This window comes from Lepisma saccharinum, chromosome 27 (assembly GCF_977018435.1).
Source record: "Lepisma saccharinum chromosome 27, izLepSacc3.1, whole genome shotgun sequence".
Taxonomy (NCBI): Eukaryota; Metazoa; Arthropoda; class Insecta; order Zygentoma; family Lepismatidae; genus Lepisma; species Lepisma saccharinum.
Window position 1 is genome coordinate 35,891,203 of NC_139255.1, and position 144,179 is coordinate 36,035,381.

The 144,179-nt window shown below is 37.7% G+C and overlaps 2 protein-coding genes across 3 annotated transcripts; one reads left to right on the forward strand and one right to left on the reverse strand.

Moving 5' to 3' along the window:
- Positions 1-257: 257 nt before the first annotated feature.
- On the forward strand, positions 258-63,042 carry Top1 (DNA topoisomerase 1). The gene is made up of 19 exons (XM_083113320.1): positions 258-365; positions 675-723; positions 5,974-6,299; positions 8,082-8,209; positions 16,388-16,677; positions 21,626-21,669; positions 24,579-24,872; positions 29,146-29,295; positions 33,274-33,383; positions 34,068-34,183; positions 35,191-35,435; positions 36,768-37,019; positions 45,437-45,661; positions 46,449-46,551; positions 48,807-48,955; positions 50,115-50,252; positions 53,501-53,694; positions 59,065-59,214; positions 62,151-63,042. The coding sequence occupies exons 1-19, from the start codon at positions 324-326 to the stop codon at positions 62,251-62,253; spliced, it is 3,108 nt and encodes a 1,035-aa protein (XP_082969446.1). The 5' UTR covers positions 258-323; the 3' UTR covers positions 62,254-63,042.
- Positions 57,591-95,022, reverse strand: LOC145980303 (protein FAM210A-like). 2 transcript variants are annotated; one of them, XM_083113322.1, is made up of 5 exons: positions 94,655-95,022; positions 82,113-82,473; positions 78,253-78,398; positions 73,470-73,591; positions 57,591-57,695 (listed from the first exon to the last, which is right to left on the reverse strand). In XM_083113322.1, the coding sequence occupies exons 1-5, from the start codon at positions 94,818-94,820 to the stop codon at positions 57,681-57,683; spliced, it is 810 nt and encodes a 269-aa protein (XP_082969448.1). In that variant the 5' UTR covers positions 94,821-95,022; the 3' UTR covers positions 57,591-57,680. The 2 variants fall into 2 exon arrangements, with proteins under 2 accessions (XP_082969448.1, XP_082969447.1); XM_083113321.1 differs by lacking the exon at positions 57,591-57,695 and having other exon boundaries at positions 72,839-73,591.
- Between the last annotated feature and the right edge of the window lie 49,157 nt (positions 95,023-144,179).

Genomic DNA, 144,179 nt, shown 5'->3' on the forward strand with positions numbered 1-144,179 from the left:
CATATCAGCTGGTCTGACATTGCATTGGTACAGATTCTGTAGCAGAAGTACGGGATAATGATAAGAAAACTTATAAGCGACTCTTTTTCACTTCAAAAACTGGTAGTATTATGATCGAGAATGATGGCTTGGCTTTACAATCTCTTTCTATCTTTCTCTCTCCCTTTGACTTTTCCCCGAGACAAAACTTCATATCATAGGAAATGACGGATCCGGGGCCTTTGAGCCAACTTGCGCATGCGCAGTATGTGACTTGGGGTACTTTGTTTTTGGCCGTGTTGTCGCCATCACACATTGTGGAAGATACATAATAGGGAATTAGTATGGAAGGCTTAGACTCTGTTGAACGATCTGAATTATCTCCGGTAAGTACCTATATATATAATATTTGACCGTATGCTTATTTTCTTGTACCAAATTACCCCGTACAGTCACTGTATATATGACTTATGTGATGCGTTGGTCTACCTGCAAACCAACGAAAATTTTCTAAGTCCCAAGATGGCGTCAGAAACTAAGTCCAACGTTCTGTTCAAATTCATTTTTAGGCATTTTTGGAATTTTATTATAGCTTAGTTCTACCCTCTTGGTATGATTAAAATTTATTTCTGGAAAGAATAAACTACATATTTTGGGACAAAAATACTAAATATGGTGTATTTGTGTTCTTACAGGAGATAAAGCCCAAAGAAATAAGCGATTCGGCTGGAATTACCTCCAGTGGTGAGTAAAAAGTTAAAGACAGGCTACATATTGAATAGGAGATAGTCACAGTGAAAGAGAGGATCGGTCTGGGTCGGTAGTTAATTATAGATGATTGGAAATTTGATAGTAATTTATTATTAAGATTAGAGATATATAATTGTGTATGTAGTAGTGATTTGAGTATCAAATATAATGAATTTAATGTGATTTTATGCCACGTTAACTTGTAATTTTTACTCGTTTCAAATGAGGAGATGTGCTCTTTCATAGTGTACGTATTAGATTTTTGGTATTTCTATTATACACCTAGTTGTATTTCGTATTGGGAAATTTGGCTGAACTTCGTATTTTGCATAGTTGAGTAAAGTGTGCTTTTAAATGTGGAAACTAAAATAATTAATCATTAGATTTTTTTTTATCATTCGTGGAAATGAGAAATGGTAGGTAGCGACACGCGGTGCGTCTATGGCTTTTCTGTTGTAAATGTGATTGCGAACGTCAGGAGGTCAATTATGATTATATGTTCTACTTCGGTCGGTTTGCTTTGTACTGTAGCAGTGCTTAAAGATACTTTATATATTATGAACTTCATTCGTAGAGGCGGTTTTAGCGAATAGAGCGGTAAACAGATCACCTGGAAGTTACCGGTATCTGTGAAGCGTTATTTTAACATCTTTTATAGAAAACTGGAAGGGTCATTACTGTACTCGTGATTAGCTTGTTTGCGTTCACCGCAACGCACTGTTCGAGTTTCCTATCCGCTGGTATGTGCTGTTGACCTCCACCTGATGTAGGTAAATGTACTCGCAAGCAGGAACACGCACTGAGATTACGCAATTTGGCATGACGCGACTTTGCGTTCTGTAAAAGGAACAATTGGATAAGTCGTGAAGTTCAAAACGTGCTTAGTGGTATTCGTAAAAATGGCTAACTCGAATTACTCGAAGTTTTATTTTCGTGAACTATGATGCTACCTAGGGGCCGTTTACCCACTGTACCCTCTCTAGAATTACGCCGAATTATTTTGTAGTTTTTACTACAATGAATGATTGTTTCAAACTTCGTCGGCATCCAGATGAAATGCAGATAGTAGTTTTGTTCTTGGTAATTTGACGTGTGTGTGCATGTAGGGTTTACAAGAGATGCAACAGCACCGTAGTCCCAAGTTCCTTTTGTTTTATTGCGATTTCATTATGCTACAAATGCAATTTTAACATGGTTCGATTTCGATTTACATCTGTTAACACATACTATGGAGTTTTAACGATTACTTCAAGATTTTGTTCAAGATATGCTTTCATAGTTAGGTTAGGCAGGCCAGGTTTGGTTCTCTCCGCATTAAAATGAAGTCTCTAAATGCATTCTACGAAGGTTCCGATCTGCATCTGCATTAATTCCCGCTAGTTTGTGATACCTGCTTCTCAACGGAAAATAGATTGCCCATTTGAAGCATGCATGCTTGCGTAAGGTAATTTTTAAATTGTTTATTTCATCATAAATAACTTTTTCGAAGTTTTAAGGAAGGTTCAAATTTCATGTGACAGTGATTGCCAAAATTCTACGATAATTCGTTTGGTACTAATTTACTATAGTTCAAACAGATTTCTTCATTTTTACAGAAGAAACTACTTACCGTAGTAAGTTCCTGCAGCATTGTCTAACATCGGGAAGGTGTTTTGTGTGATGTGGGAATGTATCATAGCAGAAATTCATGTTCTTCGTTGAAAATTCATGCACCGTCGGAGAATAGCCTTTGGCGCGTACACCTTCGTACATCATCACGCTTTGTGGTTGTGTGTTCATGTTCATTGGGTATCCAGTGTTTTGAACTGTGTGTGTTTGCAACGAAAGTTAGAAACATGACGTGTCGTGGATGCATGGTGAAATTTGTACCGGGTGTGGAAGATCCAGTGGATTTTTTAATTTAATTGAACATGGGATCGTGAAGAAAGGAAAGGAATGTCAAAAATGTGGCAGTGAATGTAAGCTACTCGTTAGAAGGAATGGGATGTGGGTAGTATATGCCTAATATGAAGTGTCGTGGATGCATGGTGAAATTCAGGTTAGAAGGAATGGGATGTGGGTAGTATATGCCTAATATGAAGTGTCGTGGATGCATGGTGAAATTCAGGTAAGTTTTCCGTATCCTGGAAACTGATTTCTTCAAATTTAAAAGTTTTGGGGGCAGGTGACTCCGGCCAATTTCTAACATGCCTTTAACAGGAACTCAATAGAGAAAGCCGGAGCGGAGGCGGGGCCGCGGGAGCGGTTGGGGGCAGTAGGTCAATTACCCTAGGGGCGGAGCCCAGAATGGGTGGGAAATTTGGACTCAGAAATTTCTAAATTAATTTTTTAGTTTAAATTTCCCACAGATTCCGGGACGGATAGCACCACGAAACATTACAATTTTCTTCGTAAAACAATGCGAAAAAGTTTTAAAAAAATTAGATGATGAGCTTTGTTCACGGGTATTTCTTGGGTTCCGAAGGTTGAAGTTGAAACACTGCATAACGAATGAAAATCGACAAAACACAAGTACGACGCGCGATTATGTAGGAAGGTGTACGCGCCATATTGTGTCTGAGGCAAGCAAAAAGGCTACGAGAAAGAAGTACTCGTAATGTGAAAAATTGCAATTACTTTGATCAAAAAAAGTCAATACATGTTACGGAATGTTCCACGAAGCAGATAGGTAAGTACGAATGTCAAAAATTGACGAAACTAAGAAATTATAGGTGTTTGAACTATAGTAAATTTTTACCAATTAACATACTTAGGTATGACTTAAGATGACCAGACCCCTCTCTCATTTTCTTTATATTTGGCATACTTACTAATTGAGGCTGCGGTGGCTCAGTCGGTAACGCATCTGACCACCATGCTAAAGGTCCTGGGTTTGATACTCGGCCAGTTCAAATCCGGGAACTTTTCTAACGATGGAAGCGGCCCCGGTGCCCACCCAGCGTCGAAAAAAGTGGGTACCTGGGGGAAACCCTGGGGGGTAAAGGCGGTCAGGGGCGTGATGCTGATCACATCACCCCCACTCATGACGGGATCAAGAAAGTTTGGGTTACCACCACACCCCCTATACACCTTCATGGCATGGTGCTATGCACAGGGGAGCACTTTACCTTTTTTACTAATTGAGACCTACTAATGACGAATCTGAAGTTAAAATTTGCCTGAAACTCTAGAAATTGCAAAATTATTGCGAACCATTGACGTGTGGTTAGGTTAGTTTCAGTTAGGTTAGGCAAACATAGTTAAAATTTGGTGTCGTGGTAGTATCAGGAATATATATATTTGCTTGTGAAACAAAAAAAATTCAGGGAAATCTACTGTTCCCCTTCTGAAAACTAACGCCTTATTTTAGCTTATTTTGCAATTTCTAGACGTTTCCGACAACTTTTAACTTCAGATTCGTGATTAGGAGGCCTCAATTAGTGAGTATGCCAAATATGAAGAAAATCTGAGAGTGGTCCAGTCATCTTAAGTTGTTCCCGTACTTATTTAACCATTGATTGGGTGCAATGTAAGGAGTTACATTGTCGGGCCCCACAAAAAAAAAAAATGTTTGTAACCGTAAAAACAATTTTTTTATTTTTTCAAATCAACATTTCATACATTTTTTAAAAATCAAAATGTGAAATTTAGTATTCAGCTTTCTTCCTTTGGTAGTAACAAATTGTGGCAGCAACTAATTTTTTTCTGCTTTAGTTCCTCGACAAGATCTAGGTTACTAAACCAATTGTTATGCAGTTATGTTACGACCAATACCAAATAAGGGCTCAGCTAATCAAGAAAGGCCTTTCAGGTTGATTTCCAGGATAAATTTCTAAATTATAGAAATAAAAGAGTAGCCAGACTAGGAAAACATGTTTTTTTATGAATACTGATATATGCTAACATTGTTTACATGTTAAATGAATAAGGTAATTTAATTTACTGAATATATTTTGAAAACATTACATTTCAAAAAGTTGTGGAATCGGGTGCATCGAGCCTGACAATTCACTTACTTTTACTGAAGAAGGTTTTAAGCAAACTGACTTATATGTATTCAAACATTATTAGATAGAGACAGCTACTCAATAGTGCAAAGGGTGATGCAATCTAAGAAGGAAAGGGGGGGATAAAGTGTGAGAGCTGTGCCTATTAGTTCAGTTGCACCCGACCGAAGGTTAATATGAGTTACTTAGGCAGGGGAGATTAGACTGCTTCCGAAAAGAAATATTTGTTTTTTTTGTCATGTTTTTACAATATATGTTGGAATATAATGATTAGAACCTGGAAGCTTCGGCATTTTTATTGCTCAAAGTAAACGGGTAAAAAGTATTTTAAAACATTCAAAATAAACTAAATCTTCAATGAAAATGGAACTCTGATATGTGTATTATTCATCCATGAGATTTGCAGGATTTGTTCATTAAAAAAGAAGAAACAACACTTGGAAGAAAAAAAATCAGATTATCTTCACATGACCAAATATTCACTCTGATTGGCTGTTCCACAGAATCTAGCAGAGAAGTCATTTGTAATTAGAACATAGTCTAGACAACTAAACCAGTGTAGCAGCCAGCCTGGCAGATCATTTCCAGCCATGTAATCAGTCCAGCGCCAACTAGGGCATACCTACCAGAAATTCAGTTCAGTTCGGTAGGGGTGATAGTTCTTATGACTGTTTCAAACTTACCTCTTCCAATATTATATATATTAATATCTTCTTTTCCTTTAGTTAGTAAGATGTTGCAATTGAAAGTAACACAGATTTAACTATTTTAATTGTTAAAGTTTTGCACTTTTTTTTCTGCTTTAAATACATGAAAGAGAACTAACTATCTTGCTTACAATGCTAGGAATTATGATTACATTAAGGCCTGCTTTCAATACACTCATTTTAAATGATGAAAAAAGAAAAAGCAGTGAGGTGAAAGTAGGCAAATTGAAAAACATGGTCTAGCAACAAGGTAAATTATTTATATATATGTTAAGAAGCTATGGTTATGTGCAACCAATAGAAAGGGTCATTTTTCTAAACTTGAACAAATGTATATTTTGGTGGGTGGCGGAGAGCATTCTTTTGCTTGAAATACAAATGTTGAGAAAGGAACAACTCTCAAGTTTCAATTACAAGAAGTACATTTATGGCTGCAAAGTATAAATTATTGCTTCTAGTGATTGTAACTGGTATAAATGCTGTGGATGTTAAGTATTTGTTTAATATTTTTATTTTTTCAAACTTTGTTTTAAATGAAATATATATTTTAGGTGATGCGCAACATGTGGTTATGAATGGATACTCAAATGGCTTGGATGAGAAGCACATTAAAAAGGAGCACAAAGACCATAAAGATAAACATAGAGATAAAGAAAGAGATAGAGACAAATACAAAGATAAGCATAAAGAGCATAGAGATAGAGAAAAAGACAAGGAGAGATCCCGTGATAAGGATAAGGAGAAGAGTAAAGACAAGGAAAAAGAGAGAAGCAAGGATAAAGAAAGAGATCGAGAGAAGGACAAGTCGAGGGATAGAGATAAAGACCGAGACAGGCATAGGGACAAGGAAAGAGAGAAACACAGTTCAAGCAGCAAGGTAAGGATTTTAGTGTACATACACAAAACAGTACATGTACCAATTGTGTAATTCAGATGTAATCTTTACGCACATGGGGTATTGTCATGAGTGGGACACACTGCCTACATTTTTTATATTACAGTAACTAATGTACTGATAGTATAGTAACATTTTTCTTACACTTTCTGTGCCATGAAACTTAAGTGTTGATTAAACGTAACTACCCTTAAAATACTTTCCAAGATTTGTAGCTATAAGTGAACAATTTTGTGTCTCAGACGAAATACTGCCTCTTACTTAATAAGAAATTTGTTTGAACCTTTACTCGTATTTTGGTTGATTTTTCGACCATCGAATATATATGGTTCTAATCGTAATTTGGTTCGAAAATCGACCATGCAGCTGATTACAGAATTCCTGTTTGTTTATTATCGTGATACTTTTCTTTTAGGTCGGAAACACTTACAGTGGGTTAAACGAAGCTTTGGCATGTAATGTGGATGCACCCCCTCCCCCCAACTCCAAAGTTACGTATGGAAGCTGGCACAAATTTTAAGTTCGTACACTTATTTGACAAAAAATGTTATAACTCTTAGACTATTAGACCAATCTACTTTGGGTCACTTTTGTTTTGCAGCTAAAACATCACGGCATGCAACCGTGCTGAAATGAAAATGCCAAAGCCAATAAAAGGGGTTGGGTGGGCAGTGGCCCCCAACTTTCAATGAAAAAATCATAAAAATGGGGAGTTTGCCCCCCTCTTCTCCCACTATTTTGGAAAGGGGACACAAACTTGAGACTTATTTACAAAGAATGGTCCTTTCTCATCCGAATGAAAGTCGTTTCATGTTCCTGGGTGCATTACATTATCGAATATGTGAAAAAACTCCCCATTTTTATTATTTTTTTCATTGAAAATGGGGGGTCGTGGCCCACCCAATCTCTCTTATTGGCTTTGGCATTTTGATGTCTGCACTGTTGCATGCCCTGATTTTTTAGCTGCAAAACTAAAGTTACCCGAAATAGATTGGCCAAATAGTCTTAAGAGTTATAAAATCTTTCTCATGACCCCCCTCCCCCTCGGGAGAGTAAAGGTTAAAGGAGAAATTAATTATTTTTTTGGTGTCATGATAAAAGTATATCAAACAGTTAAAATAAACTAACAATGTGTAGAGTACCTTCTACTTTCTAACTTAATTATGTACAGTACTTGAATTTTTATTAGGGATGGGACCGATTAATCAGTACTCTTATCGGTATCGGCATATCGGTAAAATTACAGATTTTTTTACCGATCCAATATATCTATAAACATCTTATAATTTAGTGCAAAATTCTGCCATTTTGTTGTAATTTTTATGGATAATCTCCATGCCCTTCATTCTAAAAAAGTAAATGTCTAAATATTCAACTTCTTTTGCACTGCGGTCACCACGAAACACACATTTATTAAGGAGATCAATTAACGTTTCAGGTTCTTCAAGGACCATTTCTAATTTTATATCAGATCTGTACATCTGCCACCTGTCAGCCACTTTTCAAACCACGAAGGAACATTGTTCCCAAGTTACAGGAGTGTGCGGTTTGTAATGTTATCTCACTTAAAAAGTTTTCATTTCATTCTGTCTCTTAATTTTACCTTTAAACCAATATCAGCAGTTACTGATAAGTAGATGACCTTAAAATTGCCAAAAAATGCATTTATGACCTAATACATGAAAAAAATGCCCTATGATAAGTATCAATTAATCTGTCTCATGAGAATAGAATTCACTAATACCATGTTAATTGCATCAATAGGACAAGGACAAACATGGTAGTGGCAGTGATAGAGAGAAGAAACACAAAGAAGACAGGGATAAGGAGAAGAGGCATCATGATAAGGAGGTGAAAAGCAGTTCTTCCAGCAAAGACAAGTCTAGCTCCAGGTGAGTTCAGAACCCTTTACGTTTATGTCCATGAAAAAGAATGTGCAGGTACCTTGCTAGTTGTAATCTTGAGGTTAACTCAGACTATACAAATGTGATGTTTCGTGTATGTAAATATTCATGGGTTCTTGCCTTCATTTTGTGCATATTCATTGTAAAGAACTTACAAGCTAGGTTCACCCCTTCCGTAAAAAGAATGAGGTCACCAATCAGAAAGTGCTTAGGATTGGGCTGTGAATTGTGCCTCTAATATGATTTGGTGGTGGGCATTGATTTGAGAGCTTGCTGAAGCATACTGTGTTTTTCATATGGGCACATACTTAAGTATTCCCTAAGGGGTATGAGGACTGACCTTAGTACTTCTAACCTGATACCTGTGTTGTGTTATTTTATCCAGTGTGATTTTTGTATGTGCACTTTAACAGAATTTAGTTTTTTAATACAGTGGAACTTCGACAAAGCTGAAAAAACTTAAAATTGGGGGGAAATTTTGTAACATTTTGCTATGTTGGGACCAGCAAGATTGAATGTATCATGCAGCAAAATGTTAAATCTGAAAACGTAAAATCTGGGTTCCACTGTATTTTTTTTATTTTTTTGCCATGGTTTTACTAGCACAAAAATAACTTTATATTTTATCCAGAAACCTGAGTATTGTTAACACAATTCATTAGTAGTTTTTTTCCAGTTATATTGTTAGATTTCATATTGTTGCAACTGCAATTTTCATATTCCCAAGTTTTGAAGTAAAGATCTGTTGAGGGGAACATAACCAAAAAGTTAATGTGCTTGTTAATCCACAGTTAAAAAAAACAAATGTAACTCCATGGTATTGTGTATGGTTTAATTGGATAAGACATAGTGTGAATTGTTGAAATGTTCCAAAAATAGAATATTAATCAACAGTTTGATTGAATTGTGACAGTGCACAGAAATAAATCTTAATTTCAGTTGAGTATATTTTTAATCAGTCTTTTAAATTTTGAGAGGAAAACTGAAGACCAGAATAGAGGAAAAGAAATTTGGTAGTTGCACTTTGACCTTAATCTGTCCTGGTTGATGTTATGTTCAAAGCAGGGCCATTACAAAAAAATGGTACAGAAATCTGGTATCGGTGACACAGTGGTCAGAAAGACAGGAGCTTATTTTGTATGCGAAGTACATGCTGTTGTTGAATTGAAAACTGTGCTGATCCTGTTAAGGAAGTGTAATCCTCCCAAACCTCGCAGCAGACAAATGATATGAAGTGCGTTACTGATCAGACTTGGTCACCTGTCTCGAGCTACTTAACTTTTGGAAAACTTGACTCTGAAGCAGTGAGAATCCACATGTGCTTCATGAACATCCTCTGCATTCTATAACATTCGAGTTTGTATAGCAGTGTCCAGAGAATAGATCGGGAGCCAATGGTGTGTGGTGGCACGACGAACTCAAACACACAATAATGTGCTTGTATCTATCTATTCACATTCATGCATGTTTAATTTCAACAAGATGGGGCTACAGCTTGCAATTAAGGATCTCCACAGTGCTACTCAAATAGATTTCTGCTCGTTGAATCATATATATATGGAAACTTTGGTCTTCAATGTTACATGATTACCATACTTCTTTTTCTGGGAGACAGCTAAATGATCCGTGTCCAAGAATCCTCCAAATAAGCAACCTAGCATTGTCCATGGCCCAGAAAAACCAAATATTTTGGTTCAAGGGGTCTCTAATTTGATTCCCAGTCGATGCACTGCACAGTGGTTTTGATTCTACTTTAGACTGTAGGTCCAGTCCCAAGTAGCCTATCTTAGCATAAAGTGGACTTTTTAAGTTAACAGATTTTTTTATTCAAAATTCTCTCCAAGATCACAGCCACAGAACGACTTTTTTGTTGACTTATCAATGTACATATTTGGTGTTGCCAATGTAGAATTCCAGGTAATTTATCTTTTGTGGAATTTGTCTAAATATGAAACCTTCTTCAGGTAGGTTTGGTTTGTCAATGCATGATTTATCTATTTGATACATAGAAATTAATGTGTGTATGTTATTCAAGAAACAAAAGAGATTCATAAATAATGCCCTTGAGGGATGAGTAAGAATATATTTTCAAGACATCAAGTAAGGGTGGTAATGGAAAATTTAAAAGATATCTTGTATTTTTTGAGTTTGTTTTACTTTTATCCAATCAAGGTTAGAGGAAGATATTTTCCAAGGGAATAAATTGATACGTGTGTAATCATTTGTAGAATGTAGTCAAACGTGTTCACTTGGCTGTTGCAAAAGTTAAGGCCAGTAATATGTTTGTGTAGTTACGAAACTGAAGATTGAATTCGGGGGGGGGGGGGGGGATAAAGCCATCTTCAGCATCTTTTGATACTGTCAAGAGTTGAATGAATGACCCATTTTTTTTTTTTAATCATGCGACTGAGCCTTTTATCAGTGGAATATTCAGACAATTACTTTTTTCTCATCTGATATTGAAAACTCACTTAAACTGCATTTTTTCATTCCTATCATTATACATTCTTATTTATTTCTGTCTGAAAAGTGTTTTATTTATGGTGTAATTGTAACATGACACATAAAAGATCCGTGTAATTATTCACAAGAATATGAGCAATATTTTAATTTTTCAAGCAGAATTTATGAAAAAATTATGGTGAATATATTTATTTGCAGTACTAATTGGAGACAAGTTACTAACAAAAGTTTAAAAAAACTATTGTCAGTGCTGGAGGCATATCTGAGACAATTTGGTAAGCTTGTTAATGTTGTGTGTTTTCAGGTTAACTTCTGTTAACTAATTATGTCTCTGATAATTTTTTTTCGCTAATACAGTTCATTGTGTGATTCAAACCATATACACTCAAGTTTAAGGATTAAAGTTTTTCCAGAATTTATTAGCTTCGAAATTTTGTGTGTGTTCAACCAGTAGTAAAGTTAGTCTTTGAAGATGACTTTTATAAATAAAAGAAAGTGTTAAAAATTGTACAGTTGTTAAAAGAGAAATTATTTTTGATTGTTGTTTCTACTATATTCTTACAATCAACATCTTCAAATAAGTATACTTTTCTGTTGTGACGTTATTATTTCTTATGATTTCTATATACAAAGTTAATTTTGTTGTTGAGCTTCTATGAACAAGCTGAAACACAACTCTCAGATAAATGCTACAATTTATTGTGAATGTTTCTCTGTAACAATATTTTTTGAAAGAGAAAAAAGAAATAAAATGTAATAAAGTTAACGAAAACTGCACATAAAGTTGACTTAAAATAGCAATAAAAGAAAAGTGTCTATTTTCTTGAATTTTTACAGCAGAATTAATCAATTTTCTGGATTTTTACATAACTCCCAGGATAAATCAGACTGCAGAAAGTGTGGTGTTTGTGTAATAAACTTTAAATGCCATGTTTTTTATTTTTCCAGTTCATTTTGCATATTTCGAGACAAAACATTGTAGGAAAATCTACCTAGCACCTTTCAAAGACATGAAAAGTGAACATTAAAATGTGTTATTTCAGATTTTGTGCTTATATGAAATATGCATATGTCTATTAATCCTGCATCACGTGCAATGGCTAGACTACACAACTGCGAAACTTGGACCTGTCAGGAATCAAACTTGAATGACTTTCCTTGGGAAAAAACTATCCTTAAGCCTGTTGGCTTCTGATGTAAATTTCATACTATTGTGTCCTTAGAACCTCGGAAGTAGGTGCCAAATTTTTACTTGGGTACTAGTTTTCATAGTACCTAACATAGTTTGTATGCATGTAATTAGTATCTTTACAGTTATATGTATTTGCAAAAGTTGTAATTCAACCACAACATATCCTCCACCCCACAATTATCAAGAAAATGGATTATGTAAGGATGGACTGTTTGAAAGCAGTGCTGTCTAAGTTCTGCTATCAAATTGCAAATGTTTCATGAAGAATGTAAATGGTTCAGTCACCTCCTTAATTAACATGCATTACCAGATAATTGTTTGGTTCTCTACATAAAACTGTTATCTTCACCTTCCTTCCAATCATGACGAAACGTGAATTGATATGTGGCCATCACTTCAGATTTTTTTGACACGTGCAGCCTATGGAGTTGGTCAGTGGGGCACGTCCTTTGATTTTGCACAGTTTTTCGAACTTTTTCTGCAGTGATCTGTGGCACTAAGGCAAAAACATGTGGCAATGCTGAAAATATAGCCTCAGAAGAGGAGGAACGGTTAAAGATTTCAAATCTTTTCTAAGGAAAATATAAAAACTGGTTATTGGGATGTTTACTTACAATGTGTGTGTACAACTTGTTAGGGAAAGCTGGACCTTTATATTCCATGGTTACTAAGTTATTGTTTTTTGCCTACAATAGCATCCTGAATCTTAACAATTGCCATTTGTTTCTATGGGTTGCTCATTATGCACAGGTTAATGGCACCATAAAGTTGGTGCCCCTTGAGGGCTGCTGCTGATTTTTGGTATGGGCCCGTTGTGTGTGTTACGAGAATGTGAAGTTGATATTTTCTTAAGATATCACTAGGCTCATCCAGCCTCAAATAAATGGGTACCTGGGGCAACCCTTCAGGGGGAGGCAGCTGGAGCATGGTGCTGATCACATCACCTCCAATATGGCAGAGATCGAGAATGTGTGGGACCCTACCCCACGTCCCCTAAATGTGCCTTCATGACACGGTGCTGTATGCACCTCACCCAAATGTCAAACCCTCTTCTGCTTAGTGTACACCCTGGACTGCATTGTTGCAACCAACGAGGCTCTGGCATCTGGATTCACAGCCAGTATAAACCTCTGTGGGGCTTCCCCTGTCGGTGCACTTTTGCGATTGTCCTTTCAGCAATTTCATATTACCACTTTTCATCCCCATCTTTGCAATTAGCCAAAAATGGCTATTTATATTTCACAGATTTTCATTTGCAATTGTTCTCAAAATGTGTGATGTTTGCAGCACTCTTTACCTTGCTTAGAGCCCACTATTTACAGTTTTGAGTTGCTTAATGAAGCAATAAAGTGAAAAAAAGTTCACATTAGTTTCAGTGTCAGTGACGTTGTGATGCTGAATTTGATGGATGCTTGAAAATCTCTTCATGAGAGAATGCAGATTTTTTCATGTACTTTGTTTTTTCTGCCTCCTGTTATAATTATAGGTCTAATTTCTCTTATTGCAATAAACATGGTCCATAGTCATGGTTAAGTTTTTGTTGAATTGAGACATATTTTAAGTCATTTCACAGATGTCAGCTTGTTTAGAAAGGACAACATGTGTAACTGATTCTGCTTCAACTTGCATGACCTCATTTATGAACAACAGTTTCACATATCCAGATACATGTATGACACTTTTCCATTTTCATAATGTTTGCCCTGACTAAGCACTTAAAAACAATACCTGCTTCCAAAATAAATATTATGTACCTTGATTTACCTTTTTAAGTTGGCTGGGACTATGCTACCTAGAGGGTGGGTACATGTAAAAAGTCAGTTCTTTCGTGAATTTAACATTTTCCTTCATTTATAATCAAGAATCTACTGTTTGTTTTCTCGTGTATTTTTCTGCTGCATTGATATTTTCTAATATTGCACCTTTGTATAACTAGGAATAACTTGCGTAACTAGAAAAATTACTCTTCCAACGTATTTTCTCTGAGAATATGATTACAATCATTCTCTAAATTTTAATGACACTGGTTCTTTATTGGCATGCAGTATTGGTATAGTATTTTTACAATAAGTACTGACATAAGTAAAAAACACTAGACAATGAATATATGCAATTAATATTGCATGCTAATATAATTTCAGTAGGGATGTGACAAAGCAGATTCGAGATGTGTGAATATTGGCCATTACAAAACAAAACAGCAAATGTTACAATTAATGTGTTTTCTTATTCTTGCTGCAACATATTGTCCCTATTCTCTTATCACCTTACATAGCTAGGCACTCTACATGAGTGCAAAGCAATCTGTTTTGGGGTACCTATTCACAAACAGGTCTTGCACGCTGGCTGTAACCCGACAGCTGTGATAGACGTTGAGAAAAGAGGGGAGTGAAGCTGCTGAACATTCGTATCTTCTATCACAGACATGCAGCCTCGATTGTTGTGTTTCCGATCTAATGTGATACTATTTTGCAAAAAGACAATTCACTCTGCAGAAAAAGCAGGAAGTAAAGAATCCTCTAGTTTATGAGTACCGTATTTACGCGTGTATAATGCGCACCCTGGTTTTTCATCGGGAAAAGTTTCAAAAAAATTATGTCTCTCGTATAATGCACAGTACAATCCAGTTTCAAGAAAAGGTTTTCCTAGTTGTAGGTCATAAAGCTGTTGCTATGCTGATCAAGAGTGAATAATATCATACCTATCCAATGAGTCACCTTTTGCTATGTGGACCAAGAAGAAAATATCCTCTTGTGTAAACAATAAGTCTCCAACCCATGCCACCTCCCCCTTCTCCCTCCACTGGGTTTAGCGTCCCAAAGCTTTCACTCTTTAACCACCTTATTTATTGTGTAATAGTAGAAAGTGGGATCAAAATTATGTTATGGATTTGCAGTACTCAGGAAGTTATTTTCTATTATTTCTCACCCTACAAATACTGCTGATACACATCCCATGTGACGGGAGGTGCATGCTCGAATTTTGCCAGAGTTGCACTGCTTTTCTTGGTGTCGCAGAACACTATAAAGTGAAAATTGTGAAATGGCTTTCAAACTTTTATACGTGGTTTTGCTCATTCCTTCTTTACTTTTTTTAAAAGAACTTCAAAATATATACTTTCCCTTGACTAATGTAACATTTATACATGACACATTCAGGACCTTCAAACTAGCAGTTAGCAGCAGAAGATGTCTTCCATTAAGGAATTTACACACGCCATGTATAATTATTTGGTCAGTAATAAATTTTAATTATAGTTTTCTTTCATCCAAAGCACCATAGAAATCAGAACGTTCATTCATTTTGTGATGAACTTATTTCAACCGCATTTCACATTAGTGTCATTATCTTGAATGGAAATCTGTTGCCATATTCAGAAACTACAGGATTTAAGCTTTACAACAATATATAACATGATAGGGTAAACATGAAAAATCAATGCGTCCCAAAATCATGGAATGACCCTGTACGGTTTCATGTTGGCTGTCTGAATTATTCCGTGCATAATACACACCACAGTTTTTGGGAGCAAAAATTTTGGAAAAAAGTGCGCATTATACCTGAGTAAATACGGTATTTACAACTTTCTGCCAGATTGGTGTAATATCAATACTGGTCAGTTTTATTTTTATATTAATATATAAAAGAGTCCGTCCTCACTCACTGATTCAATGCACAGCCCAATTCTATGGACCTAGAAACTTGAATTTTAACGGGTCTTTTTCTCTTACGACATAAGCACCCACCAAGGAGTTTTCTCAATTCAACCTCAAAGGGGGTAAAAGGGGTGTTAATTTTTGAAAGTTTGTACAGTTATAGCCTAAATGCCTGGACCTAGAAACTTGAAAGTTTAGAGGTAGTTTCTACTTACGATTTAAACACCTACTAAGAAGGTTAATTTTTTCTAAATTTAAACCCTAGAGGAGGAAAAAGGATGTTAATTTTTTAAAGTTTGAATTATTTTTGTGGAGCTAGAAACATGAAAATGCTTATATTAAAAACGAAAGTTCTCATCTCAACATGGCTGTGTTTTCCGGATATAAACAAATATTCTCATTAGGGATGGGACCGATTACTCTATCGGTATTGGCCGATATAGGCATATCGGTGTATCGGTTAAATTACCGATTATTTTACTGGTGATATATCGATAAATATCTGATAATTTAGTGCAAAATTCTGCCACTTTGTTGTAATTTTTATGGATAATCTCCATGCCGCCCTTTCTAAGAAAGTAAATGTCTAAATATTCAACTTATTTTGCACTGCAGTCACCTTGAAACACACATTTATTAAGGAGATGAATGATCATTTCAGGTTCTTCAAGGACCATTTCTAATTTTATATCGGATTGGTAGAATATCGGTATCGGTAAATTTTATATCGGTATCGGCTAAAATTTCATATTGGCCCATCCCTAATTCTCATGAATACCAGTTACATTTTGTTGGTATAGAATACCATTTAAGTGATTGCCTGTATAATATTTGTGGTATCGTCTTCATTTACAGTAGAGATAAGGACAGGGAGAGAGAAAGGGAGAAGGACAAGGAGAGAAAGGACAAACATAGCAGCAGCAATAGCAGCAGCCACAAGGACAAGGATAAGGACAAGCATAGTTCCAGCAAGGACAAGGACAGGCATAAAGAAAAGGATAAGAGCTCAAGCAGTAGGGAGAAAGAAAAGCATAAGGAGAGTTCATCAGATAAAGAAAGGAGCAAAGAAGAATCGGATAAGGATAGAAGCAAAGAAGGCGACAAGAAGAAGCACAGTAGCGACAAAGACAGACACAAGGACAAAGGTGAGAAATATAATATTCACAGAATTTTTTTTAACATTAACAATAATGAATATGTAGTACGGACACTACTGGGTTGTAACAAAGTAAATAATCATGAATTATATGTAACAACTGCTGTTGTTTCGAACTTGTAACACACAACTTCTGCGATTACTCACCTCTGTAACTTCTAAATAGTAAGCCACGATCAATTTGAAATGATTTTTGTAATCAAGTTGCAGACAAATCCTTGCCTTCGCTAGGTTGTTTCAATTGGAACATGTTTTCAGAGCAGAAAGGATCATTGGCTTCGACCTGTTTCCATTCACTCACTTCCTTATCTTCATCTTCCTCCCAGAGAAGATTAATGTGATAATGTTGCACATCTGTCTCTAAATTTCTTCTATTTTCCAATTTTACAGGGAAGTGTTACAATGTATCAGGAACAAATTTAACTTTTTCCTTTATGTAAACTATTTTGGTAAGAGTGGATTTTCAGTGACCAGCAGGTTCATGCTGTTCTGTAGCCTCTAGTCCTTTGTGATCCATGTAAATTTTGAAACTGCAAAATGTTTGATTCTAAATAAAATCGCAAGAGACTTGGAGTTCATTGTTTTTTAACTTTCGGCTAGCATACTGGATGACATGAACATCTGGACCATAAGTTCGAAAAGTAAGCAGCCAAATCCTTTTACACAAGTATCTGACTAAACAAAATTCCTTTGAAAAATTAGGCTGTGACAGGGCAGGTGCACTAATCAGTTCCTGTTTCATAAACTCAAAAGCCTGATCTTCCATATTTTTTCACTGAAATTTATCTTTTGACAAAAATTGACGAAGAGGCTAGACTTTCACAGTGAAATTTTCAATATGTTTCCTTCTCCATCCAGCAAGTCCCAAAAGTTTTTTCAATATCCTTTCGACATCTTTTAAATAACTTTTAAAAATTTTAATGTCATTGTTTTTCATAGCTATTCTGAGACAATATGACTAAATATAAAATCTCTGATCTAACCAGTTGACATTTTTTTAGTTTTACAGTCATTCAGATTTCTTCCCATCTGGACAAAACATAAGTAATGTGACAAAAATGCATCTGCAGATTACTATAGAAAAAGAACAGGTCCTCTATGAGTTAAGAAATAATCAGTCTCAGGTTTAAATATGGAGTGCATAGCCGAAACAAACCCTGAAATGGCATTGGCAAGATCAAAAGGCATCCATTGATGCCCTTTGTAGGGAAATGCTATGTATTGTTGACATTCTAGCCTAACTGGAATCTGAAGAAACCCAAAAAATACTAAATAAAAAGGTAAATACTTTGCACCTTAGAACTTCTGGATAGCTCAATTAAATTCCTGGGAACAATAGTCAGCTTATTGATTTAAAATTGACACACTGCCTTACTGTCCTGTCGTGCTTATCTACTACAGTAAGATGATTTGAATACGGAGTTACATGCCACAATAACATTTCAATTTGTCCATTTCTGCAGTTCATTTTCCAATTTTTTCTCTTTTTGGTACAGGTATTGGACATGGCCTTTGGCTCACTGGAGCATTATTGATTAATTCTATTTCACATTCTAAGCCTTTTGCTGGTTGGGCATTCCTTTGAGTCGAAAATTTAAAAGTTTTTGGCTTTTTTCATCATGCTCAGCAGCAGACTGGAGTCAGTCTTTGTTTTGACCTTTGTGTGGGGGGAGTGCCTACTTCAAATTTCCGGATGCACTACTGCTTGCGTACGGAATCACCCTCTTCTAGCTCCTTTTAAATCTATGCTCCATCCACCCTTAAATATAATTTTCTAAGTTTAAGACTGATCTCCGCCTCATACTTTTGCAGGAACGAGTTAACCCAAAAGCAGATCAGGTGGTAAATCCTTAACAATGAAGATTTCCGTTGGAATGGTGCTTTCAACAATTTCCAGCACCATATTGTGCTTGCCAACAACTCTAGTTCGACTTTTTCCATCAAGGTCAACGAGTCGAACTTCAGGTACAGATTGCAATGTAGCCCCGGGTAAAGGTTTCTTTACTTGTGTCCAAATATTTGGACTAATCACCGAGACTTTCGCTGCAGTGTTGACTATACAGATTATATCTGTATTTGCCACACAAACCTTAATTTCTGGTGCCGTACTGAATTTTTACACTGAACTACCTGTCTTAATTAACACCTAAATTCCTTTTCCTCATAATTTATTACAAATATCAGCTTCACATCTTTGCTTACCAAAATGAGAAATTTCTCTTGTTGCCCCCAGTCTCATCAGACTAACGTAAGGGGACATTTCTATGTTAGGCAAGGGGTTAAAATCCTGCATCTGATCCAGATTTGATCAATTGACCCAACAGAAGTTCCTCGTTAATTCTACACTATGCTTTTGTTCAGTGCTCGGATGTTTCAACAATGTCTGTATGTCACTGCTCGTTATTTGAGTTCTGTGAGAATTACAGAGGGAGGGAGATGCAATTATTACTCACCTGGTCTTTTTTGTAGATAAATGGTTGTTAATAAGTGTTCTCTTGTAAGGATTACATATGGGCATTGGGATATTCTCATCGTGGCCTAAACTGACACTGATGATTTTCATTTCTGGGTCTGAAGTTTCAACTTTGTTACTATTGTATTGCTGCTGAACTAGTTAAGACATTCTTTGGACATCTCTGCTGTTTTGTTGGGCTCCATTCTTTCATCTTCATGTTTACCGCCAAGCATCTTGTTCCTCGACTTGCTCATACTTCTTAAGTAAATCAGCTAGAAGATCCATAATGTTTGGAGCATGAGCCATGCACAATTGCTTTACTCTAGTAGGCACCTGATGATGAGATTAGATTAACAACTTGCTGCTCAATGTAATGGTTACACAAATTCCTGTATCCAGACTACATGGCTAAACACATTCCTCAATGTTGTTATCATTCTGCTTATTGCACCAGATACAGTATCCTCACAGATACCATTACCTCTTTTACCAGTGATTAATTAGCCCATTCCAGTTAACAACCATGGAATAATTTAAAGCCTGTATTCTTGAGGAATCTGTAAAATTTCAAGGTTGGTATTTAACTTTAAGTATCTTGTTTATTTTCCACATTTTTCATACATTTTTCTGTACCCCTCTGTTTCTTTTATATTCTCCACCAGTTTCTCTGAGACTTTCTTGTTAATTGTATCCTCTAAGTTATCTGTAATAACACTTACTTGGTGATTCACATTTTCAAACTGCTCTGTACTTTGGTTGGTGATTTCCTTATGGAAGTTTTCCTGTGATTGATTGTTCAACCTTTTCTCCCGACAGGGTAATTTCTTTCTGCACCTTTAGCACCACTTGTTTAGAGGTTTTTTTTTCACATGTGTAACGTAAGTTCACAAACTCAATTTTGATGCTGTCTTTCATCTTCTTTTGGCTTTCAGACATTTTTAGTCAAATGTTCTAATCTCTATCCCATCTTCAAAGCAGATTCTGTGAGCTTGGAATACCCTGTGAAAAATTCTCTCCTAATCATCGTTCTGCTTCCACGAGGTTTCTACCACTTTCCTCTAACCTTAACTGCAAGTTGCATTGCAGCATGGTTACATTCTCCAGAACCTTAGCTTCAAGACTTCTGGTTTTCAGTTTGATGGGAGTACACTTCTGAATATTTTCTTATCCATATTCTTTTAGTACAGAATTTCCATCAAGATCACAAATGAATTACACTTCAGGATCACACAAAAATAAACACTAACAAAACAGCAACTCATTTAGAGCCCCACGTCGATGCGTCAAAATCTTGACATTTCCTTTTTTTAAACAAGAGAACCTTAATCTTTTTCTTAAAAGAGAAACCGAAACAAACAAGAATATAATCAAATGAGAACTTGTAGCATTCACTACATGCCACTTTGAGTATGGGTAATACTTCTTTGTCCGTTGTTAAAATTAAATCCGATTCAAGTTTTTGCGAAGATAAAGAAGTATATTCAACTTCTTACCAAGCAAAATCCTTATGTGTTTAATTCCAATTGTTTGTGAAATTATGTTGTCTCACAATTCATAGAATTTGCAGTAAAAAATGCAGGCTCGACCAGGACTCAAACCCGTGCCATTGCTCTAACCACTGAGCTACCAAGCTGGCCTGGCTTCGCCTGATTTTTTGCTTCCGCAATTTTAACTGTGTGGAATCGTCTGTGCTAGTGCATTCTGCGCTGAAAATTTTACGAAGTACAGCTACATTGTGTGCCTAATTTAAAGAATTAACATCTTTTCTCTGGGAGGAACCAGGCAACGTCAAAGTCTATGGTGTTTCAACGGCAACAGATCCCTTTGGGGTAGCACTAGCAGATACGATTTCACACAGGTAAAACAACGGCAGCGAAAAATCAGGCGAAGACAGGCCAGCTCAGTACTCAGTGGTACCTGCCAGAGACCCAGGTTCGAGTCCTGGTTGAACTTGAATTTCTCGCTGAAAATTCTACGGAGTACATCTCCTGTGTGTGCCAAATTTAAGGAATCTCACAATTCAGCTTAAGTTTTTTCAACAATGAATCATAATTCATTCCTTTTCACTTTTCTCAAATCCACCAAATACTGAAGGAAGAAGATAAAATCATAACCCCTATTTTAATGAGTTTCATGATATGCATATGAAGACAGGTCACTAGATCTGACATCATCAGAAATAAGCCAAAATATTGAAAAAACACAGAAATCACATGCCAAGTTGCAGAGATAGAAAAAATAACAATAAATATTTGTCCAATGGGAACGATTTACATGTAGATTTTGAGCTTCTTTTGTCTTTTTTTATCTTACAATGTCACGAATTCCAAAGTTATAGCATGTATATTCTGTTGTTTCAAACACCATATTTGAGATTTGATTAGTAATTTTTGTTAAACTTTCACATTCCTTTTTTTTTTTCCGTAAGTGTATATTTGTGTCAGAAAATCAATTTTTGAAATTAATTTTTTTGTCTTTGCAGTGAAAGAAAAGGAAAAGCACTCGGAGAGCAGAGAAAAGAATAAAGTAAGTAACATCATAATTAGGTAGGACAGTAAGAAACTTGTTAAAAACAACTCGAAACACACCAAGAGCATGATAAGAAACAGTTTTAAGAGTTTGTCCAATTTATGTGGAAATCTTTATTTATCACGGTATAACACCGTCAATCTTAAAAACCCATCTCCCTCAGCCATCAATCTCAACAAACAAGAACTTAGCAACACTACAAGACCGCAACAACATCTTCCGGCAGTCACAGCGAATAACACCAGTGGAACCCCTTCACCGTGTCTCGACCAGCCATGATTATGATTCCGAGATGGAATCAAAAGCTTGGACAAATTCTTAGTGTTTTTTATTATGCTTTTTGTGTGTTTCGTGGTGTTTCAACAAGTATCGTAATTAAGGTTCAGCCTTACCTATCTCCACCACTACAGGTACAGATGCTTACAAATTGTAACAGTTAATATTCATTAATATTAGTATGGGAGTATTCCACTGTAATTATGAACATCAATTTCCCAAAAGTTTTGTTTCAAAATTCTGAAGAATTACATCAGAATGTTAAAATACCTGTTTTGCAATCACAAAATAGTTTTTTCACACGTTATTGATTCCAAATAAATGGGAACTTTGAGTTTTGCATAATTTCCAGGATAATTTGACTACAAGGTGTCACGTGACAGATCAAATTGCCAGAAAAGTATTGGCTGGTATCGGTAAATAAAATCAAAATGATTTTTTCTGATACTGATTCCAGTGGTATCGGCATCAGTATGGGTTTGGTCCTAACCGTAATGCTTAGATGAGTGAGTACCTTGAATCATTTGTTATGAAGTGAAATGAAGGTGATTATTTAGAGTTATACAGGGTTTCACTGACATGAGAACGCTTGGAAATCAACCTCTGAGTGAAAAGATTCTGTGAAAGTATAGAAATTTTGAAAATACGTCCAAAAACCTGGAAAAGTCCAGGAACTTCAGTGCTTTTTGTAGTTGCTAGAATTTGGAAATTAAAATAAATTCCACTTTCTTCTGGAACTATCTTCTATAGTGCATTCTTGTTAATTTATTTCACTGTTGAACAAGCTCTTGAAAGAAATTTAGAACTTTTGAAATGTATTGTAAAATTGCCTGAAAAACTGGAAAATTCAGGAAATTTTATTTGACAAAATTAATTGGAATTGTGTTATAGCCTTGTGTGGAACTGACACTTGTAACGGAACTTAGTAGCATGCTCATGCAAGGCAGACTTAAGTCAAAACAACTCAGTTTTCATTTTTGTGAAGAATTATTGGATCAATTACCTAATTAGGATGCCAGATTTCTGACAATTATTTAGAAATTTTATTCATAACGTAAAAGATTGGCAACAATGAAGCAGCTGGAAATGAGCATTTTGTGATGTTTTGTGCAAAATTCAAGCCCATTATTTTTTAACATTGTTTTTTTAAGTGCTTAATATGTCTGGTGTAGGCATACCTTTACTTTTTTTTCACAAATAGATTTGCCTAAACATTGTTGTTAAAGTAACAGATCCTGATCATCTAGCCACTTTATCATAACATTTCGTGGATATATCTTTAGTAACTCGCTTATGTCTTACATTATCAACAGCGTTGTTTATTCCCCTCAACATGAATAACATTTCTGATGCATTATCCGACTGGAACCACATGCTAATACACTCGTTTGGATCCAGTGTAATTGCAAGCCCAGGGTAGACCTTAACTTTTTACTAGGGATGGGCCGATATGAAAATTTGGCCGATACCGATAAATTACCGATATAAAATTTACCGATCCGATATAAAATTAGAAATAGTCCTTGAAGAACCTGAAAGGTTCACTGACCTCTTTAATAAATGTGTGTTTCAAGGTGACTGCAGTGCAAGAGAAATTGCATATTTAGACATTTACTTATTTAGAAAGTAGGGTATGTATATTATCCATAAAAATTACAACAAAATGGCAGAATTTTGCTCTAAATTATCAGAAAATAATCGATATATCGGATCGGTAAAATAATCGGTAATTTTACCGATAAACCGATACACCAACATGCCTATATCGGCCGATACCGATAGATAGAGGCACATCTTTTTGGTAAATAAAAAAGCAAAATTTCGGTACAAAAACTGAGTCAATTTCGGGTTCAAAAGCGGTAAATAAAATGAAATATCGGTGTTATAGCGGTGAAAAATTGGATGAAAAGTGGTATATAAAAAGACATTTTGGTTTTAAAATTGTGAATATAATCCTAAATTTGATTTAAAAACTACACTTATTCCACAGAATTAACATTTCACTTCTAATAGCACATTTATGTAGTTATAAGAGTATTAAGTTTATTTCTGCGTAAAGGAGTCCATTTTTTCTTCTCCAATATTAACAGCAGAATTAATCTATTTTCGGGAATTGCATAACTCACTGGATACTTCAGACTTCAGAAAGTGTCGCGTCGGTATATAAATGGTAAATTTCGTGTTTAAGAGTTAATTTCGCTTTTTGAAGTTAATTTCGCATTATTTCGTGACAAAACATGGTCACAAAATGCACCTCACACCTTTCAAAAACATGAAAAATTAACACTACAATGTGTTTTTTCAAATTTCGTTTTTTCGTCAAAAACGAAATATGCATGCCCCCTACCGATGGAGTACCGATTAATCGGTCCCATCCCTAATTTTTACAAACGACTATTGTTTGTGAGTCTTATGTAAAACATAGGAAAATATTATTATATGCAATATGTTAAAAGGAATTTTTAATTTGAATTAGTTTTTATTTTATGTCAGAAAATGAATTTCAAATTTTCCTCTGGTATCATTCAACTATGAGATAATTGCAAATTTATTGAATTTTATAGTTTTCTTCAACTTGAACATGAAAATTCAAAGAGTAGTAGGAAAATATTTTTCTTTTTTCTTTTCAGGATTCAAAACACAAAGAAGAAAAGTTGAAGGAGCCAAAAGTGGAGAAAGATGAGGTGGTTGTAAAACAAGAAGTAGTGTATAATCAATCAGCATATATGAAACCAGAATCAATTTCTCCACAGAGAATAAAGCATGAATCAATTTCTCCACAGAGAATAAAGCATGAATCAATTTCTCCACAGAGAATAAAGCATGAACCACAAGATCCTTTCACTTGTGACAGCTATAATTCCATTCACAATTCAAGCCAATCTGTGAAGACTGATCCAGAAAGTGAGGATGATCTTCCATTGGTGCGTATATTTAAATATATTGGACTTTTAGGTGAAGTAGGATAATGTTACATCTATCATGGCATACATACGTATTTGTAATTAGAAGGTAATGTAAATCCAAGTGAAATTTTAAAATAGTGTGTGTGTGTGTGTGGGGGTGGAGGGATAGACCAATATGAAATGTTGGGGGATGCCGATAACCGATATTCTACTGATCCAACATAAAATTCCAAACGGTCCTTGAGGAACCTGATTGGTTCATTGTCTCCTTGATAAGTGTATGTTGAAAGATGACTTCAATTCAACGAAGTTGCATATTTAGACATTTAGTAGGGAATGCAGATTATATGTTTATATCCATAAAAATTATAACAAAATCACAGAACAGATATATCAAATTGATAAAATTATCGATAATTTTACTGATACACTGATATGCCTACATTGGTCTATACTGATAGTGTACTGATTAACAGTATGCATATGTTCAGTTAATGTTTACATGAAAATAGAAAACTTTTATTTTTGACACAGGGAAATCGTGGAAATACCGTATTTACTCATGTATAATGCACACTTTTTTTTTCTAAAATTTTTCTCCCAAAACTGTGGTGCGTATTATGCACGGAATAATTCGGGACAGCCAACCTGAAACCATACAGGGTTATTCCATGATTTTGTGGCACTTGCATTGATTTTTCATGTTTACGAAACCCTATCATGTTATATATCATTTTAAAGCGTAAATCCTACAGTTTTTGTATATGGTAACAGTATCACACACAAGATAGTGACACTAATGTGAAATGCGGTTGATATAACTTCATCACAAAGTGAAGGAATGTTCTGATTTTTATGGTACTTTGGATGAAGAAAAAGATAATGAGAAATAAAGTAATAATTAAAATATATTACTGGCCAAATAATAATATATATATGGAGTGTGTAAATGCCTTAATGGAAGAAATCTTGTACTGCTAACTTCTAGTTTGAGGGTCCTGAATGTGCCTCGTATAAATGTTATGTTAGTCACAGAAAAAGTATATATTTTGAAGTTTTTTAGAAAAAGTAAAGAAGGAGTGAGGAAAACCATGTATAAAAGTTTGAAGGCCATTTCCCATGATTTTTTACTTTGTAATCTAATGTAATGTAATGTTATGTTGTGTTCTGCGACACCAAGAATAGGAGGCACATGGCACATTCTGGCGGAATTCGAGAATGCACCTCCCGTCACATGGGATGTGTATCAGCAGTATTTGTTGGGCAAGAAATAATAGAAAATAACTTCCCAAGCACTGGGAATCCATAACGTAATTTTGATATCTCTGTCTACTATTACAGAATAAATATGGTGGTTAAAGAGGGAAAGCTTTGGAATGCTAAACACAGTGGAGGAAAAAGGTGGGAGGTGTTGTGGGTTGGTACTCATTGCATACACAAGTGATATTCTTCTCCTCTTGGTCCACATAGCAACGGGTGATTCACTCTTGATCAGCATAACAATAGCTTTACGATCTACAACTAAGAAAGCCATTTCTTGAAACTGGATTATACTGCGCATTATATACGAGATATAATTGTTTGTCACTTTTCCCCATCAAAAACCAGGGTGTGAATTATACACGCGTAAATATGATAGTATTTATTTTTCCAACGTTGAAGTGTAGTCATTCATTACTTATACGCAAGTTTTTTGAAATCGTATACTATTGCATAGAGTTTCACTACCATTGCCAAGTTGCTACTGTATTTTCTTTTTGAGATAGTTCTTCATGAGAATCAATTTACCAAATTATTGTCCAATTAGCTAACTCAGTGGTTAAGTGCAGTAGTCAGCTTTTGATCTTGCTGCTGAAGTTCCTGGGCTTGAGTACCAGCCTGAGCTTCGAATTTTATCGGTGTTTATTTGTGAGTTTGCCTTCATCTAATCACCACTCATCCTCATCATTGCAATTAGCCAAAAGTGACAAAAGCAATGTAAAATAACAAGGGTACAATACAATATTGTCCAAGTTGAAGGAGAAGAGCTGAAACCCCTCGAATGTTTCTTTCCAACAGAGTCAAGAAATGAATTAACAAGTGCAATGTAGCACATAAAATCATATTTTGACGTGTGTTCCTTGTCTCAATGTTTTCAATGATAGTACGGTTGCTGATTCATTTGCCTGACTACGTTTGTAGTAATTTTCCACTAGTAACATAGCAGAGGGCTTCTGTGTAGGACTGAGCTGTGGTGTTGGCTGATACCAGGAGTATCAGTATTGAAAAATATTGGTTTGATTTTAATCACCAGACCTGCAACCTACGTTTCCCACAGAGTGCACAAAATGCCATGCCACACTTTCGCAGAATTAAATGTACTTTGTACTAGAAATTAGGCAAAATGCAGAAAATTTCTTTATTTTTGCAAGAATATTGTTTAGAGAAATTGACTTTGTGATTAAACAATTGTCTCACAAGAAAGAAGGAGCCGCAGTGGTGTAGTCGGTAGGGCGTCTGACTGCCACGCTGGAGACCCAGGTTCGATTCCCAGTGTGGGTGCTCTAAGGTTGGAATTTTTCCGGCATTGTCCCTCCGGTGTTCACCCAGCCTCAGACTAATGGGTACCTGAGGGCAAGCCTTTGGGAGTAAAGCAGATGGAGCATGTTGCTGATTACGTTACCTCCAAGGCTGCCGAGTTTGAGAATGTGTGGGGCCCTACTCCCACATCCCTCAAATGTGCCTTCATGTCATGGTGCTATGTGCACAGGGAACTCAACTCTACTTACTCACAAGAAATAATGAATATTTTAAATCAATACTAGGTAAATTGCTATGGAATGGTTCCAGTAAAAGACTTACATATTACAAATTATAAGTTTAGTCGTTGCAATTATTTCAAGTATCCATCAGAAATCAAGAATCAATTTGAAGTGGTATTAGCTAAGCCCTGGTTTTTTGCACATTGTGTATAATGACTTGATAATATTTTCAAAATTTGGTAAAGGTATATTATGATACAATAACTGCTACTCGGATATGGAGCTTAACATTTTGGAACAAATATATGCATAGTAAAATTTAAGCCGTATCCATATTTAATGTGAAATTGTTTAGCTCCTATATATAAATATAATGGAATATTTTTACAAATTGCAGTCAGCTTCTGTTAAAGGATATTCATGCAAAGGGGTATGTGTTAGTTGATATTCATGTGTAATTGTGGTGTATAAATGTTTTTTTTTTTCTATGTGCATGCATTCGTGTGTCCAGTGATATGTTCTCTTTTTTTATTTGTACTTCTGATCCTAGTGTATCATGAAGGATGTAGGTAATAGAGATGGTTGTTTACCTAAGAACAGTTGCCTGTTTGTTCAATTTCATATTGCATGGTTTGTGTGTGTGTAAGAGAATATGATACAAGGGGAAATGTACAACTCGCATTGAGGTTACGTAGTCCATTTGATTAATGTAATATGCTAACAATCTCTTTAAAAGAGAAACACAAGATAATCACATTCAAAAAGTTGCTGCACAAAAGGACCTTGATGTTATAGCTCATGCAAAACTTCCATTTTCTGACCACATTCCATGCTTATGCTACATTTGATATCATTTTATAGCAATGAACATTTCGGTCATTCTACAAATCTTGTATTTCTTCTAAAAATGGCAAATTGTTCTGCCATGGCATGTACCTCCTATCTAGCTAGCTACACTAAACTGTGTTGCTATTGTTTGCCACCAAATTCCTAACAAGAGCCATGAACTTACATATCCCTGTATAAGCTAACCGATGTTAATATAAGAAATGAGTACCACCTCTAGGAAATTCAGTTCTGAGAGCAATCAATCACACACTATCTGAATACCCCAAAACCAAGATTTTACATCATTCTTTGGCCCTATTCCATAGATTACCCAGTGAATGTAAATAATCATATCAAACCAAATGGTATTTTCGCAAATCAGGCATGCTTTAGAAAGTTGTATAAAATATTTTGTAAATCAGTTTTCCATACATATTTTTTCTCTTCATGAATTTGAGTATAAAATAGCTAAATATTGTGTTTGGAATTTAAGTAGCTAGTAAATAAATATTCTCCTAGTAGATGCAATGTAATGCTGTGTAATTTTTAATGCCAGGATGAAAGTGGTGTAATAAATAAATCTGTCCTCCATATAAATTATTCATACAAGTTGAACAGTTCACCTTGCCTTATTGTTGAGTGTGAGAAAGAGTGAACAATTTATCTGTAAATTTTTAATTGTTTTCATTGAATCCCATAATCATTCATTTTCATTCTTGTAGGCTCAGAGGTCAACAGCAACAAAAGTAAAGCGAGAGAGAATAGAATCTGATGATGATGATGACATTCCTCTGTCAGCACGAAAGAAAATTAAGAAACCAGCTGCAAAGAAGAGGAAGAAGACTTCGGACGACGAGGAGGATTTCAAACCCGTAAGTTTTCTGTGACTGAAGTGTGGATTTTCTCAGAAAAGTGCATTTACAGATGTCCAGTGTGAGTAGACTTGATTTTCCCACACAACAAACACTTACGTTGTTTCCACCTTATTAATTTTTGTACTGTGTTCCTGCCTGTATGCACTAGCACTTTTGATTGTATATTGAGTTAGCATTATGCAGCCGAGATTTTTGGGTCCCAAGTAGGAGGTCTCCATAATTTTTCAGCCAGAAACAGAACATTCCTAGACTTTGCGTTCTCTACAAATAATTAAGACATTACAGTTAGATATTTGGTTTACTTACATATGTTTTATCACTGGTAGGTTGCAAATTCTCCAGAAAAAGGGTAGGTAAATGTTTAGAGCCTTATTTAGATGAAACAGAACTTTTCCAAATGGCTGTCTTCTTAGGATAAGTGCTAGAGTCGTTTTCACGTTCAGAAGAGACAACGGCGCTTATGGAGAAACCGCACAGTGTTGCCAATACAGCGCTAACTCATGTCGCCGGGAAATGATGACCTTCCTTCACAATGAAGGTGTTACATATTTTGTATATATAATGATAATTATATGTAATTATTAATATTATACTGTGAACGTTACAGTTACCCTTTTTACTATGATTCATTGTGATCACTACACACGCGAGTGTAATGCACGAATATGACACTTCAGAAATCACTTAAAAATCACTGAGAGCTCACACAACTGAAAACACTTTTTCGGGAGAGGGAAAAAGTCTAAGCAGACCAAAGCAGATCTCTCACTCAAGTAAGGGGAACCTGGCACATGGGTTAGATTAAGTTGCAACCCAAACAAACAAATGAGTTATGGCCCACGTGAACTGATAAGACGTGAATGACTCAAGCAAGGCATGTCATATTTCTATCTTGAAGCCCCATATTTTGTCACGTGTTGGAAAGCCTTTCAAGGGTTAATATGGTGTGTATGAATTTATGTGTACGTTGGAAACTGAAAGGTGATCTTCATTTCAGTATTAATGTCGACAGTAATGTAAAGGAAAACAACGTGTATTTGCGACCGCACTAATGTTGATCACAACAACAGCATTGGAAATAATTGTCAATTATTAAATTTAAGTAATTTCAATTCTATTATAACAAACAGCATGAAGTTCATATGTTTACTGAATGGAAATAAAATAACTCGAAAACTTGGTGGTGATTAGCCGGAATGCTGCGGTGAGTCAGCTCAAGATGGCCAGACAACGTCTCCTTACTTCGCGCGCGGTTCGGGTTAAAAAGAAACTCCAAATGCATGGAAGTAATATTCCTGGGAACCTTTGAGTGGTTATAAAAAATAATTTCATTATTTTCTCCACAACTTTGTCGCTGGAAGTTTTTACTTGGAATTACAGAACAAAAAATGGCCAGCGACGACATTTTCTACTGCACGAATATAAAAAATCTCCACATATACTTTATTTGAATATTTTTTAATGCGAATATGCTTTAAAGTATTGATAAATTCTGAGTACCACCATCACCTACGACAATTAAAAAACAATGTCAATTTTTTTCATAATGAAAGCTTCAATTTTACGGCATGTTTCAACGTTAGGAATGAAAACAATGTAAAAATTCTGTTTTCACAGAAAATTTGCGTTTTTAATTTATCTAAAATTATGTAAGCAAGTTACCAGTTTTTTGTGTTCACCATCGTATTCTCTACAAAAATTTCCTGCAAAACTGCAGGTACTGATTTTACTTAAGCTAAATTTGTAAATCCAGAAATTTGACAACAGCGCGCTTGTATTTCCCATAAGAAAAGCATTGGCCATAAGAGCCCATTGTGTCTTCTGAACGTGAAAACGACTCTAGAACAAGCTTCGTGATCTCAACCACACCATTGGTGCATTAGTGTTACTCAAACTGCCTCTCCCGTCGAGAAGAAATCATTTTAATTCTGCTTTAACACCGATAGCCACTTGCTGCAAGGGCTGTTATTTTAAGTGTTTGGCATTTCCTTATTGAACGTGCAATTTTACCTTCCTCAGGCAGACTTTTAATCTTCCCAACTGTTATCATTCATGTTGGGAGATGACAGTGTTGTAACACATGTTTTTAGCTTTTGAGAAGAGCCTACACTGTTTGTGAGGAAGTTCATAGGCTAGGCTTACCTTTTTAATGTCTTATTTGTCCTGTGCAGGTTCCTTTACAACCGGCTCTTTACACTAGGGGTGGCATTTTGCCTGGGTGGGTTTTTTCGTTGTTTTTTTTTCCAGATAGAACCCAAATAAACTGTGGCAAAACTGGGTTTTATTGGTTTTTTCATGTTATGTTTATAAATATACATATTTTAAAAATGAAATACATTTTTCCCTGATAGTGTAATATATTGGAACATTCAATTTGTATTGTTTTAGTTCACTGAATCAAAGACTATTTAATATTTTCTGTTAACATAGTTAAGAATTGACAGTGAAGGTCTGACACCTTGAAATGATTAAACTAAAAGGATACATAACCCGTGCCGCAGACCGTTGAGGGCCCAGGCCTACCTACCGACTGCCGGCCGCAATTCCACCTTATCCTACTCTGAGGTGGGAGATCATACAACCAATTACGGGATGATATGTGGTCAGCACGACAAACCCCCAGTCGTTGTTGTAGGTTTTCATAACCGGGTTATGCTACTCATTCTTAGCTACCCAATTTAATGATGATTGTGAGTGTTTACCAGTCTCATACACAGGCCGAAATCTCAGGAGAAAACTGTTACCTTTCCCCAAGGAGACTCAAACCTGCATGCGTCCCATGACCGCACAGCCACAGTGCGGGGCAAATGATAAAATTATCCAAAATACTATGTTCTAAAAATTTGATCAACAGTTTGATTTTACTCTTGCTGGATGACGTAACAGTTAATAGATGTGTGCTGTCCATTGCAATACTATACTGTTGCTTCATAGCTGTGGTGGTTTAGTCAACCTCCGTGCCAGAGGGGTTAGCGCAGCACGCTGCAATGCCAGGGGTCCCAGATTCGAATCCTGGTTCAGACGTGGATGTTTGTCCCAATGATGATACAGAGAAAATACAGAAAATTGAGAAAATATAGAGAAAAGGGGGGGATACTACTGGTTATCAGTATTACTTTTATTACGTAAAAAAAAGTAGACAGGCTGGTTGACTGCCATGCAGAAGACCCAGGTTCGAATCTTGGGGTGGGTGATCTAAGGTCAGAATTTTTCCTGTCTTGTCCCTGCATAAAGCAGATGTGGAACTCACCCAGCCTCAAATCAATGGGTTCTGGGGGGTAAAGGCAGCTGGAGTTTGGTTGTGATCACATCACATTTAAAAAGGTGATGTGGCTCTGTAGCTGAACATGTTAAGTGGTTGATCATTGATGTACCTGGCTTGGAATCTCAGCCTGGGTATGGATGTTCTTTGTGAGTATCCTGTCATCACATCCCCCATCATGATAGCCAGAAAGTGGCAGAAAAGGGATGTAGAGGAATAAAAGTACAAATACAAAACTGCAGTTAAAGTTCTAATTAGCCTATTTGTGCAGCAATTGCACTTAAGAACAAAGTTCATATTGCCAGAATATTTGTTAGTTTTTTATCTTGTTACCAGAAATTTAACAAGAATCTTTCGTTCTTCAGTACAAGAAGTTTGCTTCCAATGTGTTTTCCTGATAAATTTGCACATTTCAAGAAATGAGAGACTGAGAGTCCTTCAACTCTAGTGCACCTTGCATCATTGTCTTATGTGAGCAGATAGGACCCAATATTTTCTATTAAGATAAAATAGTGTACATTTTAATGTTCCATCCTTGTTCCGATATTATGTAAATGTATAGGGGCACTAAATACAAGATTGGAATATTGGATTAAAGTCTTCAGTGGAATGAAGTTTAGTTTGAAATCCAGGAAAGTTCCAGAAATATGTATTTTTTGCAGTTTGTGATCAAGACTAGTGGAGCGTATAAACATGTGATAATTCTGTTTCAGGTCAAGAAGGCTGTGAAAAAGGAGAAACCGAAAGTGAAGAATCAAACAAACCCAGTGGAAAGCCCAAGGAAGAGAAAGAAGGAAGAAGAAGAACAGGAAGTCTGGAAATGGTAATTGTTATTATTATTTTTTATTGAAATGTAGATTTTTTTAAATTAATTGGAACAAAAATTTTGTTGCCAGTATTTTGAGTCAATAACTGTGGTTTTATTTGTGTTTGCACTGAAGATACTGATAGGGGAATATATATACTATGTAGGGGCAATAACGTTAGAGAATAGTTAGCTGATTTTCTTAGTTATTGTTTATTCTAAACCACTTATTCATTGATCCAAGTAAAGTTTAAAGTGTGATTAGATAGAATCGTGCCACCTACAATGTGTCTGAGGAAGCTTCTAGAAATGTGGTGAAATCAATAGTGCTTCAAAACTCCATCTGGAACAGTGGGTAATTTGTTTAGAACAGATTATCTTGCTCCACATACCTACAGAATGTAGATATAATGTAGGTATTGTTTGTTTTTTACGATTTTTTTTCCTCCACAAAATACGTTTAACCATACTGATGTTTTTCTCCCTCACTTGGTATCTTTGCAACAGATATTCTAACACAAGTGCAAGGGATTATCTAACCTTCAAATTCACCAATGTCATAGAAAAACTGGATGTATGCTTTAGTTTTGTGTCATCACAGTAGTCGTTGATAATTTATGCATCACAGTATTTGGTTTTGTACATGCAATATTTCATAAATTATGTAATGTCTTTTTCTTACAATGATGCTTTTTCTTATAGGTGGGAGGAAGAGAAGAGGGACGATGGTGTTAAGTGGACATACTTGGAGCACAAGGGACCAGTTTTTGCCCCTGGATATGAAAAGCTTCCTGATAATGTCAAATTTTATTATGATGGTAAGTTTTGTTTGCATAATGTATAACAGTAAGGGATGCAGTGGAACCCTGATTATATGCTTCCTGCATTACACATTTTCTTACCCCAAATGCAACAAAATGCTTGTATGCCTTCTCAGATTTTATTTTAAGTTTTTGAGTTGCATTCCCCAGATAGTTTTCACTCTGGTACTATTGATAAAAATTTCATATTACATCTCCACAAAAAATTGCATACACTTATTTTGCATTTGTGTATAATTGGAAATATGACATGATGTTAGTTATGGGAAAATTCCAAGTTTTGAGTTCATGAAAATGAGTGACATAAGCTCTCGGAAGCTTACAATGTTTTTGGAACTTGCAATGTTCACATCATCATTTGAGGTACATGTGTAACTTAGAACTGTGATGTATCAACATTTCAGTGCTAGAAGTGAGTATCTCCTAAGTTTCAAATTCTACCTTATAGAGGCACCACTTTGTTCGTGCTCGAACAGCTAAACGTAGTACTAAGTTATCTAAATGTGCCTTTTTCTGAAAACTGTTTTGCATGGAATTAACACACGTGTGCTCTGAACCCCTTGTTTGTTCCTTATGAAGCTTCAAGAAGTGAGTGTTGCATTGGAGGGCATTACATACATTAATTATGGAGGTGAATGAACCATTAATGTAAAGTTTTGTATGTCAGATTGATAGAATATCCAGTTGTAGGTAAAAAAATTTATGTACACTTCATGGGTATCTGTTAAAATTTTGAATATAAAATGGATACTGGTACCTTTTTATTTGCAAAGCTAAGATGATTTGTAAATTTTTAGTTGAGGTCACATTATGATCCTCTGTATTCCCTGCCTTGGATGTAACTTGGAACTTTGGGAGCCCAGATTGGAGGAAAATGTAAATGTGTTGTGTGTTATATTTCACAGTAATAAAAATAATTATTATGTGCATCAAGATGTGCAGAAATATTTTTATTACTTTCAAGTTGGAGTCTGTCTTTAGCATGTACATTCCCAATTTTACAGGTAAGGAAATGAAGTTGTCAGAATCAGCTGAAGAAGTGGCAACTTTTTATGCCAGGATGTTGGATCATGATTATACAACAAAAGAAGCCTTCAATACCAATTTCTTCAAGGATTGGAAGAAGTGCATGACATCAAAAGAACAAGAAATTATTAAAGATCTCTCAAAATGCAATTTTACTCATATGCACAGCTATTTCCAGCAGAAGTCTGAGGAGAGGAAGCAGATGAGTAAAGAGGAAAAGAAGGTTAGTTGAGAACATGCATGCGAACATACACACACAGCTGCCTCTCTTGCAAAGTGTGTGCCAGTCATCAATTCACAGTCTTGTCACAAAGGTTCTGTGAAACCATTCTGTCAAGATCAGATGTGGGCTTAGGTGTTTCTTAACCAATTCCAGCTAATTTTGATCCTCACCTTTGCAATCAACCCAAACAGGCAGAAGAGAGATGAAAAATAAGAAAAAATCCAAATAATCAAACTTGTTTCCCTTAAACATTTATATTGTACTGCAAATAGTTGCTCAATCAGGGATCAAACCTGTTTCTTTGGCATTCCATGGCCATACTCTGCCAAGCTATGGCTGTATTACAAACTTGCATGGTGGTTTAAGTTGTGAAAATCAATGGCCATACATTGACTTTATAGTTCACAGAATGCCAAAGACCCAGTGAAATTTAAGGTTAACTTGCTAAACATCCTGGTTCAATTTCTGGCTGTACCCCAAATTTTCATTAAATTAATAACATATTTCTCTCTCGTCTATTGATGTTTGTGCATAAACTTTGTGTATAGTTTTGTTAGGTTTTTGTATGTGAATCTCCTATGAATTTATTCTTGTTTACTGTTACCTTCACAGTTGAAAAAATATACAATAGAAAGCTGTAAGCACCCCAAAAGCATGCTGGCATTTCATCCACATCATGTGTACGTTGCTCAAGACATTACTTGAACCACACACCTTCAGTGGTGAGATTGCGAGTGGACCACTAAGTGCAGTCTGCTACTAAGATGCAAAGAAAACTTTCCTGAACAGAATTATTATTTTGGAATTGTTAATGAAATCAAGTTTCCATAGACAACGATACATGAGGAACAATAATATTTAATTTCATATTTAAAAGTGATTTGTGTTATGCAGGTACACACATGCATATTTTTGTATTTTGAGGATTGTTTATAAGTCAATTGTTCACGTAACAATACTGTATATCAATCAGTGCAAATTATGTTGTACATCCCAACTCTGAACAAAACTTGTGGTGAATGATGAATGCATTGAGGAAGGTTCCTGCAGGATCATAGGTTGTAAAATTCATGTACATACTTTTTCATATGATCAAGAAATCTCTGTAGTGAAACTAAAAATATTGTTTTAGTTAAGTTAAAGCTTCGAAGAGATATATATATATATATATATATATATATATATATATATATATATATATATATATATATATATATATATATATATATATATAAATATTTTTACAAAATGTCCAGTACCATGAGCCATGTAAACTTACATCTCATTGCATGAACATTTTTATAACAATTTAATTTTTTTTTTTGCTTGCAGAAAATCAAAGAACAAAATGAAGAAATCACAAAGGAGTATGGTTTTTGTGTTATTGATGGGCATAAAGAAAAAATTGGTAACTTCAGAATAGAACCTCCAGGCTTGTTCCGTGGACGAGGTGAGCATCCCAAGATGGGAAAACTGAAGAAACGAGTGAATCCAGAAGATGTGATAATCAACTGCAGCAAAAATTCCCCTGCTCCTCAGCCACCAGAAGGACACAAATGGAAGGAAGTGAGGCATGATAACAATGTAAGAACATCTTTTTTAGTTTGTTACTTTGATACATTAACTGTAGCTAACAGAAAGCATGTTCATTGCAGCCACTGATAATATCTTTTGAAACCATGAGCTGTACTGATATCAACATTCTGATACCCATCCATTTGGTAAATTTTAAAAATTTTGTGCAAGAACACTGAATTTTCATTTCAAATTCAGTATTTTAAAGGACATTTGTGTGTAATGGTAAAAGTCTCAAAATTGATGTAGAAACTTGAGCCTGTATGTACAAATTGAAAATTCCATTCTAATAGACATATTTATAATTTTTACCTTCCGTTGCCCATGTGAAACGTTTTGGATATTACAAATTTTATTCTTTTCAAATAAGCCTATTTTAAATTCCACTACGTTATGCTGAATCAATGCATAGCTTACAGGGTAAGCCAGATACAGGAAAGTGTTGTGTTTGCAAATACATTTCAAGTTTATTTTACATTATTACATGTAAATTGTCCTCCTCCGTAGTCGAGCAGGTTAAGGCGTTCACTCGTCTTGAGATCGTTCGCTGCGGGACGGCGTAGGTTCGAATCCGGCTCTGGTCGGAATTTATTCGGCCTGCGTATAGGGCCGGTGGCAACCCACCATCGTGAGGAAATTGGGGAGCTCCGAGTGAGTGAGCGTAATCCGGTCGAGACGACCTACTATAACGGCTGGGGATACGTCGGGCTGACCCCCCGACTATTCCAATACTGGTTGAAGATCTCCACGCTTAGAGGTGACGAGAGAAAGTGTGGGAGGGAGACCGGCAGTCGGTAGGTAAGCCAAGGCCCTTCATGGGCTGTCGCGCTAAGGATTATTATTATTATTATTACATGTAAATTTGCATTATTTTGCAACATCTAAACTGGATATTCCAGTGTGTTATCTCGTGTTTCATGTTTACAGCTAAATGAAAAGTGCATGTCTACTGACACTTGATTGTTACAGAGATTCTAAGTTGATCAGAATATAATTTCAAATGTACTATAATACCATGTATGTGCTCCAAATAATATATATATATACATGATCTTGACATATGCAGCCTCCCGAAAGGCACACAAATGTCAAGCTCTCTTCCACATATTACACCCTGGACTGCATTTTGTAGACTGGTAAGACTCTGGTGTCCGACTATGTACTGTCTCTCAACCAGTATAATCCTCTGTGGGACCGATTATGTACTGTCTCTCAACCAGTAAATCCTCTGTGGGACCGACTATGTACTCTCTCTCAACCAGTAAAATCGTCTGTGGGACCGACTATGTAGTGTGTCTCAACCAGTAAAATCCTGCGTGGAACCGACGATGTACTGTCTCCCAGTATAATCCTCTGTGGGACCAACTATGTACTGTCTCTCAACCAGGATAATTCTCTGTGGGACCGACTATGTACTGTCTCTCAACCAGTAAAATTCCTTGTGGGACCGACTATGTACTCTCTCAACCAGTATAATGCTCTGTCGGACTGACTATGTACTCTCTCTCAACCAGTAAAATCCTCTGTGGGACCGACTATGTACTGTCTCTCAACCAGTAAAATTCCTTGTGGGACCGACTATGTAGTCTCTCAACCAGTATATTCCTCTGTGGGACCGACTATGTACTGTCTCTCAACCAGTATAATCCTCTGTGGGACCGACTATGTACTGTCTCTCAACCAGTATAATCCTCTGTGGAATTTGTGTTGTGTGCTCTCCTTGTGTACTTGTGATTATCCTTTCATCCTTATTTTCACAATTAGCCAAAAGTGGCAGAAAAGCAAGGTAAAATAAATCAATTCCATCCATCATCAATCAACAGCACAGAAGTTGGTACTTGTCACCTTATATGAAGGTGCCATAGATTTGTTCCCTGGTGAAGGCACATGGCTCAGTATCCCACTTTAAGCTGTATACCCAGTCCCAATTAGTCTACTTAAGTACAAACAGAACTTGAAACAAATCAAAAACTTTATTTCATGTGGCATGTTTCAGCGAACGCCCCATAGGTTGGAAAACGCTAGTTCAGTGAAATCTAGATGCTAAAGGTCAGGTGTATTCAAAAGTAAAGCCGCCAAATTTGGACTTGCTTGTAACGCAGAATACAAAAGTTAGAGGTCAAGGATAGACTATAGAATACAGCCTTTAGAGCTAAGTAAAGCAAGGAATAGCATGTATGAGGACATATCAATAAGTAAGCCGAAGGATCCACATGCATACAAGTACATACCAGTGAAGGAAGGAAGCCCAGTCCATTCCAGTATGCAAGGCCAGTCCATTCCATTGAAGGAAGGAAGGCCAGTCCATTCCATTGAAGGAAGGAAGGCCAGTCCATTCCATTGAAGGAAGGAAGGCCAGTCCATTCCATTGAAGGATGGAAGCCCAGTCCATTCCATTGAAAGAAGGAAGAAGCCCAGTCCATTCCATTGAAGGAAGGAAGAAGCCCAGTCCATTCCATTGAAGGAAGGAAGAAGCCCAGTCCATTCCATTGAAGGATGGAAGAAGCCCAGTCCATTCCATTGAAGGAAGGAAGCAGACCAGTACATTCCATTGAAGGAAGTCCATCCGTATGGAGAGGGAAGGATCAACGAATACAAATGATTAGCGAAGTTAAGAGGGGAGGAAATGGTGTTTAAGTTGATTTGAGTTTATTTTAAAGTTTGACTTTAAGTATATAATATATCAAAAACAGCAAAAACAAAAGAGAGCCACGCTTTACGCGGCCACACGCAGACCCTATTCCACTTGTGGAGTTTCGTATAATAACAGGTATCCCTAGAGATACCTGTTAAGCAACAGACGAACTTTAGCCTAAATTTAATAAGCAGTAACCAGAGGAGGCCTTGGTAGGCTTATGATTCACTTCAATGATAGAAGGTCAGACACCTTTGAATGACATATTTATTCATAAAATACACCGCTTGTGGCATAGCTACCACCAAACACTAGCATTTCACTGTACATAACACACAAAAAAGATATACCAAAGATTCTGTACTTACATACCAGCCGTTTTCACATTATAATTTTCATACCTGGGGCCACACACACACTATTTCACCCTTCATAGCCACATTCCGACACATGGGTAATTTTGGGGTACACAACACTAAAAATTGGAGATTCAATGCTTCCTTGGTGTAGTAAAGGCTTTCGGGGAGTGATGGATGAGTTTGCCTGGCTTTTCTTGCATGGATGGCTGAGAACAACTTGGATATTAGCTGATATCTATGGATACTGTTATGGCGTCAGTTCTGCTGACCATGTGGTCTGGATTTCCGCTTTGGATGAGGGACACAAAAACTCGCTATATTGCTGAAATTTTCACTGGGATCATTAAATGCTGTTTTGGACACAATATCCCACTTGGTCGCACACACTTAGGCCAGTGTTTACTATAACTGGACCTTAGATCCCTGTTTCCCTTATGCATCCTTTGTTGCTGGCACAGGCGGCCATTAACACACTGGATTCTGCCAGCAACTTCACAGGTGACCTGCTCTCAGATGGGTCTGGAATGCAAGTGAGCTTGAATAGGAAGATCAGAACACAATAGGCCATCTGAGAGTCTGCTCTGTGACGTCACAGCCTTGAAGGCTTCTCATTGGCCAGCTGGAGTCCTCCGAGATCTTTCCTTGTCTGTGGGAGAAGTGCCACTTTCTCCCACCAGATAGCAGAGTTATCAATTGCTTAAAAAGTGTAAACAAAAGTGTTTTTTCACCTTTTCTGGCTTAATTATGCCAGATAATTGCAAATGAATTTACTTTTAGTAAATTAGGCATTATTTTACCTATGGGTAAGTGTTATCTTTGATTTTCAATAAAGGATAAAAGATTTAATAAACATGTGATTTGGAGCACATGGTTTTTGTTATTCAAGATGGCTACTGTCAGCCTAAAAATTGTTATAAATAAGGCACTTCTACCCCTCCCATGAGTGTAACAACTGGTTGGTAAACATTACCCATGATTCTAATTGGGGGGGTGGGGGGGTATAAGTCTCTGGGAAAATAGCTCTCACAAGCTTTCTCTGATGCTAACCTGATGGCCCTTGTACTTAGGTTGGTCTGTGGTTATTTGTGTGTGGGCATGTATGCCCAATGCTGATTGGTCATAAAGTGAAATAAGACTAATATATATAATGAGATGAATGTTGGACATCATTGAATATTACGAAGATTGTGCACATATAACTGTATAGAAAGGAGGTGATATATATATATATATATATATATCCATGAGTGCAACCACACCCCCTGGCCTGAACAAGGCCACCCAGTAATGCCCCTCATGCTCACGCCTCACCTTCATCACCACCTTGACAAGCCTGGCTAAAGAACTACATACGTTTTTATGTGGCACTGTCAACACTTTTTTAAGCTTTTGCGTTGTTGCTATTGCCAAGTTCTACACCTTTTCTCTACTGCTGAAGATCTGACACGCCTTCACGAAGGTGAAGTGTTTTTTCTGTCACTTTTATTTATTTTATCTGTCACTATTATTTAGCCCTCATGGCCCTCCTTTCTTTTATCCATATATATATATATATATATATACACACACACACTAGGGATGGAACCGATTAATCGGTACTCTATCGGTATCGGCCGATATAGGCATATCAGTGTATTGGTAAAATTACAGATTATTTTACCGATCCGATATATTGATAAATATCTTATAATTTAGTGCAAAATTCTGCCATTTTGTTGTAATTTTTATGGATAATCTCCATGCCCTTCTTTCTAAAAAAGTAAATGTCTAAATATTGAACTTCTTTTGCACTGCGGTTACCTCGAAACACACATTCATTAAGTAGATCAAGTAACATTTCAGGTTCTTCAAGGACCGTTTCTAATTTTATATCTGATCGGTAGAATATCGGTTATCGGTATGGTAAATTTTATATCAGTACTTTTATCGGTATCGGCCAAAATTAAATATCAGCCCATCCCTAATATATACCCATATACATAAATAGAAAGAGAAAATGTTAATATAACTCTGTATTGTGAAGGAAATTATAGAATATAATATGCTTGTTATCTCCATTGGAAGATATTTACTGTTCTGATTCACAATTATAAAAAGAACCCATAACCCTCGAGATTTAGCCGTGGAAAGGATTTGCACCCCAAAGGGAGGTATCAACATCAGGGGCTGAAGGAATCGCAATCAGAAGTTAATAAAATCATTTCCCTGGGAACATATGAGGGCCGTTCAAGGAAAAAGTTGCAAAAAATGTATTTAAGTTAGACAAAAATCAAGTTGCAAAAAGTAGCATGGTCCTTTCTCACTTTTCAACATAATTTCCAAGGTGGCACAAGCATTTGTCCCATCTTTGCACAAGTTTTTGAAAGCCATCTGCAAAAAATTCGGGGTCCAGGAAACGAATACAGGAAAACCTCGTTAATACGATATTGGTTAATACGAAGTACCCTTTAATCCGAAGTTCTTCCCATTCCCCAGCCGATAAGATAGGATTTATAATGTATTTCAGTACGGATAACTCGAAATACGGATAATTTTTAATACGAAGTTGTTTACAAGACCCTTCCGCAAAACTGGTTTCGCTTAATTCGAAGTAGACACCTGCGTAAGTCGACAAGAGAAGATCGAATGTGGAAAGAGCTTGGACGTTATTTTAACTTGACCTTGACATGTTTCCTTGTCCTAAGAGCTGCTGACAACTCGAGGGAAGCAGCCCGAAATGCCCGCTGGACATTGACAATCTTTGTCAATGTGCATGGGAGGTCAAGCTCTTTCCCCGCTGAATGCGCCACCTTGGAAATATTCACCAGTGCCAGATGAGAAATGCGAGATAAGATCGCACGAATGTTCCAAAATACAAGACGCGTGGCGCCTGGAAGTCTCACCAATCTGTCTAGCTCTGAGCTAGAGATACAGCAATTTCCCCGGAGCAAGCAACTTTTGGCCTGGTAGCAGACAACTTCCGGTAACCACTTTCATTAAAAGCGTGTTCTTTGTGCCCTGTAGAACTTGATAAAAAAAGGGAAACTGTTACAGATAATCAGAGCCGCATAGGCCAACTAAAAATCCTCAACCCACTTAATGCGTTGTCATCTAGGTTTCCCGCAAAGTTGACATCGATCTTACGTATGTTGCAACTCCAGTTTCCCGCTTCATACATTTCCCAACTGTGCCGGTCATAAAATTTGCCAAAACAGTGTTTTGTTGTCTGAATGACTTCTCCCCTTTATCTATCAGCAAACGGGGGGGGGGGGGGTCCATTGGTAATTGTTTCGGCCACAATATTCTTGCTCGCACACCGGCTCCTTTGGCGTCTAAAAAAAAGCAAACAGTTCTGAAAACCTTCTTTAAAACAAACAAAAACAGCATGGTAAGTAAAAGAAAAGTGACCCCCTTCCTTCTCCTACAACAGCTCATTATCCGCCACTGGTGTGCATGGTAATGTGATTTTTCACACTGCTGATAAATGTTCGGTCTTCGACAACTGCGTTATCTTTAAAATGCCGATGATTTCCCTTCTGCCACCTGCTGCTCTAACTTCCAGCCTGTCTCATTGTGTGGAAAAGTTTTGGCGGAGCGAGTGTTTGACCTCCAGAATACTCCTGAAACCTACAATGAATTGTCGATTAATCTGAAAATACACAAGTTTCCTAAAACTTGTTTTTAGTTCATTTTATACTGCTGAACTAAGCGGGACTAAATATACAGTTTAAAGTGGGATCCAAACCAGTGTGATTATCAAGTGCGGCACTGTTTAATGTGTCCTAGGATACACAGTGGGTGCAAACATCGCAAGTTGTGTGTTTACTTTTTCAGAGTGGATTACAATGCAAGTTGAGGAAGAGTTTGGACTGCTCCCTGAAAAAGGGGAGGGGGGGGGGCAAATATGAAGTTAACTGAAGCAAAGAATACGTGACTTTTTTTTAGGATGTGTTTTAGACAGCCGAACCAGAATGAAATTTACAGGCCCGATTTTTTTGTTTTGTTTTGTGCCAGGGAAAGGTTGTGTTCTCTCCCAAGAGAATCTTCTCTTACCAGTTAATCCTGTAACGGACAATGTTCTAGTACATAAAATCCAACATTCATTCTGTCCGATTATCTCCCCTCTCTTGCTCGCGTGTGACTACTGTCAAGATTCACTTCTTGCAATAAACGAGTGTTTTCTTTTCCGTAGGTCTCCGTGCAAACGGGTTTCTTATGAACTAAAATTGTAAGAATTTCGTGGAAGAGCAACAACTTTGCACAATTAAAAGAAAATACCGTTTTTTATAAGACTTTTTGCCATAACATGCATCCCGTGCATAACCGGTTGTATAACTAGGCAGGATAAATGGTGTTAACCGACTCCTTGTAATCTTTGTGTCGGCGTTAAGCTCCGTGTTCTCATTTTGTGTAACATTTTTTACACTTCCTTTAAAACGTACAATATTATTATATAGTACATATAAAGCTTATTTTCTGAGCTACAACCAAGTATAAAATATCCTTTGTGGGGCTAATTTATACTCTACTTTATTTACACCTGAAAACAGGCGCCATCTTGAAAAGTTTGGATAACTCGAAGTCGTTTAATACGAAGTTGACATTTTTTGGTCCCTTGAACTTCGTATTAACGAGGTTTTCCTGTAACACTTTTCACGGCTGTCTGAACCTCCAAATCAGTGTGAAACCGTTGACTCTGCAGCTGGGACTTCAGTGCAGGAAACAAAGTCTCTCGGGGCCAAGTCAGGGCTTTCCCATTTCATTTCTCGAAGTTTATTCTGTGTTATTGCTGCCGAATGGGACGAGCATTGTCATCTAAAAGAATGACACCAACAGAAAGGAGTCCAGGACGTTTGCGGCGAATTGCTTTTTTCACTTTCTCCAGTGTTTGGCAATAACGTGCAGCATTGACTGTTTCCCCTTTCTTCAAAAACTCTGTGAGCAATACTCCACACCGCCAAAACATGTTGTTCCGCCATGACTCGCTACTCCTTAAGGCCAGGGCACATTTCTCACTGCAGGACTCACGCTAATCACGTGCTGCGCATGCACGGTAGCCCGCACTAACATTGCATTGTGTGTAAATGTAGAGGAAAGATGAAAGAACATATTGCTAGTTTAATTTCATTTATCGGGCTCGTACTTTCTCAAAAAAAAAAAAAAAAAAAAAAAAAAATGGAAACTTTTTCCTTGAACAACCCTTGTATAAGGAAATCATTGGAACTATACCATATCAATCCATTAGAGCTGCATTTTAAAATATTTGTGGCCATATGCATGGGATAATCAGTAATTTTTATTTAATCACAAATCATTTTTCCACACAAAAACCATGTGCAAGAACTTGGGTTCATACTTTAGAAACATTAGTGTGTGTGGGTTTCACGATGAAGCTGAGCTGACAATAGGATTTCAATGCATAATTTACGATTGTGTGTTTCTCGCCATTACAGGTGACTTGGTTGGCTTCCTGGACTGAAAATGTCCAAGGTCAGACAAAGTACATTATGTTGAATCCATCATCCAAGTTGAAAGGAGAAAAGGATTGGCAGAAATACGAAACTGCAAGAAAACTTGCTAAATATATAGATAAAATCAGAGAGAACTATCGTGAGGACTGGAAGTCAAAGGAAATGAGAATTCGTCAGAGAGCAGTAGCTTTGTACTTCATTGATAAGGTAATTACTCTGTTACATTTTAAAACTATTATTCAGATGTAATATTTCTATTTGAATGGATCCTATGATGAGTGGTCCCTGAATTGGACACAGCCATCTCACCCATGGCCATTTGCTGCATGTATATGTAATGTTCTTTTAAGTGTCCGGCATATTCTTCTTGAATGTGCTGATTTTGCTTTCCTCAGACGAGAGTCTTAACCTTCCCAACGATTTGTCATCTATATTGGGAAATTAGGACAGTGTTTTAGCAAATGTATTTAACTTTTTGAGAAGTGTTTTTACACTGTTTTTGAGGAAGATTTTATACTATCCTTACGTTTTTTAATGTGTTGTGTTTGTCCTGTGCAGGATTTTATAACCTTGCATGTTTAACCTTTCTCAAGGGGTTATTTACATCTCCTTTTTAACCTAAAAGGGTTTAGATAAAGGGATTTTTCTTTGTATACTTAGAAGGGTGCAAATGGCCATGTGTGCTGTTAGATAGATAATGTTATAAATCAAGAGGTTCTTCGTATGGGCATCATTTGCTGCCTGATATAATTTGGTAATATTTTTGTGATGTTATCTTACTGTATATTGTAAATATCTAAACAGCAAATTCTAGTTTCACTCTAGACGGTTTTTTGAATGTAGGTTTGTTTAAGAGAATAATATGTTTTTTTTTTTAAAATGAGGAAGAATACTTTCAAGAAAGGTGTTATCAAAATCGACACAAGGCTCAGTCAAGCCCTTATATTTGTAAATAAAACTACTTAAAATTCTCTTCTCAAATTGTATTTTTCAGTTGGCTCTGAGAGCTGGTAATGAGAAAGATGAAGACCAAGCGGACACTGTAGGTTGCTGTTCGTTGCGTGTTGAACATATCACTCTCCATGAAGAGAGGGATGGTAAGTGCTTACATTTGTTTCATAGCTGTGTATATTTTATAGGACCGATGCCAACGAGTGTCCCTAGGTTTTATTTACCAATAATGGCTGATACTTTTCTGGTATTTTGGTGTTTTGTGAGGTCAGCAAAAATGCCGTGCAACACTTTCTCAATGTAATTATCCTGGAAATTAACTGTAATTTGAGACTACCTAACAGGTATTTTAATATTCTGTTTTAATTCTTGAATATTTTCCAGCAAAGCTCTGGTAAATTGATGCTTATAATTGGAATAGAATACTCACCCACTGATATTAATCAATATTTTGAACAACTTTAATTGCTACAATTTCCAAGCATTGGTGTCAGAATGTGTAAAAGTATCGTCATCAGTATGGGTATCGGTTCCAAGTGGTATTGGCCCAGCCCTAACACGATGTTTAATAGCAGTGGCTCTCAAAACCATGGGTATGTGAACTGAACCATTGGTAACTCATTGAGGGATAGAAAGGTGTAAATTGCTTCTAAACATTTTTACTGTAGACCAACGTGATACCTACTAATAGCTGATATTCTGCTGACCCATTTTAAGATTACAAATATTATATGAAGAATGTGAATGGTTCATTTGCATCCTCCCGTCGATGAACAACCAGGTCAATGAATGTTACCTTGGAATAAGAACCTGTGTATTTAGTAGGGATGGAACAGATTAATCGGTACTCTATTGGTATCAGCTGATTTAGGCATATCGATAAAATTATTGCTTATTTTACCAGTCCGATATATCTATTAGTCCTCAACCGTGGCCGTGTGGTCTAAGGCACCTTGCTTTGGACGACAGCTGCGGGACGGCATGGGTTCGACTCCAGGAATTTTCGGCAACCCACCATCGTGAGGAAATCAAGGAGCTACAAGTGAGTAGCGTAACCCAGTCTCGGAAATCTCCTACAACGGCTGGGGGTTCGACTTGCTAACCCTACGTCACCCCATTACTGTTTGAAAATCTCCACACCTCTAGGTAGGATTGTGGGAGGGAGACTGGCAGCCGGGAGATAGGCCCAGGCCCTTTCGAGGGCTGTCAAGCCATGGGTTATTATTATTATGATATATCTATTAATATAATTTAGTGCAAAATTCTGCCAGTTTCTTATTTTTATGGATAATTTCCATGCCATACTTTCTTTAAAAAGTAAATGTGTAAATATGCAACTTTTGCATTGCAGTCACCTGGAAACACACATTTATTGGGAGGTCAATGAACCATTCAAGTTCTTCAAGTATCATTTGGAATTTTATATCTGATCTGTTGTTGATATTAGTAAATTTTATATCTGTACTTTATCAGTATCTGCCAAAATTTCATATCGGTCCATCCCTAGTCACCTAGATTCATAAACATATTAATGAAATTCACGATGCTGTAGGCTATTTACTGTAATATCAGATTGTCAAAAACTATCATTAATTTTGTCAATAAACTGACAAAAAAAGATGCATTCAGAAGCATGTAATTGGTTCTTTATAAGAAGTTTAATTCATAATTGGGAAAAGAGAGACGTGGTAGTATATAAATATGGAGAAACTAGTACTCACTTTTATCCGTGAAGCTGTTTTTTCTTTTTCGATTAATTTCAGTGGTCACTGCCACCATCCTCATTGGAACTTGCTGTACTGTTGCTTGGCATGCGTCTTTTGTTTGTAGTTCTCTGGCTGGTGCTAGGTGCGCTATTGTTAACTGTGCGTCTCGGTCTGTGTCGTCTGCTATTTCCGGGCGATAACTGTTGTAGTAGGGGAATCCAATTGTGGGTGCCCTTGCCCACTATCGATGTTTAGCTCATGCGGGAAGTGCATTATGGCGTGTGTTTCCTTGATTTTGGTTCCAACGAGGATGGTGGCAGTGGCCACTGAAATTAATCGAAAAAGAAAAAAACAGCTTCGCGGATAAATGTGAGTACTAATTTCTCCGTATGTAGGAAGTTTAGGTTTATGCATGATTCTTGTTTTGAGTATATTTATGTCTTTCTGCATTTTATGCACCATGAAACATGAAAATAAGGTAAACATTATTTATGTTGAACAATTTTGTAACATTTGATTTATTATAAAGAAAAGTATGTGGACTAACCGAAGTCGGTAATTTAAATTTGTCATGTAAGTCTCAATTAACAGAAGTGAGTTGTCCCAGTCTCAATTAACAGAAGTGAGTTGTCCCATACAGTAAGTAGTTAATTGGAATAGATTTGACTATTAATATCTTGCACATTAACTTACAGGTAAACAGTACGTGGTTGTTTTCGATTTCCTGGGTAAAGACTCCATTAGATATGTGAATGAAGTTCCAGTAGAAAAGAGGGTTTTCAAAAATGTGCAACTTTTTATGGAAAACAAGAGACCAGGAGACGATTTGTTCGATCGATTGAATGTAAGTACCTGTTGCAATAAGTTGCTTTTTAACATACTCATGTTCACATAAAGTTGCTCCAATTTATTAGGTTTGACAGTTGAAGTATGTGGCCACTTTATCCAAGGGCAGATTAATGTTCAGTGTATCTACTGACCAGAAGTTCATTGAATTTCAGGAAATATGTAGATACTTCAGAAATTCATGGATTGTGCATGAAATAGCAATTGAGATATGGCAGTAAATGAGAAAGTGCCACCAAACATAATAGGTTTTTGATATTTTGTGCCAAAGATTTGAACCTGTAATTTTCGTTGTAGTTAGAATTGTCATTCCATGTGGAGTTGTATTTATACTGCATCTCAAGTACAGCATAAGAGAAATTGTTATTCCTTGATTTAGCTTTATCTTAGTCTTTATTTATCTAACTTTTTATGGCATACACAAGATCTAATGAACATTAGCCTTTGACATTACGGTGGAACCTCGATTTTATGTTTTTCAGGGTACCAATCTGAAAGAACTTAAAAGGCTGGAAAATGTAAAATCGAGAAAAATTTTATAGCATTTTGCCATGTTGGGACCATCAAGATTGAATGTTTAATGTGGGAAAATGTAAAATCTGGGAACATATATAAATACAGTGAAACCACGATTCTGAGTAATTTTTAGAAAATTAGTTGGAAAGAATTTTTGGCATAAAAATGCCTTGAAATCTATTCTATCTTTTCATATTATTTATTCCATCTTTGTTCTATTCTAAAGAAAATAGCATATTTTTTTATCGCTAGGGTAACTATCCTAATAGAAGTTAAGATAATCATTATACTTCTGAATAAAAGCATTAAAAATATCAAAATGTTAGTTTTGTATGGTAGGTATTTTATCCATGATTATTAAGAAGTGTAACCTTCACTTAAATAATCTTGCACCACAAGCTGGACAGAACACACTCTTAGCTGAAGTGCAGGGGCAGAAAAAAAAACAGTACATTTTCTAGGATTGCATATGTTTTCACCTCCCTCATTTTCATAAAAAAAAAAATTGGATTTTTAGTGTTTATATTTTGTACTGTTTTTTTTAATCTGCTTGTGTACTACTGCTACTGGAACCATTCATTTCTGAAACTTCTAATTGCATTAATTATTTTAGGTATCATAAAAGTATTCATTAATTTCAGACTGCCATCCTAAACAAACATCTGAATGAATTGATGGAAGGTCTGACAGCCAAGGTTTTCCGAACATACAATGCCTCATTTACGCTGCAAGCCCAGCTGGACTTGCTCACAAATCCTGATGACAACATTCCTGCAAAGGTGAGGGAGGCTAGTGATTTGGAGGTTTCAGTGGGTGGAGTGGAATAATAGTGAACCATAACTAAAAGCTTTATATCTAATTTTCTTTCAACTCCCTTGGTCATATTTATTTGTATGCATATTTCAAAATTTAATGAATTTGAATGTAGGGCTAAGATTTACCTTTTGTGTGTGTGTGTAAAAATCACATTCATTTTCATAAGATTGCAGAAATGTTTCAAGTTTAATAACTCGTGGAGACAGTTTTTGCATTGTCACCTCAGTTTTATTTGTCACCCATGCACTGTGAATACTTTTTTACAGACTGGAGGGACTTGAGTTTCTTGTTGCTGCAGTCTGATACCCCCCATGTCACTTTGTTCTTAAGCTTCCGTAATATCATATCCTCAAGATAGCAATGCAGGAAAAAAGATACACAACACACAAAAAAATAATTACATTACACTGAAACATTATTAACCTCTTCCAAATACTATTTATAGGAATATTGGACTTGTAAAATTATCATCATTAGTTTCCTTGCTGAACATTTAATAGCACAACTGATTAATCTGTCCCATTTGTAGTATATTTCAGTGCTCTGTGAAATGTTTACGGATGTGTAATACATGGATGTTAATGTATATGTAAGATATACAGGGTGTTGCAAAACTCTTTCAACAACGCTTGGGTGCTGGTAGATATAAAAACAAGTAACTTTTCCCTATAAAGTTTACCTCGAAAGCACTTAGTTTCTGCGCTATAAGTGCTTAAAATCTATCCTGTACGTATGCAACCCAACACAGCAAACACTTGGTCTGACATAACTACCAGGGGCACGTGGCAGGGTTGCCACTAGCGTTCCTCGTTAAGAGAGACGACTTGAAAACAACAACTTTGGAGTCTTACCTGAGCAAAATCCAAAACATTAATGGTACTTGCGATGTTGTAAGAAGCATTGACAGTAGGCCTATTTATAAACTGACCAAGACAAAATGGGCAGACTGAAATTCAAGATTACTTATTCTAAAATATCTCCATAATTGATTGATTGATTTGGTTTATTTTAATTCGCTTTTCTGCCACCTTTGCCTAATCGCGAAGATGATGATATGAAATAACAAATCACACCAATGTCTAGGCCAGGATTTAAACCCGAGACACATGATGCCGTAGCGAGCTGTGCTAACCACATTACCACGGAGTATTTCGTGTATATCAACAATTGCAAGGGACACGTGAGATAGGGGAAATCCACGAACGAACAAATGTAAACATGATGTGTTTTCTGCCTCGTTTCGAACACTCAGACTGTAGTGTTATTACAATTTATTTATTAGAAAATTGTGAACTAGCGCTATTGCGAATCGAGTTAGTTATAAAAAGCAGGCAAACGTCTATACTGAAAAGAAACAAAAATCTTCGGTAGGTGAATATTCTTGAGCCACTTCGGTGACTGAGTACGTTTAGTGATCAACAGATGATCTCTCTACCGAATGTTCCGGGCACGAGTTCCGACCTGGACAAAGGTGTCACTGGATCGTATTTACTATTTGCCTGAAATTGCAGAAAAATGACGTACAATGAGAAGAATAGAAATTCACAAGAATTATCTTGGAAATTCTAGATGTCAGAATCTTGCTCGTTTGCTACAAAACGTTGTTTCCAGGGTGAAATTAAAGTTGACATTTTGGTGTCTTCCGAAAATTTTACTCTTACATTTTAATGTTAATATCAAGTTACTACAATGAATGTAGATATGTACAATTTATGACGTGTACTCAATGGTTTCCTTTAGATTTTTTTTTCATGTTCGATGATAAGAATGCGAAACAAAGACACAAAATGAGAAAACTAATTCCCACACATAAAAATAGTGTAAATTACGAGGATTTCTCTTGATGTATGTACCAATATCAAACGATATCGTGAAGTGCGGAACAAAATTGTACAGGCAGTATGCACCGAACCCAATGTAATTCCTTTCAATGAAATATTAATTTACAACCTCTTTAATAGAGCATTGAAGATGAACCAGTTTGAGTGGAGAGAGAGAGAGAGAGAGGGAGTTTTTAATTTGCATGTTCCTACTATTGCAAATAATCGTTGGAATTTTCTTGAAACCCACTTTTAAAACACACATCTTTTCTTACATGCATATCAGTTGTCGCTAAAATTTATAGGTTGCCACTGTTTTCCAAAATAAGTATTGTATGTTGGCTATTTGTGACCTTGTCCCCATAACACTTTGCTCAGTGTTTCTTACGCTGGCTCTGTGGACACCAACCCCGAAGGTTTCTTTGTATTGTGGATGATGTTGGATTTCCCCTATCTCACGTGTCCCTTGCAATTGTTGATATACACGAAATACTCCGTGGTGATGTGGTTAGCACAGCTCGCTACGGCATCATGTGTCTCGGGTTTAAATCCTGGCCTAGACATTGGTGTGATTTGTTATTTCATCATATCATCCTCATCTTCGCGATTAGGCAAAGGTGGCAGAAAAGCGAATTAAAATAAACCAAATCAATCAATCAATCAAAATGAGTAATCTTTAATTTCAGTCTGCCCATTTTGTCTTGATCAGTTTATAAATAGGCCTACTGTCAATGCTTCTTACAACATCGCAAGTACCATTAATGTTTTGGATTTTGCTCAGGTAAGACTCCAAAGTTGTTGTTTTCAAGTCGTCTCTCTTAACTAGGAACGCTAGTGGCAACCCTGCCACATGCCCCTGGTGTTATGTCAGACCAAGTATTTGCTGTGTTGGGTTGCATACGTACAGGATAGATTTTAAGCGCTTATAGCGCAGAAACTAAGCGCTTTTGAGGTAAACTTTATAGGGAAAAGTTACTTGTTTTTATGATATCTACCAGCACCCAAGCATTGTTGAAAGAGTTTCGCGACATCCTGTATATTAGATGGGATATATTAATTTTTATCGTTTGGTATTGGTTCATATAGGGATATTAAAAAAATCATTGATAATTTTACCAAACTTAAACCCCTGTATGTAGCCTGTAATTGAGAACAATTTTGAATTTTTACTGTTTTTATTTGTAGAAAAGTACAATTAACATTCACTGATTTTGTAAATTTCTAGATACAAAACCTATTGTTAAATTTCATATATATATATATCCATTCCAAATATATTTTTTACGTGTGGAAGAACAAAATCTTTCACCTTTTCAAACGTTAAAAAAAGGCACTAGAAATATGTACCTGCCGTGAATTAATAATTATCATGTGTGAAATTTCCTTTCCAGATTTTGTCCTACAACAGAGCAAATCGTGCTGTTGCTATTCTTTGCAACCATCAACGCTCTGTACCAAAGACACACGAGAAGTCCATGGAGAACTTGAACAAGAAGATGGAAGAGAAGAAGGAGCACATAGCAGAGGCTGAGAAGCAGTACAAACAGGCCAAGAAAGCTGCAAGGGGTGGTGGTGGCTCTCAGATGTAAGTTTTATTATTATTATTATGAGGGAAAACATAGGTGGACTAGTGCAGTAAATGTCTCAGAAGAGCATAATTTTAGAATTATATTTTCTGAGAATATTTAGGTTGTTTCCAACTTCAGTAGTGCATTATGATTTTTACAATGAACAAAATTATTGAACAAAGAGTTTGCCTGTAATTTCGTGTGCTGACTCGCTAAAAATGTTAGAAAAGACTTATGGTGAATCAGTTTTATCAAAAACACGGGCTTATGAGTGGTACTTTTATACTCACTTTACGTAAGTAAATTAACTAATTTCGATTTTATGCTTATATATTACGTAATAGACCACACCAATCAGAAAGGAACAGAGTAGTTTGCCCAGTTGTCTGTGAAGCGAGAATACGTATGTTTGAATTTAGTAGGCTCTGTGGTCTGCCATCTCATAATTCATTTTCTAATAAATATCCAGAATATATCAATGAAAATAGATACACATTCCTCTCTGAGAGAAAAGCTTCAGTTTTATTTTGGAGGCCTCGGCTAAAGTTACTTCTATCCTAATGAACAAATAAACTGACTTATTAATAGTGAAAAAGCAGCATTTTATTGTCTCCTGCTATTGAAATTAATTAGCTGACACCTCCCACCCCCACCTACAGTGGGAACCCCCAATTTTACATTTTTCAGGGGCTCGTAAAAAGAGGGGAAAACTAAAGAGAATGGATGAAATTCAAATGCCGGTAAGAAAGAATCAATCATAATGTATTAAAATGAATTTTACAACAGGGTAGCAGAGCAAGTCATGTATGGGATGGATTAACTACTACCCCTGGGTAGGGACTTGGGATGGCTGCTTTTACTGACACTTGTTAGGCTAATTGTTGGACTTTTTCCAATTCTGCTTGTTAATGGTTTGAATGGATGTATTGTCTTGTAGTTCAAGTATGTCATATCTTCATACGTGTACAAGTGAACAAAAAAGACATTAAAATATCGTGTAGGTTTTAAGAAATTTCTCATTAATTGCTACCACTTGGTTGTGGGAGATGTATCTCTTGACAGGTGTATATAAAGGTTAAAATACTTATACGAGGGTGGATCATTAAGTGTCGCACAACATTTTTTTCAAAAGGAAGTTTAATAGATAAGACAACATAAATTATACACATTGAAACCACATCTTTTAGCTACTTTCCAACATAGGAACCAAGCCTTTCAACATATTTTTCCCATCGTGGCACTAGTTTCAATATACCCTGTTCATAGAACTCCGTTAAATGGGAATACAGCCATCTGCGCACAACCGATTGCACTTCTTCATCGGAATTGAAGCGTTGGCCATTTAGGAATTTCTTCATTGGGCCAATCAGATGAAATCTGAAATGTTGAACCGCCCTGACAAGGTTCTCAGATGGATCCACCAGTCATTGAGAATTGCTTGCTCAATGGCTGGAACATTCAGTTTCGTTGCAGCTTTTACTGATCGCCCGGAATGTGACGAGTCAAAAAGCTTCAGACGGCCTCCTTGAAAGAATGTACACCACCTGGAGATGTTGCTACTGTCCAAACAGTCTTTCCCATACACGCCCAACATTTTCCTGAGAATTTCACTAGGGTTTTTTTCCTTTCGTCCCACAAAAAACGAACTACAGCTCTTTGCTTTTCACACGTTAATGACAATTACATGCGCGCCATCTTTAAGTAGTTCACGCTTCTGCCACGAGAGTTATACGTGATCAAACAAATTCCATCTCTAGCGCAAACTTCAAACCATACATCTGTAAAATTTCAACGTCCCAGCCACAATAACATCGTGGGAAAAAATTGTTTTGCGATACTTAATGATCCACCCTCGTAATTTACATGAGATAATTAGAGGCACATATTTTTGGTAAATAAAAAAAGCAAAATTTCGGTACAAAAGCTGTAAATGAAATGAAATTTCGCTGTTATAGCGGTGAAAAAGCAGCATATAAAATGACATTTTGGTTTAAAAAATGTGAATATAATCCGAAATTTGATTTAAAAACCACTATTACACAAAATAAACATATCCCTTCTAATAGCACATTAAATCATTACCAGAATATTAAGTTTATTCCTGTATAAAGAGGTCCATTTTTGCTTGTCAAATGTTTGCAGCAAAATTAATCAATTTTCCATGAATTGCATAACTCTCAGGATAATTCTGACTTCAGAAAGTGTCGCGTCTGTGTATAAACGGTAAAATTCATGTTTAAGAGTCAATTTCGCATCATTTCGTGACAAAACAGGGTAGGAAAATGCACCTCACACCTTTCAGAAACATGAACATTTAGCATTACAATGGTTATTTCACATTTCGTGTTTTCGTCAAAAACTAAATATGCATGCCTCGTAGAGATAATAATTTATTTGCAAAATCTATTTCTCACCACATTGTTGTTTCCAAAAATAATGGAAATTATGAATTTAGCATAATTTTCAGGATATATAGGCCATGTCCAAAAGGTACAAGACCTTACTTGAAGCAAGCATACTTCAAGAATGGTCTCGCAGTTCAGTCTTGAAGCCTTGGACTGAAAGTGAAAATTTTTCAAATTGCACTTTTACTGTAACACCAAATACAGCTGCCTCGCCAAATATGATCAGTAGATAAAACTAAGAACACATTGTTTTTCCCATGTTATAAACATTTGTTTTGCACCATAGAAATCACATAGCATTTTAAAAAGTTATTATATTTACATTAGCATTTTAAAAAGTTATTATACAGAGGTTGTTCCGCCTACGTTTGGCCAATTTCGTTCCTCCCACCCTGCACTCAGAATGAACTCACCCAACCTTGGTCAGGCATGTTTGTCAGTGTAGTGTGTGAGCTGTAAAAGTGTGGTTGTGTTTTCTCACTGGGCCAAAAATTCCGCCAAAACTGAGCCGCTTTTTGGGAGGAGTGCGTTGTATAACTTTCCAAGTGTTTGCATTTTCTCGCTTGGCCGAAAATGCTGCCAAAACAGTTGCTTTTGGGAAGGTTTTGTTGTAGCCTTTTATGACGCAAAGTTCAGTGTGTCAATGATTAGGAAGTAGTGTAAGAGCAAGAATTGTGACGTTAGTTTGACTTTATTCAAGAATGTGATCGGCAAGTATAAGGATTGCATGGCCCCAGCGTTCGGTTCTCCAACAAAGGGGACGAGAACACGGCCGTGCACACAAGCAAACCACCAGTATGCAGGCGAAACTTCGCAGAATGGGCATGCAAGAGAATCCACCGACCCAAAGACAGATGGAAAATCATCTAAATATGTCTTTGGAAACTGTTAACAGCACCTTGCACTTGCATACTGGTGGTGGCTTGTGTGCACGGCCGTGTTCTCGTCTCCTTTGTTGGAGAACCGAACGCTGGGGCCATGCAATCCTTATACTTGCCGATCACATTCTTGAATAAAGTCAAACTAACGTCACAATTCTTGCTCTTACACTACTTCCTGATCATTGACACACTGAACTTTGCGTCATAAAAGGCTACAACAAAACCTTCCCAAAAGCAACTGTTTTGGCAACATTTTCGGCCAAGCGAGAAAATGCAAACACTTGGAAAGTTATACAATGCACTCCTCCCAAAAAGCGGCTCAGTTTTGGCGGGATTTTTGGCCCAGTGAGAAAACACAACCACTCTTTTACAGCTCACACACTACGCTGACAAACATGCCTGACCAAGGTTGGGTGAGTTCATTCTGAGTGCAGGGGGGAGGAACGAAATTGGCCAAACGTAGACGGAACAACCTCTGTATTTACATTTCCACACATTAGAAGAACTACAACTGACTTTCCATCTTCCATGATTTCATACAAATGAACATCAAGTGCTCAAGTCAAGTATTCAAGCCTGCAACCTCCCGTGCTCGAGGCTAGGGTCTTGATTGCTCGTTTACTGGAAGCTTTCAAACTCCACTAGGTGACGTCACTTCCAATAAGCCTGCTGTTTGGACCTTTAGGACAGAGCCGTAGACTGCAAAAGCACTGTGTGTTATTTTCGTGGACCCTGTGTGAGAGAGAGAGAGAGAGAGCCTCTGGAAAAATATTGACCAATCGGTGATAAAATTTCAGCCGATATATCAGTATTGATATCTGTTCAATATAACTTCTGTCAAAAAAGTACCGGGAATTTGTAATTTAAACAGCCCACGCTAATGATTTTTTAAAAATAATTTTTTCTGTAAGTTGATAGCACTGTACTTAATTACTATGCCAAACATGAGCACGATCTGACAACCAGTTTGTTTACAGCAGCTGGTTGAATCAGTCCACTTCAGTAGTGCATCACGATTTTTACAATGAACAAAATTATTGAACAAAGTGTTTGCCTTAAATTTTGTGTTGCGAACGGAATTTTTGTGTGCTGACTCGCTAAAAATGTTAGAAAAGACTTACGGTGAATCAGTTTTATCAAAAACATTGGCTTTCAAGTGGTACAAAGCATTCAAGGAGGGCTGAGAGATTGTCGAAGACATGCCTCGTACTGGACGACCTTCAACCGATGAAAACATCGAAAAAGTGAAGGAAATTGTGCTCGATAATCGCCATTGCAGCTTAACATCTCTCATGAGTCTGTTCGTTCGATTTTGGTGGATATTTTGGGCATGAGACGTGTCGTCGCACAGCTTGTTCCAAAAGAGCTGAATTTTCTTCAAAAATAGTACCATGAGCAGGTCTCTTTAGACATGCTGGATCGTGCCAATTCTGATCCCACATTCATGGAACGCATCAAAACTGGTGATGAGACTTGGGTCTACGAGTTTGACATGCAAAAGATGAGCCGAAACCGAAAGAACCACGTCAAGTCAAGGTGATGCTCATTGTTTTCTTCGATATTCGTGGTTTGGTGCATCATGAATTCGTTCCAGAGGGACAGACTGTCAATAAAGAATACTATTTGCCCGTATCCGTCAGAAACGGCCAGATTTGTGGAAGAACAATTAGTTTTACACGATGATTATGCGCCATCGCATAGAGCGACAGTTGTGACCGAATTTAAGGCCAAAAACACAATAAATACCATCGATCAACCACGATATTCACCAGATCTGGCCCCGTGTGACGTCTTTAAGTTCCCAAAACTAAAATTGCCGCTCCGGGAGTACCCATTTTGAGTAGATTGAAGCCATAAAGCAAAATTCGTGGAAGGAGCTGAAGGCCATACCGGAAAGCACCTATAAAAAGTGTTTCGAAGACTTAAAAAAATCGCTGGCATATGTGTGTTGCAACAAATGGGGCCTACTTTGAAGACAACAAAATAAATATTGATGAATAAATGAAAATTGTGCATTTTATTTAACAATTCACGGTACTTTTTTTGACAGAATATATATATTAAATAGTAATTACTAAATATATTTTCATTCTCATTTTAGGGCTATGGAAAAGAAGAAGAAGGCCCTGGATAGACTGAAAGAGCAACTGACAAAACTCGAAGTTCAAGCAACAGACAAGGAAGAGAACAAACAGATTGCTTTGGGAACTTCCAAGTTGAACTACCTGGATCCTCGTATCTCAGTGGCTTGGTAAGTTTCCAAGGTTGGAAATTTTGTTGGCCATATGATTTTAACCAATAAGTTCACAAATTATTCAACTTATGAGAATTTTTATAGTAATGAGAATTGTGATGTTCTTATGTTTAGGTAGTTTATGAATCACTGTGTTTTGTTTAATTCATATAAATGCACTGATCATATTATCAATAAATGAATTTAACTGGTAGCAGTCAATCTAAAAAAAAAAAGATTGCTTCAACATTGAAGTTGAGCTGAAACCTATGGCCTTGCCATTGTGAAGTATTGGTTGAAATTAGGGTTGTTAAACCTGATTTGCTTTGTATGCATATCTGCCAAAAATGTCATATGAGAAGCAGTGTCTGATTTTGGGGAGGGAGGCAATTTCAATACTGTATTTCTTACATTTGAAAAATATTGTGGTCATGAGGAATAAGGTCGTACCCCTTCCCCATTAAAAACTTAAGAAAACGTTATTGATTACTTCTAGAAAAGTGCTTCTGTACTGATGTAAAATATCAAAGGATATTTATAATACACAAAAATATTTTTTTTTTACAGCATTTTACTTTTGCAAATCTGAAAATGGCATTGATTACTTTTAAACAATTGTTACATCAGAATATGTAAATTTCCTGCTTCACGACACCACTAATGGCAATATTTTTTTCAATTTGAATGTCCTCAGATTTAATGAAAATTCAAAATTCACATTAATATGCACCAGGGCACAAGAGTAAGTTTCAGTTTTAGGTTGCTACAACTTTAGAATTTCAGTATTGGTATCTGGGTTATGTATTAATCAGGGCTGAGTAGAGCCAATACCCATTCTGAATTTTGTTTCTTGTTTTCGGGGATATATTCAAATAGCCAGGTGTTATTCCTAGTTATCACTCGGTTGAGAAATGTTTCGTCACCGTCCACACGTTTCACAATTTTGTGGGCAATTCGCACACGACACTGCATTTGATCGTCCCGTCAAAATCTTCGGAACCATTTTGCGCATGTTCCAAGTTTTGGGTAACAATTTCAAAAACTTGCATTTTCGCCAGTCCCACCTCCTCTGGAATCATCTGGAGACTTAAACGCCTGTCTTAGTCTAACAGAGCTTTCGCACGGGCCACATTTTCCTCCATTTTTGACGTGGACGGCATGGCCTCCCTGAGCGTTGTTCATCCTCGACCACCTCCCATCCTTGATGCCGTGTGCCTTGTGTAAACTTGCGTGCGGGACGTCACTTCCTCACTATAAGCCTCCCATAGCATGGTTAAAGTTTTTTTTAAATTTAACACAAAATTTCACAGCGTAGCGCTGTTCCAAAGTGCACCCCATTTTCACGAAATCTACCAACTGCAAATTCTCAACGTGACGTTTTTTCTATGTACACAACATGAGCGATTGCACCTCAACCACTGCTCGCAGGCAACTGAGCGAGGCCTTGTTTTGAAGGTTAAGGTCCCCACTGCCCCACTGCTTACCCGAACCATCGACCGATTCTCATGGCACGCTGCCGACAGTTTGGATACTTTCAGAACGGACCCTGTATGCTTTTCTCTCATTCAAAGAATTACGCATTTATTTTAATTTCCATGAAAAAACAACCCTTTAAAGTAAGAGATCAAGCCTTGAAATAGTGAAACAATGCATTTTCAATAGGGATGGGCCGATATGAAATTTTGGCCGATACCGATACAGTACCGATATAAAATTTACCGATACCGATAACCGATATTCTACCGATCCGATATAAAATTAGAAATGGTCCTTGAAGACCCTGAAATTTTCACTGATCTCCGTAATAAATGTATGTTTTGAGCTGATTGCAATGAAAAAAAGGTTTAATATTTAGACATTTACTTTTTCAGAAAGTAGGGCATGGATATTATCCATAAAAATCACAACAAAATAGCAGAATTTTGCACTAAATTATAAGATAATTATCGATATATCGGATCGGTAAAATAATCTGTAATTTTACCGATACACCGATATGCCTATATCGGCCGATACCGATAGAGTACCGATTAATCGGTCCCATCCCTAATTTTCAATGTCTGAAAATTCTCCTGCCTTCTACTGCAAAATATACACACATAACAGGAATTAAAATTACTCATAACATGCTTTAAACCTCGTGTATCAGAATATTTTTTGAACCAAGCAACACCAACTTTAAAATGTTATTGAAATAGTGTGACTTGATTGATCTTTCCATGCCTACTTATATTGCATATTCTTGACATAATTGCAAGGGTTGAAAATAGTGCAAGATCTAAACTTTGTGTCACATCCAAGAACTCTCCCTCATGAAATAGATATGTTTACTTGACACTTGTCTAATGTTTACTTGACACTTGTCTAATGTGCAGTGGTAATGTCGCCACCTTGTTATCAAGGGGTCCTTGGTTTGGATCCCATTTTAAAATGTAGATCCAGTCCCAATTGGCCTATCTGTACATAAAGTGGGCTTCACAATTCAATCAATCAATTACTGGGCATTATACATACAAAAAGGAAGGGAAAGGGGTGAGAGAGAGGTATTAACTGTTATTCTCCCTTTCTCTCTCTTAACATTGTTTTATTCAGTATTTCTAGTTTCTATTGCAACTTCTGAGAAATGTGCTGAAAATGAAAGGAAAAAAGTAATGCTCAACCGAATATTAAGCAAGACTTTCACTTGTATAAAGTGGTACAACCTGTATAAAATATTTATATTAATCAGGTTGAATCTCTGGTATCTGCAAGCAATTAATATATTTGCAAGCAGCATGGAATAACTTGATGTTACTTTTCGTGGTGTGTGTGTATTGGATATAAATATACAATTTTTCTTTTCCTTACATAAAAATTGTCAATTCCTTTGGAAGGTTATATTTTATCAATGAATGTAATTTTTTTGCCTTAGTACCTTCATTACTAATATTTCCATTTTTTTTTTTTTTTTGCAGGTGTAAAAAGTATAATGTGCCCATAGAAAAGATTTACAATAAAACTCAACGGCAAAAATTCCGATGGGCCATTGACATGGCTGGAGCAGATTATGTATTTTAATGCTAACTTGAAACAAATAGAGGAAAGAATGTGATTGAAGTGGTGTGCCTGTGAATAAACGATTGAAACACCAGGAGGTGTTTTATTTCATGCTCGAGAGGGAGGCGGCAGATCTGGTACCTTGCATGCGTGCAGCACAGTGAAACACCCACCAAATATATCTGTTGTGTTTGTACAGTGAGTGTGCAGTATTATATTTTTACTGGGGAAGAATTGCTCAGCTGATGGAACCAGTTGGCAGTCGTGGGTTTTACTTCGTGATTTAAGTTATTAGCGTGTGAATGGTGCTTACCACTCCTCGTGGTAGAGGCTGTTGCGAATGTAGAGAGAATAGTGACTTGTGGTCGATTCTTTAAGTTTTTTTGTTGTACTTCTTTTAGATGAACATACCACTGTATGAATTGTGATTTATAGTACGGATCTACAAAGAATTTATGGACATTTTTGAATACTGGACAACAGGTTGTAAAGAAGCCATTTATTGTGATATAGACAGAGTAATTTTTGACAATTTTATGTATTACAACATTTCAAATTCTGTACGAGATGCCGGTCTGTTGCAACCAATGCCCTGATGACTTAAGAAAATTGATTGCCTTGCATAATTGTTTTATATTTGAAGCGAGGGCCATGATTGCCTGATCATGTATTCTCACTGGAAAATTGTAGCTGGAGATGGGGGAGCCACTTCATGCTGTGGGTTATCATTAGCTGGGGATCATCACAGCAGTGCACCTTCTACTCTTGTCATCTCATCAGTATGTATATTTAAATAAAAGTTGAAGCAAGTGTTTTTGTTTATGTATACACACACATACATGTAAAACATTGTAACCTGTCTGGGAAAGGTGTAGCATAAGGTGGAGGATCATTAATTGTAAACATTACAAATAGTTACCTTGTTAGTTTCCATACAGGTTTTAAAAAGGCATTTTTAATATGATCTTACGTAATATTCATTTCTAGCCTTGTATCTAGATTGTTCATTGTTTTCAACTTTTTTCTTTATCCATTCCTAGCATATTTTCCACTTATGTTACACCTCGAATTTTTTTGAATTGTACAAATTTTGATGTTGGAATTTGCTTCATTTTTATTTTTCAATTGTGGAGAGTAAAATCCTCCTAGATTAGTGCATGCAAACTTAATAATAAGAAACTTTGGCTTCCCATTATGGGTATGTTTTATTCTAATAAGTGCAATACAGGTGGTGGTCAACCTTTAGTAGATGGTTTCAAATTAAACCAGCACCACATGCAGTAATGAACATAGGTGGATTATCAAAATAGATCATATTAGTGCGGACATCACAGCAGACGACAAACCAGGATTTGAGTCTAAACAACGGGTTTCCTCCTATCCAAATCAGAGGGGTTTTCCATCGGAAGGGTAGATTTATTTATTGTGCAAGCAGTTATGAAACAAAGTTTTGATGCATATCGTGCATCAATGTAAAGGGAAAATACATCTACAGGAAAACCTCGTTAATACGAAGTTCAAGGGACCAAAAAATGTCAACTTCGTATTAAACGACTTCGAGTTATCCAAACTTTTCAAGATGGCACCTGTTTTCAGGTGTAAATAAAGTAGAGTATAAATTCTCCCCACAAAGGATGTTTTATACTTGGTGGTAGCTCAGAAAATAAGCTTTATATGTACTATATAATAATATTGTACGTTTTAAAGAAAGTGTAAAAAATGTTACACAAAATGAGAACACTGAGCTTAACGCGGACACAAAGATTCCAAGGAGACTGTTAACACCATTTATCCTGCCTAGATATACAACTGGTTATGCACGGGATGCATGTTGTGGCAAAAAGTCTTTTAACAAACGGTATTTTCTTTTAATTGCGCAAAGTCGTTGCTCTTCCACGAAATTCTTACAATTTTAGTTCATAAGAAACCCGTTTGCAAGGTGACCTAGGGAAAGGAAAACAATCTTGTTTACTGCAAGAAGTGAACCTCGGAAGAATCTTGAGGGTAGTCACTGGCGCAAGCAAGAGACGGGAGATAATCGGGACAGGATGAATATTGGATTTTATGTGCGTTCACTAGAACATTGTCCGTTACAGGATTAACTGGTAAGAGAAGATTCTGTTGGGAGAGAACACAACCCTTCCCTGTCAAAAAACAAAAAAATCGGGGCTGTAAATTTCGTTCTGGTTCGGCTGTTAAAAAGACATCGTAAAAAAAGTCACGTATTCTTTGCTTCAGTTAACTTCACAATCGCCCCCCTCCCCCTTTGCAGGGATCAGTTCAAACTCTTCCTCAACTTGCATTGTAATCCACTCTGAAAAAGTAAACACACAACTGGCGATCTGTTTGCACGGCGCACTCGATAATCACTCTGGTTTGGATCCCACTTTAAACTGTATATTTAATCCCGCTTAGCTCATCAGCATAAAATGAACTAAAAACAAGCTTTACGAAACTTGCGTATTTTCAGATTAATCGGCAATTTATTGTAGGTTTCAGGAGTATTCTAGAGGTCAAACACTCGCTCCGCGAAAACTTTTCCTCTCGTATTCCTAAATTGAGCATTGGGTTTTTTTTAGGTTTTTTTAACAGCAGCAAGCTAATGGTTCTGAAGAAAAGTGGGGATTATATGGCTTTGCGAGATTCAAAACAATGACCCTTATTCCTTGGCATTGCAGTTACCCGCAAGCGAGAGCTTTCCAGACGCTAGACTAAACACTGGCGCCAGCTGCAGTGTAAACACAATGAGACCGGCTGGAAGTTAGAGCAGCAGGTGGCAGAAGGGAAATCATGGGCATTTTAAAGATAACGCAGTTGTCCAAGATCGAACTTTTATCAGCAGTGTGAAAAAAAAAAAATGATCCTTGTATTACCTTTTACCATGCAACAGAATAATACGGGCAATATTTCCTATCCAGACAGCTGCATTCAAACAAGAAAGAGGGACCTGAATTGTAGGAGAAGGAAGGGGGTCACTTTTCTATTACTTATCATGCGATTTTTGTTCGTTTCGAAGAAGGTATTCAGAACTGTTTGCTTTTTTTTAGACGCCAAAGGAAAGGAGCCAGTGTGCGCACACGAGTAAGAAAATTGTGGCTGAAACAATTAGCAAGGGAACCCTTCCCCCCCTGTTTGCTGATAACAAAAGGGGAGAAGTCACTCAGACAACAAAACACTGTTTTTTTTCAAATTTTATGACTGGCAGAGTTGGGAAACTGGAGTTGCAACATACGTAAGATCGACGTCAACTTTTGCGGGAAACCTAGATGACAACGCATTAAGCGGGTTGACGATCTTTAGTTGGCCTATGCGGGTTTGATTATCTGTAACAGTTTCCCTTTTTTTAATGAAGTTCTACAGGGCACAAAGAACATGCTTTTAATGAAAGTGGTTACCGGAAGTTGTCGGCTACCAGGCCAAAAGTTGCTCGCTCACGTGAAATTGCTGTATCTCTAGCTCGGAGCTAGACAGATGGGTGAGACTTTCAGGCACCACGCATCTTGTATTTTGGAACATTCATGCGATCTTATCTCGCATTTCTCATCTAGCACTGGTGAATATTTCCAAGGTGGCGCATTCAGCGGGGAAAGAGCTTGACCTCCCATCCACAATGACAAAGAATGTCAATGTCCAGCGGGCATTTCGGGCTACTTCCCTGGAGTTGTCAGCAGCTCTTAGGACAAGGAAACATGTCAAGGTCAAGTTAAAATAACGTCCAAGCTCTTTCCACATTCGATCTTCTCTTGTCGACTTACGCAGGTGTCTACTTCGAATTAAGCGAAACCAGTTTTGCGGAAGGGTCTTGTAAACAACTTTGTATTAAAAATTATCCGTATTTCGATTTATCTGTACTGAAATACATTATAAATCCTATCTTATCGGCTGGGGAATGGGAAGAACTTCGGATTAAAGGGTATTTCATATTAACCAATATCGTATTAACGAGGTTTTCCTGTATATACAGGGTGTTTGAAAAAGAACTCCCTAGTTTTAAGTATAAATTTAATAGGGAAAGTAATGAAAACTTACATCAATGAGTACATATCATGAAAGAGGATTCCTTCAAGTTTTGTTCAATGTTAGTACACCTCAACGTGGGATCCTTTGTTGCCCTGCACACGTCGAGACGATATTCCACTTCTCGCCACGTATTCACCAACATTTCAGGTGTAACTGTCCCAACCGCAGCGACGATTCTTTCCCGTAAATGATTGATGTGTCTGATCCTAGCACTGTACACAACATTTTTTATGTGGCCCCAAAAGAAAAAGTCCAGTGGGGTTAAGTCTGGGCTTCGTGGTGGCCAAGGTATTGGGCCAGCCCTGCCTATCCACCTTCCTGGAAAGCGAGTGTTAAGAACCGCACGCACCTGTTTACTGTAATGAGGTGGGGCACCATCTTGTTGGAAAAACACAAGCCCCTTTTCCGCCTCAATATCGTCCATTTAGGGAAAGATGTACTATGTCAACATGTCATGGTAAACGTCCCCGTTTATTGTTTTTTCTACAAAAATGAAAGGACCAACCACACGATCTTCCATCAAACCGCACCAGACATTAAGTTTGGGAGAGTCACGTTGATGCTGAATAACTTCATGTGGATGCTCTGCCCCCCAAATTCTACAATTGACGATTAACTGTTCCACTGACATGAAATGTAGCCTCGTCAGAAAAGAGAATGTTTGGTAAAAAATTGTCATCATCAATTCTGTGTAGAAATTCAACAGAAAACTCATACCTTTGGATTTTATCAGTAGGTTTCACTTCATGTAACAGTTGCAATTTGTAGGCGCGCAACTTTAGTCTTTTACGAACAACATCATACACTGTACCTTTAGGCACTCCTAATTGTAGACTACGTCTGGCCAATGACTTCTTCGGGCTCCGAACACACGAAACACGGATCTGTTCAACATCATCTTCGGAAGTTCTCGGTCTACCTGGTGATTTACCTTTTAAAACACTACCGGTTTCCTTGAAAGACTTTAGCCAATGACGGATAGTTTTTGCTGTAGGTGGTTCACCACCATACTGACATCTAAAATTACGTTGCACTGTTATAACTGACTCAGTTTTCACAAACCAAATCACACTGCGCTTTCTGTTGCGGAGTACACATTGTTGCTGAGTTGCTCTGCACTACACGAACGCCGGAACTGAACTGAGGGAACAAAGGGAAAAACACAGCACTGGTGCCGTCTCAAGGTCAAGCAGACCTACCAACTGCAAGGGTGCCAAACTTGGAGAGTTGATGAATCAAACACCACAAACTAGAATACTGTATGTCACTTTGTACAGATTCTAGGACACATTAAAACTAGGGAGTTCTTTTTCAAACACGCTGTATATCTCACACACACCTTACAGAGAAGAAGTTAAAGAATAACCAGAGTAAGAAAACCATGCATTTTTATACAAAAGTTGGACATTCCAATTCTGAGCACAGTTGAAGCTGGCCCAAAGCTCACCCATCTCAAGTTGGTCACACTGTTGCTATGGATGATGGGAAACCAGCAATTCTGTTTGGAGCTTTGCTTTACTCAATTTCCTACTCCGTTTATTCTTTACATTCTCATCTCTAAGGTATATGTATGTTATATATAGACAGTGATCAGAACGCTACATTTTAAAAGTAGCTTCGCTACAGCTACCGCTTCTCGTCCAAAATGTAGCTTAGCTGCAGTTAGTTACCAAAAAGGAGCTCGCTACGCTAGTCACATGCGCTAATTGCTACTTTTGAGCTACTTCTGCATAAAAAAAATAATTGAAACAACCGCACGGATATTCGAAAGCCCCTAGTATGATAGTTCTACTTACTGGAAAATAGATTGCTATTTACTGTCACAATTCCCGTATTTCGTTAATGTTTGCTCTACCATTTCGAATAGCTGGGGGATGCTGCTTTGGTATAGCTAAATGAGCAACAGGGTGGAGGGATGCTTTACGTAAGTTTCCTGTTGGGAATGTTTCCCTGAAGAGACGGTGGAAATTTTGTCACCTTGTAATCAAATGGCTCCAGGTTCGATAACCTGGCAGAGGCACTAGTGATTCTGATCCAGTCTCGTTTAGCTTATCTGTGCATTCCCTTTTCTTCCCAGCTTTGACTTTCCATGCGGGGTCTGTTCCAGAGATTACCGGCAAAAGTAAAAGTTCTGGGTGAATAAAGCTTCTCCACAAACTTGTACAAGCACTGCAATGTGGCAATGGCACACAAATCTCCTTCTCCGATTTCTTCCCAGCTTTGACTTTCCATGCGGGGTCTGTTCCAGAGATTACCGTAAAGTGGACTCAAAAACTAGGAAAAAGACGTAGTTGAGAGGATGGATCATCCTCCTACTCCACACTAATCATCATCATCCTTATTCTCGCAATTACCCAAAGTGGCAGAAGGTGACTAGATAACAAAATAAACCATTCTTCCTCATTGTCATGATTAGCATAAGTTATAGAAAAACAACGTAAAAGTAGAAGAAATGCATACATTTGGAAACTATATTATTTTTTTATTAACTAAAGAAAATGATCATTTGTGCAGAAAAGTCAATAACTTGTATATACTTTTTTTTACAATGTCATAAAATATATTGAGGAAACTGAAGTGTAAACCTGATTGTGAACAAATATTATTGTAATTCCAGAAAGTGTCTCTCTCATTCTTGTAACAATAATTTCTTGCTGGTGAGATCCTGTGTACTAACAATGATCAATGCTAAAAACGTACTGAGCCACTGAATGCTGTCACTATTGCATTGTCATTGTCTATCCATTGATGGCTCGTTTTTGCACTGCAAGAAGCGTTTTACACAGTAATTAATTACATTTACTTGTCTCTTACACCATGGATATCCACAGTAATTTGTTCCTGGTGTGGCTTTTTTTTTTCAGGGGTGCAGCAAATGAGGAATGTTTCTCCCCAAAATAGCGATGCAGCTAAAAAAAAGTACAGTCAACTCTCGATTCTACGACCCCGGGTATAACGACCCTTTATCCGGGAACCGTGAAAAATTTAGAAAAATTTGGGGGAAAAAGTTGAAAAATTGAAGGAAATCGACCGAAAAATGCGTTGTTTTTCCTCCATTCATTCTATTTACGAGCACTCTACCTCTAACAATTGGGTCTGAACTAAAAATAGACACCACCACACCATGCTTGAGATGATATCCAATAGCACTTGACCTCTGCCCTGAACTAATGTTACCCCGCACCCGACTGCCGCTACCCAATCTGCCAGGCTTGTTTTGCCACGCTTGCTCTTGGATATGCGAGAAGAGAAGATTGTACCTTGTCCTAAGAGCTACTGAAAACTTGGGGGAGGGGTGGGGGGAGCAGCCTGAAATGACTGCAGGACTTGCAGTCTTTGCCAATGTGTATGTCAGGTCAAGCTCTTTCATCGATAAATACACCACCTTGAGAGATAAGATCGCAGGAATGTTCGAAAATACAGATGCGTGGTGCCTGGAAGTCTGGCCCATCTGTCCAGCTCTGACCTAGAGTTCAGCAGGTTCCCATGAGTGAGCAACTTTCGACCTTGTAGCCGACAACTTCCGGTAACCGCTTTCATTCAAAACGTGTTCTTTGTTCCCTGCAACACTTCATAAAAACGCGAAACTGTTAGAGATAATCAAAACGACACAGGTGAACTAAAGATCGTCAACCCGCTTAATGCGTTGTCATCCAGGTTTCCACAAAAGTTTACTGCGATCTTACGTGCATCATAACTCCAGTTTCCCACTTCATAAGTTTTCCTAATTGTGTCGATGTCGTAATATCTGCCAAAAGTGTTCCGTTGGCTTACTGACTTCTCCCTCTTTTCCTGTCAGCAAACGTGGGGGGGGGGGGGGGTGCGATGCACATTGTTTCAGCCAGGATTTTCTTGCCAATTACAGGTGAGGGTAGAAAAGGACCCACCCCTCTTCCTCTCCTTTGACTTCTAAAATGGGGCAACCAGTTCTAGATATTCTTGAAAATGAACAAAAACCATAGAACAAGTAAAAAAAAAAGTGACCCTCCCCCTTTCTCCAGCTCATTCTCTGCCACTGGTGTGCATGGCAATGTTGATAATTGCAGAATTCAGGTTTTTTTTATTTACTTTTTTTATGCTGTTGTCTGCATAGGAAATAGTGCCCATATTATTGTCTGTTGCATGGTAAGACGTAAAGCAAGGGTCATTCCTTTCTTCTTTACACTGCTGCTAAAAGTTCAGTCTTCGACAGTTGCGTTTTAATTTGCATCCACTTTTCTTCAGAATCATTCATGTGGAGAGAGAAAAAAAAAGTGTGTTGAATGTAGGAATGGTGGCTGAAACCGATTAAAAAGACATTATTCAAGGGGAAAACGTTTGGAGGGGTGGGTGTTTGACAACGAGAATACTCCTAAATCCAACATTAAATCGTCGATTAACCTGAGAGTAAATAACGATCTACCATTTTGATATGTCAAAATGCGCAGTTTCATAAAGCTTGTTGCAACGCCAAGGGTCCCAGGTTCGAATCCCGGTCGGGCTTGGTTGTTTGTGAATGTCCAGTCATCAATTTCATCACTCATCCCCATCTTCGCAAATTAGCCAAGAGGCACAAAACGCGAAGTAAAATAAACTAAATCAAATCATAAAGCTTGTTTTCAGTTCATTTTATGCTGATGGGCTAATCGGGACTAAATATACAGTTTAAAGTGAAATTCAATTCCAAACCCGAATGATTATCGACTGCCACGCTGTTTAATGACTTGTCCTAGAATACGCATTGGGTGAAAACAGATAGCAAGTTGCGCGTTTCGTTTTTCACGCTGGATTACAATGCAAGTCAAGGAAGGAGTTTGGACTGCTCCCTTGAATGGGGAAGTAGGGTGAATGAAGTTGGTTGAAGCAAAGAAAAGTGACTTTTTTTAACAATGTATTTTACACAGGTGAACCAGAATGAAAAGTACAGCCCTGCCTTTATTTTTTATTTGTCTGGTACCTAGAGAGGTTGTGGTGTTTCTCCCGAGAGATCTAATCTTACCAGTTAATCTTGTAACAGACGATGCTCCAGTAAACCCGTATAAAATCCAACATTCATTCGGCCCGATTATCTCCCGACTTTTGCTGGCGCCAGTCTGACTGCTGTCAAGATTATTCAAGTTTCGCTTGCAATAAGCGAGAGTGTGTTTTCCTTTCCATTGGTCTCGGTGCAAACGGGTTTCTCATGAACTAGAATTGTAAGAATTTCCTGGAAAAGCAACGACTGTGCACAATTGAAACAAAGTAACATTATTTTAAATTCTCTTTTGTGAAAACTTTTTCATGTTATATTTTCCTTCTCACAACACGCATCCTGTGCATAACAGGTTGTATAACTACCAGGATAAATGGTGTTCACCATCTCCTAGGCATCTTTGTGTCAGTTTGAGCTCCCTTTAAGCTGAAAATTGGTGCAAATTCCAATAATGACCCCTTTTCCCGGGAACTGTGAAAGGTCGTTGAATCGAGAGTTGACTGTAGTTATTCAGAATATATTCACATAGGCCAGTTGAGTTTAGTTATCTGGGTATTAAATTTATTCTATACTAATGAATTAAATTACGCAGATATCTATAATCTGCAATATCAAGATATTTATAATCTAGATTATACGTATTTGCATGTTACATACTTTTTTATAAACCTCCTGCAAAAGTAAGTGGTGGTGTCGAATTTTTCTTTGACACTGTGGTCACATTCAAAATTTTCCTCAAAATGCAAAGAAGAAATGTAGCTGTAGCGAAATTTTCGCTAAAACTACAGGAATTTTGTAGCTTTGCTACAGCTACAAATTTTGTAGCTAGCTAGCATGCTACTTCCGACCACTGTATATAGACGTATTCTCCGAAATGTCATCGTTACATTGATGCAAGATGCACATCAAAATTTTGTTTCGTAACAGCGGTCATGATTCTTCAAGTTACCCTTTGCAATGGAAAACTCAATGGATTTGAATAGGAAAAAAACATTACTTGTTTAGATCGAATCCAGCTTGTCGTCTGCTGTGACGTCACACTAATATGGTCCATTCTACACAAGAATTCATACTTTGCACTCCCTCCTATTGTCACCACAATAGACCAAAGTGGAAAAAAAAAGCTCCTCTGTAATTGCGACGCTCAAATTTAGAATGATTCCTCTAATTGTTGCATATTGGGAAAAGTTTTTTTTTGTCATTACATGTAAAAAAATATGATAAAGAAATAGTGGTTGAAAAGGAAAAGCTAACATTTTGAAAATACATTTGTTAAAAGTACTAATAATGTATTTTGTTATTCCAGTATATCAATACCTTCATATGTATATGAATGAACAATAAGGACAACTGAATTACCTACATATGGTAATTCAGTTCTGTCATTATTGTTCTTTCATATACATATGAAGGTATTGATATACTGGAATGACAAAATACATTATTAGTACTTTTAAGAAATATATTTTCAAAATGTTAGTTTTACCAAGAAAAAGTATGAAATGTTATTTAAAATGATCATGAATGGAGTATTATTTTTCAACCACTATTTCTTGATCATATTTTTTTACATGTATTTACATGTAAACATGTTGGCATTGTGCCACAGCTGCTATGTGAAAATAAAAAAAAATGCAAAATTTTCAACTTTATTCCTCCACAATTCTTCATTGGTAACAACTATTAATACATTCTGGTTATGTTTCTTTAAAAACATTTTAAATACAAATTGCGTGGATTTCTTGCTGTAAATAAACCTGTGACAAGACATGCATGGATGCAAGTGGGTATATCCTTAGAGCACTCAAGAAGAAACCTGAACTTAGGAAAGGCACAAAACAGAAACCTTTACCTCTTTCTTTGGCCATTATTACCATGAGGAACACAAGTATATACACTGTGCTCAATATGAACACATCACAGCACTTCATTTCATTCTAAAATTATCTAGAAAACAAAAAGGTCAGTCAAAGACAAAAGCAACCATCACAAATTCATTCGTGCTCACTGAAAATACTTATTTGTCGCTACAGCACCAGATTGCATCATTACTTGTTGACTTTGCTTCAAAGCTAACAATCAGATGCAACGCCCCTAGTGTTAAGTACATTCTACCTCCAGTGTTAGCAGCACCTAGGATTGCAAGTCATTTGTCATTGTCAATTTTTCCCCTGATTTCCCTAGCTTTCTCTATAGCATCAGTCTTCAGCTTATCCTTCTTTTCTAAAATGGATTCCTTCTGTACCTGAATTCGATCCTTCTGTACCTGAATTCGATCCTTCAGTGTTTCCTTCCTTTCCTCATATATTTCCTTCAGCTTACTTCTTGGTGGAATTGGCTTTATGTATCCCCACTCCTTTAAGTACTTTATGGAAACTGTTGTACCACCTGGAAGATAAGTTTGCATACATTAAGTAATGCAACAAACACACACAGTCCCTGACAAACATTAGAATAATAAACTTTTTACGGGAAGCAAAGATTAGGTTTGCCATTCATCCTGACAAAAGCAATTTCCAGATTTTTCAGACCATTATACAATGTTTTAATTTCGGTGATATGATCAACACCATGCTCTGGCCACCTAATGTGTACCTGATGCAAGAATATCGGAGAAATTCCCTCTCTGGGTTTCCAGCATGAAAGTCAGATGACTGACTTAATGGCTTTACCCATTTCAAAGGAAATCAATACTGACTTTAAATCACGATATGAGGAGATATATAAAAAATACTGTTGCTAGTTTTGAATACTGCAATGAATTTGTACAAAATACAGCTTGGGTGTGACGAGATAATTAATTATACAGTGTTTCAAAAGTCATGCATCCCAAACTTTGCTCATAACATGAAAATCGTAAGATATATTTTCACTAGGTTGTCTGCATTATAAAAGATCTCCATTGACATGTTTTTCAGTGCTTAACATTACCAGTTTACTCCATACAGAAAATTATATAAATTAGTAACTTTTGGAAGTCGGCATTAGTTTTTTCCAGAAAAATCACTTTTCAGTGATCATCAATCATAATTATTGACTGATCAGTGGATTTGGTTTATTTTACTTCGCTTTTCTATCACTTTTGGAAAAGATGAGGGTGAGTGATGATATGATTAAATTGATGGAAGGGACACTGACAAGTAATGCCCAGGCTGGGATTCAAACCTGTGGACTTTGGCCTAACCCCTCAAACACTGAGGATGGCAAGGGTCATAATTAAACTTCTGATAGCATGCTAAAAGTCTTTTGTGACCTCCATGTGTCATGTGCAAAATCTCATAGGTTTGGGACATTAAATGTGTAGGCTATTGTTTGAGTTAAAAAATTTGCATGATGCATTCACTTCCAGGTTCCCAAAATCAAAGCCAGTTCCAAAATTGTTGTTTTGTGAAGTACATTAAAACCAGGTTATTTTTCTTGGAACATCTTACACACAAGCATAAGAACAAGTAGTTAAAACACCCTCTAACAATGCACATGCCCTGTTCCAATGAATATAACATACCGACTCGATGAACCTTTTGCCTCAATGTTGGACATGTATTTTATCCCCATTCCCTCCCAATAATGACAGGTACAGAAATTTTAAATTTATGCCCCCCCCAAAAAAAATATTATTCAGCAGGTTACTATGGCCTTCAAAAAAAATTAAAAAAAAAAAAAAGTTCCTACTATCACACAAACTCACATTAAAAATAGTTAAATACTTCCGGATAAAACAACAATGCATAATGCTCCTAAAAAGAAGCAGAGTATCAAGTGGATGCAAACCACTTGAAATTTACAAGTAATTACCGCGAAAGACCATGTTTCGACAACATGTCCCCATATCTTTAACAATACCCCTTATACAAGTACTTTTTGTATATAAACAAAAATCCCGGGAAATTCACGAAATGTGGCATCTTCCACCAGGCTCTTAACCAATTTCCTGTGGCGGAGCTATATATACTCTAAAATTGGGCCTTTTTTTGCGGAGCGTCTATATATAGACTGTATTTGAAAATTAATGGTTCTTGTATTGTGGCAAGTTATTTTTATTGACACCACTTTTTCGTGCTATTATTAGTCTGTGTGGGCTATTGGCAATCAAAAAATCCATTGTTGCTTTGTCAGTTCCTGAAAAATATTGTTTCCCAATAGAGTCGTGATGGTCTAGTTGGTAGGGGGTCTGACTGCCATGTGGGAGACCCAGGTTCGATTCCTGGGGTGGGTGTACCGAGGTCTGAATTTTACTGGCTTGGTCCCTGCATAAAGTGTCTCGGGGGCTCACCCAGCCTCAAATCAATGTGTACCTGGGGCAACCCTGGAGGGTAAAGGTGGCCAGAGCTGGTGCTGATCACGTCACCTCCAAAATGGCCAGGATCTAGAATATGTACGTAGTGGAGGTGTGGGCCCCTACCCCCAAATCCCCTAAATGTGCCATTATAGCATGGTGCTGTATGCAGGGGAACTTTACCTTTGACCTTACATAATATGGAATGTTTATTTGCTGAAGTCTGTACATAGATTGTTTTCCTTAGGTTGATTTTGTGGCATTAGTTTTTTGCATTATTTATGATGAAACGTATTTGCGGTTGTATCTATATATAGACAATTGTTTTTGGTCGCACTTCCCTTTAGGATCACCAAAGGGGGGTTAATTGTCACTGATCGAAAATAATGGTCTGGCCTCGTAAACATGTAACAAATAATCCACTAGTTTTGCCCACCTCCCTTCAATAATAAATATCTGGCAGTGAGGAAAATACTGTAAATAAGAATAAATAAACTGCCATGTGCTGAAAATTCATTTTTATGGTCAGCCCTCTGGATGCAAATAGACCGAAATCTACAAGCAACCACCACACAAGACAACTCTTCGACGACATGTCACGTCCTTAACCCAGATTCTGAAGAGGGGAGGAGGGGGGAAGATATGCAAAAAAAAAATTGGGAAATTTATTGTAATTTCAATGCCTCTCTTTTATTATTTAAGGGTTTGGGGCAAAATTTAAATCGTGTTTACATGGGATAATTGTGGCCAGCTGTGATATACTGAATTTCTGAAACAGTCTGAAATTTTTGCATTTTTTTACCCCAAAAAAGCAAGTAACATGTTGTCGAAGAGTGATCTTTTTTTCGTGATTAACTGCAAATTTCAACCTATTTGCATCCTTGCTTTCAATACAAAAAAATTAATTATCATTATTAATTTTTGGAGATATGACATGCTCAATGCCATCGCTTGGTGCTGCTCCAGGAGTCTCAAAGAGCACTGCTAAATAGGGACGAGGTGTGGATGAAAAGAATCCTGGGTAGTCAGCAGTACCTTAGAATCCTCGCAGGAGTCCAATTTTGGTGCAAAATTATGATTTACGATTCTTCATTTAAATGTATATTGCTTGTGCCTGTTGACAAAATTTCAACCTGCCAGTATTGCCAAATAAGGTCATATGTCCCTAAAATGATACTTTTTCATGCATATAATCGCCAATCCCAAACCCAGCGAATACAGCACAGGACCAATTTCAGTTACAAATGACAGATTAATATGACAGATATTGAATTCTTTTGTGAAATAAGCAAAATGCATAGGTAATCTTTCAGCAAAGGTGGAACTTAGATGTTGTAAATTATAAAGATTTGCATCAAGTCACTGTTATCGATAAAGCACATTATCATAAATTATTGTGATTTTCAAAGTTGCTGGTCCTTTGATGGGCATGCTTGCAGCGTACAAAGACGTTATGCACAGTCAGTTGTGCTGCTTATAAATCCATAAAAGGATCGTGTGATACCTATGATAATTGGGTATATTTAATTGTTCTGTTATTTCCTAGGTAGAAAAATGTCAGTTTCAGGCGGTGTTGCCCAATGTATCCACGAGTTCACATTGTCAGCATATGCAATTTTAAAGTAATCATCAGCTGTTAATGTTGAGACAAATGACTGTTTTGTTTTTTTGAAGTAGTATCGGAAGTCGCCTGTTGCTCATAAGGTACAGTCATGTAAAATTTAACATCGGCAACCAATAAATAAGTCCAATAGATCATGAATTCTTTTCCACTTGGAATTAACATGTGAATTATTCTAAATTCAGTGCATGAATCCATGTTCTACTGTATGTGTATTCTCTTTCAGCAGGGAGGAATTTGGGTGTGCTTTTGATGTATCCAGCATCGTTATTTGTTTTAAGTAAACTCACCAAGTGGTAGGAGATAATAGTGTTATATATCTCATCTACGCTTATCACAGATCTTAGACAGTATTAAGGTTTGGGGTTCTGTTGGGTTTTATGAACATTAAATTCATCCACGTTTCTGAGAAAAATGGATATTCAAGGATGGAATTGAGTTGTCACGGATTGAGTGCAAGTTTGGGAGTTAGGGTAGTAGCTGACACTCCAGAAGGGTATAGAAACACATTGGATTATCATTGAAATTTGATAAGTTGTTGGTGGTAGCGGTGGGCAGTGACAGTTTCACCAAGTTACAACAGCTCAAAGTAGGTAGACGATACCCTGTTGATACCACCAAACACACAGCATCGTCTTCCGGCCGAGTCGATTTGGTCTTGAGGAAGATGTTGATGGTTGGCCGGGATCAACCCACGATTTCTTGCATTTAGGATTCTCGAAATATATCCACTTTTCATCGCCAGTCACAATCCGATGCAGGAAAGACTTTATTTTTTGACTTCCGCCTGTTATTAATTTATAGAAATTTATGTATGGAGCACACTGCTAATGTTAAGCATTGAAAAATCTCAATTGATGGGGCTTCATAATGCAATCAATATCTCTTATGATTTTCATGTTATAGGCAATCAAAGTTTGGGTTGCATGACAATAAAATATGTTTTGTTGTCCTTCTTTCTTTGTTAAAAAATCTACTTTTAGTGCACTACTACAAAAATGTTGATTTTTCCAGAAATACTGTAAATTTCCATGAGATTTCCAAGAAAAGTAAATTCCCAGAGTGGCAGGCACCCTGGAATATACCCTCGTGCATATTCCATAGACTTCATTACCACTTAAATATAATGCTGTAATAAGATAAAACACTTACCCAATGTTACTGTGTACCTTGCAGGTGTTGCTATCTTGTACAGAGCGTATGCAATGGCCAAATACCCTGCACTGGAGTCTTTCAGGGGACCTGTGATACGTTCACCTGCACCTAGAGCCTCCAACACGGACACAACATCAACACCACTGAAAGATAAATAAACTGGCACAATTATTTCATACTCATGAAGTATCATACATCAATTAAATCCACTACTTATGCAATAACTGTTTCATTCCCTGTTAATTTGGTAAATATTTTACAATTTACTGTCAAGATTATCAGTGCTAAAATAACTAATAACCAACAATGTTTATATTAGAAATCCATATACAGTAAAACTTCTCCTAACGGACACCTCTAAATTACAGACATCTTTCAATTCCCCGTCAGAAATACATGGGGTTTAATGGCAATATTACTTCTCAATAACGGACACTGAAAACTACCTCCCCAAAGCAATAAAACTTCTTAATAATGGACAGCCTGTAAGAAAACGGTCGCAATTCCTGGAATTCAACATAACCATGGCCAGTATTTCGAACTAGCGTGCATCCTTTCATGTTACACCGAACATATTTATTTTTAAAAGTGCAGACAGTAGACAGTATTCTTTGTACGAGGCGCATCCAGAAAGTAAGTTTCCCTATTTTTTAAAAACAACAACAACACAGTTTCAGGAAACCATTTATTGGCAACAGGTACAGCAAAGGTTCAGCTATTTTTCAACATAGCAACCACCAGAATTGAGACACTTGTCGTATCGTGGTATCAACTTTTGGATCCCACTGTCGTAGAACTTTGCCGCCTGTGAATGGAACCAGCGTGTGACAGAAGTCTTCAGTTCTTCGTCGTTGCCAAAAACGCTCACCGGAGGACAGGAATTTCTTGAGGTGCAAGAAAACGTGAAAATCGCTGGGAGCCAGATCAGGACTGTAAGGTGAATGATCAAACAACTCCCAGCCAAATTCCGTCAAAACAGCTGCTGTGCACCGAGCCGTATGTGGACGAGCATTGTCATGGAGAAGCACAACACCTGCAGTAAGCATGCCACGCCTCTTGTTTTGAATGGCACGTCGCAATTTCCTTAGTGTTTCACAGTAATGGTCAGCGTTCACCGTTTCACCTCTGGGGAGGGAGTCAATGAGCAAAATGCCCTTCCTGTCCCAAAACACAGTGCACGTCACTTTCTGTACCGACAGCGTCTGTTTGAATTTCTTCTTGACCGGAGATCCACTATGCTGCCAATGCATTGACTGCTGCTTGGTTTCCGGGGTGAAGTGCGAAATCCACGTCTCATCGCCTGTGACGATCCTGCCGAGGAAATCATTGCCGTCATCATGGTACCGTTGCAGCAATGTCAGTGCTGCTCCTGACCGTTTCATTTTGTGTTCGGGTGTCAGGTTTTTCGGCACCCACCTGGCACACAATTTTTTGAACAGCAGGCGCTGCGTGACAATCTCATGCAACACGGATCGCGATATCTGCGGAAAAAGGCTATTCAACTCTGTAATCGTGAAGCGACGGTTCTCTACGATGCGCTGCCGCACCAGCTCAACCAGATCATCAGTGATGAGGGACGGACGCCCACTGCGCTCTTCATCATGGACACTTTGACGACCTTCCGAAAACTGCCGACACCAGCGACGCACCATCTGCTTACTCATAATGTTCAGCCCATAGACCTCACAGAGCTAACGATGAATGTCAATTGGCGCAATGCTTTGTGCATTCAGGAACTTTATCACCGACCGAACCTCGCATGCGGCGGGAGAAGGAATACGAGCTTCCATTTCGGACCACTGCTGCCTCGCTACTGGCGCCGGGCGGGATCTGTCCGCCTGGCATATGATTGATACGTCTTAGCTCTGCTGCGCATGCGCAATTTACACGGCTCATTATGTTTACTTTCACGGGGAAAAAATAGGGAAACTTACTTTCTGGATGCACCTCGTAGTTATCTTCAGAAGTGACACATGTCGCAGAAACACAAACAAATAACTCTAAAGGAAAAAGTTGAAGTCATCAACGTCTACGAAAAGACAATTGTAAAGAACTTTAAGATTCAGAAAAATATAGATGATTATTTTGGACAATCTTGGTCTAGCCAGAAATAGTTAGAGCCTATTGAAAATGAAAGAGCATTTTGAATGCAGTAATTTAACAAAGGAATACCAGGTGTATAAGCTTAAATCTGCTGTTTTGTAAATCTACTGAGCTACACATTTTGCCCACCTCTCGGGCAATTTGTGGATACCACGCCAAAAAAAGTCCTTCTCTTTCGAGGCAAACCACTCATCAAGTCATGTTCGGACATCTGCATACAAATCGAAGTGCTACTCAGCGAGGGCGTGGCCCATCGATGAAAAAAGGGTGGTAGTCGGAAGGGGCCAGGTCTGGTGAATAGGCAGGATGGGGTAGCACCTTCCAGTTGCGTGTATCCAAGTAGTTTTGGACCAGTCTTGACGTGTGCGATGGGGGTGTTGTCGTGGAGGAAAATCAGCTTGTCATGTCTTTGTTGATAATCCGGCCTTTTGTCACACAGAGCACGGTGCAATTTTGATAAGTTGTTGGTGGTAGCGGTGGGCAGTGACAGTTTCACCAAGTTACAACAGCTCAAAGTAGGTAGACGATACCCTGTTGATACCACCAAACACACAGCATCGTCTTCCGGCCGAGTCGATTTGGTCTCGAGGAAGATGTTGATGGTTGGCCGGGATCAACCCACGATTTCTTGCATTTAGGATTCTCGAAATATATCCACTTTTCATCGCCAGTCACAATCCGATGCAGGAAAGACTTTCTTTTTTGTCTAGCAAGCAAGATTTCGCATGTGGTTTGGCGTATCTCCAGCTGCCGATCGGTCAATTCATGCGGCACCCATTTTCCGATCTTTTGAACCTTTCCCATGGCATGTAGACGCATCGAAATGGCTGCTTGAGTAACACCTAATTGCTCGGCAAGCATCTTTTGCGTTTGGGTATCGTCCTCGTCCAAAAGAGCCTGCAATTGATGGTCCTCAACCTTCCTGGGCCCATTTTCACGCTTCTTGTCGCTCAGGTCAAAATTGCCGTCTTTGAACCGACGAAACCAATCCCTGCACGTTGTTTCCGATACAGCACTGTCACCATAGGCCTCCACAAGCATTCGATGCGATTCGGCAGCCAATTTCTTCAAATGGAAGCAGAAAAGGAGAGCTTCCCGCATATGCTCTTTTTCTGGCACAAAACTAGACATGCTTACCACAGGAACACTGTCTGTTGTTGTCTGCACATGCTGACGATGTGCACTGATTCGTGTTGGCAGATGTCCAACTCATACAAACACCAGGTATGGCGTGCCCATGGTAGCTTCATATGCTCACTAATGCCATCTATGAGCAAACAGCAGATTTAAGCTCATACACCTGGTACATTACGGGGAAATTTTGAAATTTGTAATGTATGTAGGGATACTTTAGTAAATTTAAATTCACTGTATGTAGTACAGTATTTTGTTCCTCGATTGTAGGAAAAAAAAAACAAAGGCGAGAGCACTTGCCACTTGGCTACACAGGAGCCTATATCTACATATAAACACGTCAACATAGCACTAAAATAATAATAATTTTCTACTTAATATTTCCTATGTGAATAAAACATTATTTTATTTTGATTATGCTTAAAGTTCAAATGAAAAAATAAATCTGTTTATAATTTTCATTATTATTCTTGAGTTTGAAATCATTGTGCGGTATGGTTGTCTTGCAATAAATACATAAAGATGTTTGAAAAAAATAATGCAAACATATGACAGAGAAGAAAAATGCATTTGATTTACATTGTACCAGCATACTTTAAAAAAAAAAAAAAAAAACTTACCTCTTTGCAAGATAATAAAAGCCTCCAAACCAAAATATTGAAGTAATGACATGTACAGGCACCAAAACATACCAATAATCACGGTACATTTGTTTAAACTTTTTAAACAGAGAAAGTTTCTTCTCAGGCTTTTCTGGGTTAGAGTCTTCCTTACACTCAGGATCAGACTTTGTGGAAAAGCTGCAGGATATTCGAAGATTTCCAGACCAATGAGAGTATATTTGAAGATTTCCAGACCAATGAGAGTATGGAGAACCAAAAAATGATGAGCAGGCAATAGTTCTTCCAAACTGAGGTTTCAGAAAAAGAACATTTCTATCAGGTATGTCGGATTGGAACATTTTTCTTCTTTCCCAGGAACCTAGGGGAAAAAACACATATGAATCTAAAGTCATGGAGAAAATCTTAATGGAATGTGAAATTGCAGCCTTAGAAAATCTTCATTTTGTCATACCATTGCAGTATACATAGCTACAGGAAAGGAGAACACTGCAGAAATACAAAGCAATCCTACCTATCATCCAAGGCCTGTTCAAAATAAACTGAATACTTTTGTAAAGTTTATATATAAATTCGTTGAAGAGAACCGACAGTGGTGGTGTATAACTGTGTTCTTAGTTATTAACTTGGCCCAGTTTCAAAGCCGTTGCTAACCACAGTAACGCAGTAGATTCGCCTTGAGTGAAGCTCTTTTGAGTGCCCGCTGTGATTTTCAGTTACCCTACCAAGAAGTAACTGGAAGAGAAGAGCAGCAAGTATGTGTGAAATTGCACAAAACTTTCAAAGAGACGTCTGACATGTTACATGAAGCCCATGGCAAGGAATGTTTCAGTGGAACACAGTGTTGTGAATGGTACAGACGTTTCAGCTCAGATTGAACTTCCATCGAGAATGACGAATGAGTAGATCTCATGTTAAAATTACGTTGATCATGTTCTTTGACTGGTAAGGGATCGGGGTTTGTACTGCATTGTTCCACAATGAATGTAGCATTATACGTTTAACATCATGCAACGATTTCAAGAAAAGGTGCAGTGCAATAGGCCACAGATGTGATAAAACAAGTCCTGCATGGTTCATCATGATAATGTGTGTGTTCATTCCTCACTTGTTGTCCGGGAGATTTTGCCAAAGTACAAGACACCTGTTGTCCCACAACCAGCCTACTCCACTGATTTGGCACCAGCAGACTTCTTCCTCTTCCTCAAGTTGAAATCAACCCTCAAAGGTCACATATTCCAGACAATAGAAGAGATCAAGGGGAATTCGCTAAGGAACCTACAGGCCATTCCAAAACTAGAGTTCCAGAAGGCATTGTAGGACTGGAAGAAACACTGGGAACAGTGTGTACACAATGCAGGGGTGTACTTTGAAGGAGACAGATCCGATTAACTGGTGAATATTATAATTTTTTCTATTTTGTAAAAATTCAGTGTCTTTTTGAACAGCCCTTGTACACTATGTGGAAGAAAGTCAATGGACACCACATGTCAGTGGATACCATTAGTTTTCTTGCAATCAATAGGAGGTCGGTCTGCCTTTGGCAGCGATAACAGCAGCCACTCGTCGTGGTAAACTGGCCACAAAGTTGTGTAGTACACCGAGTGGGATTTTCCGCCATTCCTCCTGCAGTACAGTCATCAACCCTGGGAAGTGTAGAAGGGCGAGTATATCGTGACCTCAATTGGCACTCCAGTTCATCCCATTGATGTTTGATAGGGTTGAGGTCAGGGCTCTGAGCAGGCCAATCCAGTCGGGTGACATTATTTTCTACATACCACTCCATGGTAGCCCTGGAAACATGACAAGTCGCATTATCGTCCTGGAACACACATTCTTAGTTTCCATAGAAACGCCACAACGTGGGGAGCATGAAGTTGTCGAGAATATCTCGGTAGGATGCAGACGTCATGTGGCCATACACCGGCACCACTGGACCCATGCCATGCCAGCTGAAACAACCCCAGAACATATGCCGCCACCACCATATTTCACTGTGGGCACTACACACTCGGGTAACAGACGTTCTCTGGGTAATTGCCATACCCACACTCTCCCATCTGATTGAAACAGTGTGAAGTGTCATTCATCGCTCCATAGGACCTTCCGCCATTGCTCCACCGTCCAGTTTCTCCGCTTTTTACACCAGCGTAGTATCTGCTGTTTATTGTTTTTTGTTATCAGGGGTTTGTGGGCAGTGGCTTGACTATGATAACCGAGCGCATGGGCCTCCTTGCAAAATGTCTTGGTTGAAACAGTCAAATTGGTTGCACTTTGAAACTCTTCTGCAATCGAATGCATTCGACGGGTCCCGTTTTCCCAAATCTCCCTCTTCAGCACTATCCTGTCCCGGCCATCCAATTTCATGGTCTTCCACTTTGTGGTGCATTGCTGCAGTGTCCATTTTCCTTCCACTTCTTGATGACAAAGGCTACAGTTGATTCAGGGACCTGTCGGGCATCAGCTATGCCTCCTATGGAGCAGCCTACTATTATCCCTATTTCAAACATGCTGAGCTCTTTTCAGTCCGTCATTTTATCAGCGAATGATCTGAGAAGCCTCCTGCTGCCGTATATATACCCGTCTGTACTCTCTTTTCCATGAGGAGTTCGTTTCAGAGTTGAAACTGGGGTGTCCAATGACTTTCTTCCACATAGTGTATAACGTCATTAAGTTGTCTAATGAATATTTTTTTTCCTTATTCAATGATTATTGAAAGCATACCATGATTAAATACCACCGTGATTGTGGAAGACACTAAACTTTAAATATGGTACTCACTCTATTGTATTTACAAAAATTCATATAACCTTTTCAGGGTTGGCAAGGTAATTTACTTGACAAGTTTTTTTTACACAAGTTACGTGTAATTCACCTTATCTAGAAAACAGTTTTGTACGCAGATGTTAAAAAAATATATTTCATAAAGAACTATTTTCTTTCACACTTTAAAAAATTGAGAAACCAGTTGATATATAATAATAAGTAGGGACATTGAATTTTCGCGATGCGCGAAATCGCGAAATGTGAAAAAAAGATTCAATTTTGAACATTCTGCACGTAACTACACCCCCAATGAAGATATATTCATGAGTTTTATTCGCGAAGTAATGCGAAATGTGTGCTTTTCCACGAAATGAACGCTTTTTCACGAAATAACCGTGAAATATCATCAAATTAAGTAGAAAACACGCAAAACCGGCAATCGAGGTTGTGCACGCAAACTGTCGATTTGTAACGAAACGTTTGCCTAAAGTTTCCTACCACTTGCAGCTGAAGAACGTTTTATTTTCGATCACATCAGGAAGACGCTGCAAATTGGGATTTCCCCATGCACATAATCTCAGTTCAAAAACTTCGCTCCCTGTCAAGCTGCATTCCTTTCTTCCCCCGAATGTCTATTCAACTTCCAGTTTCATTGAACTTGCTAGCTGTAGCAGTGATAAGATTAGTCTGTTCCCACACATCAAGGGAGACAATGGTGTCATTTGTGTTCAGTCATGAATGAATTTTGTTTATCATCATGTGATTTTCAACATGTGTTTGTGTATGTGCAGTAGTGATTATTTTATATGTTGGACAGCAAGGATATCCTTTAAATACATACAATGAATAAATCACTTGAGATATGCAATTTAGAAATGAAGTGATTTTGTGTTGATGTTTTCTTTTTGGTTGGACAGCTAAGTACTTGTGCATGTGTACAGTATATAAAAATGAAGTAGTTTATCAATTTATAGCTCTTTTGTATGTTGTTTAATCTCATAATGAAAAAGTGTGTGCAATTTTTTTTTTACCCCTGGTATATACCACTGATCTAACATTTTATTTACCGATCTCCTCAGTTTTTATTTACCATAAATTCGTGTGCCTAATAATAAGTATTCTTAAAAAATATTTTAAAATATAGGTAAAAAATACTAAACTAATTTTACTTACGATTAGTAAGTAGTACAATTTCCAAACAACGTTTCAGGAATCAAATGTTCCCTTCATGAAGTTCCTTCTTTAGTATTTTTTAAATATATTTTTAAATATTTTTTTAGAATACTAATTATTCTGTAATTGTGAGCAATTTGCACACCCACAAGATATCAGTTGATATATGTCTCTTGGATTAATACTTGTATTTGTAACATAACGATTAACGAAAATGTATTTGGATTGGATTTCAAAGTTTTAATAACAGCTTCAAATTCCTTTTTCATATGTGTATATAACAAAAAAAAAAAAAAAAAAAAAAAAAAGATTGGAAACTGGAAAAAATGCGAAAATTAGTTGTTAACAGGACAATTAGCAATGAATGCCTAGTAGTGTAATAATGTAATGAACATAACATTTAACTGAGAAGGCGAGGTAGCTCAGTTGTAGCTCTGACTACCAAGCGAGACACCCAGGTTCGATCCTTGCTGGGGAGAACTGCGACTTTTTCCGGTAATGATTGTAATTGCTTTATGAGTTTTTCAAATTTTCCTGGCAGGAAAACTAATTATCGTAGAATTTTGGCAATCAATGTTACACGAAATTTGAACCTTCCTTAAAGTAATGACAATTGTTTGGATTTCAAAATAAGTTATTTACGTTGAAAAAACAACTTAAAAATCACCTCATTCAAGCATGCACACTTCCCATGTACAATGTACTTACCGTTGACAACTGACTGTAAGTATCATGGACCAGGGTTGGTCCCAGCCCAGTTTTCCCCACGTGGGTTTCTTTATATATACACCGCGTGAGGCACCTAAAAGTACCACCTGAAATAGCGAAGAAACCAGAAACAGTAGAGATGTGAGGTTTGCGGGAAACAATAATATCAAATGAGGCTCGTAAATCGGAGATATGGGGTGGGTCGAAAAATATCGACAACTGGGGCATCTGGAGCAAAGTCATATGTTTTTAAATGGAACGATATACAATAACATGCATAATATAAAAGAGCACACGCAGAGAAACACAACGCCGTTGGTCTCATGCATCTACTGCACATAGGAACGAAGATATGGCCATGTGAAAATATGTAAACAAGTAGCCCACTTGACCGTCAGTACCACGGCATGTACAAGTATGAGATGTCGGAAGCCATTTTACAAGATGAAGACAGAACGTGTTAAAGGAAGAAAAATACAGTAGACATCGTCAGCACCATGTATTTGACAGTGTTACAGCATAATGAAAATGACCATGACAGTATGTCGAAGAACCACTGCGTAAGAAGCGAAAACCTGTCAAAGTGTGTGTTCAAAGTGGTGGCCGTCAGCAGCGATACAGGCAATGAGGTGCCCATGCAAAGATCGTTGCACAGAATGTAGCATCTTGTAGGGAATGTCCCTACAGGCCGCAGGAATGCGGTGTTGCATATCCTCTGGAGTTGTTGATTGATTGATTTAGTTTATTTTACTTCGCGTTTTGTGCCTCTTGGCTAATTTGCGAAGATGGGGATGAGTGATGAAATTGATGAATGGACATTCACAAACAACCAAGCCCGACCAGGATTCGAACCCGGGACCCTTGGCGTCGCAGTGCGATGTGCTAACCACTCGGCCACAGGGTCGGGCTCTCTGGAGTTGTTGGCACATCCCGGTAGACAATGTCCTTCAGCTTTCCCCACAGGAAAAAGTCTAACGGTGGCAAATCTGGGGAACGAGCCAGCCATTTGACAGGCCCTCCACGTCCAATCCAACGATTTGGAAATGTATTTTTCACACATACTGTAGCGCGTCTTGCACTGTGAGCTGGGCACTCGTCATGTTGGTACCACATGTCTCTCCTTGTCTGAAGTGGTATGTCCTCCAATAGTACAGGCAGTTCATGTTGTAAAAACTGTATGTATCGGTCAGCATTCAGTGTCCCTTGTATAAAAAAAGGGCCAATGAGATGTTCACCCACTATACCACACCACACGTTCACACTCCATGGGTGCTGGCGTTCCACTTGGCGAAGCCAATGTGGATTTTTCACCGACCAATAGTACATGTTCCTTAGGTTGACATTTCCATGATTGGTAAAAGTTGCCTCGTCAGTGAAGAGGATACGTGACAAATCGGGTGTGTCGTGTCGTAACATCCATGTGCAAAACCGAACACGGTCCACAAAATCATTCCCGTGAAGTTCTTGATGGAGGGAGATATGATATGGGTGAAACTTGTGTGTGTGCAGAATGCGCAATACACTTCGCTGACTCATCCCAACATCCCTGGCAATTTCACGGGAGCTAACGTGCGGATTCACAGCAACAGCGGCGAGAACATTTGTTGCACCTGCCTCACCTGTAGTTGGCTTGTTACGCACACGTGCACGTGGTGTTACACTTCCGGTGTCTCTTAATTTAATAAATAACTTACCAAACAGACGTCGAGATGGCTGTCCGGATATCTCTGTGCGTACACACGGTAGGCTTCTGAGGCATTCTTTCGGCATTCCCCATAAATCAGGATCATGTCCGCTTTTTCTATGTTTGTGAACACCATAATCTTCGCTCTTACCACTACAACTGCTTGCTATGAACTAACACGATCTCGTGGACCTGCTATCAAAACTTGCTCTGCGTAAAGGCAGTTCTGTCAGGCACCTGAGAAGTCTTACATGGTACTGACGGTCAAGTGGGCCACTTGTTAGTTTGTTTACATATTTTCACATGACCATATCTTCGTTCCTATGTGCAGTAGATGCATGAGACCAACGGCGTTGTGTTTCTCTGCGTGTGCTCTTTTATATTATGCATGTTATTGTATATCGTTCCATTTAAAAAAATATGACTTTGCTCCAGATGTCCCATTTGTCGATATTTTTCGACCCACCCCATACCTCCGATTTACGAGCCCCATTTGACATTATTGTTTCCCGCAAACCTCACATCTCTACTGTTTCTGGTTTCTTCGCTATTTCAGGTGGTACTTTTATGTGCCTCACGCGGTATATGTATACACACACCTCGAAAAACACCACCAAAAAAAACAGTCAAAAAGTTTTGTTTTTTTTTTGTTTCAGAAAATGTTGTAAGTTATAGCTTTAAATTACAAGGGAGAATTGAGTACATTTTATTGAAATGTCGTGAAAGTAGAATAAAGTTAATTGTGGTATAATCAAACCAGAACACTTTTTAAATGATTCTTTTTAGGGCTGAGCCGATCCTGATACTAGTGGTATCGGTATCGGAAAGCATCGGTTGGAATTCATCTACCGATTCCAGCCGATACTTTTGCAGCATTTTGGTCTTTCATGGGGTTCGCAAAAAAATGCTGCGCAACACTTCCGCCGAGTCTAATTATCCTGGAAATTATGCAAAATTCAAACTTTCTTTCTATTTTGCACTAATTTTGACCGAAAAACTATACTTCGTGAATACATAATATATATTTTAATATTCTGATGTAATTCTTGAATATTCTAAAGCAAATTCTTTGGTAAATTGATGCATATAATTGGAGAAGAATATTTACACACCAATATTGATCAATATTTTGAACAAATTTTAATTATTGCAATTCTCAAGTATTGGTATCAGCATCGGTGGGAATCGGTGAGAGTATTGGCTCAACCCTAATTCTTTTCATTTCTCAAAATACAGTACATATGCACTGATACTTTCATCTGGAGAACTTCTTGTATTTCAAAGTTTTCTTCAGTCCCTCAGTCAATTCTTTGCCCAAACACAACAGCAATTCACATGCTGTGTCCTTGCTGCTGTAATTCAATCTATCACTCAGAACTTCTCTCCACACCTTAAATACATCACTCATTTGATCCAGAATACTTTCAATAATGCTTTCATATTTAGTAGTGAAAGCTAGTTCTTCCATCATGGAAAAGTACAAGGCCCTGCAAAGTATTTTCAAACATTTTCTGTTTAACACTCTTTCACTCTGTTGAACAACTTGAGCATAAACGGGTTTCTTCATAGCCTGTCTGCATTTTGAAGTTTTCCATTTGTAAACTTACAGAATGAGCTGAAGAGTGTTCATGTTTCTCTAATTTCCCATTCTTTTCCAAAGCTTTTCTGAAAGATGTAAAAGGAGCAGTTATGAACACGCCACCTGTCCTTTGCAGAACTTTTCCGTCATTCATGAAATTTGGGCATAGTTTACAAAACGCGCCTCCTTTTTATACACTATACTCCACCCAACTGTAATTTTCTTCCCACTGTTTGTTGTAGTGACGTTCTTCTTTTGCACCTGATGATTTCGAAGGATGCAGGTTGGAACTCGAAGATCCCATGGTAGACTGTGTTGAAGGAGACGCGCCTACAACTTCCCGCGATTTCTTGCTAGGTCCTGCCGCTGAAACACTAAAATAAGAGTCTATTGTTCTCTTCATTTTTCTTTTGTCATGCAGCAAAGAACCGTAATATCCCACTGCTACAACTGCAATGCAGCTCAAATGCATCTTGTCTTTTGTGGACCACCAGTTGTCTGTAACATTTACATTCTCGAAGGTACAAAAAAGCAATGCTGTGGCTAGATTCTAACAATTGCATAAATATTTCTTTTTTAACTCAACACTTTTCAGTCAGTCCACCTTTGCCTCGACAATCGATTTTCTTATCCTTTACAAATATACTGATGTGCATGAATTACAAAGCAAATACCGCGTCGGCTTTTACGAGGGTCACTATTTATATTTTGAGCCTAACAATGAAAAAACAGGAATTTGGCATTGAAAACTGCTTTATTGTTTTTCGAAGTATTCTCCTTTATGGTCAATACACTTTTGCATTCGTTCGAACCATTTCTCACAGCAGTTTTTCCAATCTTCTTGAGACACCTCCATAATATGGTTTTTGAACGCATCAACGGCGTCTTCCGCCGACGAAAATCGTTGTCCACGCAATTTATTCTTGACATTCAGGAACAAGAAGAAGTCATTGGGTGCCAAATCAGGACTGTACGGCGGATGACCCATCAATTCTATTTTTTGACTGTTCATAAAGTCGGTTGTTAGACGAGATGTGTGACAGCTGGCATTGTCTTGATGAAGAATGATCCAACGGCTTTTTTTTGTTTTCCGTATTTGACCGAAGACCTCTGGCAAACAAATTGTTGTGTGCCATTCAGAGTTGACCGTTCTACGTTCCTCTAAAGGCACAGTTGCCACATGACCAGTTTTCCCGAAAAAACAGGCGACCATTTGTTTCGATGTGCTTCGAGTGCGAACACCTTTTGTTGGATTGGGTTCATCTTGAAACACCCATACAGTCGACTGCTGTTTACGTTCCGGCTCATATGCATATATCCATGATTCGTCACCTGTTACAATCTTATATACGTCTTTTGAAGCACCACGATTGTATTTATTGAGCATTTGTTTGCACCAATTGACGCGAGCGTCTTTTTGAGTATTTGTCAAATTGTGTGGGATCCAACGAGAACATACCTTTCTCACAGCTAAATGATCATGTAATATTTTATATATGCTGGTGGAACTAATGCCTATAGTTGCCTCAATCTCACAGTATGTCACATGACGATCTTGCAGTATTAGGTTTTGCACAGCATCAATGTTTTCTTGAACAACAACTGATTTTGGACGACCTTCGTGAATCTCGTCGGTGAGCGAATGGCGGCCACGATTAAATTCGTTATACCAGCGTTTCACAGTGGCAAAGGATGGGGCTTCATCGCCAAATGCGGAAGTAAGTTGATCGATGCACTCTTGTCTTGATAATCCACGTCGAAAATCGTAAAAAATCATCGCACGAAAATGTTCACGAGTTAATTCCATTTTATTGTTGTTGCGCAATCTCCAAGGCAACATAAACAACACAAATGAAGCTATTGACAAAACATTTGAAGTACGATATGGTCACTAATGCCAGACGATTCCGTGCAAACGTCAAATCGCGCCTAACTTCAATCAGTGTTGCCAAGGCTCAAAATATAAATAGTGACCCTCGTATGACGAGTCAGCACTTTTGGTGTGGAAAGCACTACTGCACATTCAAGATGGGAGAGAGGAGATAAGGCTAGTGCGGTTGCCAGTTTCATTCTGCTTCTTCTGTAAGATTGGACAAGTGTGGGCGTTGTTATTTACAGAGGGACATATAAAGGCAAAAATATTTGCCACACAGAAGTAATGCGGTCCGATTCGAGGGAAACAACGGTAGCAGAAAAGTTTTATACTTTGGTTTTCTTGTACAAGTTTGTCTGGGGGGGGGAGATTCCCTCTGGGGGTGCCTGAAAGAAACACTGCTGGAAACTGATCACAAATCAAGAGCATTAACTATTTCACCATCAAGGAAGAGTAGAATCGAACTCTTGGTCAATATATTTTAGTTAATTTAGTTTAATCTATGTGTCCCACCCCATGGCCGTGCAGTCTAAAGCTTAATGCCCACCGAGATGCACCGAGATGCGGCGAAACATGGAAATATATGGCAACAGAACTTTTGCTGTCTGCTTCTATTAAAATCAAATGGTGAACACCCACTACAGGGAAAAGCGTGGAATGGAAGGTGAATTTCCGTACGAGAAGTCTGCAGGTTATCTTAAGGTTGATTACAAACTGAGATGCCGGAAATGGGTCTGTTGCCATGTTTCCCACATCATAGTGGGCTTCAAGCTTTGGGATGCACAAACAGATTTCTCTTGAGATTTTGGCCTCTGTATAGTATGGGTGGCTACCCACCGTCATGAGGAAAATGGGGAATCACGAATGAGTAGCATAACCCAGTCATGAAAACCTACAACTACTACTGGCGGTTTGTCGTGCTGACCACAATTCACTGCGTAACTGGTTGGATGATCTCCCACCTCTGAGTACTATCAGGTGGGAGTGAGGCTGAGCCCTTTTTCCATCTGTCCAAGTGGCTCCAGCACCCACCCAGCATCGTATAAAGTGGGTACATGGAGGAAACTTGGGGGGGGGGGTAAAGGCAGCCATGATCAAGTAAGTGTGGGGCCCTAACCCTATACGCCTTAATGGCATGGTGCACAGGGGAATACCTTACTTTATTTTACAGAACATTTAACTACTTATTTCTTGTTTGTAAAATTCCAAAATAAGAGCACACACAAATTCGGAAGGAAAGTTTTTTAAATCGTGTTTTCTGCCACTGGTATAGTGCAGGAGGCCTTAGAAAGAGCGTTTCGCGGGCTAACAGCAGACGTCACTCGCACACTATTGCCGATACTCTCGTGTCGTCTGCTCCTGAGCCTAACAAACAGGCCAAGGTAGCAAGAGGCAGAGGTCACTCACCCTGACTCACCCTTCCAGAAGGGTGCAGCAAGCTAGCTGTGGCAACCGGGCTCGCTCATTCGCAGACACCCCCCCATATTGTCGTCTGCTGTAAGCCCGCGAAGTGATCTTTCTAAGGCCTCCTGGACTATAATCACAACAAACACAATCACAAAAAACATGTTTTCTTCTAATTTTTGTTTGATTCTAGTTTTAGCCCAAGTTCCTTTTGTTTTATTGCCATTTCATCATGCTACGAATGCAATTTTTACATGGTTCTATTTCAATTAATGTCTGTTATTAACACATACTGTGGAGTTTTAGCGATTACTTAAGATTTTGTTCAATATATGTTTTCGTGGTTAGGTTAGGCAGGTGAGGTTTGGTTCTCTTAGCATTAAAATAAAGTCCCTAAATGCATTCTACTAAGGTTCTGATTTACTTCTGCATTAATTTCCACTAATCTACCATACTTACAGTTAGGTTGCTGGTCAACGCAATATATCAATGCATGCTTGCAACAGTGCTCATTACTTTAAGGAAGGTTCAAATTTTGCATGACAATGATTGCCAAAATTCTACGATAATTAGTCTTCCTGATAAGAGAAAATTTGAAGAAAACCATAAAACAATCGGAACTGTTACCAAATTGTTAGTTTCTGGAAAGTGAGACGATACATAGTCCTACTTCTTCTGGTACCCTTGAGCCTCTGTACCCCTGGAGTAAGTGAAATATCTTGCATGGCTTATGAAGATGTTGTTGTTTATGAACGTTTTCAGTTGATTTTAGCTCTCGGAAATGTGTTATTGTGAAGTAAAGTACGTCTGTTACCTTAGCGTGAAGCAGAACAGCCTGAAGGCTTTGTGCAAGTGCATATAGCACTCAAAACGACTTTCCACAACATCATCTATAATTTTTCGTAGTTAGGTTAGGATTGTTAAGTTTGGTACAGTTATTTTCGGCATGTTCTTTCGTTATTTTAGTGTACATACAAACAGTGTTTACTAACAAAAAGCAGCGAAATAACAAGTTTTAACTTACGTGGGACATATCTCAGTTCTTTATGCGGTAACAGTTTCTAATATCGGAGACACATTTCTTCATTTTTACAGAAGAAACTACTTACGGAAATGAGTTTCTCTAAGGTTTCTAACTTTCATCGTGGAATCTATTTGACCAGCAAATCATGTTTCTTTCAAGAGAAATATCTCACCGAAGCACAATTGCCATTGCTTTCCCTACGTGAACCGGATGCTGCATACGTTAGATGACGTAACCCCCTGTCAGTGTTTCCAACTTCTACTTCTTCTTTTTTTCAACTATGCTGGTACTTGTTTACTATCCTTCGGATCAGGTTTAGAGACAAACTTACCTGGAACATTCTCCTGCTCCAGCTTTACACATATTGATCGATTCTGGAAATGAATCAAGCCTATTAATGCTTGCGAACCAGTTTGAATATACGTCGCATTTGGATTTCTCAGTTTATTCCACAATAGTATTTTCCTGCCATGACCACATACAAACGATCCAGCCATGGTCTAGCCCGAAAGAACTATGAATCTTGCGAGTCATGCGCAATTAAAAGTCAAGTTACATCAAAAGTAACCTCCTTTCACTGTTAGATCATAACACTGGAAATTATACAACTATTTTCTCTTTGAAAATAACCTCTTCGTATATTACATCATGTAGTACACATTTTATTCGCATCGATTCGATTAGCTCCGAATCCACCACACAGACTACTCACATTCTAATTAGCAACAGTCACGTGACAGACATTGAAAATAGCTAATTCTTCTTCTTCTTTTTTTCTGACCCTATCAACTGTTAGTATATTTAGTCATCTTTCAGGGTTTTTGCAAAATATATTCAGGCTCTGTCCGAAAGGTACGAAGTACGTACTTGAAGTATGGTTTTGGCGGAAGTGACGTCACCTAGTACAGTTCGAAAGCGCCAAGTACAGGAGTACGCAAGTGCATATCTCGTAGTGCAGATGGAAGCTGACTCTGTCACGTGATTTCCGCACTCGTTGTTCGTTTGTTTAAAATCGCGGAGGTAGAAGGTCAGCAACACAGGTTAAATATACGTTATGGGTCAGCAAGTTGTTGGTTAAAGTGCTTCTAATGTGTGGAAGTGTATGTGTACGAACATTTGAAAATGCAACGTGATTTCTATGGTGAAAGACAAGTGTTTATAACGTGGGGAAAACAACGAGTACTGAGCTTTATCTACTGATCGTATTTGGCGCTGCAGTCGAAGTGCAATTCGAAAGAATTTCACTTCCAGTCCACGACTTCAAGACCGCACTCCAAGACCATACTCGGAGGATGCTCGCTTCAAATACGGTCTTGCACCTTTGGGACACGGCCTCAGTTCACTATGCACTTATTTTTCACAAGAATGAAAACAAACACACACACACACACACACACACACACACACACACACACACACACACACACACACACACACACACACACACACACACACATATTAGATCGTCAAATTACATCTTCTTGCTTATCCATAAAGAAGCCATATAGTGGGAGGAATGGAATGTCCATTAGAGATGTAGGGAATGGAACTCCATGGCGACACAAACCATATATAATTAATCTCGTTCTCTGTCGAAGTTAGGACATTGTAAAAAGAGATGTCTTGCATCTTGATTAACTTCTCCACATACAGGGTTGACATGTTTAAAACAATAGTGTTTAAAACCCTTTGTTTTAAACGTTTAAAACACACGGTTTTGTTCTTTTAGGTCAGCAGTAAGAATAAGCGTCAAATTTGCTCATGCCACGTAATTCGTCTACTAAATGGATGTTACAAATCTTAAAAACAGACGAAGACGAGAAAAATGCAAGTTTATGATTAGTTGGAATGAACGTTTTTCTTTAGAAAGCATTTAGCGATTTATTTTAATGCTAACGAAACCTAACCTAACTACGAGAGCATTTAGGTTTATTATTAGCAGGGTTGGCATGTTTAAAACAAAAGTGTTTAAAACACTTTGTTTTAAATGTTTAAAACACACGGCTTTGTTTTTTTACAAATGTTTTAAACGTTTAAAACAATGTGTTTTAAAAATGTTTTTTTTACAAGTGTTTAAAACACATTTTGGTGGTAGATATTTTATAGTCTGTGATAATTGTTTTTGTTAGGCAACCCTGTTTTTAATTGAATCTGTGTCAATTGATCCGTGCTTTACAGGTCTCACTTATCGCACAACACTTGAGGAACCTTATGTTCTGACGTCACGGGAGAAAACTTTTTAATTTTATGCTAAATGCCTTTGTTGTTAGGTTACGCAGGCTAGCTATGTATGCACAAGGTAGCAAAATTGTTGTGCGACAAGAAAGACCCGTGCTTTACTGTAGAAATCGAAACCTCTCAGTTTCTTGTTTCGTATCGTCCTTGAGACCGGTGGAAGCTGGAAATCGAAACTAATATCTGAATACACAATGCGTGATTTTGATCATGACGTGATTTTTTTTTCTTTTGCGATACGATTCATTGGTCTGTATAACTGAATGAAGCGCAGATGCTTACTTTTGGTAACATAATTTTGTACTTTGAAAGATAAATTGATCTGGAGAAACTATTATGACACTGCAGGTTCTTTTCTGCTATATAAACTGTTCAGGCAGCATGATATATTTCACCGTGATTTTTTTTCAGGACGAGGATAGTGATTCTATAATATTTAGTTTCTTGAAATTTAGATGAATATAAATCCTAACCTACTTCAATAGTGGCGGAAAAAGAGGGGCTATTACCCACAACCTTTGTCCCTGCAGTAGAGGTGTGCGGGATCCCGAAAAGTCGGGACCGGGATCGGGAAAGAAAATTTCCGTCCCGATCCCGACTTCCGGAAATGACTTCCCGACTTTCTGGGATCCCAAAGCAGTCTGGAAATTCCGAATGGTCATTTTAAAACGTCGTCAGTTTTAGACGTTATCTGCATTGTAAATGTCTGGAACTTATCGGAAATTGTTAGGTTTTGTACCAGAAGTGCAAAAAAAAGCACTTAAGGTGGAAATTACGGATAGAATTCGAGATTTCAAGAGCTTTGGGAAATTTCGAACACATCCCGTCCCGAAAATTTTCCGACTTTTTCGGGAAATTGAGAATTTTTTCCGTCCCGAATGTCGGGATTTAAAGAATTTTCCGTCCCGACCAAAAAATTTCTGTCCCGCACACCCCTACCCTGCAGTATGGTAAACCTTATCTCCAAAGGTAAATAAACTGTCCTTGTCGCCACTGTACTCATAAAAATGAGTATTTTCTCTCTTTAACGACTTTAACTATAATTTACTGGGAAAAGGTTGAATTTGTTTTGTTTAAAACATGTTTAAAACATATTTTTGTAACTCATGTTTAAAACTATGTTTAAAACAAAAGAAACATGTTTTAAACAAACAAAAAACAGTTTGTTTTGTTCTTTTCTTTTAAAAAAAACACAAATTTTGCCAACCCTGATTATTAGAAGAATGCTAAGGGACCTAATCTTAAAACATTTAAGTGAAAGTATTCGCTACAACTTCACAGTATGTGTTACAGACGTAATTGCATACATAGCATGATGAAATCACGATAAACAAAGAACGAGTTTGCTGTCACGCGCATCTCTATTGAGCTTCCAGCAGAAAGAGAACGTGGCAGCAGACACTACCTTTCTTTTAGAAGTACAAGGTGTACAACTTTGCTTCCGCCGTTTTTCCCCAAAAATATGACGCTGGAATAAAAAACATTGCTTACCCAGGCATTATTCAAAGTATTGTCCATCGCTGGCCACTACGTTCTCCCATCTTTCGGGCAGCGTACGAATGCCGCGTCTAAAAAATTGTTCATCTTTGGAGGCGATCCACGAATCGATCCACTTTTTGACTTCTTCATAAGATCAGAAGTGTTGGTCAGCCAGTTCATGAGCCATTGATCTAAACAGGTGATAATCAGAGGGAGCGATGTCTGGAGAATAAGGCGGGTGGGGTAGGACGTCCCATCTGAATGTTTCCAAGTACGTTTTCACCACTTTGGCAACGTGGGGTCGTGCGTTGTCATGCTGAATCATACCCATGGCTTTCAGACATTTTGAAATGGCTTGCTGTGTCACTCCCAATGATCGTGCCAATTCTTCTTGAGTTTGACGCGAGTCTTCACTCAGCAATGTCTCCAATTCCGCATCTTCGAAAAATTTCTGTCTTCCACCACTATGCCGGTCTTCCACGTTAAAGTCACCGTTCTTGAAGCGTTGAAACCACTCACGACAGGTTCTCTCACTTATAGCGTCCTCACCATACGTAGTGGAGAGCATTCGATGAGCCTCAGCCGCAGTTTTCTTCATATTGAAACAAAAAAGTAGAACCTAGTAGAATGGCGAGAATTTGGCTCGTACACTGACATTTTCAATCGCGAACAACTTCACGATGCACACACCACTCGACTAATGTTTGAATGGGCTTGACAGAGGTCCAAGCTAACTGCGTGACGTCTGCGATCTGCTTCTTTCGACCGCTACTTCCTGTTGTTGCCACCTGTCGGAAAACGGCGGAAGCAAAGTTGTACACCTTGTATTTAAAACACATTTTGGAACTTGATATTTTATAGTCTGTGATATTTTTTTGTTTGGCAACCCTGTCTTTTCATTGAATCATAGGGCCCGTTCCGAAAGTCGCACGAGTTTAACGCGTTAAACGAGTTATGGTAACTGGCTGTCCCATAAGAGCTTCCGTGTGTTTCGTGAGGTTCATTATGCTGTCCCAAAAGTCGCATTCCGTGCGTCTCGTGAAAGAACGAGATTCACCAAACGCGTGGGCCAGGAGGCTGTTTTGTTCAGTGAGAATCGTCTTCTGCTTGCAGACCTCGCGCGTGCATGATGACTTCAAACTGCACTAGTTCGGAAAATGTATTATAATTGTAACAGAGAGCGATATGAAGCAACATGCGCAAGATGAGTGTGCCATAACTGTTCTTACAATGTGATTAAAATGAGTAATAGTGTTCACAGCAGAGTTTATTTCTGCCAGAAGGACATGCCTTCCGCTAGACGCCATGCGGAAAATTTGTATAAACAAAACGCTGCGCCTGCGCTTTCGTCTAGAGCGTCCCATAAGTCTGAAAAATAACTGGTTTCACCAGGTTCACGAGGAACGCACCCGTCAAATAATCCTTACTTTACGGGTCTCACTTATCGCACAACACTTGAGCAACCATATGTTCTGACGTCACGGGTAGCAAAACTGTTGTGCGACAAGAGAGAGGCGTGCTTTACTGTAGATACAGCGCCGTACTGTAGATATCGAAACTTCTCAGTTCTTTGTTCCGTACCGTCCTGTAAGTTTGAGACTGGTGGAAGCGAAGGAAAAAATGGCGTATTGGTTCAATAAGCAAGATTATTCGCTAGATTGAATCGAATGTTATGTGGATTTAATTGAAGGACTTGTGTAGTAAGATTAAGTAGTGTTTAGATTATTATCTATTGTGATAGAAAAGGACAAAAGTTGATTGATAATAATCAAATCTATTACAATTTAAGACGTTCAATATCCCTTTGGATTGTATTAGAGATGTGCTTTAACTGTCTCCTTTATTTATCATAATGGATCAAAAGGGAAGCAATATTGTTGAGGACGGACATAGTGCTATATGCAATAATACTATAACCAGTGATAATATTGATATAATATCATCTGATTCAAAACATGAAGAAAATGATGTAAATGATGTCATGGACATTTCACACAAAGTAAATGGGCCGAATAAAAGAAAGAACAATACAATACAAAATGAAATGGGTAACAAAAGTTCTAGGATGGAACACACTACCAATCATGAAGAAAAAATATACCAGTATGACATAGGTGCCAACGAACCCTATTTAGTGATAATAGAAAGTAGAAACCAACAGTTAGGAAATTTGCATCCAGTTAAAGTTGGATATATGTTGATGGATAATAATGTGAAAGTAAAGTATGTAGATCAAAGTGGACGAAATAGAGTTCGAGCATTATTCAACACGTCACAAGAAACTAATAACTTTGTGAAAAATGAAGTGTTATTAGACAAGTTAGGAGTAAATGCCAGAACTCTTAAATCTTTAGTGGAGAAGGAAGGCCTTGTGTTTGGAATACCCACAGAATTTGAAATGCAGTATTTGGAAAGCAGTATAGAAAGCCCAGTGCTAGTGACTAAGATGGAAAGATTGAAGAAGAAAATATGGCGGAATGATGGGTCATTTAAGCTTGAACCTACTCAAGTCTTATGTGTAACTTTTAAGGGGACAGTTTTACCACAATACATAGCAGTTGGAAAACAAATAGTTGAGGTAGTGCCACGTGTGAAACCAGTGTTGCAATGTAATAGATGTTTCAGATTTGCTCACACAGGTCAACAGTGCAAGGGTAAAATATTGTGTTATAAATGTGGCCAAGATTATCACGAAGGAAACTGCGAAATGAGTGAAACATGTATAAATTGCAAAGGAGATCATAATGCTTGCAACAAAATGTGCTCAAAATATCAGGATGAAAAGCAAATTGAAATTATTATGGCCGAGAAAAACATCTCATACTATGAAGCAAAAGGTATTGTGACGGGAAATAATTCAAAAAATATATCATGTGAACAAAAAATTAAATTATTTAGGGATCAATTTCAACATGAAACTGTTCGAAGAAGCGGATTGGAATTCCCTCCCATCAAAAAGAGTTATGTGAATGAGAAGAATGCACCAACAAGTGATAGTTGCAAGGAGGGCAGAGAGAGTTATTGTGCGAGTTTTGTAACTCAAATGGCGGAACAAAAGAAAATAGCAAAAGAGAATAGTGGTCAAAAAATGAGAGTACAATACAGCAAAGTTGTTACATCACCTCCAAAGAAGATTATGAAAACGGCTACAAGACGTATTGTACAACTCCCACGGGAAAACAAAAAGGATGTGAACGTGGATTCTTCATCCTCGTCAGACACAGAAAAAGAACAAATAAAATACAAATATCCAGTATATTGGAGAGAATCCCCTTATAGTAAGCAAGAACAAGATATGGACAATATAAATTGCAGAAGATATTCGGATCGTAAATCAGTTTCTTGTAGACAAAAGGAAATATATCAGTCATTGTTGGACCTTTTACCAGACATGATTGAATCAGTTCGTGATTTAAATGATTCCAGGAAGAAACAGAAGATTTTAATTTCAATGCAACAAATTATAGGAAAGATAATTGCAATATTATCAGGAAGTTAAACTTGTAGAAGAGGATCAATAGGTATGTCTTTTATAGTGCAATGGAATATAAATTCATTTAAAGCTAGAAGATTAGAAGTATTACAAATTATAGATGAGCATCATCCAGGTATATTGAGTTTGTCCGAATTTCGTGGTAGACAGCATCAATATTATCAAATACCTCATTACGAGTTAATATCTAATTTACATACTAAAGATACAAGAGGTGTAGGTTTATATATACATGAAAGTATAAAGTTTAAGAGAGTAACATTACCAGAATCATTAGGGTTGATAAAATTATTTAATGTAGAATTAATAGCAGTGAAAATTAAGATGAACACATTAGAGTGTACAATAGTTTCAATTTATATTCCATCGAGTTATAAATCTCAACATATTAAAGTAACACACTTTAATGAATTATTATATTATGTCCACGACAATGTCATTATCACAGGTGATATGAATGCTCATCATGAAGCATGGGGTTGTAATTATAGAGATGCATTAGGATGTAGTATTTTGAACTGGATTAGTGATCGATCATTACATTTCATGAACGATGGGTCAGCTACTCATTATCCATGGAATGGTAAATCACCAACAGCCATAGATTTAACTATTGTGTCAAATAATATAATAAATAAATTGTTTTGGGAAGTAGATTTTGTAACATACTCGTTACGAGGTAATATAATGAAAGGATCTGGTACTATCGTGTAAGAGATTGTCTTTTGTTTGATCACGTGACGTTCTCTGCTCGGCGAGAAAAGGCTCCGCCTGTTACGGAGTTCTTCCCAGGGGGTACTCGTTGCTATGTGAAGTACGTATGCATTACGTCATCTGGGAGGATCGGGTTTGACCAAGGTAACTTAATATACTATAAGGTAGCGCCATCCGAAAATTGCCGATCATGCACGAGCGCGTGACGTCATGTGGGAGGATCGGTTATGCTTGGTGCCCCTTCGGTTATGATCGTTCGGGGCTTGGCCGAAGCAAACGGCCGCTATCATTTCTATGCGAGTTTCAGAGAGGGAAAGTGTTTCATTACTTTGAGGGGGAAATATTAATTAACATACTTCGGGATGGTATTGAGGTATTCCTTTAATGATTAGTAAAATAATTAAAACATGCTACTTTTAAAAGAGGGAAAATTGCACATGCAAACGTATTGTAAAAATTCATGTTTCTGAAACCTGACCGAAATATTACAAAGAAGGTTGTCCGTGTTCTCATTAGAATTTCAGATTTCATAATTTCATAAATCGTATTTTGATTTTAATAAGAAACGTTGCATGCTAAAGAAGAATTGCATAGTGAAAGAGTTACAAACAAAGAATTGAATGACAGATTTGGTTTATTTTTGCTTTTCTGTCTTTTTTTAAATATGAAAGGAAAACCCATAAGAAGATCTCTTTCTTTGTTTCCACAAGCCGGCCTCCTTGGCGTAGTGGCTAGCACATCGAACTTCAACGCCAGAGGTTTGGGTTCGAATCTTGGCTTGGGCATGGATATTTGTGAGTGTTCATTCATCATTTCATCACTCATCCCTATCTTCGCAAATTAACCAAAAGTGGCACAAGAAGCGAAGTAAATGAAGCAAATCAATCAATCAATATTTGTTTTCACATATACTATCACATTTACTAAATTCTCAATTTTCTCATTAAGGACAAATCAATGTCTTACCCGATTGGATTCGAATCCGGGACCCCTGGCGTCGAAGCGCGATGTGCTAACCACTACGCCAAGGAGATCGACAGAGGCCTCCGAGGTACTACGGGCCTCACAGAACGTCACAGGAGTACTATCGGATTATAAATTATGGATATTAGAGATTGGATAATAAATAAATAAATTATATAATATATAATCTATAAATAAAAAACACCCGTTCTTTATTTATAGAATCTCAAAGAGAGCGATAGTTTGCCAAACTAAAAAATAATCCTATTTTGTTCTCACGATGATAAAAATAGAACGCATAATCAAAAATAAATTGGTAACTATAGATTGGCACAGAATTGAATAAGCCGAATTTTGATGTAACTCGTTTTTATGTGGTTCTACTGATTAACTTTCAATTGGAGTCCAAACTTGAATATCCGTAATTTATAATCCGATAGTAGTCCGGTATAATCTAGTTACAACATTTAACACAACGCAGCACAAAAGCCTAATATTTAGTTTTCTGACTAGATAGTTCCTTCTTATTCATTCAGAACGTTGCAATCATTTCCAGGAACATTTCAAATTTTACATAACATCAGAAAGTATTAATATTATACTGATATACTTAAAATCTAATCTTTACCATTCTCCATAATGTAACTTTATTTTTGAAATTATCAAATGAAAGAAGCAATATACAATCTAGATAAAATTTTACTCTGCATTTGAAACTTACTCTAAATTCGAAAGAATTCCCAACCTTCTTCATATATTTATTTACTGTACAATAATTTACGTACGGATCAAAGTTCCACATGCAAAAATTTTTTGGAAAGTTTTCTGTGGAGGAAGAATGATGAAATAGTTTGTAAGATAGTAGTTTCAGACTTTGAAAACTCAATTCCAGTTTGTAATTTGCAGATATTTTAAATTTCTCTGGTTCAAATTAGGCTGCAAGTTATCGTTGTCATAGTTCTAAAAAGTATTTTTTCGCATTAAGAACTTTACATACAAACGCGTGCAGAAGACGAGCCAAAGTGTACAAGTACTAATTTAACTAAGTTAACCTACTCGAAATACTTGATGAGTACTAGGAACATCAAACTTAAATGTCTTAACCTACTAATTCAAGCCCATAGAAATAGATTTATGATCACACGGTAAATGAAACGCTTTGAGAATATCAAAGAAAATATCTTAGTTTAATTAAACAATAAAGGAGAAAAGTTACATGAACTCACAATGATTGACCGTGCAACTGTACGAATCATTATTCGTTAAAGGACTTTGTCCGCAGATTTTCCATTTCCATTTCCATGTGTGTCTGAGATGTATTACCGGAAAATATACTCCAAGGCTGATATGCGACACACATTTGTACATTAACGAAGTAACTTGCATTACACTAATCTTAGATCTTGCTCTTTTTGACAGAAATGTAATACAAAGAAATAATGTAACATCCATTGGTTTATATTGAGTACAAGGGTACAAAATTATTCACAATATATTTGTGAAATACCAAAATTGAACGAAGTTGCAAAAATTTCAATGATGGGTGAAATATTCACTCATGCAATATTTACCATCGTGCATACAACGCTATGTAATTCGAATTGAAGATGTACTAGGTGAATTTCATTTCGAATAACGTGAAAGTTAGTACACGATCTTCGAAATGCCCATTTCCGACAACGTTTTTCACAATAATGTGAACATACAAATCACAATCAACATCGGTCTGTGTTAAAGTGTTAAATGATATTGTTAATAATTATAAATCCGACTTACATAAAATGTACATAACAAATCAGTTACGCTCACTACGTACTTCACACTAGTTGAACACATTTTCAAGATATTGATGACTTTTCTTGCGGTACTGTCGGTTATGTTACATTGTAGATTTTGAACTTCTTTATTCAGTTAAATCAGGTTGATAGAGGTTGTTTGTAATCTTTAATTTATTTGCTTCATTATGCAGACGTGTGTTTCTCCTTTGTAAACGATTGAATATGTTTTCCAACAACGAACCATTGCTTGCAGTTTGTGCATATACCTTCGTCTATATATTTTTCTCTTTTCTGGCAGCACAGTCTTAAGCTTGTTTAGGGCACGTCTCCTTATTGCATATCTTTCGTAGCGTACATCTCTGCAAACCTTAGCAACACGTCCTACAAACGAATCATATTGTGAAGATAAGTGTTTAGGAGAACTACACCATTTTCTCGATTATTTGGAAATAAAGTAATTGGGTGTAATTTTAGCAATGGCACTGCAGTTGGCTTCAGCACGTTCTTTGGTGGAAAATACAGAAATTCTGCTTTCAGATCTCGCACATAGTCTTCTTCACAATAATTGGCACTGCACACTTGCGTTTTTTACATTTCGTCTAGAAGCATAAATCCACTGTTTACTTACGCAATTATCGAGTGGAAATCTATGATATTTTATGTCAGTTCCTTTAGTTTTCTGGTTATAGTTTTCATAGCTTGCTACAGCACAATTAGATATGATTGCAGTCTACAAGTACAAAAATACAATAAAAATAAATCGAACGCTACAAAATCAACAACCTGCTTGCTCCGATTTTTGCGACGTGTTAGTAGCTAAATGTACCCCGCACCAAACTTACTGCACATAGAAACGAGCACCGTCAAACCCGATCCTCCCAGATGACGTAATGCATACGCAAGGTAACTTAATATACAATAAGGTAGCGCCATCCGAAAATTGCCGATCATGCACGAGCGCATGACTTCATGTGGGAGGATCGGTTATGCTCGGTGCCCCTTCGGTTATGTTCGTTCGGGGCTTGGCCGAAGCAAACGGCCGCTATAATTTCTATGCGAGTTTCAGAGAGGGAAAGTGTTTCATTACTTTGAGGGGTAAATATTAATTATCATACTTCGGGCTGGTATTGAGGTATTCCTTTAATGATTAGTAACATAATTAAAACATGCTACTTTTAAAAGAGGGAAAATTGCACATGCAAACGTATTGTAAAAATTCATGTTTCTGAAACCTGATCGATATATTACAAAGAAGGTTGTCTGTGTTCTCATTAGAATTTCAGATTTCATCATTTCATAAATCGTATTATGATTTTAATAAGAAACGTAGCATGCTAAAGAAGAATTGCATAGTGAAAGAGTTACAAAGAAAGAATTGATTGACAGATTTGGTTTATTTTTGCTTTTCTGTCTTTTTTAAATATGAAAGGAAAATCGATAAGAGGTAGTCCCCCCTCCCTTTCGATCTCTTTCTTTGTTTCCACAAGCCGGCCTCCTTGGCGTAGTGGTTAGCACATCGCACTTCAACGCCAGAGGTTTGGGTTCGAATCCTGGCATGGGCATGGATGTTTGTGAGTGTTCATTCATAATTTCATCACTCATCCCTATCTTCGCAAATTACCCAAAAGTGGCACAAGAAGCGAAGTAAAGTGAAGCAAATCAATCAATCAATATTTGTTTTCACATATACTATCACATTTACTAATTTCTCAATTTTCTCATTAAGGACAAATCAATGTCTTACCCGATTGGATTCGAATCCGGGACCCCTGGCGTCGAAGCGCGATGTGCTAACCACTACGCCAAGGAGATCGACAGAGGCCTCCGAGGTACTACGGGCCTCACAGAACGTCACAGGAGTACTATCCGATTATAAATTATGGATATTAGAGTTTGGATAATAAATAAATTATGTAATATATAATCTACAAATTAAAACACACCTGTTTTTTATTTATAGAATCTCAAAGAGAGCGATAGTTTGCCAAACTAAAAAAAAATCCTATTTTGTTCTCACGACGATAAAAATAGAAGGCATAATAAAAAAAATTGGTAACTATAGATTGACACAGAATTGAATAAGCTGAATTTTAATGTAACTCGTTTTTATGTGATTCTACTGATTAACTTTTAATTGGAGTCCAAACTTGAATATCCGTAATTTATAATCCGATAGTAGTCCGGTATAATATATTTACAACATTTAACACAACGCAGTATAAAAGCCTAATATTTAGTTTTCTGACTGAATAGTTACTTCTTATTTATTCAGAACGTTGCAATCATTTCCAAGAACATTTCAAATTTTACATAACATCAGAAAGTATTAAAATAATACTGATATACTTAAAATCCAATTTTTACCATTTACCATAATGTAACTTTATTTCTCAAATTATCAAGTGAAAGAAGCAATATACAATCTAGATAAAATTTTACTCTGCATTTGAAAATTACTCTAAATTCGAAAGAATCCCCAACCTTCTTCATATATTTATTTACTGTACAACAATTTACGGGTCAAAGTTCCACATGCAAAAAATTATTGGAAAGTTTTATGTGGAGGAAGAATGACGAAATAGTTTGTAAGATAGTAGTTTCAGACTTTGAAAACTCAATTCCAGTTTGTAATTTGCAGATATTTTAAATTTATCTGGTTCAAATTTGGCTGCAAGTTATCGTTGTCATAGTTCTAGTTTTTCGTATTAAGAACTTTACATACACATGCGTGCAGAAGACGAGCCAAAGTGTACAAGTACTAATTTCACTAACTTAACCTACTAATTCAAGCCTATAGAAATAGATTTATGATTATACGTTAAATGAAACGCTTTGAGAATATCCATGAAAATGTCTTAGTTCTTAGTTTAATTAAACAATAAAGGAGAAAAGTTACATGAACTCACAATGATTGACCGTGCAAGTGTACGAATTATTATTCGTTAAAGGACTTTGTCGCAGATTTTTCATTTCCATTTTCATGTATGTCTGAGTTGTATAACCGGAAAATATACTCCAAGGCTGATATGCGACACACATTTGTACATTAACGAAGTAACTTGCATTACACTAATCTTAGATCTTGCTCTTTTTGACAGAAATGTACTACAAAGAAATAATGTAACATCCATTGGTTTATATTAAGTACAAGGGTACAAAATTATTCACAATGTATTTGTGAAATACCAAAATTGAACAAAGTTGCAAAAATGTCAATGATGGGTGTAATATTCACTCATGCAATATTTACCATCGTGCATACAACGCTATGTAACTCGAATTGAAGATGTACTAAGTGAATTTCATTTCGAAAAGCGTGAAAGTTAGTACGCGATCTTCGAAATGTCCATTTCCGACAACGTTTTTCACAATAATGTGAACATACAAATCACAATCAACATCGATCTGTGTTAAATGAAATTGTTAATAATTATAAATCCGACTTACATAAATGTACATAACAAATCAGTTAGGCTCACTACGTACTTCGCACTAGTTGAACACATTTTCAAGATATTGATGACTTTTCTTGTGGTACTGTCGGTTAGGTTACGTTGTAGATTTTGAACTTCTTTATTCAGTTAAAGCAGGTTGATAGAGGTTGTTTGTAATCTTTAATTTATTTGTTTCATTATGCAAACGTGTGTTTCTCCTTTGTAAACGATTGAATATGTTTTCCAACAACGAACCATTGCTTGCAGTTTGTGCATATACCTTCGTCTATATATTTTTCTCTTTTCTGGCAGCATAGTCTTTAGCTTGTTTAGGGCACGTCTCCTTATTGCATATCTTTCGTAGCGTACATCTCTGCAAACCTTATCAACACGTCCTACAAGCGAATCATATTGTGAAGATAAGTGTTTAGGAGAAATACACCATTTCCTCGATTATTTGGTATGAAAGTAATTGGGTGTAATTTTAGCGATGGCACTGCAGTTGGCTTCAGCACGTTCTTTGGTGGAAAATACAGAAATTCTGCTTTTAGATCTCGCACATAGTCTTCTTCACAATAATTGCCACTGCACACTTGCATTTTTTTACATTTCGTCTACAAGCATGAATCCACTGTTTACTTACGCAATTATTGACTGGAAATCTACGATATTTTATGCCAGTTCCTTTAGTTTTCTGGTTATAGTTTTCATAGCTTGCTACAGCACAATTAGATATGATTGCAGTCTACAAGTACAAAAATACAACAAAAATAAATCGAACGCTACAAAATCAACAACCTGCTTGTTCCGATTTTTTGCGACGTGTTAGTAGCTAAATGTACCCCGCACCAAACTTACTGCACATAGCAACGAGCACCGTCAAACCCGATCCTCCCAGATGACGTAATGCATCAGGGGGTGCTTGTTGCTATGTGAAGTACGTATGCATTACGTCATCTGGGAGGATCGGGTTTGACGGTGCTCGTTTCTATGTGCAGTAAGTTTGGTGCGGGGCACATTTAGCTACTAACACGTCGCAAAAATCGGAACAAGCAGGTTGTTGATTTTGTAGCGTTCGATTTATTTTTATTGTATTTTTGTACTTCTAGACTGCAATCATGTCTAATTGTGCTGTAACAAGCTATGAAAACTATAACCAGAAAACTAAAGGAACTGACATAAAATATCATAGATTTCCAGTCGTTAATTGCGTAAGTAAACAGTGGATTCATGCTTGTAGACGAAATGTAAAAATTGCAAGTGTGCAGTGCCAATTATTGTGAAGAAGACTATGTGCGAGATCTAAAAGCAGAATTTCTGTATTTTCCACCAAAGAACGTGCTGAAACCAACTGCCGTGCCATCGCTAAAATTACGCCCAATTACTTTAGTACCAAATAATCGAGGAAATGGTGTAGTTCTCCTAAACACTTATCTTCACAATATGCTTCGCTTGTAGGACGTGCTGATAAGGTTTGCAGAGCTGTACGCTACAAAAGACACGCAATAAGGAGACGTGCCCTAAACAGGCTAAAGACTATGCTGCCAAAAAAGTGAAAAATATATAGACGTTGGTATAAACACAAACTGCAAGCAATGTTTCGTTGTTGGAAAACATATTCGATCTATTACAAAGGAGAAATACACATCTGCATAATGAAGCAAATAAATTAAAGATTACAAACAACCTCTTTCAACCGCTTTAACGAAATAAAAATGTTCAAAATCTAGAACGTAACCTAACCGACAGTACTACAAGAGAAGTCATCAATATCTTGAAAATGTGTTCAACTAGTGCGAAGTACGTAGTGAGCCTAACTGATTTGTTAAGTACATTTTATGTAAGTCGGATTTATAATTATTAACAATTTCATTTAACACAGACTCATGTGAATTGTGATTTGTATGTTCACATTATTGTGAAAAACGTTGTCGGAAATGGGCATTTCGAAGATCGTGTACTAACTTTCACGCTATTCGAAATGAAATTCACTTAGTACATCTTCAATTCGAGTTACATAGCGTTGTATGCACGATGGTAAATATTGCATAAATAATTCCATCATTAAAATGTTTGCAACTTTGTTCAATTTTGGTATTTCACAAATATATTGTGAATAATTTTGTACCCTTGTACTCAATATAAACCAATGGATGTTACATTATTTCTTTGTAGTACATTTCTGTCAAAAAGAGCAAGATCTAAGATTAGTGTAATGCAAGTTACTTCGTTAATGTACAAATGTGTGTCGCATATCAGCCTTGGAGTATATTTTCCGGTTATACAACTCAGACACACATGGGAATGGAAATGGAAAATCTGCGGACAAAGTCCTTTAACGAATAATAATTCGTACACTTGCACGGTCAATCATTGTGAGTTCATGTAACTTTTCTCCTTTATTGTTTAATTAAACTAACATATTTTCATTGATATTTACAAAGCGTTTCATTTACGGGTGATCAAAGATCTATTTCTATAGGCTTGAATTAGTTGGTTAAGACATTTAAGTTTGATGTTCCTAGCACTCATCAAGTATTTCGAGTAGGTTAACTTAGTTAAATTAGTACTGTACACTTTGACTCATCTTCTGCACGCGTTTGTATGTAAAGTTCTTAATACGAAAAAAATACTTTTTAGAACTATGACAACGATAACTTGCAGCCAAATTTGAACCAGACAAATTTAAAATATCTGCAAATTACAAACTGGAATTGCGTTTTCAAAGTCTGAAACTACTATCTTACAAACTATTTCACCATTCTTCCTCCACATAAAACTTTTCAAAAAATTTTTGCATGTGAAACTTTGATCCGTACGTAAATTATTGTACAGTAAATAAATATATGAAGAAGGTTGGGAATTATTTCGAATCTAGAGTAAGTATCAAATGCAGAGTAAAATTTTATCTAGATTGTATATTGCTTCTTTCATTTGATAACTTCAAAAATAAAGTTACATTATGGAGAATGGTAAAGATTGGATTTTAAGTATATCAGTATAATTTTAATACTTTCTGATGTTATGTAAAATTTGAAATGTTCCTGGAAATGATTGCAACGTTCTGAATGAATAAGAAGGAACTATTTAGTCAGAAAACTAAATATTAGGCATTTGTACTTCGTTGTGTTAAATGTTGTAAATAGATTATACCGGACTACTATCGGATTAGAAATTACGGATATTCAAGTTTGGACTCCAATTAAAAGTTAATCAGTAGAACCACATAAAAACGAGTTACATCAAAATTCAGCTTATTCAATTCTGTGTCAATCTATAGTTACCTATTTATTTTTTATTATGCCTTCTATTTTTATTATCGTGAGAACAAGATAGGATTATTTTTTAGTTTGGCAAACTATCGCTCTCTTTGAGATTCTATAAATAAAGAACGGGTGTTTTTTTATTTATAGATTATATATTATATAATAAATATATATATATAATGATATATATTTTTTATAGTACTCCTGTGACGTTCTGTGAGCCCGTAGTACTTCGGAGGCCTCTGTCGATCTCCTTGGCGTAGTGCTTAGCACATCGTGCTTCGACGCCAGGGATCCCGGATTCGAATCCAATCGGGCAAGATATTGATTTGTCCTTAATGGGAAAATTGATAATTTAGTAAATGTGATAGTATATGTGAAAACAAATATTGATTGATTGATTTGCTTCATTTTACTTCGCTTCTTGTGCCACTTTTGGCTAATTTGCGAAGATAGAGTGATGAAATGATGAATGAACACTCACAAACATCCATGCCCAAGCCAGGATTCGAACCCAAATCTCTGGCGTTGAAGTGCGATGTGCTAACCACTACGCCAAGGAGGCCGGCTTGTGGAAACAAAGAAAGAGATCCTCTTATGGGTTTTCCTTTCATATTTAAAGAAAGACAGAAAGGCAAAAATAAACCAAATCTGTCAATCAATTCTTTGTTTGTAACTCTTTCACTATACAATTCTTCTTTGGCATGCAACGTTTCTTATTAAAATCATAATACGATTTATGAAATGATGAAATCTGAAATTCTAATTAGAACACGGAAAACCTTCTTTTGTAATATATCGATCATGTTTCAGAAAAATGAATTTTTACAATACTTTTGCACGTGCAATTTTCCCTTCTTTTAAAAGTAGCGTGTTTTAATTATGTTACTAATCATTAAAGGAATACCTCAATACCATCCCGAAGTATGATAATTAATATTTACCCCTCAAAGTAATGAAACACCTTCCCTCTCTGAAACTCGCATAGAAATGATAGCGGCCGTTTGCTTCTGCCAAGCCCCGAACGAACGTAACCGAAGGGGCACCGAGCATAACCGATCCTCCCACATGACGTCACGCGTTCGTGCATGATCGGCAATTTTCGGATGGCGCTACCTTATAGTATATTAAGTTACCTTGAGTTCTTCCTTCCTGAGCAGCCGCAGAGTGAACACATATATTCTAGGTTGGTTATATGGGTTGTACCTTATTTGTCTGTAGGTAAATGAATACGTTAAGTTGTGTTAAATTATGATGATACATAAGGAATGTACATTAAATTGTGGCTCAATTATTTAATCATATTTGTAATAAACAAGCAGATAATCCAAAATTAAATACATGTTTTAATTAATGAAACAAGACATCTGGTAAAATATTCATGGGTCCACTGCCATACTTTGCTATCTAGTGTAGTTACCATTTGTATCTATCTTTCTTTTCTTTTAAGGTGGTTACAAATAAAGAGAGCATGGTTCTCTCACGTTGATTGTTTCTGATTAAATGCATGTAATAATTTGGTCTGTAACATTGCTAATATGGAACGTTTTAGTAGTACATTGCAGTCCAGGTTTACTACTCTCGATCAAACTGGTTATTTCGGATTGCCTCTGCCAGTATCACGGGAACAACCTCTTGTTTCCTCGACCGTGTGCAATGCTGAAGGTCGCCAAACTGCTGCTCAGGAATCGACTGATAACAGTCAAGGTGAGAACGAACCAGTTTTTAAACAGTCACGTATCGATTTCCTTGTAAGCCACAATGGGTAGATAAGAAACCAGTAAGAAATCTGATTGATTTTTCTAGTGAATCTAGTGACGACGAAAACCTTGTTCGATCAAATTTGCCAATTTTTAGTGGCCACTGTTTGGATAAATTAAGTAATGTAGTTGCTCAAAAAACATTGTCATCATTAATTTCACAAGTCCCTATTGTAAAAGAAGATGATAGTGTATCCATTTGCAATTTTTTGTATGAAGTGGAAAGAATACGAGAAAAGCAACTTTTTCCAATTAAGGAAATTCTATTGTCTGTTTTGCATAAATTGCCTGGTAAGATTTGTACCTTTATATTACATCAAATTAGCCGTAACCTCGCTTGGTTAACTATTGTTAAAAATGTCATTAATAACTTTGTTACTACTATTGGCAAGGAAGTTATTGCAAGTAATTGTGTGTTTAAATTGCAATCAGATAAAGAAGATCCGTTACTTTTTCTTGAGTCTCGTGAGAGAGCATTTAATTTGTTAAATTTGTTGTGGCCGGAACATGAATTTGTAAAATGTTTAGTTGAAAGAATGTTGCCTCAATATTCTCAACATTTCATGTTAAATGGAATACCAGTCAAAATATCAGATTTTAAGAAAACCTTACAATTAATACATGCTCATTCACGTATAACAAAAGATTTCCAATTAATGTCTGGTGAATGAAGTGTAAACGTAGTGCACAAAAGGCCAATTCAGTGTAGATATTGTTGTATTTTTGGTCATTTTCAAAAATTTTGCCCTAAAATGCGTTCAAGAAATTTAATGGCATCGATCAATTATGAAGCTGGTAAAAGTGACAAATTACTTACAGTGTTTGTGCCCATAACTATTGAAAATAGGACAGTTAATGTGTGCATCGATACAGGAAGTACTGTATCTATTATCAGGGAAGACGTATTATCTAAGTTAAATGCTAAAAGAAAATTGAATATAACAGAGTGTAATGAAACATTTACAGTGGGAAATGGAACCCAGTTGGAACTGAGGAAAAAGGTAGGACTAAATGTGAAGTGTAAGTCATACTCGTGGCCTGAGACATTCTTCGTGTCAACAACATTTCCGGTAGATTGCATTCTCGGACTAAAATTTCAAATTAAATCACGTATGATTATAGACTTAAATAAAAGTGAAGTAACTTTTCCTTTTGGTGACGTACGTTTGCCGATAAATTGGAACTGTGACAGTATTGTGATGCACAATGTGTCATTTCAGAAAGAACATATTCATCCAAATACTCAAAAGGTGTTTCCTTCATCACAAGGGAAAGCATGGCAACGAAGAGGACCACAAGCCGCTCTTCGAGGACGAGGTTGGCCATAACGCATCAGCTCAAGAACATTTATTCCTCGGTCATCGAAACAGCAATGGCAACCAGGAAATGATGAAAACTTGATGCCGTCTTCATCAGAAGGAAGGATTGGAATGGCAGCAACGTGCATTTCATCTGATGATTTTCAAAGAAAATTAGGTGAGCTGAAAAATAATTATTCTGATGTTTTAAACAACACTATTGGACAGATTAAGAACTTTGAATACAAAATACCTTTAATAGATAACATTCCTGTCCGTAGTATGCCCTACAACTTGGGACCAACAAAAGAAAAAGATTTAGATGTTATTGTTAATGATTTACTATCAAGGGGTATCATTGAACCAACAGAAAGTGCATACGCTTCGCCTAGTTTCATTGTATATGGTAAAAATAATAAAATGCGAATGGTTATAGATTTTCAGAAAGCCAATGAACATATTTTATGGGACGGATATCCTACTGATAATCTAGAAGATACTTTATGTAGTTTAAGTAAAGGTAAAATATATTCTGTTCTTGATATCAAATCTGCTTATCATCAGATATTCTTAAGTGAAGAATCACGTGATGTTACTAGCTTCGTAACAAAACAAGGTCATTTCAGATATCGTTTTTTGCCTTTTGGATTGAAAGTGGGGAGTGCTTGCCTGGCGAAAGCAATGAATATGGTTCTTGGAGACTTAAAAGGAACATTTCTTCATTATTATTGTGACGATGTTTTTATTGTCTCAGAGGATGAAAGCTCTCATTTAGAACACCTAAAAATTGTTCTAGAAAGATTTAGGAATTTTGGAATTACTGTATCACCTGATAAAATGCAATTAGGAAGGAGGGAAATTAAATTCTTAGGTTTTGTAGTAAAGAATGGTTCATTATGTATGGATCCGTCTAGAATTGAAGCTATTAAGAAGCTATCTAGTCCAAAGAATTTAAAAGGATTAAATAGGTTAATTGGATTAATTAACTACTTCTCGAGATTCGTTCCTGATTTTCAAAAAATAATATCACCTTTGAATGATGCTAAATCAGCAAAGAAGTTTGAATGGGGGGATGCCCAACAAAATGCACTAAATTCAATTATACAGGCATTTGAAAAATATGTCATTTTAAAATTACCAGACATGACATAACCTTTCATTGTTCAAGCCGATGGTTCACTATCAGGTTATGGTGCTATTTTGTTACAAGAAGACGAAAATAAAAACCTTTGTCCTGTTTTCTTCTTTTCTAAAAGAATGAAAGAGAAAGGCAAGAATTCGACAATATATCAGGTAGAACTTGATTCACTTATGATGGCATTAGAACGTTTTGATGTATATCTAAGAAGTCAACCATTTTTGTTAGAAGTGGACAACATGAGTATTGCATGGCTTATTAGAAGAGCTTCTAAATTTCCTAAGTATGCTAGATATTTGGAGAAACTTTCTGTCTATAATTTCAAAATAGAACACATTCCATCTAAATGTAATGTACTTGCTGATACTTTGTCGAGGATGTTTAACAACAAGGAATATAACACTGAAGAAATTGATGTGGAAGAATTAAAAGGCATTCATTTAGCTATTTTGGCTCATCCTTTGTTATCCGCTTCGATCGGAGATGAACAAAGGAAGGATGATCAATTGAGAGTTATTATTGATAAAATTTCACAAAATGAAAATGTTGCTAATTATAAGCTTATCAAAGGTATCTTGTATTTTAAGACTAAAGCTAATAATATGCCTTATAGGATAGTTGTGCCGACACATCTTAGAAAGTCTGTTATTGAATATTTTCATAGTAATGTTGTATCTGGTTCACATTGTGGATGGCTTAAAACATTGAAGAAAATTCAAAGGCACTTTACGTGGCTAAAAATGTGTGAAAATATTAAAAATATTGTTCAAATTTGCATTATTTGTCAGAAGTGTAAGCCTAGTAATGCGCCTATTGTCAATCAGTTAGCGTCAGAAATAGTATCTGTAAGTGGACAACGATATTATATTGACTGTGTTGGTCCTTTAATTAGCTCAAGGGGATATAGATTTGTATTGGTAGTTGTGGATGCCTTTTCACGTTTCGTTGTATACGAACCTTTGAAAAATGTTACGTCAAAAATTGTTACGCAAAAGCTTTTCAATACATTCATGAATTATGGCATTCCTTGTGAGTTGGTTACAGATAACGCTAGCTATTTCTGTTCGCAATATTTCACATCATTTTTGTTCAATCTAGGTATTAAACATATTACTATCAGTCCATATAACAGTCAAGCCAATTTGGCCGAGAAATATATTTGTCATCTAAACTTTAGTTTACGTACCTTATTTGCTAAGGATCATACTAAATGGTTTACTGTCTTAAAAGAGATTCAGTATGCACATAATTCTTGTTTTTGTTACTCAACAAAGTATACCCCGGCTCAATTATTTTTGGGTAGAGATCTTAGCGATATTTTGGGAATTAAGTGGGATTTAAATCATGATCCAGATCAATTATCAGATAACCAAAGAAAAGAAGTTCTATCGCAAGCCTTTAAAAACCTGCAAATTGCCTGGAAAAGAAGGGATCTCTTTACAAGAAGAATTATTCTGAAATTAACTTTAAGATAGGAGATGGTAACAGAGCATGGTTACGATCCACGGACCTCTGGGTTATGGGCCCAGCACGCTTCCACTGCGCCACTCTGCTACCATCTCCTATCTTAAAGTTAATGATTCAGAATCAAATCATTTCAAAAAAGGCTGAAAATATAACCAAAAAACTGTGTTATAAGTATTTGGGTCCTTTTGTTATCAAGAAATTTCTCACAGAGGTTTCTGTCATGGTTCAAGACTGTTCTGATGCAAATAAGATAAGACGAACACACGTAACTAAGCTTAAGAGGTATTTTGCACCACCCTCTCAACCTGCAGAAACCGGTTCGGTGTACATGACTCGGGAAGGAAGCCAACAAGCAAGCTAAGTAGCTGCTTGTTGTCATAGGTTAGTTTTGACCTTGATAAAAGGAAGTATGAAAATACAATGTTTACAAAGAAGTTGAATAAATTCAATGGATATTTTTATTATATTATTATTATTTATTATTTTATGATCGATCATAATGTTAATGTTCAAATAGCATAATGCTCAATGATGAGATTTCATGTTTAATATTCAATTACTATAATATGTAATATGCAGAATTGTGTACATAATGTCACGTGCATTTGTTTTCAAATTTGTTGTATGTAGAGACTGTTCCAGGTATTTTTATACTTTCAGATCTTGATGGGTTTATGTAAGAAGAGCTCTCAACGTCATCTATATATATAAACAATGTACCTGTATTTTGGGTTTGTAAGTGGAAATGCTTTGGAAAGTTAACAAAAAAAAGGGGGTGTTTGTAATATTTTGTTTTGAGATATTGATATTCCCCATAACGAGTATCGTGTATATGTTTTCTCCCTTAGAGGGAGAGGGAATTTTTGTAACATACTCGTTACGAGGTAATATAATGAAAGGATCTGGTACTATCGTGTAAGAGATTGTCTTTTGTTTGATCACGTGACGTTCTCTGCTCGGCGAGAAAAGGCTCCGCCTGTTACGGAGTTCTTCCTTCCTGAGCAGCCGCAGAGTGAACACATATATTCTAGGTTGGTTATATGGGTTGTACCTTATTTGTCTGTAGGTAAATGAATACGTTAAGTTGTGTTAAATTATGATGATACATAAGGAATGTACATTAAATTGTGGCTCAATTATTTAATCATATTTGTAATAAACAAGCAGATAATCCAAAATTAAATACATGTTTTAATTAATGAAACAACAAGACATCTGGTAAAATATTCATGGGTCCACTGCCATACTTTGCTATCTAGTGTAGTTACCATTTGTATCTATCTTTCTTTTCTTTTAAGGTGGTTACAATTTTGTGAATAGGGGTAGTGATCATTTGCCAATTTTCATTACACTGTTAAATGATGCGCACTCAATACCTAAAATATATTCATTACCAATTAGAAGGTGGCAGGTTAAAAACATCGATTGGGAATTATATTCTATAATTTTGGACTCTTATATCTCAATGGAAGATATTAAACAGAAACAATATACATTTGCTCACTTTATAGATATACAAGGTGCATATGATAGCGTTGATCCTCATATATTAATTGATATGTTAAATCAGACAAATACTCCGAAAATAATTATGAAGATAATATGGAGCTTGATGATAAATAGGAAAATATTATTTTGGTTTCAGGACACACTTAGTGGGCCCCGTACCACTTCACAAGGATTACCTCAGGGAAGTCCACTTAGTCCATTATTATTTAATATATATGTGAGAGGAATATTTCAATTTCATAATTCTACAATAAAAATAATTCAGTATGCAGACGACTTGTGTATATTAGGATCATTTTGTAATCCATATGAAGGTATTCAGAAAATAGAAAATAATTTTTATAAAGTGAAATGTTGGCTGGAGAGAATGAACTTTATCATATCACAGAACAAGTCAGCAGCTGTATGTTTTAATAACAAAAGTGAACATAAATATCCAAATACGTTGACACAAATTGCTGGTATTCCATTTCAAAATAAAATAAAATATTTAGGAATTAATTTTGATAGAAAATTAATGTGGATGGATCATATAAGGTATTTACAAGCTAAAGGTGAAAAAATTTTCAACATGCTTAAAATTTTAGGAAATACTAATTGGGGTGCTCTCCCAAGAATAATGCTTTTATTTTACAAAAACTTTTTTAGGCCTAAGCTAGAATACGGATGCAGCATATATGGAAATGCTACAGAAAGAATTCTATCTAAGATAGATAGTTTAGAAAGATAAGTCTTGAGGAGATCATTGGGTCTCATGAATTCAGCTCCCAATGTAGGAGTTTATTTAGAATCCATAGAAAAACCTTTTAAGTATAGATGCAAATGGATTACAAATAAATTCGTTTTCAAGTGCTGGGAAACACAAGAACATCCAGTAAATAAACTTATGCAAGACCAATGGATTTTATATCAAGAGAACAAAATAAAGGGACAATATTCAACTTTCCTACAATGTAAAATAGAATTTCAAGATTTATTTTCTACAATAATAACGCATAGCAAACATCCAATTTATGAAATTTCATATGATCAAATACCGGTAAGGAATGTTTCATTAACAAGTTATGAAAATATTCAATTATATTTACAAAATTGGGAGAATTATAGATTCATATACACAGATGCATCAAAAAATAAAGAAGAAGTAGGATGTGCTTTTATTGACTCTTCAAATGGAAATATTAAAAAGTTTAGACTACCTGGAGAGTGTTCTATTTTCTCGGCAGAAGCATATGGAATATATCGTGCATTGATGTACATTAATAATATTCCAGATAAAAGGATATTAATATTAACAGATGCTAAAAGTGTTTTGTACAGTGTGAAATCTTCATATAAAAAGTTATATAAGGCATCAGCATTGGTACTTTACATAATAAGATTGTATGGTAAGTTAACTACAGAGGGAAGGACAATTCATTTTGCATATATACCAGCACATTCAGGGTTTCATTATAATGAACTGGCAGATAAAAATGCTAAAGAAGCAAGAATTATGGATCACAGAACGAATATATTATTATCATATACAGATATGTTACCAAGAGTTAAAAACAAAATTCAACAAGATTGGGAGATATGGGTCAAACAAAAATTTACATATATGGGTCATTCATATAAAAATGTACTAAATTTAAACAATAAGACTCCGTGGTTTTATGCATTTAATATACCCAGAAAGTTTTTAGTTTTAATACTAAGATTGAGATCAGGTCACATACGTTTAAATCACCATTTATATAAAATTAATTTAGTAAATTCACCTATGTGCAAGTGCAATCTAGATCAGGAAGATGCTCATCATGTTATATTTCAATGTCCACTTTATACCACTCAAAGGGAGATGTTAGTCAAGAATCTAATAAAGAAAGGAATACCTCTTCCAACTTCTTTATCCTGTTTAATATCGTCACCAGATGTAACAATTGTATTTATCATTTGTAGATTTTTTCATGATATTAATATAGTCATATGAAAATTGTAAATATTCAAAATGTGTAACTTGATATAGTCACCAGATATAACAATTGTATTTATTATCAATTTTAAATTTGTATGATAATGATGTAGATAAATTATGTATAAGAAAACTGTATATATTCAAAATTTGTAATTTGTGTAACAGTGTCATGCATGACATATTTTTAGGACACTTGGTGTAGAGCTGGTATAACAGCTAAAACCAATAAAGTATGAATGAATGAACTGGTGGAAGCTGGAAACCAATATCTGAATACACAATGCGTGATTTTGATCATGTGATACGAATCATTGGTTTGTATAATTGAATGAAGCACAGGTGCTTACTTTTGGTAACATAATTTTGTACTTGGAAATATAAATTGATCTGGAGAATCTATTATGACACTACAGGTTGTTTTCTGCTATTAAACTCTTCAGGCAGCAGGAAATATTTCAACCTGATTTTTCCAGGACGAGGATAGTAATTCTATAATATTTAGTTTCTTGAAATTTAGATGAACATGAATTCTAACCTACTTCATGAGAGGCGGAAAAAGGGGGATATTACCCCTAACTTTTGTCCCTGAAGTAGAGGTGTTCGGGATCGTGAAAAGTCTGGACCGGGAAAAAAAATCCCGTCCCGATCCCGACTTTCCGAGATCCCAAGCAGTCGGGAAATACGGAATGGTCATTTTAAAAAGTCGTCAATTCTCGACGTTTTCTGCATTGTAAATATCTGGAACTGATCGGAAATTGTTAGTTTTTGTACCAGAAGTGCAAAAACAAGCACTTAAGATGGAAATTACGTGTAGAATTCGAGATTTCAAGAGCTTTGGGAAATTTCGACCATATCCTGTCCCGAAAATTTTCCACTTTGTCGTGAAATTGAGAATTTTCCCCGTCCCGAATGTCGGGATATAAAGAATTTCCCGTCCAGACCCAAAAAAATTCTGTCCCGCACACCCCTACCCTGCAGTTGTAACGATTTACTGCAATTTACATTGCAAAATCTCACAACGTCCAACTCGTTGTGTTGGAAATTGCTCCGCTCCAAAATAGAGAAAAAAAAACCGACTCATCGGTTAATTCCCTGAACTTCCGACTGACTATTTTGCGAAATATTTCGTTGTAATCACGCCATCTGCAACTCGGAAGTTACAGGAAGTGAAGGCAGTGTGTGGGTATGTGCGTGACCACAGAACAGTTGCGTCTTGTGCTTGGTATCGGCAGTACACGTAATTGACGCGCTCCACTGCAAAACGTCTCTCGGGATACGTAGTTTGAACTTTGTCGTCTTCAGAAATTCGTGATGAATTGCCGAGATTTGTTGAATATTAATCAAGACGTAGCTACGTTTCAAATATGGTGCCGGTTGCAGAATTGAAGCATAGGAAGGAACACGGCATTTGACAATTTGTGTGCAGCCAGTGATATGGAAAATGGGAGAGTGAGGTCCTTTGGTTTCTTACCACGAGGCACGTACACCCAAGAGTGAAGGAAGTCGCCCCCTGTTAGAACCTATAAGTCAAAAAGTAATCTTATTCTCTTTGCTATAAGTTGCGACGCATAAAACGAAGGTAGGAAAGTGAAATTCTAATTTGTGGTGAATTAGAGTGTGAGTCAAAAAATGCCGATTTTTACTCGACAAAAAACTACTCTATTTTCGTAAAGTTTGCTTCAAAGTGCTAAAAATAACTATTTTTGTTAGCGGGCAAGTTCTGTTTTACGTAGTGCATATATATATATATATATATATATATATATATATATATATATATATATATATATATATATTTGATTGAATACTGCAATTGATACCAAAGCCGTAAATTTAGTGCAGTACGTCGCAAAATTAATGGTGTGCCACATGCTTGCGAGGAAACTAGTACAGTTTGAACAAAATGGACAAAAGTTAAAATGGCGATCTTAATATGCGCACGCAAAACTGTTTGATAATTCCCCTTCTTTAGCGTGTTCGTTAATTTTGTGAAAGACTTGTAGCATTTTTTTGAACGCGTCACAAATAGTTATCTTAACTAATCGCGACGAAGTCATTAAACGACGCAGTTCTACCCTCCCCCTTTTTGTATTCCGTCCATTTACTGGCGAATATGGCAAAGTAGTTAAATTACTTGGTTTTTGAATGAGCATCTAGGAGGGTTACTTGTAAAAAAAATTGATGTGAAATTGTTGCAATTTCTTGGTACGGCTTTTTGCAGTTTATGCACCTATGAAAACGATGAATACGTTTTAAAATATTGAAATCATTGGATTTAGTCTTCGTCTCAGAAAACGATTGAAGCATATATACTAAAGTAAGATAACAAAATTGTAGATTTTCGCAAATATTGCTTATTTCCAAGTTTTGAACATTTTTTTTTGTTCAATAGTTGGTTAACATTTTTGAAGTACAAATATAAGCATAGTGATAAATGTGGTACAAAAAAAGGTTCAAACAAATGGTATCTAGTCAACGTACAAAGGGGCGTAAATTCGTTGCTTGATTGGGGTTAGCCAATGATATCTTAATGTTATGGAGAAGTTTGTTAATGATTTACTCAACGAAATCTTGTCGTGGTAATTGTAAAAAGATTTATATTCGTTTTTTGTTGTGAACATTTGATTGTTGAATAAATTGAATTGTTGAAACTTGGGCACCTGTTTTTGACTTCGTATAAATTTAATTTTCCCTTTGTCACTACGTGGTTGAAAATACCAAAAGAAGAGCAAAAGAGGCATTTATAGTTGCATGTAATTGTAGTTTTTGGTGGAGGTGAATAATTCTAGATTACATAAGGTTACTGAAACGTATAACGCATTTTGGAAGTTCTTGCAGTGGAGCGTTCTTAATTTTCAGGATAAATTTGTGAACGGCAACATTCTTGTGTTTACCCCCACTTCCCCTCAAATTGAAGTTAGGAATTGTGAAGTTCGTAGTCAACTTTGAGGTACTGCGAACAACGTGGCAATAACTTTCACCCTAATTGATTTTGTAAGTTCGGCCAAGGTGCTTAAACCATACCACGGCAGTAGTGTCAAAATATGCCTTTGACCGCAACTCTGATTTCTTGACCAAACGACCACAAAAAGTTGAAAAACTCACTTTCTCTCCCCGTTCCGCGCCTCATTTATTACGCTGACGACGTTTCACGGGTGCAAAAAGGCAGTGATGAGTGAAAGATGAGCTCTCATCTCCTCATCCTTCTCATCTTTCTCATTCTCTTTTTATTCTCTCATCTTCCTCTCATCCTCCTCTCATCCTCCCATCTTTCTCTTATTCTCTTATTTTTTTATTTTCTTATTTTCTTATTTTTTGAAAGATGAGTGCATCTTATCGTAATTTTCCAAGTCTGGGACCAAATGTTTATATATCGTGACCTACGTAAACCTCTTTTCTCATTCTCTCATTCTCTCATTCTCTTATTTTTTGAAGGATGAGTGCACTTTATCGTAATTTTCCAAGTTTGGGACCAAATGTTTATATATCGTGATCTTCGTAAACCTCTCTTCTCATCCTCTTATTCTCTCATCCTCTCATTCTCTCATTCTCTTATTCTCTCATTCTCTCTACCTTTAGAATATTGTCGTCAACATTAGAGATGAAGTTGGAGTGCTGGAATCAACGGGGCCAAATGTTTATATATGGTGATCTTCGTAAACCTCTCTCTCGGGGGGGGGGAGGATGTTGCATATACACACGCGCGCGCTCTCATCTTCTCATTTTCTTATTCTCTTATTCTCTTATTTTTGAAAGATGAGTGTATTTTATCGTAATTTTCCAAGTCCGGGACCAAATGTTTATATATTGCGACCTACGTAAACCTCTCCTCTCATCTTCTCATCTTCTTATTTTTGAAAAATGAGTGCACCTTATCGTAATTTTCCAAGTCCGGAGCCAAATGTTTATATATATCGTGACCTTCGTAAACCTCTCCTCTCATCCTCTTATTTTTGAAAGATGAGTGTATTTTATCGTAATTTTCCAAGTCCGGGACCAAATGTTTATATATTGCGACCTACGTAAACCTCTCTCTCGGGGAGGGAACGATGTGCCACACACATACGTGCGCGCGTGCGTATGCCTCTTATTATTTTCCGTATTGTGACGCAAGCAAACAAAATAATAATTGTTGTTTTTTTAGGATCCCTGGCCCCTATAACCTCGCCGGGGGGGGGGGGGGTGCATGGTGGCGACGAAATCATCACGAGTTTAGATTTGTACTGCGAATGTTGTCAAAATTCAATCAACGTTGTTTGTTCTCAATGCTAGAATCTTATATAGATTATTCTCTAAAACGAAAATCGATAATCCTATGCCAAGCCCCCAAGGCATTCAGGCAATTTCTAATGTTCGCGTGGATAGCAACGCTCGGTAGAACTTTTCCCGTCCCCGTGGAGAAATTGTGTTTCGTCGCTCAATGTAACATTTTCATCACGGACCAAACTATCCACAGCAACCCCTCCCCGAACCCATTCACCTTGCATCCTCTTCCGCCCGAAGAGATTCTATTTTTTTTCAGCTTTCCCACGGTTCTGAATAAAGAATCCATCACATCCCCGATAACAATAGAATTAGAAGCGGATGCGGTGGAAGCGAATACAGCAGCATCTTCCGCTTTTGAGTTTTGTGCTGGGGTCGCCGCCCGTTTCACTCACCACACCCTGACGGGGCGTGGAATAGAGGCCGAGGGGAAATGATCGACAATACATACACGGGTGGAACTATCAACGTCCCGTTTATTGTTATTTGTCCCCCACAGGATATTGTGCGCATCACAAAATCTTTTGTTGAAAAAATATAACATGAGTAAATCAGTCAACAAGGGTTTTTATTTGCTAGGACGTTGACTATAGCACTCATTGTGTTTTCACCAAAGAGAGTCGCGTGGAGTAGGAAGGAGAGAAGGAGAAAAAGGAGAGGAGTTCCTATATAACCCACCAGTTATTTTGTACGTCATTATCATAGTGAACGTCAATCGTGGCAGTTCAGTATTTTTTAATTTGTTTGTCTGGTAGTATACATATATATCATCGTGGAAGTTTTAGTGAGCTACAAGTTTTATTTTGAAGTTTCTCTATCTCTCTTGAAAGGTGAACGTCAATCGTGGCAGTTCAGTATTCTTAATTGTTTATCTGGCAGTATACATATATATCATTGTGGAAGTTTTAGTGAGCTACAAGTTTTTATTTTGAAGTCTCTCTCTATCTCTCTTGAAAGGTAAGTTTTTATTTTTTCATGATATATTAATATTTTTTTGTTTTGCGTCTGACACACACATATTCAGAGGAGTCATAAAAAATTGACACACACTTACATGTCGTATATTTTTAACCCCCTACAACAGTGCACACACATACATACATACATACATACTGTTTGCGTCTAATATATATGTGGAAGGAAAAAATATCTAGTATTTTTCAACTTTTTTTCCTTCTGTTTCAGTGCGCTTTCCACTACCATCACCACAACCCCCCAAAAAATTTCTCTGTGTATATATATATAAATAACAGAAGGAAAAAATGGAACCGCAACCAGGTCCCTCCGGTCTTTGCGGGAAAGTGGCATGTCGCAACTGTGGAATGTTAATTTCTAAACCTAATATTGCTAGGCATTTGAAAAAATGTCGTCTACCGGATCATGATGTCCTAGTCCCGCCGGCAAAGAAATCTCGCATTGATGTGCATGAAGACGGTGCTTTGAATAAAAGTGCACGCATCGTGACCTATAAATCTGGAAGCGATGAAAAGTGTGACTCGAGCATCTTCCTCGACAATGTGAAATCTCTGGTAGTCGATAAATTACGTGATTGCCTCGTCAATGTTGCAATTAAAATTCATCTCGTCTTGACTCTGCTGTATGAGAAAGTTGTCTCGTCCGAGTCAAGCACTTTCAGCTTTTACGTAGGGTGTGAGGGCTTACACGACGACAATAACGAGGATCTTGACGAGATAGTGACACGGCTATTTGAGCACTTGACACAAAAACAAGAAGAGTTTGAAGGTAGAGGAAGTGGGTGGACTCTTTGCGGTCGCAGCCACATGTTAGAACTTCGAGTCTGCAATTTCAAACCATTACGCAGCGCTCAAAAAAAAACAAAAAAACAAAAAAAGCAAAATGCAGTGTTGAACATACAAAGTAATGATCAGAAGAGTTTCTTATGGTCTGTCATCGCTGCATTACACCCAGCAAATAATAATGACCCCCAACGTCTGTCCAATTACAGAGGATACGAGGGAAGATACAAGAATATGATGAGAGGAATTTCCTATCCTGTGCCCCTGAATAAGATCAATCAATTTTTAAAAAACTATAGAGAGGAAAAAGGAGAAGATATCGATATTTCTGTGTTCGGGGTTGACGATTCCGACAATATTCGTGTGTTAAGACCTGCTAGAAGCCAGAATAATGTAATTCGACTCTTGCTTGTAGATGGCCGTTACAGTTTGATACGGAATTTCTCACGATTAGTAGGAAGACGGATCACCAAGGATCACGATAAGATCGAAATTTGCGATCGATGTTTGAGAATTTTTCGCGAGGGAAAGAAGATGAAAGAACAGCACAAGTGTTTTGGCTCCGTGAATGCAGAACCCGAAGATGTCATGCCGGAACCCGGAACCAAGATGAAATTTCAGAAACACCAGGCTCTTCTCCACCATCCCGTCGTTCTTTATGCCGACTTTGAAAGCTTCCAAGTTCCCATGACGTCTTGCGACCCTGATCCCTCTACCTCAAGCACGACCCAAATTTTTCACCACGAGCCTTGCAGTTTCTCCATCTACGGAGAAAAATTGAATGATGTCATCTTGTATTGCGGACCCGATGCGGCAAAACATTTTGTTGAGAAGATAGCGGAATGCGCGAGAGAACTTGCACCCGGCCTGAAAGGCTCTTACGTTTCTCCACCTGCTCTCACAACAGAACAACAACAGAGACATGACGCGGCGACAAGATGTGAGGAGTGTAACCAGGCTTTCACCCCCGAAAATTACAAGGTCGTCCACCATAACCACCAGAATGGATTATTTCTAAGCACCATCTGTAATTCGTGCAATCTTAAAATTAAGGAGTCGCATTTTGTTGCCGTGTTTCTGCACTACACGGAGAAGTACGATACACATCTCTTCGTCAAAGAGCTCCACAACATAACTTCTCGAATCAGCATTATTCCGAGAACGAGTGAGAAGTATATTACAGTGAGAGTGTGGATCCCTCTCGAAGAAGGACGAAGCGTGGAAGTGCGAATCCTGGACTCTTACAATTTCCTGTCCTCCAGCCTCGCAAGCCTTGCATCTCAACTTGGCGACGAAGATCTTGTGGCCACCAAGCAAAAATGTTTTTCGGGGAGAGATGAGAATTTGAATCTGTTGCGTCGCAAGGGCGTCTACCCCTACGAGTACGTCAACGATTTCGAGAAATTTGACGAGACGGAACTTCCACCCCGGGGGGTATTTTATTCTCATCTCACGGAGGACGTCTGTTCCGAAGAGGACTACGAACACGCTCGTAGTGTATGGACGGCATTCAATTGCCAAACTTTTCGCGAATATCACGATCTCTATCTGAAATTGGATGTGACACTTCTGATGGATATTTTCGAATCGTTTCGTAAGAGATGCATCGCGATATACAAGTTGGATCCTGCGTATTTCTTCACGACGCCGGGGTTGACTTGGGCTTCGATGATGAAATACACCAACGTGGAACTGGGCCTCATCGCAGAGAAGGAACAGTATGCTTTCATGGAGAGTGCGATACGCGGTGGCATCGTCCAATGCCCCCGACGCCATGCTCGGGCAAACAATCCTCATACGCCTGGTTACGATGCATCGAAGCCCAACACCTACATTGTCTACTGGGATGTCAACAACCTGTACGGCCACTCCATGTCCCAGTGTCTTCCCATCAGCGACTACGCGTGGATGACCGAAGAGGAACTCTCCTGCGAAGATTTTCTCAACTGGAGCGAAGATAATGAATGGGGTTGTTTCTTGGAAGTGGATCTCGATTATCCCGAAACACTTCACGAGAAACATCACGGATTGGCCCTGGCCCCCACCAAGGAGAAGCCACCTGGAGGATCGGAGCCAAAACTCATACTAAGCATGGGGAACAAGCGGAATTACGTTCTGCACTACCGACTCCTCCAATTTTACATAAGTCACGGCTTGCAGTTGAAGAAAGTTCATAGAGGATTGAAGTTCCGACAGAGCAAGTGGCTGGAACCCTACATAACCGAGAACACGCGCCGCAGAGCGCAATCGACATCGCCTGCAGACAAGGATCTGTACAAACTGTTCAATAACGCCATCTATGGCAAGACGATGGAGAACGTGCGTAATTACATCGACGCAAGGTTGGTCACGGACGAAAAGAAATTTGAAAAGATCGTCGCGTCCCCCTACTTCAAAAACTTCACCATTTTCGACGAGAATCTAGTATTTGTTGAGAGGAACAAGAAGCAAGTGATGCTCAACAAGCCGATTGCCATAGGTGCCACTGTTCTTGAACTATCAAAATTGCACATGTACCAATCGTACTACAATCAGTTTCAACCCTTTTATGGAGATAACATCCAAATATGTTACATTGATACGGATAGCTTCATTTTTCTAATCCAAACACCAAGCCTCGAACATGATCTGACTAAGATGAAGCATCTGTTTGATTTTAGCAACTTACCATCAGGCCATCACTTACATTCGGCAGAAAACAAAATGACGATTGGAAAGTTCAAAGATGAAGTTGGCGGGGAGTACATCAGCGAATTTGCGGGGCTTCGTGCCAAAATGTACTGTGTAAAGATTGCAGAAGAAAAAGAGATCAAGAAAGCGAAGGGGGTGGGAAAAATAAGTACCAGCAAATTTAGCATGCAAGACTACAAGGAATGTCTTTTTCATGGTAAAAGGCAACTCAGCACCGATCATCGCATTGCAAGTAAATTCCATGATTTGTACACGACGCGCGTAAGCAAGGTCGCATTGGATGCAGCGGACAACAAGTTACGTGTTCTCAATTGTCAAATCCACACGCGAGAGTGGGGGCACTACAATGGAAGCGATAAATGTGACGTGTGTTAACCGTAACCCCATAGCCATGAAGTCCGCTGTGTTTTTTCCTCTTCAAAAGCAGACGGAGGAAAAGAATAAAAGAGGGAGCCCTCGGGCGATGAAAAATAAGAGTTGAATTTAATGAGCCTCGGTTTGGAGCAGGCTTAACAACATAATAACAGGTTGCAACTTTTCATCGCCCGAGGGCTCCCTCTTTCATTCTTTTCCTCCGTCTGCTTTTGAAGAATAGCAAAGGCACGTGTTAAATAACTAACAAGGACAATGAATCTCTTTGGTTTTCGCAAACAAAACAACATGGACACTGCATTACCAAATTCCAATAACCTCTTACCTTCCGTGTTATCTAAACTCAATGGTCTACTAATTGTACATCTTAATAGTATATGGACGGAAATAAATAACGATGTGGGCAAGATGTTTTATGTTTTTAATAACAATTTACATTTCTATGAAATTCCGATCGAGGGGAAACTTCAAATCACCGTGAATCCGGAGAACACAGGCGAAATCAAAATTTCTACCGGCAAGAACATTTTTCGAATGAAGCACGACAAGATACTTTCTAACATGTCGTACGATGTGTCTGCAGGAGATTATCTTTACGTGGAACTCCTCGGAGACTACGACAAACTTATTCCTCTCTTCGTAGAATTACGAATCATCTATCCTATTATAAATAACCGTTAACCAAAAATGCCTAACGATATTTTCGGCAACACCAAGCGTGTAGACCATGCAGAAGAGATTCTTATGTTGGACGTTCGTGTTAAGAAGTTGAGGACCGATTTGATTGCTTTACAGGAGACCTTAAACAAAAGTTTAGAGTCGGAAATCGCTACGCTCCAAACACAATGTCTCGATCCCATTCTGAAAATCGATTCCGAACTGAAAACACTGATAAAAAATTATGTCGACGTACCTTCTTACGACAACATTCAAAATATACAGTTGAGCATGGATTCGCTTCAAAATGATTTGGCCAAATTACAGCAATTTCAATCGAAAAATGAAGATTTGGAAAAATTGAAACACGAAATCGAAGAGCGAACTTCCGCAATAGAAAAGAATTTCTCTGAACTTCAAACCGTGGTGAATGATATTGATATAGAACGCTTGCAGGTTGTTGTTTCCAAATTACAAGAAGAATTTACCGGCACGTTGGAAGAAATTAAATCCAAGTTGCAGACTTTGGAAGATACCATGACGAACCTACCATCGTCGGACGAACTGCAGGTCATCGGTAAAAGCGTCGCGAACATAAAAATTCAATTGGAGGCCTATCAAGATTTCGAACACATTCAAACCACCATCGCTACGCTTCAGGCGTCCTTGGAATTGATCAACGAAGAAATTAAAAATATTCACGCTGAAGCAAGTGTGTTGACGAGTATTCAGGACACGTTGAGCACGGTTCAGCAGAAGATCCAATATTTGGAAAATTTGAACGTCGAATCCAATCTTACTCATTTTCATCACGTACTGGACAACATACAGGGTGACTTGGAATCGTTACGAACGAGCGTGCCTTCGAGCGAAGATTTGGAAAAATTGAAAACGGCGGTGACGGCACTATCAGATTCGAGTGACATCAAAAGTTCGTTGAGCGATCTCGAGAGTAAAGTGGCCAATCTCCCCACCTCCAAAGAATTACATGCTTTGAAAAGGAACATATCACGCATGCTGAAACGACTGGAAACGGAAACGGCGAACGTGGAACAGATTCGAGACGAACTTGCCTCGCTGGTGTCGACGCTGCCCACTTCGCAGAGCGTCGCCGACCTTCACACGCAGTTTACAGACATGCGAATCATCGTGAACGATCTTACCGAGAAGAGCTCGAAATTGAATCAAATTGAGAACCTTCAGAACATTGTCGTCAACATCAGAGATCAAGTTGGAGTGCTGGAATCAACGCAGGAATCAACGCTGACCTCTTTCGGTGCCAAGTTGCAAGAACTCAACGAAAGCTACAAGCAGTTGAACGTGGAAGTGAAAATCAAACCGTCATTTTCTACCGTAACGGATACCATAGTCGAACATTTGTTGCCCGTACAAAACACACTGGGTCAGCTTCACAGCAACCTCGTTAGCGTCGACACTAAATTCGCTAAACTGCATTCTTTGCAAGCCATCGAAATCAACAGCGTACCCAATCAACAGAGAATCTCCACGTTCGTCGAAGGTAACAAACTGTACATGCTACATCCTTATCATCCGTACTACAAGTTTCTCCTCGATGGCACGATTCAGATAAACGAATTTTCGTACTGGTCTCACGGCAGAAAAGCTAGCGTTCCCACCATGACTTTGATATCGAATCGTGGTGTCCAGAAAGCAGGAAACATTCCTCTGGCACGTTGGAACGAAACGCGCAACATATATGAAATACACGAAGACGAAGATCTCACCGTTTTCGACGTGAGTGCGGGCGATAAGCTGATCATTCAAAACACGAGCGAAGTGCCACCCTCTTTGAATCCCATCACGCTTGTGCTTCTCTTGAAACGTAATCTCTAAGAAAAAATGTCAAGGCAGGCCATCGTCCAAGAATTGCATAAACCTGCACGCCGTAACTACGAACGTTTGGCTGTGGTAACCAAGGGAATCGATGACCTCTGGGAAAGCGACCTCGTCGAAATGAGTAGCGGCAAGTTAAAAAACGTGCATAAATTGAACAAGGGCAACAAGTACCTCCTCACCGTCATAGACACATTTTCGAAATTCGCATGGGCTCTACCTTTGAAGGCAAAAACAGGAACGTGCGTCACGGAAGCATTCAAGACAATTTTTTGCGAAAGCGGCGGCAGACGACCTCGGTTTCTGCACACGGACAAAGGGAAGGAATTTTACAATGCCGTATTCCAAAAGTTTATTCGGAAACACAACGTTCAACATTACTCGACCTTCAGCGACGTCAAGGCCAGCATCGTGGAAAGATTCAATCGCACTCTGAAATCGCGCATGTGGTCACGCTTCACGCTTCAGGGAAGCTACAAGTGGGTCACTATTCTTCCCGAACTTGTTAACGACTATAATCACACACGGCACGCAACGATAGGCATGAAGCCAGCTGACGTTACCAGGTCTGACGAGCAACGTTTAATTTCTAGCGTTTACTGTCCAAAGTACACGCCCACGACAAAAAAGGCTAAATACAAAATTGGAGAACAGGTGAGGGTTAGTAAATTGAAGCGAACGTTCGACAGGGGTTTTACACGAAACTGGAGTACTGAACTTTTTACCGTGGTTCGAGTTCTACCCGGGAACCGTCACACGTATATAATAAAAGACAGTGGCGGTGAAATTTTATTGGGGCGCTTCTACGAGGAGGAACTCTCTAAAACTAAATACCCCGACACGTACCTTATCGAAAAAGTTTTGCGCAAGAGAGGCAACAAACTTTTGGTGAAATGGCTGGGACTTCCGGAAACAAGTTGGATCGATTCAAACGAAGTGATTCTATGAGTACGTGGAATGTTGTGAAACGTTTACCTAATTCGGAAAGTCAAACGAAGAAAAAGAACGGCGAATTGCTTCCCGACAGCATCCGCTGTCTGATCGTAGGTCCTTCGGGGTGTGGGAAAACGACACTGCTCGTGGACAATTTTCTCCTCGCACCGAATTGGCTAGATTGGAAGAACAGGCACCTGTACGTGTTCTCGAAAAGTTTGGAGCAATCCAAATACCAGCAACTGATGAAACTGTACGATGGTCTGGACATTGCAACGTTCGCCTCGGAAATAAAACCACTTGACGATTGTCGTGAAAATTCAGTCGTTGTGTTCGACGACGCCATCCTGGAAAATCAAAATGAAATTCGCAACTTTTTCACGCAAGGTCGTCACAAAGGAATGGATTGCTTCTACCTAGCTCAAACGTTTTCCAAAATTCCAAAACAGTTAGTACGCGACAATGCTAATTTCATATGTTTGTTTCGTCAAGATCACACCAACCTCAAGCATGCGTACGATGACTACGTAGGCGGAGACATGAACTACAATCAATTTTCGGAAGGCTGCTGCTCTTCTTGCTGGAACGCTGACGATTTCGGATTCGTGACGATCGACATGACGAGGAAACCCAACGACGGAAAATACAGAAACAAAATCAACGACTTTCTAAACGTTGCAACGTTGTGAGAAACGACGTATATAAATAACGTCATGACGAAACGAAAAATCGAAGACGAAAATCTCAAGCTTCGCAATTACCTTGCGAAACGCTTCAAAGGTTGGAAATCCGAGAATCGTGGATTCTACGAAGAGAAAAAACGTCAGGATCAACCTGTGATCGATGCCATCAGCGGTCTAGGTAAAGAAATTAAAAGTGTCACGGAACAAAATAAAAATTTGATTAATGAACTCGTACCGCTCGCAGCTAAAAGTTACGCTGTACCCACGCCTATTTCAAGCATTCCTTCGACGCCGTTCGAACTGAAGGATGTACCGGCACGACGTCGAGCTATTGGTAGCACCTCCTCGTCTTCGGATAAAATCGAGTTGGGGCCTTTGGCACGAGACTACCTGAGCACGGGGAAGTTCGACAAGGATGAAGTGTTCGGATTGTATCCTAGCATGGAAACCAGCGAAGGCGGCGGTGTGGTGTGGAAGATTGGGAAATCGAAGGTGACCTTCGAAGGCAACGACATTAAAGTCAATTTAGGCGACAAGGATAGTTGGACCAGGTATCCGGGTACGGTGGGACTGTGGGAACTCGTCGCGAAAAAGCAGCCGAAAGATTACACCGACGAAGATTACCAAAGTTACAAGGAAATTCTGATCATGACGGATGCCTTGTACCAAAACAACGACGCCTCGCAGAATAGGGTGAAATCGAGCAGCGGCGAGAAGTACAGGAATCTCATCAAACCGATTTGGAACCAGGTCAAAACAGGCAGCGGGGTCAAACGCTACAACACGTTACCCAAAGAATTCGTTTGGGTGGACGACGTTAGGAAACTCGTGGACCGATTGTTGGTGATAGCCGGCGAAGAGAATGCAGGCAACCGTAATTTCTACAACGAGAAGGTTGGTATCGTGGACATGATTAGCACGAAACTTTCCAACTTCATCGTTAACGACGACAAGGGCATAGGTTACCTGATCAAAATCATCAACACGCTGCCTCCGAAATTCTGGAACGTGGCCGAAGGAAAGGGACTCGTGAACGACATCATCAACAAGTTACCTTTCGAGATGCATTTACCTGGCTACCAGTACTGCGGACCGGGTACCAAACTCGAGAAAAGATTGGAGAGAGGAGACAAGGGTGTGAATCCGTTGGACGCCGCATGCAAAGATCACGACATCGCTTACAACACCACGCAGACGGATCTGGATGCACGTCACGAAGCAGACAGAAAATTAGAGCATGCAGCTTTCGAAAGGTTCGTGAGCAGAGACGCATCGCTGGGTGAACGGGTCGCCGCACTAGGCACCACCATCGCCATGAACACGAAACAAAAATTGGGGTGGGGTATATAAATAACATACAGTAAAAAAAACAACATGGCTTGCATAACTGATTTGCCACCCGAGCTACTATCTAAAATATTCAAAAAGGTAGTTAACGGAGATGTTAATAAACTTGTAAGCATAGCAAGAACAATGCCGGAATTTCGCATCCCTTGTGAAATGGTTCTCAAGGACCTTCTTCGGGAGATCAGCGGCCTGAGGTGCGGTGATCTCAACATTCTGCTTTCGGCTGCAGGGGAAAAATTGAACGAGAGGTCGGACGAACTGTACGAGGCAATGCAGGGAAGAAGATGGTATACTGATGATTGGTACAAGTCTATGCAGGAGAAAGAAGATATCATTACGCAAATCATCGCGTTTTCCGAAGCACGAACTTTCTTCCTCCGTTAAAAAAATAATAATATATACGTGTCAAAAAAAACTTGATATATAAATAACACACATCGTGAAAAAAATAATCTTCGGTATATATAAATAACTCACATCGTGAAAAAAAAAACAATTAAATTTCTCTAACATACACACACTGAAAATTTTCTCTTCTTCGATATGACAACTGAAAAAATGAGTGATCTCCAAGCATTAAAACAAATGCTAAATTTGTCAGTCGAGTATGTAAAAATTCGGGAATTGGAAGTCGACAAACCTTACACGATAACTTCCGGTTCAATCGTTTCTACCCAGTATGGTCCCAAGGTACGCCTGTTGCTCAACGCACAATACAGTCTATTTTTACCAGATCGATACGCTAACATGTTATCCGAGGAGAAGCTATCTATTTTAATCGAGAACAAAACTCGAATCGTGTACAAGGGGACAAAGGAACTTCTTGGCAAGAAAACGAAGCACGTAATAGAATTTGTGTAGCGACTGCGAGGCCTTGAAAATATATAAATAACATACCGTAAAAAACTACACAAGAAAAAAATCTCAGAATATATATAAATAACATACCGTGAAAATAACACATAGAGCATCAACATGAAGCCCAAGGGTGTCGTGTACCAGATACCATACTCAAATCTTAAAAATCTAGGTGCCCTCGATGGGTTACTCACCAAGAAACAACGCGAGAAGAAACGTTCTTGCTTGTCGAAAGGACACGGAATGAAATTACTGCTCAGCACACCTCAATTGAAAAGATTGCAGGGTTCGCGGAAACAGCAAAAGATCGGAGGTTTCATATTCAGCATCCCGGCCATCCTAGCAGCATTGGGGGCCGTTGGAAGTTTGGCCGGCGGAAGTGCCGCCATCGCGAAAACCGTCATCGACTCGAAGAAGAACAAAGCGGAATTGGAAGAACAGAAACGTCACAACCTGGCCATGGAGAAGAAAGGAGGAAAGGGCGTGATGAAGAAGTTTAAAAAAAAGAAACAGAAGCACTCACCAACCGAGACATTGAATCTCTGATCGAACCGTTACAAATCAAACACTTCAGAGGAGTTTTTATGTCCGACTCGTTACCTTCAAGCGTGAAAAGAAGAGAATGCGGAGTAGTCAACTTGGACGGTCAAGAAAATCCAGGCACGCATTGGATATGTTACCACAAAAATGATGATAAAGCATTCGTTTTCGATTCTTTCGGAGGTGTTCCACCTACAAATTTAATTCATTATCTGAAAACGAGCGAAACCTCTATATACTACAACGACGAACGCATTCAAGATTTCGGAGACGTGAACTGCGGTCATCTCTGCCTCTCCGTGCTTGCGTTTCTCTCTAAAATAAATAACCCTACGGTCGAAGATTTCCAGAAAGTACTGTGGAACCTGAAACAGCATCACTAGGATGGGCGTGTTCCATCTCACGAGCGAATCTTCAATCTTGAAACTCACGCTGCACGACGATATTGTCTATCCTAAATCCGTGGCTCTGCGTGCATTCTACAGCATGTACCTCATACCTAACGTCACCCACCACAACAACAAAATTAGCGTCGGAAGCGAACACATCGTCGTCACGCCAGGACAATACAATCTTTCCACTTTGCAAGCTCAATTACCCAAAGGCACATATCTTTCTCAAAATTCGGTCACGCACAGAGTGGAAATCCTGTCGGCGACGGAGAACGTGGACCTGGGCACCATAGGAGAACTTTTAGGTTTCGAGAACGACACCAAACTCGAAGCTGGCATCAAGCATGTAGCAACCAACATTCCTAAATTCTTGGCCATAGAGACTTTGAACGTACACTGTAACGTGGCGGAAGGAATGATCACAAAATCCTCGGACGGATTATTAGGAAGTCACAAGCAGACGGGAATCATAGCCACTTTCAAACCAAGTTCCGAGTTCATGGAACCGATCATCTACACGCCCTCTTCGCCGATCTATTTTCCAGTATGTCGCAACCGCATAGACGACATAGAGTTGGTGGTGACGAACGAGAAAGGAGACGTGGTGGATTTCGCAGGTGCAACAACTACTGCCATCGTGGAGATCAACGTATAATAAATAACCATACATATAAAATGGAGCAAATCGAAAGTTACGAATTGCAATCTTTCCCTCCCAACCGTCGCACGTTTGCCAATCTCAACGAGGCAAACAGGGAGGTCGAATACGACGTTGACGTAGGCGATGGGTTTATTCATCCTCACAGAGCAGACCTCTACCTTCAATTCGACGTGGTGAAGAAAGAAAGCGGAGACACGTTTCCCGCAGCAGCAAACTTGATACTCGTAGACAACTTCGTGCCTCACCTGTTCTCGCAGGTGGAGGTGAGGAAACACAACACCGTCATTGACAGAATAGATTATCCAGGCATCACGTCGACGGCAGTGGGAACCTTGAAATTATCCAAAACAGACGCAGCATACTACCAGGCCGGGGGATTCGAAGCCGGGACCAAAATATCGACGAGAAGTCACACGGTGCTCTTTCCCATGCGTCTGCTGCCGGGTTTCTTCTCAGACTACAAGGAGATCATGTGGAAGGGAGGACTGCGCGTTACGTTTCGAAGAGCGGCCAACGACAACGACGCACTGATGCGATACTCTACTTTGGGTCCGGACGCCACCACACCGATAGCCAACACTTTACCCGAAGCAGCCAAGTGCGTCATCCGGAGCATGGAATTGAGAATGCCGGTGGTGGAATACGAAACGAACTACGCCCTCAAGTACAAAGCGGAGATCTTGAAAAGTCCGCAGGTGCCGATTCACTTTCACGGTTACCAGTGCGTGCAGAAGATGGCGTCCGGAAGTCACATGGAATTCGACGTGACGACGCAGTTCAACAACATACAGTTCGACATGCCAGATTTCGTCGTAGTGCTTTTTCAGACCGGGAGGGACAAGAATCAGGAAAAAGATTCCAGCAAGTTCGACGACTGCAAGATCAAGAACGTTTATCTGAAGAATGGCAGGAACGAAGTGTTCCCGCGCGAGAATTACAACCTCGACATGACCAAAAACAATTACCTCAAACTTTACGAAGCGTTTTCGGCTTACAAACGCGTGACCGAGGGAAGTGTGGACATGTACTACACGCCCAGCGAATTCAAAGCACGGAGACCCATGACCGTCATCAACACATCTAAGAGAAAGAAGGTTGTGGTCAACGATCGAACCAACATCAAGGTCGTCTGCGAGTTCCACGATGCCTTGCCCGAGGATACCCTATGCAGTGTCATCCTGATTGCAGAGAAGTCCTTCGCCTACGACGTGAAGAACGAGAGGGTCACAGAGCAGTTTTAACAAGTTTTTAACATCTATTTTCTTGCACAATAAGTAATTTTTTGGACTAGCACAATCAGTTACAATGGCACAATACGAATTTCACTAGTTCAGATCAGTTACAAATGTCAATTTCATTAGTTATCACTTACAATATCTTTTTTGCACTATAGCACGAGACAATCAGAAAATTTGCACAAAAAAATTTGTTGTTGTTTTTACACGTGAAAATTAACAATAACATTTTTTTTTTATCGTTTCAGATGCTGTCGAAACATCAAAAACACATACACACACACTAGAAAAAAAAGCATGCAACTTTATTTGTAACACACACATACATTCTCCATCTTCATCAAGAAAATATTATAATAAACATAATTATTTTTATCTATCTCATAATAAACCTCTATATCCAAAAAATATCACAACATCAAATAACACTAGAGTCGTTAGTACACGTTGCATGCATTACGGAGGTCCTCTGTAGGGTTTCATGGAAGTTTGGGGAAAAAAAAAAACACGTGAAACTCTACAGAGGTGCGGTAATCTATAACCGCAGCCATTAGAAAACTTTTACATTTTTGGTTGGGCACCACGCACCCTGGCGAGGTTATAGGGGCCAGGTATCCTAAAAACAACAATTATTATTTTGTTTGTTTGTTTGTGTTACAATACGGAAATAATAAGAGGCATACGCGCGCGCACGTATGTGTGTGGCACATCGTTCCCTCCCCGAGAGAGAGGTTTACGTAGGTCGCAATATATAAACATTTGGTCCCGGATTTGGAAAATTACGATAAAATACACTCATCTTTCAAAAATAAGAGAATAAGAGAATAAGAAAATGAGAAGATGAGAGCGCGCACGTGTGTATGTGTGTGCCACATCGTTCCCGAGAGAGAGGTTTACAAAGGTCACGATCTACAAACATTTGGTCCTTCAAAAATAAGAGAATAAGAAGATGAGAAGATGAGAGTTCATCTTTCACTCATCACTGCTTTTCTGCGCCCTGAAACATCGCCAGCGTAATAAATAAGGCACGGAACGTGGAGAGAAAATGAGTGTATGTGTGTGTGTGTGTGTGTGTGTGGCACATCGTTCTCGAGAGAGAGGTTTACAAAGGTCACGATCTACAAACATTTTGGAAGATGAGAAGATGAGAAGATGAGAAGATGAGAGAATGAGAGAATGAGAAGATGAGAGGAGTGTGTGTGTGTGTGTATGTGTAGCACATCGTTCTCGAGAGAGAGGTTTACAAAGGTCACGATCTACAAACATTTTAGAGGATGAGAAGATGAGAAGATGAGAAGATGAGAGAATGAGAAGATGAGAGAATGAGAAGATGAGAGAATGAGAAGATGAGAGAATGAGAAGATGAGAGGATGAGAGGATGAGAGCTCATCTTTCACTCATCACTGCCTTTTTGCGCCCGTGAAACGTCGTCAGCGTAATAAATGAGGCGCGGAACGGGGAGAGAAAGTGAGTTTTTCAACTTTTTGCGGTCGTTTGGTCAAGAACTCAGAGTTGCGGTCAAAGGCATATTTTGACACTACTCACGGCCTTTGAGGTAGCATAAAAGATCCGGCCCAGTCACGTCCTTAAAAAAAATAAAAAGCACCTTGGAAACTTGAACGTTACAAAATTTCAGGTAGCAGAGCTATGGTTAAAAAAATTTTTTGGGGACAGACATAGAATTTTGAAAGTTGTCAGACATTCTTTTTTGCTTTTGAAAGTTAAATTTTTTGGGGATTTCGCAATGGATTCGTTGCTCTTGAAATTTTGTAACGTCTTATTAATACTTTCATCCCTCCTTTTCCTTGACACCTTTGCTTGTGTTAGACTCCTGTCTTATTTATGAAGTTTCAACTACTTTTGATTTGTGTTATCTTTAGTTCTCCGCTTTATCGAGTACATAGATTGGTTCCTCCTACTTCAGTAAGAGTGTTAATAGAAAAATATTTGTTACGTTGTCAACACCCAAATGAATTTCTTTCTTCTTATCTGCGTAACGTTTACGAAGCCTTTCATATTTTACCGATTGATTGGTCGGAGGACAGTTTATTATATTCTATTACCATGGGCCTACAATCTTCTACTCGCCTTCATTAGTAGAGACAATAAGAGAGTTCTAAGCCCTCATTTGGGGCTCGAATCATCATGTGGGGCTAGTCGTAGCCTTTTATGATGTATATTTTGAGGGCAGAGTTGGCAACACTGTGGGCCCACTGTAGCCTTTTATGAGGGGGGGTCTATTGCCCTCTGTTTACATCTGGCAATACTGCCGTAGATTGACAGTGTTGTTAAACCTACTGGGTTTTTCACTGTAAATTTTTATCAAAGGACCTGAGGGGTCCATGTATTTTTTATGTCTGGCAACACTGTTGGGGGCCTAGTGTTGGCGACCTGTGGGCTCTTACTGTAGCTTTTTATGAGGGGGACCTATTGTCCTTTTTTTATATTTGGCAACTCTATTGGATGTTTTTTTTTTGAGGCTTGGGTTTTGCCAACCCATCCGAAGAAAATTCCACTATATGATTTTTCACTGGCTAAGCTAACCTACAAATAGGAATTGGCAACACTGACGAGGCAATTATTATCATTTGAGGCTCGTCGGTGTTGCCTACCCACTCTACAAAAATTCTACTATATGATCTTTCACAGGTTAAGCTAACCTACAAATAGGAGTTGGCAGCACTGACTTATAAACCCACTGGGTTCTCTTGGCTTGTTTTTTCATGATGTGTTGCTAGGCTATTGAGCATCTTGGCGTATACAATGTATATATTTTGAGAGGGGGGTTATAGCTTTTTATGCTGTACGAATACTGGAAGCTTGACAGTGACAACCAACAGAGTAGGTAAACCTACATCCAGGAACTGGCAACACTAGTTTCTGACAGTGAATTTGAAATAAAATATTAAACAAAATACATGAGTAAGCACTGTGATTACAAATAGTACCAGTGTTATGCCCCCAACTCCAACTGGACAACTGGGGAAAATAATTGTACAACAATTTGTACCTAATTGTACAATACTTGTACCTAATTGTACAACATATACACAGACATAAAAGAAAGAGCCTTCCCGTAACTTACTTCATGTACAATTTATATGATTTTACAACTGTGAAAAGAAAGCATATGTGTTCTGTATGCACATATTCATTCTTATTTTTCGAAGTTGAATGAAAGCACATGTTTTTACGTTCTCGTAATACTAACCTTGCTCCACTGATTTTAAATTGCTTCCATCCGCTTTTTTTTTCTGTGTTATTTCCGTATGCACGCAACATTCGCTTTCAATAGTATAATGAAACACAGAAGGAGTGTTAGTATAGCAGGCTTCGAGTTTACAATTTATTAAATTAAACAATAATTTATGTAAGAATATACTTGTACTTACCGAACACAAAATAATAAAAGCACATGTGAATGTTTGCGTGTGTTCATGTTATATGACGACTGAGTAAAAAAATAATGTTGACTCCCCGAAAGATAAAGTTCCTAGTTCGACATCAGATGCATGCAAATTTTATGTTTTGCTCTCCAAAATCTTGATTTTATGTTTGTGCTATTTGTCATACAGCAGAGGAGAAGAGGGGAGAGAGAGAGAGGAGGTACTATCAGCGTCATCTATTAGCAAACAATAGAAATAAAAAAGTAGGTCAAACTTTTTCAACACCCAAACATTTTAAACGTCCTCGCTTAGTAATACGATCTAGCTGAAGACGTTTAAAAGAGTACTCTTAGTCGACGAAGCTAATTGCTAGGGCCCTTATATTACTAAAATATTCTTTAATTTGCATATTTCTCATACCGCCATATGTTGTTCTAGTTGACTTCTTCCAAAAAAATGCTAATTAGCGAGAGTTAATTAAGCAAGGCAAGTAAAAGAAGCAAAATAGAACAACATATGTGCCGGCGTGAAAATATGTAAAAAATCGATTCAGAGGTGGATCGAATTAAAATTGGGGGAATATTTTGCATTTTTTCCCTATAATGTACAAAACATTTACCGTACATAATCCTTTCCATTTACAACAGTATAAAATAAGAGGATTGTGTGACAATATCCATATTAATTAGGAAGGTATGTTGTATGCTAGGTTAGCTAATTGTGTCTTCTACAGCTTCACTGTATAGAGGAAAGATGGAAAAAGAGAGCTCTACAAAAACTGGTGCTCTTAACAATATTGTACGTCCGTGAAAATTATATATAAATAAGACTTAAGCGTATTATCTGCTTTCATGTGAAATTTTACCAACCTGTGAGCTGTAGTGTTTAGATGACAAGCGACCTGCTCAAATATGATACTGTTGACAATATTGTACGTCCGTGAAAATTATATATAAATAAGACTTAAGCGTATTATCTGCTTTCATGTCAGATTTTACCAACCTGTGAGCTGTAGTGTTTAGGTGACAAGCGACCTGCTCAAATATGATACTGTTGACAATATTGTACGTCCGTGAAAATTATATATAAATAAGACTTAAGCGTATTATCTGCTTTCATGTGAAATTTTACCAACCTGTGAGCTGTAGTGTTTAGGTGACAAGCGACCTGCTCAAATATGATACTGTTGACAATATTGTACGTCCGTGAAAATTATATATAAATAAGACTTAAGCGTATTATCTGCTTTCATGTGAAATTTTACCAACCTGTGAGCTGTAGTGTTTAGGTGACAAGCGACCTGCTCAAATATGATACTGTTGACAATATTGTACGTCCGTGAAAATTATATATAAATAAGACTTAAGCGTATTATCTGCTTTCATGTGAAATTTTACCAACCTGTGAGCTGTAGTGTTTAGGTGACAAGCGACCTGCTCAAATATGATACTGTTGACAATATTGTACGTCCGTGAAAATTATATATAAATAAGACTTAAGCGTATTATCTGCTTTCATGTCAGATTTTACCAACCTGTGAGCTGTAGTGTTTAGGTGACAAGCGACCTGCTCAAATATGATACTGTTGGCAATATTGTACGTTCGTGAAAATTATATATAAATAAGACTTAAGCGTATTATCTGCTTTCATGTCAGATTTTGCCAACCTGTGAGCTGTAGTGCTTAGGTGACAAGCGACCTGCTCAAATATGATACTGTTGGCAATATTGTAC

Coding starts and splice junctions, on each gene's coding strand:
- Top1 (XM_083113320.1), top strand. CDS start 324: ATGGAAGGCTTAGACTCTGTTGAACGATCTGAATTATCTCCG. Junction 6,300..8,081: donor AACACAGTTCAAGCAGCAAG/GTAAGGATTTTA, acceptor TTGCATCAATAG/GACAAGGACAAACATGGTAG. Junction 45,662..46,448: donor CTTTGTACTTCATTGATAAG/GTAATTACTCTG, acceptor TGTATTTTTCAG/TTGGCTCTGAGAGCTGGTAA.
- LOC145980303 (XM_083113321.1), bottom strand. CDS start 94,820: ATGGCTGGATCGTTTGTATGTGGTCATGGCAGGAAAATACTATTGTGG. Junction 82,474..94,654: donor GGAGCAGGAGAATGTTCCAG/GTAAGTTTGTCT, acceptor TTTTTCCCCTAG/GTTCCTGGGAAAGAAGAAAA. Junction 78,399..82,112: donor TTTTATTATCTTGCAAAGAG/GTAAGTTTTTTT, acceptor TTTATCTTTCAG/TGGTGTTGATGTTGTGTCCG.